Source organism: Rhinolophus hipposideros (genome assembly GCF_964194185.1).
Source record: "Rhinolophus hipposideros genome assembly, chromosome: 3".
Classification (NCBI taxonomy): Eukaryota; Metazoa; Chordata; class Mammalia; order Chiroptera; family Rhinolophidae; genus Rhinolophus; species Rhinolophus hipposideros.
In genome coordinates this window covers 28,532,200-28,676,378 of record NC_138049.1, presented here as the reverse complement: position 1 = coordinate 28,676,378, position 144,179 = coordinate 28,532,200, and the positions used below count along the sequence as shown (strand labels likewise).

Sequence of the window (144,179 nt, the reverse complement as noted above, 5' to 3'; positions counted from 1 at the left end):
ATTTAAAAAATTAAATTAAGAACATGAATCTATATGGTTTTCAGTCATGATCCCTCCAATGAATATTTATAAAAGCAATATTTTCTTTGAGTTTTTTAACATCTGGAAAAATTAGGTTTGAGTTTATCAATAATATGAGGCAAGATGTTTAACATATTTTTCCAGAAAGCTGTATGCCACATTACCACTTCTTTAAAAATCTAGCCTTTTCCCATAGCTTATAATACATTTGTTATTTTTGTCATCAATAATCACAAACTTTGTTTACAAAATAGTGTTTACAGAAAAAAAAGACAGAAAATCGACTTCCTTCATGACTGGAAGGTAAAACAACCATCCTCATGGAATGAGAAAGCAGTCATATACAAAGACAATCACTGTTGTGGAAATTACACCATCTGGTCATGGTTATTCCCACATTTGAAAAATACCCACAAAATATAAAATAGGAGCCAGGTCCTGAGTCTGAAATGGCTGATATAAGGCTCAGCAATCTCTACGAACTCCAGAAAGTCCAGACCCCAAAAACAAGCTTCTCAAAATAAAGGCAAAGTTAACCAAGTCCAGAGAAAGACAGGAAATACAAGACTTTCACAGGGAACAGGTAACCAGGAAACCTTTGAAAATGACAGAAAAGTAAGCTTGAAAGAAATGCCTGGAAAAGGATAATGACGAACGACTGACAAAGCAGAGAAGTGCATAGATTTGGGGGAACTAATAAAATCATCTTTATGTTAACCATTTTTTAGTAAATATGTTTCTATCAAATTCTTAAAGATATTCAACTTACCAAGAAAATAAAAGCATAAAAGTTATGCTACTGATATTGAGGTACCATTTCTCCCCAATTTAATGGATCATTTTCACGTATTGTATTTCACGTCACAATTACTGGGACATTCCCAACATATCACCAATTCTTAAATTTAAAGTTTAGGCTAATTTAGAAAATAAATTTACATTTGATGAACTGTCTTTTATTACTTGGCCAGTAATAATAAGTTTTATTGCTCTCCTAAACCAAGGGTAAAATAAAGCATAAATGAAAGGATTTAGAGCAGAGTTATAATAACTGAACCAGCAAAATATCTCATAAACATATGAAGGTGTTATAAAACCCAAAAAAGAATCAATAAATGAATCAATCATATATGGTAACCATGAGATCAAAAATGCTACCACTGTAATACCCAGCGTTTTAGCTGCTTTTCTCTCTCTCTTCGCCACCCTAATTTTGTACGTCCCTGATAACTCTTCCACTTTACTATTAATGTTTTCAATCCGTTTAGCCTGTTTTCTAGCCACAAGAAAAATATTACTGTACAGAATTATTATAACACAAGTAGGGGTGAAAAATAACAGAAAATCTACCCAAATCCAAAATTGATTTATAACAGCTTGACAACCCCCTATACAGTTGAGGGCACTAGATAATTCCTCCAGCCCATCGTCATAGGCACCTGTATAGAACACGGCTCCGCTGTACGCAAGGGGCAGGATCCAGGAAATGCCAATGCATATCCCTGACACAGACACCGTGAACTTGGTAGGATAGACCAGAGGGTCAGTAACAGCAATGTACCTGTCGATGGAGATGAAGCACAAATGGAAGAGAGAAGAGTAACAAAATGCCACATCGCAGCACGTGTGGAAAGTACAGAAGCTTCGCCCAAAGTACCAGCAGCTCTCCACCGACCTGACCATGCTGACGGGCATCACGGTCACCCCCACCAGAAAGTCAGCGCAGGCCAGGGAGGCGATGAGGAGATTGGTTGGAGAGTGCAGCTGCTTGAAGTGAAGGATTGAAGTCATCACCAGGAGGTTTCCAAACACGGCCAGCACAGCCCCAGAGGCAAACACTGTGTAGAGAATCAGGCGGGGTCCTGGCGAGTAGGGAGTTTTCACACAGGACCCGGTCACGTTCTCATAGCAGAGCTGTCCAGATGCAGGAGGGGACGAGCTGCGGTTCATGATGTTGCTGTAAACACCATGTCAACGCTTGCAGAAGTTCTGCTAATCACTTAAATCACTTAAAATAGAGCAATTCTATATTTCCTGAAGAGAGAAGAGAGTTTTAAAATGAATACCCATGTTATAGTCACCAGATATGATATCCATGCTATTTCAAGTCACATATCCATTTTAAGTTTAACCTCTGAACATATAACTTTACATCGCTCAGTAAACAGCAATGTAGTCAATTTAAATACTTCAATCAACATTTAATTATTATTAATTGTTACCATTATGACACTTTAGGAAAAAAATCAGAAACAATTTCCTAAATTCAGAAAGCATTTAACTTCAACTACATCTATTGCAAATTTGCTTTGGCCACAAAAGATTTCTTGCCTTGCAATTTATCAAATATCTTTTACTCCCTGGTCTTGCTACAGAAGATATACCTCTTTCTCAAGTTAGTGAGATGTGTGTGATGTGTCATTTATTAGTTCCCTTTTCCTACCCACCCTCCAAGACTGAGGAGTAATGACACTAACCCCCAGGATGCCCAGGCAAATCCCATATCCCAAATCATCTAACGTGGAGTCCCTGGAGCGGGACTCCAGGGACGTGTGAACAGGGAGAAGACACTCATATTTATAATGTCCACTTAAAATATATTGTTTGGTGTAGAACAGTCTCAGTAGTAAAGCCCACAGGGATGACTTTACAAAGGAAAATGAGAGAACACTCTTACACATAAACAAAAATGCAAAAAATCCCCAAGATCCTTTTACAAACTAAAGCCAGCAATATATAAAAAGATGATACATCATAATTGACATCTATGATACATCCATTCTTGGCAGCCAAGAATGGAAGTTTGCTTTAATGTTAGAAAGTCTATCAATTTAATTCTATTTAAAGTCTATAAAGTCTATTCATTTAAAGTCTATTAACTTTAACAGATTAGAATTTTGTGATTGTCTGATGAAATGCAACAAAAGCATTTGATCAAATTCTAAATGTACTCAATACTACAATGAAAAAGTCTTAGCAGCCAAAACACAGGAGGACTTTTGTACGTATGAAGTTCTGTAAAAAAAAAAAAAGGGTGGGGGGCTATCACATATGATATACTTAATAGTGAAATTTGAGTGTATTCTTTGTAAGATGAGTAATAAGGCAGAGAGGCTTCAGTAAATAGAAGATGCAGGGGGCCTAAGTCCTCAATAGACATCCATAAATCCAACTACATTCCAGTTTCTGTTACTGTCTCTGAGCAACCAGCAGACACACATAAATTCAATCAGCCTTCTTCTAAGAACAGTTAGTATCTCACTTGTAGGTCTGCTTCACCATGAAGAGATAGGGGGTGGCAAACAATAGGGAGACAGGGAATTCTGCAGTTAATTTTAGCCACAGCAACACACACATAAAAAAACAAACACAAAAAACAAACTAACAAACAAACAAACAAACAAAAAACCTGCTTCTGTAGATTCCTGGCTCGCTCCATCATCAGAACCTAATTTCTAGAGTCTGCGGTGGGCTCATAATTCAAAGCCCAAAGTCTGATTTCTATTGTATTGAAAATAATATTCTAACCCTTTAGTGAGACCTATGAGATTTTGAATAGTCTTAACCCTGAGAAACTCTCTAACTACATCCTGTTACATTCTCCCTCAGCTCAATATGCTCCCACCATGTTTCCCCACTCCCATCCTCTCATTACCCACAACAGCATGCCCCAGGAGCTTTGCACAGGCTGTCTCACCTTCCTGCATCACTCTTTCCTCAGGTCTTCCCAAAGCTTGTCATCCTTCAGGCCACAGCTTTTACATGACTTCCTCAGAAAAATTGTCTTAGCTGAAGTTGATACCTCTCTTTTATTCTTTCATTTACCTTGTTTTCTCATTGTCTTAATTGTGCTTACCAGAATTTGTTATAATCTTATTTTTTTACTTGCGTTCTGTCTGTCTGTCTCTCCCAATGATGTGCAAACTCCATGAGGTCAGGCACTTTCCTCAGTATCACCATGAGTAAACAATGCAGTTTTTATTGTTGTTTTATTTCTCTGCTCCTTTGTTGTTGTTTTGTTTCAGTCAGGTGAGTGAGTAAATAACATAGAAATCCATCCCCAGCATTGGGAGAATACACGGAAATGCATTTTTTAAAAGAATAAAATAGTGGGTTGGCCTTGTCTGAAGAATTTGTTGAATATGGCATTAAATCATTTAACATTTGGTGTTCAGCAAGCCTTTTCATTCTTAGTAGTCAGTAAGTGGGGTCTAACCCTCCATACTTTTTATCTCAGGTATTGATTATTCCTGAGTCTGGTGTTATCCAGGAAACTGGACTTAAACACTCAACAATTGATGCACCTCCCTACTTGAAATTCTAGTTTCTTTAGTGTTACTCAGTGTGCTGTGCTTTCAGGTTAAACCCACATTGTTTCAATCTAGAAATAAAAGACGTGTAACTGGGAAGTCAAGGAAACTCAGTCCTTCTTAAGTCAAGAGCATATGGAAATGCGTGGTCTCAGCAGTACAACTTTTAATGTTATTAGTGAAACCCTAAGATCTTGGATTAAAAATAAGAGAAGGGAATCACAGGTAGGCAGAACAAAGCCCCCTTCCCCTAAGATTTCGTGTCCTAATCCCCAGGACCTATGAATATGTTACCTTACATGGCAAATGGGACTTTGCTGATGTGATCTTGAGATGAGGAGATTATCCTGGCCTATCCACATGTGCTCAATGTAATCACAAGTGTCTTTATGAGGGAAAGAGGAAAGGAGGAGAGTCAGTGTGTCAGAGTAGATGTGACAGTGCAGGCAGAGGTCAGACTGATGCCACCCTCTCCTGAATATCCAAAAAAAAAAAAATGAATATCAGATACATAAGTTATCATGATCCCAGAACAAAGTAAATGTAGTGAAGTACAATCACAGTACAAATAGCATACTTCAAAACACCATGCTTTGAGCGAAAAGACTAAAAATAATATAAAAAATGTTGCCACCAGTTTTCCCTAGAAACTGAGAATTAGAGAGATTTGTTTTTTCCTCTTCTGGTCTTCTTGGTATTTTCCAAATTTTCTGTAATGGATGATACTAATTTTATAATTGAAAGAAATTATTTGAAAAAGAACAATAAAAATGTAAAAAGACACATTGTCTGTATTGTCTCATGTACATTAAATTATCCAGCTCTGTAGGCATTAACAAAGACCAACAAGACACAACCTTCGAGTCCTTCAAAGTGTGCTCCTGGGAAAGGGGAAGGCTGACGTCACAGAAAGCTTCCGACGCTGCTGGAGGGCAGAGGTGGTTCAAGTCTCAGTTCTGTTCCTTGTTAACTTTGTGACCTAGGACAATATTCTTAACCTGTCTGAGCCCCATCCCTTTGTAGAAAAGTTTTCAGCATTCAAGTTCAGTAAAGGTAGATTTTTTTTTCAAATAGTACATATGAATTTTTACTCGTATCCTTCTTTGAAAAATGTATTTCCCTGCCTTTTCTACCCCTTAAAAAACTACCCATTTTTAAAGCCTAATTCAAAGACCACATCCTTTTTTAAGTCTTCGTGATTGCAGCAATTTATGGAGCACTGCCTGAACCAGGTACTATGACAATTTATTGAATGTGATTATTTCACCTCATCTCCATAATACCGTTGGGCAGGTATTGCCTCTGATGAGAAAACTAAGGGTATGGGAGGTAAATAATGTGCCCAAATGACAGGAAAAGGATGCGGTTGAAGCTAAATTTGGTCAGGCCCATCTGACTCCTTAGCCCTTACTTCTGAATACTGATACCTCCAGAAATAAGACTGCTTATTTCTTCTCCCTCCTGAGTAGTGTAGCTCTTTGTTGTAACTTTATTAGGAACTGATTTTTATTCTGCCTTGTTTGTTCTTATTTATAGTGATTTCCATGCCTTTGGACTAAAAGGCTTTTTAGTACAATGACATTTCAGGAAATTTGGATTCCACAGAGTTTAGCATCACACTGTCTCACATAGTAGGTTCTCAATAAATGGTCAAGAAACTGAATAAAGTATCACATTTGAAATATTTGAGGTAATACTACACTACACTTCTCTGAACCTTGGCCTTGAGAGAGGTAGGTCAGGGCTACACACTTTGGACCTACAGCAACATATGTAAGGCCCTCAGAACAATCCTGGGATTCTGTTCAGGACCCGCACACAGTGGGAATCTCCTAAGTCGGAAGAACTGAAGGGATATAAAAAAATATTTGTTTTTAAGAAAGCTTGCCCTGTGATTCCAATTATTTCAGGATGACTGATGTTACACCTCATAATATACTTTGCTGACGTCAAAATGTGGAAATAGGGAAGGGGCACTTTCAAGACTGGCAGGTACTTTTATGTTGAGTTAAGAATGGGACAAAATGAAGGCAGCATGAGACAGACACTGGAATTTTGTGCGTATTAGTCAATTTTCCAACATAATATGTACATTTTCAATCGTTTACAACAACAAACATTTGCTTTTTTACCTGAGAGCTGCAGGATGACAGCAGCTCTGCTCCCATAGGCAGGTGAGCACATCTTCTCATTCTGGGATCCAGGCTGAAGGAGCAGCTCCTTTGGAGACAATCTGTTCTCAGGGTAGAAATTCAAGAGCTGGGCTCAACCATATAATTACATGTAAAGCTTCTGTTTGAATGTGTATTGCTTTGATCAACTATGTCACATGGCCAAGTCCAATATCAGTGTTTCAGGAACATTAGCTCCTTCCAAGGGAGTAGGGAGCAGGGAAGGCTACAGTGTGAAAGGAGAATAAAATAGAGGTGAGAAGTGTAGAAGACAAAATCTCACCGGACTCATGTGATAGGGCCAGGACCGAGGATGGTGAATCCTTTCTCTTTAATTATCAAAGCCTTCCCCTACAGTTCCAACTTTGCAGTCATTACAGTTCCAGACAAAACTTATGTAAACTGAAAACTCTGCGCATACGAAGAGGGCCTAATTCTCTCACACACTTCGTGGGTCACTGTTAGTGTGACCTCTTGATTCTAGGTGCCCTGTGCAGAAATAAGTTTATGGGACAGAATTCAGAAGCCATAGAAAGGGGGGTTTTGCTTTGGAAATTGCCTGCTCAAAACCTTTGGTCATATACATGATATATAGGTCACACATTTCTACTTCTATACATATACACGTAGACATTCATGTGCAGTATATATTCACACATGCTGTACCTGGGTGAACTGTAACCTGATTTGAGTCAGTTGTAAGAAAATAATGTGATTAAGTTGGGAGATGTTTAGAGAAAAAATAGTGATGAGGTTTACACAAAACAAAAAGGGCCCATCTTGTAATCTGAAATCATGTTAGTTTGTAAAACTAACTAACTAACTAACTAACTAACTAACTAACTAAATAAATAAATAAATAAATAAATAAATCTAAGCAAGCACAAAAGCACCAAGAAATAATTCTGCTTGTTGAGCTAGTTTCCAGTGGAATGCTCTAGGTGAAGACGAGTTTATGAGGATGAAGACTATTGATTATTAATGGTGAACTCTGAACGCCACCAGCTTCTATTCACATTTGATCACAAAGCTGTCATGCTCAGAAAAGTGACCTGGTATTCTACTTTAAAGGAGATTCTTTACCCAGGGTATCCATGAACTTATGTGGAAATATATTGTTCTTATATTCACTAATCTGTACTTAAAATTTAGCATTTTCTTCCATTTTGAATGTAGGCAAAAAATAAAAACAAAACAGTTATATTAGCACTACCTCTGATTTTTGTCACCAATAGAAAATATTTTTGTATCACAGTATAGATCTTACAGATGTCATGAGATTTCACTAATTGTCATAGCTATTATGAATAGTAAATGTTAATAGTAAAATAACACTATTTGTTATTATCTGATGATGCTTAAAAGCTGAATGAAAAAGAAAGAATAATTACTTCTAGAGAACAATTAAGGATTAAGAAAAACATTGAAAAATATGTTTGCATTTTTTTAAGTTAGAAATAAGAAATGAAGTCAAGAGAAGTTATGTCTCTAGCAAAAAAAGAGGAATAAATAAATCTATTTCAGCCAACTGATAAAAGACAAATATGACTGTACTTCTTTATTTACTGATATTGATATATCTGTCTGTATCTTTTTTTTAAATTAAATTTATTGGGGTGACAATTGTTAGTAAAGTTACATAGATTTCAGGTGTACAATTCTGTATTACATCGTCTATAAATCCCATTGTGTGTTCACCACCCAGAGTCAGCTCTCCTTCCATCACCATATATTTGCTGTCTGTATCTTTATCTATAACTACACCTATCTATCTATACATCTGTGCTCCAGAGACCACGAATTAATTCACAAATAAGTTTTCCAAGCAAACAATTGTTATTTATTTATTTATTTATTTATTTATTTATTTATTTATTTATTTATTTTTTATTAGCTTCAGGTGTACAAGACAAGGTAATACTTAGACGTTCATCATTTATATCCCTCACACTGTGAACCCCCCTCCCCCATCCATTATCCCTCCGACCTCACACCCAGCCATCACATTATATATATAAAATTATAGTTGGCATTCATTAATGTTTAGCTTCTGGTGTACAATGCCATGATCAGGCATCCACATTATCTCTGAGGTGGTCTCCCAAATAGGACGCGTGTCCATCGGATACCCAACAAAATCTTTACAACATTATTGAATAAGTTCCCCAAATTAATTTTCAGAAAACCACCTGAAGAAAAAACAAAACTAAGTAAGAAATGTGAAAGTAGAGTGACTAGCGACATGAAAAAAAGATCTAAGAGATTAAAAAAAGAGAAGGAAATGTACATAAAAGATGTAAGTACTTTAGTAGTAATAGCTCCTGAGAAACATTTAGTTCAATTCTGAGTAAGCATGTGGCATAGGTACTTGTTTTTTCCAAAGAAAATCATATACGGGGTGTCCCTGGAAAGACAGTAGTTCTAAACTGCGTAAGTAAAAAAGGGGAGAGAGAAGATATATATATATATACACACAATTACTTTCAATGTAAATGGATTAAATGCTCCAAACAAAAGACATAGGATGGCTGAATGGATACGAAAATAAAACCCTTACATGTGCTACCTACGAGAGACTCACTTCAGATCTAAAGACACACAGACTGAAAGAGAAGGAATGGAAAAAGATATTTCATGAAAATGGATATGAAAAGAAAATCTGGAGTAGCAATACCAGACAAAATAGGCTTTAAAATAAAGGCTACAACAGGAGACAAAGAAGGACCCAATAATTCCACCTGTGAGTATTTATCCGAATAAATCCAAAACACTACTTCAAAGAGATGTGAGCATCCATATGTTTATTGCAGTGTTATTTACAATAGCCAGGATATGAAGGCAGCCTGGGTTTCCATCAATGGATGAATGGATAAAGAAGCAATGGTTCATACATACAATGGAATATTACTCAACCGTAAAAAAAGAATGAAACCTTGCCATCTACAACAACATGGATGGACCTAGCGGGTACTGTGCTGAGTAGAGTAAGTCAGACAGAGAAAGACTAATGCCATATGAATTCACTTATGTGTGTAACCTAAAGAATAAAACAAACAAACAAACAAACAAAACAGAAAACATTTTGATGGTTGCCAGATGGGAGGAGGGTTAGGGGGATGGGTGAAAAGGGGGAAAGGATTAATAAGTATAAATTTGTAATTACAAAATAATCAGGGAGATGTAAAGTATAGCATAAGGAATACAGTGAATAATATTGTAATAACTATGTATGGTGTCAGGTGGGTACTAGATTTATCAGGGTGATCACTTCATAAGTTATATAAATGTCTTAGCACTATGTGGTACACCTGAAACTTATAAAATATTGTATGCCAACTGTAATTTAAAATAATTAAGAAAGGGAAATAATTTAAAATAATTAAAATTAATAATTTAAAATAATTAAGAAAGGGAAGAAATATTAAAATAGTGAGATGTGTCTTATTATCACTTTTATTTTTACTATTTTTGTGTGGAATATATTCTACATGTTTTCAAGTTTCTATTATTTAAGAAAAAGAAGAAAATATTTCTTCAAAAATATAACACATTTACTCAGTGATCATTGAAATAGACAAACCTGGCACACAAACCTGTTTGACTGTTGGCTTTCAAGGAGACAGGGATTCTAAAGGGAACATTTTTTTCAAATGTTCCAAACACTTGACTATGATTATGTAAAGTGATGTGAAATTAGGATTCAAACAATGTTTCCCCACATTAGATTATGTGATATTTGAGCTTAAGGACACCTTAGAAAGTGAAGAGCACAAGCCCCTAATTTTCCAAATGAGGAAATTTGGTGATAGCGGAGGGATTCAGAGATTGCTGAAGTCGTTTCACCCAGCTCTGCCAGGTGGCAGAACCAAGACAAGAATTCAGAAATTCTGGCCTCAGTGCTCTTTTTCCTCCACCTCTGTCTCTTAGTTGTCTCAAGGAAGTAATGAATGAGAAACTGAATGTTTCCAGAGTCTTAACTTATCCAATGAATATTTACATGACTTCACTCTCTCCTTTTCCTACCTTCTACTATAGAAACATTGAATGAGAAGAGTGCTATAATCTCTTTCCAAATTAAGAAGTTGATTTTTCCCCCCTCCACTTAAGCCCGGCTGCCCTGGAAGCATGCCCACAAACTCAGGATACCACACCACCCATTGCCACCACACCACTCATCCTTCCTGCAAGGCCCTCTTGCATGCCTAAGTTCAGTTAAAAAAAAAAAAGTCATTCTTGGTACAAATCAATAGTGGATGTCCGAGGTGAGAAGATCTCCTGATTCAGGATGAGTTTCAGTGCCTTCCTGAACCACCGATAGGAAAAGACATAGATGATTGGGTTGCAGGCCGAGTTGAAGTAAGCAAACCAGATAAAGATGTCAAAGACCAGTGGTGGCGTGATGAAGTTAAGGAGGCTGTCCACCAGTGTGTCAATGGTAAAGGGAAGCCAGCACAAGAGATAAATGCCCACAGCAATGCCCAGGGTCTTGGCAGCTTTTCTTTCACGCTTGGCAGCCCCAGCCAGGCTTTTGCTCAAGGCACTGATCTGCTGGACCTGCCTGGAAGCAACCACGAAGATCTTTACATACAAGCTAATCATGATCAAGCAGGGGAAAAAGAACATGGGGAAGTTTAACCAGCCCCAAAACTTATTGAACAGCAGCTGGCAACTGCCCACACAAGGCATCTCTTCCAGCCACTGGCTGAGCCCTCTCTCTACGACATCTGTGTAGACAAAGAAGGCAGTGTAAGCTGCTGGCATCCCCCACCCTGCCAGGATGTACCTAAGAGCCACCCTACCTGTGAACTTGGAGGGATAGAGCAGAGGCTCACAGATGGCACAGTGGCGGTCAATGGAAATGAAACAGAGATGGAAGATGGAGGTGAGGCAGAAGAGGGTGTCCAAGTAGGTATGCAGGCGGCAGAGGGAGTCTCCAAAGAACCAGCAGCTTTCCACTGAGCGAACAGTACTGAGGGGCAACACCAGCAGACCCAGAAGCATGTCAGCCAGGGCCAGAGAAAGCAGCAAGAAGTTGGTGGGAGTGTGAAGAGCTTTGAAGTAGGACACAGTGAACACCACAAACAAATTTCCCAGGACCGTAATAATCGTGCCTGCTGCACAGATGAGGTAGATGGTCAGCTGGACGCCCAGAGGACGGACTGTCCTGGGGCAAGACCCATTCACCTGGTAGCAAAACGCCAGGGGGTGTTCTTCAGCACCTTCGTTGAGGACAGCGCTCATTTATGGTTTCTGCTCTCCCTCTCGCTCTCTGGGAACTGGCCACCTGTCCCACAAAAAAAAAAAAAATATATTTGCTAAACAATTAGAAAGTGAGATCTGGAGAACTAAAGGTCAATTTGGAACCTAGTACGATTTCCCTAGGTACTGAATCAAATGCACCCTGAAAATCAAATGCAACATGGGATACACGGTCTCATAAGAGTTACTTATGCTAATCCTGGTTTGTCTGACTGGGCACTTTTTTTTAAATTAAAAAATATCAGTTTTATTCTATGACACCTCTATGCTTCCTAATGAAAGCTAAACTTTCTTGATATCTTGACATCTTCCCTCCTTCTCTTTCTTTTAAAATAGTTTTTCTTTACATTCTCTACATACACTGCCTCCCCATCACCACTTTTGGAAAGCGTTTTCTACATATTTTTTATTATTATTAGTTTCAGGTGTACAAAACAATGTAATAGTTAGACATGTATACCCCTCACAAAGTGATAACCCCCTTCCCCCAATCTACTACCTCTCTGACATTGCACACAGCTGTTACATTTCCACTGTCTCTATTCCTTATGCTGTACTCTACTTTTGTGACCATAAATATATATATATATATATATATATATATATATATATATATATATATACATATATATATATATATATATATACATATATATATATGTATATATATATATGAAATTATAGTTGACATTCATTATTATTCAGCTTTAGCTTTAGGTGTGCAGTGCAGTGATTAGGTATCTACACCCTCTCTGAAGTGGTCTCCTTATAAGACAGGTGTCCATCTGTCTATAAAATCTTTTTTTTTATTAAATTTATTGGGGTGACAACTGTTAGTAAATTTACACAGATTTCAGATGCACAATTCCGTATTACATCATCTATAAATCCCATTGTGTGTTCACCACCCAGAGTCAGTTCTCCTTCCATCACCATATATTTGATCCCCCTTACCCTCATCACCCACCCCCCACCCCCTTACCCTCTGGTAACCACTAAACTATTGTCTGTGTCTATGAGTTTTTCTTTCTCATTTGTTTGTCTTTACAACATTATTGATTATATTCCCCAAACTGTCTTTCGTAGCCCATAAGATTGGCTGGGCACTTTTGAAACTAGTGTAGACATTATCCTTAAGGAAAAAGAAGACCAACATGAGCCAAATGTTTTCCCAAAGAAAAAATTAGCTCTTTCACAGTAAAGTTTATACAATTATTAAAAGGGTGTCTCTTCCATTTTGCTAGGTTACTTGTTGTTAAATGTAAAGTGAGATTTAAAGTTATGAGTGTGAACTAAGTGAAGAATTAATTCTCGTTCATAAAACACTTGGGTAAAGAGTAACTTCTGGCTCCTCTCTTCAAGAATTAAGTAAATTGACAATAAAATCAACAGATTAAGCTTTTTAATTACATGTCAACTCTTCCCAACAAAATAATTCAATATATAAGTAATTGAAAGAATAAAATTGCCCGGTCTCAGTTTTGCACGCGGCTCAATTTCCAAAGATAACACAGTGTTTATACATCTTGGGAGAACTGATATGAAAAAGTATTTTATCTATCTTAACACCAGTCTGTAAAATTTTAAGCAAGTTCTCATAAATGGAATTCAGAGTTTCCAAGCTACTTACAGAAGTAAGAATCAGAATCACTTGTGGGAAGAAGTCCTTTTTGTAGCAAGTCGACATAGGTATGTAGTATCATCTTCCATCTGCAAAGCTGACAGATGTGCAATCAGTTAATGATTTTATACTCCAAACAGAAACTACTCCTCCATGGGGTATGTTACGCAAATGAGCACTGAGTGAGTACCAAGGGACCTAGTTTGCACTATTCACAGGTCTCAGTAGTTTAACATTCCTTCTCAATACAGAATCATCATTTATCCTGCTAATTAATTAGAGATGGAAGTTAAAGACACTATATTGATATAGTCTTTTGTTTAACATTTACTGAGTTCCACATACCCCTTCTGCTTTAGGATTATTTGTGTACATTTCTCTCAACAAGAGAAATAATTGAGAATAATTGATCATAAGTCCTTTGGTTTGTGACCCCCACACTGAAATCATCATGATGTCTTTTTTAAGCTCTACATTTTGTGCTGGTTAAAGAAATAACAGTAGATGAAACAGTTCACCTGGACAGAGAAGAGTTAGATTCTTGTCCTGCCATTTCCCAGATCATCACTTATCCTCTTCTTCCCTGTCTCTCCATTGGTAAGATAACCTACAATTAGACTCATATGTCTTTACCTCACAGGGCTATCATCAAGGAAAATGACACATTGAATCATATTCTGATCTCCCTGTTTCTTGGTATCTAACCTCCAGAAGATGGAATGCCTCTTGGTGAAGTCATTTCACAATATAAGTCAAACAGATGTTGCAAAAATGACAGAAGTCTAAAGGCAATGATAGATTACATCTGCCAGCAAGGCCTGTAGGAGAAGGCAGGACAGGTCAACACAAATGAAAAAAGTTGGCATGCACCTCCCCCTTCTCCACAAAACCCTGGGTAAACCCAGAGGTGACTGCTTAAAACTTGCCTTATACCAAGTCCTTGTACATGGAAACAGATTTCTGACTCCAGAATTTAATCAGACCAGGAAGGATCGTGCATTCATGACATCCCTTACTTTACAAAGCATAATCCACAGGCAATCAGCCAGGAACTCCATGGCTGTAAATGTAATCTGACCAAGAATCTGTGAAAAATAGGGACAAGGGACAAATGTTTTACAACTGGAATAAAGCCTGAAAAAAGAAATTTTCAAAAGGTTTTTGGTTTGGGGATATATATCCAACCTGAAATTAAATAGGCATAGTTCTGATTCAGTGGTTGGTAATGGGACTTTTATTAAACCTGATGACACCTTCCTTTGGCATAAAATGCAGACAGCCTTCGCTAACTCTGAAACCAGGCTAAATTTCCTCCTGCATAGCCCTTAACTTCCTGCAGTGTAACTGAGTGGCTGTGGTCTCTTCTATTAGACCACAAGCCCCTTGAGACTAGGATTTGAGTTTTATTCATCTCTGAACTACAAGCACTCAGAACAGCCCTTGACATGTAATAGATGCTCAATAAATGTTTGTTGAACTGAGTAGTTTTTAATACATAGAACAAGATGTCCTTGTCAGTCATCATCATCCTGAGATAATGGCTATTCTGTTTAACCTGGATGAATGCTGGAAAGAAGAGTATTAGGTTAGGAATAATGATGGGATGATTCACTTTTCCTTGGATTGACCTGGGAAGAACACGTGGAGCTCTTTTGAGAAACAACTGAGCTGATGTTCACCAATGCCTTTTGTAAATTACAAAAGCTCTTTGTTAAGGTAAGGAATGATTATGACTGCAGCAGACATCCCACCTGCTCCTTTATTTCTCCTCCATTTAGCTCTGCTTTTAGTGAGCATAAGAAAATGCTGGTCTACAAAAGGACCAGCCTATGGCCTCAGATATTAAGCCACACATCCTATGTTATTTTTAAGGATCAAATGAGAATGTATGTAAGTGCTGAATGACTGGCTTCCTTTCCTATTCAGTCCCTCAGATTGAGTAGTACAAATATCTCTGTCGAATTCCCAAAGAGGAAGGGAGACTCATCACTAAAAACAAATTGTAAAACACTCCTGTCATCATAAGGTGGTCTATTACTCCATCAGACCCTGGGAGAAGGTCAAATTTGGCCTGAAGCCCGAGGAACTTCTCCTGTTCTTTTGATTCCTCAAAACAAAGGACTATCTTAGCTTCTGAATGTCGCCTTCAAGATTAGCAGCAGAAGAAATCTCCTGAAGGATTAAACTACTGCAACAGAAGAGAATAAACCAATACACTGCGATGCATCTTAAAACCCAATTCTGATTTCAAATATGGTCCTGTGATAACAGTAATTTACTGAAATATCTCAAGGCCTAAATATGCTATATTCAAATTATCAAATTGAGAAGCTATAAATATTCAATAGAACACATAGATCAAGAGGGTATTGGGAATTCCCAACTGGATAGAGATATTATAAAAGGTGTTTTGGAGTCATGAGTAGTTTCCCAAACCAAGGGTAAATTCAAAAACACAACAAAAGGTTCATAAAAGCATTTAGGATTTATATATATATATATATATATATATATATATATATATATATATATATATATATATATATATATATATATAATCTTAGGATTATATGTCCTGCATAGAGGTGTGATGTCATAGGTCAGGTCAGAGAATGGAGTGGGTTTGGTTAACCAAATATTCTGTTACTACTATAAGAATTACAAAATAAAATACACTTAACATCGAAACCTATTGCAATGTTAACAAATTTTCTCTTTGCAACCTACCAGTATCTTAAGGTTACTGTTATGAAAAGCAAGCTTCCTTCCTACAAAAAGAGGCAAACATTAATGAATAAATTGCTCCAACCACATATAAACAGATTCTAAGTTTGTGAGCATAAATTCTTCTGGAAGAGTTCATCTATTGACCATCTCCATTAAAAACATTTCCCAATCTGTCGATGCATAGGATAGTGAACATTATTTCTACAGGACCAAAGCTTTCTGTAAAGAACTTGGACTATTGACGTATTAGGAAAACGAAGGGAAGAAAAAAAAAAGAAAAGAAAAGGAAGGGGAGACCTAATTTGTATCCTCAGGAAGTTCACTATGTGAGCATGAAAGCTTCATTCTGCATCTTGCCAATGTTTTGGAGTTGGTGAGTCATATTTCACTATGTACCTCTGCTGGCACTGTCCCAAGGTTTCCTAGCACATTGTACACAGATGTCCAAAGCCCATTAGAACAATAATTAAATTCAGTTCAATTACTTCTTTACAAATAGGCTCTTTCCTCCATCTTTCTTCCCAAGAGAAGAAGCTCCAATTGTCCAACATCCTTTGTTGTACATTGTTTATTTCTGTACATTTGAGTAACTCCCATTTTCCTCCAAGATATAGTTTTAGTTATCCAGTGAATGTGTTCAGAGATTTTTCTGGGAAAGTCACCATGCCAAACACTGTAGGATACCAAGATAAAAAATATAAGGGTATAGTCTCACATAAAGAAACTTATAGTCTAGATGAGGAAGTAGCACACCAGGGTACAATCCTAATACCGAGCAGGAGTCAGAACACACAGGTTTTCAGTGGTAGGTGGGTTTCAAAAGAAGATGCTGGATATGTTGAGCTTGAGATCTTTGTGGAACATCCACAAGATACCTCACTGACAGTAAAATAAAGAACTCAAATTTGGGGGAAATGATCAAGATAAAGATACTTGAGAGAAATATATGAAGAGATGGTAATTGAAGCTGTGAGATTAGATGAGAGTAGAACAGGGTTTCTCAATCGTGGCACTCTTGAAGTTTCGGGCCAGATAATTGTTTATTGTTGGGGGGGGCTGTTCTGTTCATTGTAGAATGGTTGTCAGCATCCCTTACTTCTACCCACTAGATGTTAGTATGACTCCCTCCCTGGTTGTAACAACCCAAAGTGTCTCCAGACATTGCCAAATGTCCCCAAAGGGCAAAACTGTCTCTGGCTGAGAACCACTGGATTCTCAGAGAGACAGAGAGATGTGAAGGATGAAAAGAAGACTAGAAAGAACAAAATTTGGTGAAATAAGTTAATAGAGTAAGAGAAGGAAGAGTGAGACAAAAGGGCACAGAGAAGAGACAATAAATATTAGCTTAAAACTCTGGGGGATGGAAAGAATTGCAGTTTGTGAATGAAGCTCAATCTTGGTGGATAATTAGTATGTACGTGCACACACACACAGATGGACATACCACTTGCATGTATACATGTAGGCCACATGTATATGTAGATAAAAAGTATAAATTGAAAAAAATATATATTTCTAAAGTCCTTCTTTATCCATTCTTCCCATTTAATAAGACAGTCAAATTTTATCAAAATATTGCAAACCACACATCAACTCTTTGAAAGATGTTTAAGCCAGAACCAATAAAATTGAGAGTAAATACAACTGTCTGCTTTCTTCTCTCCTTCTATGCCATTCACATACTCTACTATTCAGGCTCCCAGTGTTCTCATGCTCTCTCACCACTCCCTCAAGATATAACAGTAATCTCAAGATAGATTTAGATAAACTCTACGTGGCTGTCAATGAATGTGAAGACGAACTGTGTTTCCTCTTCTGCTGTTTACAAGAAAAAAAGTAGAAGATCCCTATTTGATTTAAGCCAAAGGAGTGAAATTTTAAATCTCCGATTTTGGATATTCAGGAATCAGCAAGCCTTGGAATAAGCCTTCTTATTGGAGGTACCTTCCACAGAACCCTAGAAATTAACCTCTTTGGTAGCTCTGGTATACCCAAAAGGCTCCTACTTAGGTGTCTTTTATACTAACTAGAAAATCTCCTTATCTGGCCTGTACATACTCCCCTACCTTTGGGTGGAAAAAGCATCCAAGGATCCCTACCAGAAAATGATCTTAGAGAATGGAGAACATTGTCTAAGCATGTGCAGGAAATAAGTTTAGGGTGGAAGAGTCACGGCAGAAGATCATTCCTGTGACAATCATCCTCAATGCCTTGCGAAACCAAGGATAAAACATGCCATATATAATGGGATTAAAAGTGGAATTGAAGTAACCTAGCCAGAGGAAGATATTGTACAAACCTTCAGGAGTTGTAAAATTAATGAAAGGGTCTATGATCGTCAGGACAAAAAAGGGCAGCCAGCACAATACAAACACTCCCATGACTATACTTAAAGTCTTGGTGGCCTTGCTTTCTTTTTTGGATGACACCTTCATTTTGTTTTCTGAGCCAACCTGTTTCATCATAGGACCCGTGCTGATTTGCTTAGCATGCTTCCTGGCTACAGTGAAAATGTGTATGTAAATCCCCACCATTACTGTCCCAGGGAGAAAGAAAGCTATAAATGAGGCCAGAACCCCCCAAAGCTTGTTAAATATCAACACACATAAACCTGTGCAGTCAATGGCTGCAACAAAATCTTCTGCACCAATTATGTTTAATTCTGAGAATACCAGACCGAAGGCAAAAAAGAGTGGAATAGACCAACTGATGAGCAGAAAGACCTCTATGACAGGGATGGTAATTTTTGTGACATAATGCAAAGGATCACAAACAGCATAGTAACGGTCCACTGAAATGAAGCAGAGGTGAAAAATGGAGGTGGTACAGAGCATGATGTCACAGCAACTGTGGATTTTGCAAAAGAGGTCTCCAAAGTACCAGCAGGAGTCGATGGACCGGATCATGCTGAAGGGCATGACCACACAGCTCAGGAGAAAGTCAGTGGTGGCCATGGAGAGGATCAGGAAGTTGGTTGGAGAGTGTAGCTGCTTGAAGTGGGTGATAGAAATGATCACAAGCAGATTGCCCAGCATGGTCATCACTATAGCAGCAGTCATGACAATGTACATGGCGGAGACACTCAACACAGACCTCACATTTCTAGGACATGAATTGTTAACCAAAGCAAAGCAAAGGTGTACTTCTGTGGGGTTCCAAAGATCAGGTAAACTCATAGTCTTTGTCCTGTGGGTACTATGAGTCTTTTGCAAAAGTGTGCTCTTCTCCTTTCTGTGGAAAAAAAAAAAAAAAACACAGGAAAAACACTAACAATTGTTGGCAGGGCAACTTTTCAGAGAATTCCAGCTAGCTGCATTTTTCAATTCCAAGTCGAAATCCCTACTGACAAGGAGCACCTCTCCCCAAACTTTAATAAGCATATGAATCACCCAGAAATTTTTTTAAAACACAGATTCTGAAGGGGAGGGTGGTGTGTTGTGGTTCTGAGGGTTTGCATTTCTCACCAGCTCTTTGGAGATGCCAATGCTGTTTGTCTAAGGACCATCCTTCCACTAAGAAGGCATTAAAAACAAGTGAATATTGTCACCCAATATCTAAGTAACCCAGTTAAAACCACCTAAACAACGCAAGTAAATGCATGATCTGATTGCACTAATATGCTCAGGATTCCAAATCCACAAGGCAGTCAAGGATTTTCCCTGTTCCACTTATATTAATCAATTTGCTGGATAAAAGCCCCTCAAGAATTACCAGGATCTGTGGACTATTACTTAATGTTTAGCTTAAACAAAAATTACAATCTAAAGACTTTCTCTTTCTTTCTCTCCCTCCCTCCCTCCCTCCCTCCCTCCCTCCCTCCCTCTCTCTCTCTCTTTCTCTCTCTCTCTCTCTCTCTCTCTCTTTCTTCCTGTCTGTCTGTCTGTCTGTCTGTCTGTCTGTCTGTCTAAAAGTCTCTTGTGGGCCTTTGCAAATGCTTTGGATCCTGCCACTTAATACATACTATTCAATTAAGGAAAAAAATTTCTTTTCAGTGTAAACAACACAGTTTTCAGAATTTAGAGCAAAAATGCAAAAATATTTCAAATAATAGATTCTATAAATCTTGTGGGTTATATCCTTTCATTCAGCAGCTACATTCATGAATTTAAATTCAGGTTGAGGTCCTCTGGTCCACAGATTTCAAGTCCGACACTGGGAACAAATTTGACATAAAGATGTGCTCACTGTTTAAGTCGTTGCTTTATATAATTCATGCAATTGCTCTTAAAATGTGAAATTAATGAGTCTGACTCACCCAGCGTATGACATGGGTTTGATTTGTTTTTCCAGTGCTGGGGACTGGGTGTCACACTGATGGCCAATGACAAGCATTTGTGAGATCTAAGGTCAGGTTGGAGAAGCGGACTTTGTCCTGAGAATAAATTAAAACTCACTGGTCCATTCGGAAAATGAATCTACAAGCACGTCCTACCATATTTACTTGGAAAAGATGTTAATGAGAATATAAGTACCTTTGAAAATAATACAGTATTTGCTACTATAGCTCAACAATTTTTTTTCCAGTGTGTATTATTTGAAATCTTAACATTATAATACATTTTATTTGCTCTGGATATAGGAATTTAATTTCTCAGATTAACATTTTTTACATATATTTTCATTGTACTAATCAAATATTATGTAATTGAGTTGCACTTGAGAAATCAAAACATAGAAAAGTAAAATGTAAGAAGGACAAAGATATGCTTAAATTTTTTTTTATAAATGTAGACTCTCAATTTTGGAATACACAGCACAAATTATTTAATTACTTATCACTTGGTTTCTAAGCTCTAAGGTATACTGAATATAACATGATCTTAAACACCTAATACTTCTTTAATAAATTAACTTTATTCTGCCTTTTATTTTCTTTGCTTTTGTGAATTAATTTTTTTCTTTAATTCTTTTTAAAAATTTTTTAAAAACTATCTTTAAAGATAGCTTACAATTGCCACAAAATTACTTAGGCATTTGTCATTGTATATGCATAAACATAACATTCCTCATACAAAATAGTACACTCTTCAATACTTCATGGTATAATTTTTGGAGTTTTAAATTTAATTTTTGAAAACATAATTCCCGAAAGCATTAATATAATTTAACTTCCTAGGTTTGTAAGGGAAATTCATTTATTTTATTTTATTTGGGGGAAAATATGATATGAAAGAGCTACTAGAAATTAATAGTATTAGCTCATGTTTCTGATGCATGGTTTTATATATATTAGGGAAATATTTAAACCTGTAAATGTTATATTAAAACAAAAAGACAGAGTAAGACACACATTTATTTAAAAAGTTATTACATGGGGGAATTACTAAGATAATGTTGAAGGCGATGATACTTTTAAGCCCCTATCTTAAGTATTTGGCCAAAAATTATAAAAACAAATTAAAAATGCACATATTATAATTATAAATGCTGGTTTACTGCTCTACTAAAAAAGGAGATCGTCATGAAATTGAATGCAGTTGGGGTTTTTTCTAGTTATTTAAAAACTGAACAGAATAGAGATTCTTTTTCTTTGAAGGTTCACTTCCACAAAAGATGTAGTAATTTTTTAATAAAATAAAATAAAGTCAGTTAAACCCTCTATGACATCTCACTTTTATCACGGGACATTGTCGTTACATCTTTTTTCCTTTTTACCAATAACATTGTAACAAAGAACCAAATTAACCACAACATTGTAAACAATCACCCAATGAAAACACAGATTTCTTTTTAATTATTTTTGCCAGGAGGTAAATAGAAACATTTACTAACAATTAAGGAGAGGAGCAAGAGTCGCATTGTTTTTTAGTTCAAATTTAGTTCTTTAAGGGACAAGATTACAGAATACAGAAACAGACACAAGGGCACTGAAATAGTTTTGAAAATGTAAAAATTCCTCAGAATTTCTAGGAAAAAAAATGAAAAAGGAATTAGGTAATAACTTTTTCTCAAATATTAAATACTTCAAATTCTATTAATGTGTATGTATTTCCTCAAACAAGAAGGAAAATATTCAACAAGCTTAATAATGTGTTATAAATAAAATGGAAATATTAGGAGACGAAATATCATACCTGCTTTATCAGGCATGATTTTTCTTCCCTTACTGGTGGCATAGCTCAGACACTCTACTCTGAAACTATTTCTATGAAAATAGTGTTTCTTGTCTTACTTTGATATATCTCACTCAGACAATAGTTTCTTAGGTAAGGCAGATTATTATGAATTAGATTTAAGAAAGATCTGCTATGGGTGTTCCCCTAATTGTCGCTTTGGAATTTCAGTGATTTTTAAAAATAATCCAGATTTATTTTTATAGATCAGTATTTTAAGTTTGGTTCCTTTCAATGGGGGGGGGGGAGACAGAGACAGAGAGAGAGAAATCTATTTGATCCTTTCCCCCTCTTAATATAGTTTCCTTTTGTTTACCAGAATTTCTTGGACTAAATAGGTATCTTGGAGCTAAAACCATTGAAAGGTGACTTACTGTTGTGCTAAAGTTCCTTACCGTGTAAATGAGCATTATGCTCCACTGCTTTCTTCCTTGCTGATTTCCCCCCACAAAACACACTTAGGCCCAAGCTCTTATAAGTAAGCTCCTGGCAGTCTGTGTTGCCATCAGTATTTATACACAAAATACGCCTCCTGAGTCTGCATTACTTGTGTCCTGCTTTTGACAGGTGTGCCCTGTAACAACTTTTAGAGTGCTTTCAGCAAAGAGATCACAGCAAGTCACCAGAGAATTAGCTCTGGGAGGATGAATCCATTATGTGCTATCATCCCTATGACTTCAAAGGGATAACATGGGTTAGCTTTACACAAGGCCAAAGTGGAGCAAAATGAAATATGAAAGGAAGGACAGAGGGAGGGAGGAAGGGAAGAAAGGAGAAGGGATGAAAGAACGGAGAGAGGAAGGGAAGGAAGGAAGGAGAAAATTTAGTTCAAATCCAATAAACGCTCACTCCACTTATTACCAAATGCTAGATATTTGCAGTGAGCTCTACAATCCCTAGTGAAAATTTGACTCGCCTATATTTTTCCCTTTGGTTGCCATGTGCAGTAATATTCATTCACACCATAGTTCATTGTCTATAATTTTCCAAATAAAGGTCTTAACCCAAACAAAAAGCAATAAGAACCATGTTTCAAGCTAACTGAGTGAAAAATGAAAATTTTCATCACCATGTGCTGGAGGAAAATAGCATGATGGCTCCAGAGGCAGAGCCTGAGAGAGAAGAGTCATGGGGAAGATGGGGTCAGAAGCAAGGAACACAGGATTCGGAAGTCATTTTCTCTTTCTTTAAAAGTTTGTTAGCCTCAGTTCATTTTAAAATTTTGTTTCACAAGAGACAACTTCAGATTCCTGGTAATGTTTGAAAGCCTCAAAATATCACTTGAAATAGGCTTTCCATTCAGTTCTGCAAATGGCAAAGCTATTATTGTCCAATTCAGTTTTAAGAAAAGTATGTTTGGGAATTTGAAACGTTTCCTACAATGGCCATTGATGTTCTAAACTACTTTTGATCAGATCAGTCCATTTAGTTAAGAATGTGCATAAGGAGGGACCATGGCTTTTACACATAAATTTGGTGTTTATCCTTCACCCTGTTCCTTGGGTATAAATTCCCACTTGACCTTGTTGGAGTCTGTTGAGTCTAATCTCTCTCCTACTACAAGAACCTCACTGTAGTAACCTCCCTTGAATAAGTCTGACTTATCATCTTTAACAAGTTTCATAAAAAATTTTTTCTAACACACACACACACACCATGACATTTTTAGAGTAGAGAATAAATAGATCAGAAGTAGAGAACTGAGAGTTTTAAAAGCAGGAACTAAGAGGAAGCCGAAAGTAGTAGAAGGATCACTAGACATGAAAAGTCTGTCACTGCTGAAGTGGGGCAAGTCAATTTTCTGAAGGAAGAGGCATGATTGGGAGGTGTCCATGGTTCTGTGAGACCCTCAGGAAGAAGGAGCCTGGCAGTGCTTCTCACACCCTAATATCTTCCTGACACAGCCTAAAATGCACACCTCAACCCCAGCACTTAGATTGGATTAGTAAATATCCTTTGGGAAACATAAAAATACTTAAATTATGCATTTATCATGCACATTTGCTTCTCTACTAACATAAGCACAGGGAATGAAACTGCAATGGGGATAACAAGCAATAGTCCTTACTAAATCATATTGTCCTTCAAGACACAAGCTTGCCTAGGTGAATTTCCATAGTTGGATCCAGGACATAAGGTGTCAGGGTATATGGAGAGAAGGGTTTAGAAGAGAGACAGGAAGAGCCAAAATTAAATTTTCCCGTTCAAAAGTTTGACCTAAAGCTGAACTTAGATTCAGGAACAGTTTGAGTCCCTTCTGTTCCTTCTTTCCTCCCTCGTACAACTTAATCCCAGGTGTGAGGGAATATGATTTTTACGTATGCTCATGTATGTCCCAATCTATCAAATAAAAGATAGTTTCTGTTTGTCTCTCAAAGTTTCACAGAAATTTTACTGGAAGAATTTTCACCAGACGTTAATGATATATGTCATTCAATCATAGGCATTGTGGTGTGGATGAAATTTATTTGGTGGGAGCTAGGCAACTTGCAGAGAGTGATAACTACAAAAAGGGATCTTGTCATTACTGGTGAATGGTGTAGATATACCATGCAGATAAAGCAGCTACAGACAGTGGAAACAGAAAGTCACTTCAAACATAAACCACAAAGTAAAAAATGACCAGGACAAAAGCTTAAATTGTATATGATGATATGTAATCAACTGCTTCTCCCATGGGCAACTCTTTCTAGTGAGCTTCAAGGTGTTAGGAAACAATTTAATGATTTATATGATTGTTAATAATTCTCCAAGCCACATAATAAGGTGGACTGCTAGTTGATAGTAAAGACCAATCTTTTGTCACACTTCTTTGGATTCACAGATCATAATGATCTTCCATTTCCTGAATTCCTAGAGTAGAATCAGAGAGGAATCAAAACCATTAGCACTTTATTTTCTTTCTTCCTATACTGGTCATGTGTGTCTCATGTGGATAACTTGAGCTCAATTCTGAACTGTTTTATATTTCTTTTGTATATTTTTCTTACCAGTCTGAGGTAGGTGTTGATTGGATACAGAGTGTACAAGTAGTAAGTGACTGATTGATTGGCTGATCAAAGTTACTAAATGTAGCTTTTATAGAGGTTACGGAACACTTACCTAGATTACTGAAATTTAATAGAACAATATTTGCAGTGATCTTGGGATGTAAGGTATGTGCTTTAGGTTAAAATAATGTCTCATTTTCAACATTCTTAATTTATTAATGTGCTTCAGGAAACAGATTTACAGTTTTTGAATGGGAGCTAAATATTTTTCCGGACACTATATATTTGAGAGCTTTCCGAAACCATGGATAAAAAAACCCATGAATGAGGGGGTTGCAAGTGGAGTTGAAGTACCCAAGCCACACCAGAAAATCAAGTACTATTATAGGAGTGGAATAACCTAAATATGGGTCGATCAAAACAGCAAGAAAGCAAGGCAGCCAGCAAACTAGAAACACCCCCATTACTATACCCAAGGTCTTAGCTGCTTTCCTGTCCTTTTTCTTAGATAGGTTTTTTTTCACTTCCCCCTTTGTGTTTTCAGGCATGTTGCTGAGAACTCGAGCATGCTGTTTGGAAACGATAAAAATTTTGCCGTAAATACCAACCATGATGGATCCAGGAGTAAAGAAACATGTAGTGAACAGTATTGTCCCCCAAAATTTGTTGAAAGTCAGCGCACAGAAATTGAAGCAAGCAACAAGAATCTCATAGCTCTGCATACCAGAAACATTGGCCTCGGATAGAACTAAACCAAAAGAGAAAACAGCAGGGGCCGACCAACAAAATGCCAGCAGTCGCTTTATCGTGGAGGTGGTTATTGTGGTTGTGTAGTGTAAAGGGTAACACACAGCATAAAATCGATCAACAGCAATGGAACAGAGATGGAAAATGGAGGTCAGACTTAGCATCATGTCAAAGCTTGCGTGGAATTTACAAAAGCCATCCCCAAAATACCAGCAGCTCTCCACTGATCGCACCATGCTGTATGGCATAATGACAAAACCCAGTAGAAAGTCCGTGGTTGCCATGGAGAGAATCAGAAAATTTGTGGGAGAGTGAAGCTGCTTGAAATGTGAAATGGAAATTATTATAACCAAGTTTCCAAAGACAGTGATAACCATGGCTCCAGTCATAACTGAATACATTATCACTCGGACATGAAAAGGGCGGTTGGTGGGAGGACAGGATTTATTTCCAAATGTCGGACAACTGGATAAGTCTTCAGGAATATAAGTTAGATCCATTGTGCTTTACCTCTTCAAATTCCTTTCTAGGAAGCTGAATCAGTGTTTCTTCTCATCTTAAAATGATTCCAGTAAAGTTCAGCTCCTAATGGTACGATAAAGTTCAAAGTCACTCGTTATTAACTTATTTCAATAATAATTTATTGAAATATTTAAAATTACATCAATTGTGCTTGCTTTCTGAGCTATTTGCTGCATTAGAAAATGAAAAATCTCAACTGCTTATCTTTCTTGTTCTATTTCACCTATTTTCATATATTTATTTAACATGGGTTTATCTATCGACTACTCAACACCTGGAAACGTATTGGAAGTTTTTCATGAGTTTATTTCACTTGTGTGAGCTACTTAATACAGTCAAACTCATAAAAGCAGAGAATATAATAGTGGTCACCAGGGGCTGCAGAATAGGTGAAGTAAGCTGTGAAGGTAAAAAGAAAAAAAAGGTGTACTTGGGAAGTGGTAGCAGTGGTGGCACGGGTCCCCTCAGTGTTTTATGGACATGTTAGGATGCAGTTATCGGCTCTTTTCAGCCCTTTATGCAATGTTTAGCAGTTTACCTACCACTTACAGGATTTGGGGACTTTCTTCCAGCAGAAACTCACATACTCTCAAAAATGAAAGAAAATACTGTGTTGAAGAGCAGACTTACAATTAAACTTGTGCAGTATTTAAGTTCATGAAGATGTGTGCAGTTAAAATATATTAAAACCTAGGAAACTCTGCCGCTCTTCAATTGTCCAGATGATCTCCATGAGCACAGCTATGACTTTGAAAAACTTCACATGGGTGTTGTGTACAAGTAACCACTCAATTTTTTTTTCAGGATTGGGCAGACTCAAATCTTCCATCATGCACACTTATATTTACGTGACAGAAACTTCATACACTTTCAGAATTGGAAAAGACCTCAAATGGAATGTTCACAAAGATTTATTATGTGATGGCAGTTTCCAGGCCCCTGGCTATCTTACATTCCACAGTATGGCTTTGAAATCAGACAGACCTGTCTGAACATTGGTTCCACCACTTATTAACCACATTACTTTAGACAAGTGTCCTTGAGTCTCAGTTTCTCCTTTATAAAATAAGGATAATGTATCCTACTTTACATGTTTGATTTAAAGATCAGAGATAATGTATGAACAGCACGGCATTTACCTAGTAAGCACTCAATGAAACACATATTAACCAAGTTAAAAAAAACTAACAATAATCTTTTGGAAAACTATATTCTGACTTCCAAATAACTGATTTCAAAATCAACTTTTGTTTTATAACTTGCTTATGAGTTTGGAAATTGTGAAGATATATAATACCATTAGTATTACTCCTACCTTCCTGCCTGCTTTTCCTCATAAGAAGTATGGCATTGCCTTCAATTTTGCCCTTTTTGAATCTTCCATGTAATCCATTGTGTTAAACCAACTAGCTGCTATGAAATTAGCATTTTGTATGCCAAAAATGTTTAAACATTAATAATTTCTCATTGGAATATTTTCCCTTTTCCCCTCAAATTTCAGGTTCAAGCATTGGCTGATAAAAAGGTTGTCATATCTCCAGTCACATACATTTACAAAGAGGAGGATTTTACATGTAAGATTATGTCATGGAGCTAAAGCTTACTGAAGAAAAACTTCAATAGCCTAAAGACATTCATTTCAGTAGGAGTAGAGGTGCCCAACAACAAACTCTAGGCTAAGAATCAAATTTTCATAACCTTAAAATATAAATGACGTATAAGATATAGTAGAAAATGGAAATTTACTATCCGTGGTTCTGACAGAAGGGGGTAAATATTTTCACATGCTATCTGTCAGGAACCAACTAACACAAGTGCCACCATTACTATAAAACACATTCCCCTCTTCTAGAGCTGAACTACTCAGGTAAAGAACTTAAAATTGTCATTACCACCTATGTATGTATGTACAGATATATAAATTAATCCAAATTATGATTTTTCTCATTTTTATTTGTTGAAAAAAACATCAGGTAAGAAATTGGCAAAGGAAGATAGGAACAATTAATGTTATTGCTCTTTAATATACTGACTGAAATGAAATGTAATAAGAAGCAAATGATAAAGTTTTCTAAATTTGAGCACAAATTTGGATAATGTCCATAAATAATGTGCTTTCTTTTTCTTCTTAAATTCTGATTGTCCCATGCTTCCTGGAATTTAAGACTAAAGTCTAAAGTATTTCAGCTGATTAGATAACTGCTTAAGAAAACCACATAAAATTTCAAACTTGACCACTTCTCTGACCACTTCTTAATGCCTGCTCATGGTGTGCCAAGTAAGAGGAAGAGTTTCTTACCAAAACCAAGTCCAATTTAAAGACCTGGTACTAACATTAACCATGATTATTCCATAATTTCTCTTACCACAGCTCAGAAGATAATGTCAGATTTTATAATCTATTAAAAATTGATCTTAAACTATGAGATCTCAAATATAAATTTTAAAGTTCCCAAATCATTCTTAGCCTAAAAGCAAAGTCCATCCAAAGGGAAGTTTTGTGTTAATTTTTGATTAAACTTGTGAAACAAAAACAACAGGCTGATGTACAATTTCATGAGTAATTTTAGAATTTAGACTAGCATTTTATTATAAATGGGGCATGCAGTATAAAAGAGAGAAGCAAAGTTTTGAAATTTATAAAAATTCATCGTATTGAATCTTTTCTGGTTAATTTTCTAATATCGAATATGGACACTAACGAATATTTAAATGTTATAATAACAAAGGCTACTTGGAAGCCATTTTAGGAATGACAATAAGTTGACAGTATTCAAATGTAGCACTGGAAACTTAGGTAAACAGAAGAAAAAGTTTTTTTTCTGTAAATCTACTTTGTAACTCTCTATAGTCGTTTACACATTATCACATCAAAACGTAAAAATAATATGTGACCTGTAAATGACTGATTTACTTCAAATAGCTCACAATTCGTAAGTAAGCCTCATAAAGCCACATGGCTGTTGACAGTGAGCAGAGATGAAATCTTGAAAACGTTGTCTTCTTAAAAGCAGCTGGGAGCAAGTGGCAGTAAATACACTCCCAGAACAGGCAGAACAACCTCCATTTCAGAGAACAGGGGCAGAAAGGAGAGTGAAAATGAAAACCAAAACAAAGTACCTTTTTGTAATTAGCTATAAACTATAGAATTATTTGAAAACTAGCAGAAAAGAAAGTAGAGGGCCCAAGAGGAACTGATCTAAATAAATCTTTTATCAAGACTACTTATACTTAGTTTGGTGGATACAAGGAAAAGGGTCTGAAAAAACACACCGTGGCTAGAACATCAGAGCACAGTCTTGCATATTATAAATGTACCTTTCAGCATCTGTTTGTATGGAAACCCTGACTGTAATCTTTTCTCCCTTCAGTCTACAAAACTCCAGCCACCGTTGGCACAGGGGTCTCTACAATGCCCTGCAAATGCCCACTTTATGGCTGGGCCAACTCCCTTTCCTCCACATGATTGTCAGGCCCTTCACCTCTGACCACTTCAATGCTCAGTTCAAATATCTTTTTTTTCCAGAAACCGTTTTTGACTCTCTCAGTTGTAGTTAATTTCATAGTATTATAGACTATTGGGGTGGCCAAAGATCTTAGAGACAGACGGTTCTACTTCCTCATCTTACAGTTGATTTTCATTTCAAATACTTTTGTTTCCTTCTACTGGCACAGCACTCTTTTTAAAACTGCCTTATCTTAACAGCAAATTTCTCAAGAAATTTACAGTTACTGAGACAATATCCCATTAACCGTCTAACTCTTGAAACACTTAAAAAAGAGAGCCAGGTATGATACATAGCAGGGAAGCAGTAACGGCTCGTTGACTTAAATGAGAAGAAATTAATGCCAAAACAACCTAGTTAATAGGCATCTTTTCTCGTGGTATAAAAGACATTCGGTTTGAGAAAGATGGAAGTATTAGGAAAACAGTAAACGCTGCTCAGAAAGTAGCTAATAAACCCCCTTTCAAAACAAAGAGCATTCCAAATGAAACCCAGTTAACAATAAAAATTCTGAGTGTCTTAAATTTTTTTAATTATTTAAAATGCACACTTCCATTGCATCCCCCCAACAGTTTCACATACATGAAATAACAAAGGTTTATAATGGAACCAACATTATAATCCAGGTCTTTTGGCCCCTATCCAGTAAACCTCCCACCACCTCTCACCATCTCTAATAATGAGCAACAGTTCATTTCTGATCTATTTGGGCAACAAGAAAGTCTATGGCTTTTTCTGCTTGTAGTTTCTCCCATCTAGTCCTTGCTAATCACCATATGGTTCATAGACCAGCCACATCATTTCCCGAGAACATTTTTGGAAATGAAAAATCTCAGACCCATCCCAAAATGTAATTCTAAGCAAGATACATACGTTATTTGTACGCCCACTGAATTGGAGAACAGTTCTTGACAACAGAGAAACTTCATTTTTATTTGGGTACTCTTTGTATCTGAAATGAGTGAATAACTTGAGGAGTAAAGAATAACAGAGTATCGTCAGTAAATGCTGCTTGCAAGAGAAAAAAATCAAAAATAAAAATAAGTAGTATCTGGCAGTGAATTAATTAGTATGTAATAGGATTTTTAAATTAAGATTATAATATCAAAGGGATGAGTGTATTGAAATTTATATGTACCTTCCATTCACTAAATCATGTTTTTCATAGTTCTTATACTTTGCAAAAACATTTTTTATATCAACACTACATAGAAATGTATAAACTGCCAAACAAATTTTGATGGAAAATTTAAAACATTTCTTTCACTTAACTATTGTAATACTTCTTTCCCAGTCAAGAAAACAAACAAACAAAACCTACCTTCTCTATTGCATCGTATTTGTAACAATTTCTTGTTCTCTTTAAAATTCAATTATCACTCTTCGGTTACTTTGAAAAAGAGAACAAATCAACAATTAAAAGATAGATTTCCAGTTCTTTTTATTGACCCAGTACCTTCACTCTCCTGAAAAGCTAGTTGTGAATCATTGCTTCTCTTCTGATGGCTTTGCAGGCATGAGGTCAAGGAAATTCTAAAATGTGTTATGTTGACGATTAAGATGTCTGATTCATATAAGTTTGCTTCTGCTCTCAAGAGAACTGGAGTGAAGAACTCAGATCCAGGAGCTCCAAGAGAGGAACTAACTGCAGAGCCCCAATGGAATTGTTCTTTTACCTCTCTTTCCTGGGGGATATTGAAATATCCTTTGTATTTTTAATGTTCCAGATAGTGTTTTGTTTCTTTTTCCCAAATGAAGGACAATATTTCATAGTGATTTCATAGTCACTTGGGTTTCATTTTGGAAAGATAGGTACTGAATCTTTTATATATTAAAATTATGCAGACATGTGTAGGCTGAATTAAATGCTGGCTGATATCCAAATGAAGAATAATTGTCTGAATCATAAAACATTTCTGTTTATACTTTGATTCCTGAATATATTGAGAACATTTTGGGGTGGGAGGGAAGAATTTTCTTTTGCTTCAGTGATTTGACGAGTTTGACTAAAACCCTTAGTTAAAAAAAATAAAAATGAAAAAAGAGGGGAAAAAAGTGAAAGTGTCACAAATCTTAAAAAAAAAAAAAGCAAAACAAAAAAAAACAACAAAAAACTAGTTCAGTAAAGAAAGAACACCAAGTGAGAAATCACGGGAGCTGGGTTCTAGTCCTGCTTCTACAATTGGTTGTATAATCTGGGAAAAGTTACTAATTTCCCCAGGTCCTTTTTTCTCATCTGTAACTTCCTATAAAATTCTGGGTGTGGAGATATTACTTTATTAACCCTGGGAAATGAAGCAGGATGAATGATGGAAAGCAGAAGTAGATAGGAGGCTTAATCACTCTTTCACTAGCAAACTGGGCAGGACGACCACACTATAAAACTAAAACGTGCCATAAAAAGGAACAGAGAAAATTATATTTCAATGAAAGGGGAATAACTGAGCAGAACTTTACAGAGAAGTTATTTGAATGATGTTTTAAAATACAGATACGATTCTAATAGAACGAGAGGAGTATTATAAGAAATGTTATGGCCCACATAGGGCTGCCAAATTTTTATCTCCTCTATAACCACCAGCATAAACAATAACCATCATCACAAACATCATCATTCTGTAAAAAGGACAGTCATAAACTACTTTCCAACAAATGTCAACAGGCAACCTTACACCATACTATTTAGTTTTATTTTCCATTGTCATATGTTAATGAATTGAGAGGAAAATTTAATAAACATTAACTCAAAATAATTCTACTCTACAGTAAGACTAAAATCTATTTTACTTGCTTCTTAGCAATTGGTCTTTTAAAATAAAAAGAGAAAGTCTGTGTGTGTGTGAGTGTGTGTGTGCATGTATGTTTAAATACCAAAACATAATTATTTCATTAAGAATTACTGATAACAAACAAACCAAAAATCTCAATATTATCCAACACACCACATTAGATCTCATAAAACACCTGGCTTTAATTTCTCTGTTCTTGGAAAATAATTTTCTCCATTTAGTTTGTACCTGTAGTCTTTTTCATCATTTCAAAGAAGGTCTTCTCTTTCATCTCTACCCTATAGGCTGTAAGGGGGAGGAAACAATCTAACAGCAGACCAGCGAGGAGAGAAGGACGGTAGAAGGTCCACACAATATGTGCAGGCCCATCTTTGGGCAGCCAAGCAAGACTAATGCTTATGTGACAGCTGAAAGGGCACTGCTAAATTGTGATCTATGCAATGGACTAAGGTCAAAGTAAATTATGTAAACTTTTCCACAAAGAGGAAAACATTATTAATTTAGTCATTGAAATATTGAAGTTGAAGAAAACAAACAAAAATATTTTATTGAAACAGTTTACTTACATATGCAAAAACACATGTATAAACATATATGTGTATATAACTAAAATTAAATATTCATAAGGCAATATTTAGTCTCAGTGCAAGTGATAGATTTGAGATTATTTCCTTCTATTCTAGTTTGCTTTTCATTAAAAATATTATTTGAAGTAGTATACTGGAACTATACATGCCCATTTGCAAGAATAGGTTAACTTTTCAAAAATTTTGAGAGCTAGTTGACATTACATTCATAACTTGAAATCAGCTAAATGAAGAATTTTTAAATATACATATATTATATATTATACATATACATAATATATATACACAAAGAAAATCATCAAATTCTACAAATCAAGGGTTTTTGTTTTTTTTTTCTTCCCAGAGCCAGGTTTTTCCAGCATACCGCTGGTTGATGACTACTAAATCAATTCCACAAGTTCTTAATGGATCTCAACTTACAAAGACACTGAATAACAAACACAGTATAAGATTTCCAGAACCCAGAGGCATCCACTCCTAATAAATATTAGTTTTCTTTTTTGTTTCCTTCTCATATTATTCTATTATTCAAACACATATGCATAAATATTAAGCAAAAAGGAGTGATGGATTCAAATGCAACTTTTTAGGGTATATACTTTACGTTTATTAAAAATCAGGGTACCAATTAGCAATACAAAATATGGATAAACCTGAGGAAGAAAAGAAGGCACCAAATAGAATATTCCTGCTAATAAAATAGAAATTGCCAACTGCTATGATTAAGATGATACATGAATGAACACATTTCTTGGATATGTGGCCTCAGTTACAGTTTCCATTTCTTCTTTCATTTAAAAAGTGTTTAATCTCACAACAGTGAAATCTAGTGAAGGCTTAATTCTCAGCTAACCAATGATTCCTGAGAGAACATGTTTCTGAAATGGTTATTTCCATATTTATTTACCTATAAGTTTTTGTTGTTGATACTTTAAAATACATCTGGTCAGACACTGAGGAAGAAGAAATAAATGAAAATATCACACAAAGTGTGTGTGGTGATAAGTGGATAGCTGTCCTCAAGTTCAGCTTGTGTTTTGATCCCTTTCAAATAGTATAAAAGGTTTGCGTGTCCTCTTCACCCTAGTCCTAGCTTTTCTCCATCTTCCGTCTACCTTTCTAACATTATTTTTTTCTCTATCTGGAAGTAGTGGGCATATGAAGTATTCTGAAAAGAAGATACCTTTTTTTTTTCCCCTCAAGTCTTACAAATGAAGAGCTCTCCATAGTAGCCAAAATCTCACACACACACTTTAAGTGACTTCATTCTTCTAATTTCCAGTTCTTTTTCTTCAACTCACTCCCACAAAGTAAGTCTATTCAGTTTCTTTTTGAATAAACAAATTAGTGTTATGGAAATGTGAGCTGAAAATTTTACCTAGCAAAATGTACTTAAGTGCTTTGCGAAACCAGGGATAGAAGAAACCATATATTAAGGGATTACATGTGGAATTAAAATAGCCAAACCATGTCAAAGCATCAAACAAAACTACAGGAGTAGAGAAGTTCATAAAGGGATCCAATAAAATTGTGAAGAAACAGGGAAACCAACATAATAAGAAAACACCCATCACTATTCCTAAAGTTTTGGCTGCTTTTTTGTCTTTCTTCATTTGATTATTTTGATTTTCTGGTAAGTTACTGATTGCACAAGCATGTTTTCTAGATACTGCAAAAATTTTGCCATAAATCCCCACCATCACAGACCCAGGAGTGAAGAAACCTGCCATAAACAAGGTGGTCCCCCATAGCTTGTTGAACATCACTGGGCAAGAACTGGAACAAGCGACCAAGATATCATAACCCTCTATTCCATCAGCATAGGCCTCTGAGAAGACCACCCCGAATGCAAATGCTCCTGGGACTGACCAGCAGAGAAGTAACAACCGTTTAATGACTGGAATCGTCATTTTGGCGGAATAACGTAAAGGGTAACAGATAGCATAAAATCTGTCGATGGCCACTGAACAAAGATGGAAGATGGAGGTTATGCTAAGCATCAGATCAAAACTATAATGAATCTTGCAAAATGTAAGCCCAAAATACCAGCAATTCTCCACAGATCTGATCATACTATATGGCATAATGGTGAATCCCAGGAGGAAATCAGTAACTGCCATGGAGAGGATGAGGAAGTTGGTTGGTGTGTGAAGCTGCTTGAAGAAAGAAATGGAAATTATCATGGCAAGATTGCCAAACACCGTGATGAATATGGCTCCCACCATAAATGAATACATGGCAACTCGGACACCCAGTGGCATTTTGTTCTCCGGGCAAGATCCATTTCCATATTTGGAGCAATTGAATGTTTCCTTCAGAAAAAAGCAAAACACATGGAATTTTGTCAGGCAATAGATAAAATAGTCTATGTTTTATGTAGTTTTCATAGAAAAACTCAAGAAAGACATATAAGACTCAAGGAAGATAATCTATGCTGAAATACTATTTATGATTTTTCTCATTTATCTTAATCTTTATTTGCAATGTCATAGAACACTACCCTAATGAGTTTAAATGATCATTATTTTTTTATAGTTTCCTTTATTTCAACTATACTGCCAACATTTAGTAAGCTCTTGCTTTCTGTCAGGGTCTGAAATTGAAAAAGAAGGAGGAAGAAGAGGAAGAATAAATTTATTACAATTAATTGATCCTCCTTGTGTACACAGGAAGACTATATATCTGTTAGATAATACATCCACTTCTTCTTCAAACGAGTGAACACATACTCAGATCTGATTTGATTGGAGTCTGTTGCCTTGTGGGACCAAGAGGTTATTATTTGAAAATAGTTTATTCATCTGTTCAATTATTTTCACCATGCTTCATTTTTTCATGCTAAGGTTGGTTGAAAGGGGAAGAATCATTTAAGGTTGTCTAATAATCTAGTAGAATCATCCTTTTCTGCCAATCATGGAGCCTTGCTAAGCATCTCACTAGCCAGAGCAGCCAAGTCAGAGGTAGGCAAAGACCAAAGATGGACCACCCTCACTTCTTTGTGAAGAGCAAGTGCGCCTCTCTAGCGCCTCTCTTCGGATCCGTACAACGCAAAACAGGCAGTAATGACTGCTTGACAAATTCCTGTGTGGAGGTCACACAGAGGCTAGGGACAGGTGTTAGTCAGTTTTAGGAAAGTAAGCCATTTCCACTACAAGAAAAACAAGCAGCACATGCTCTCTTTGTGTTGGCCCCCAGTATATCCATTTTACATATAAAAATCGGCATGCTACCATGGTACATGTATATTTGGAATGTAACATGTTCATGGATCAGGATAGCTTTCTATTTTAATGTACATTAGGGAAAAATTCACTGTCCAACTGCAAAGCATAACTATTAATATTGCAGAAAGGCTTTGGCCATCAACGACTTCACATGTATTAGACCTGACCAATTACTGATAGATAAACCAGTAAGTTCTCAGCCGCTGTGATGTAACAGCACCATCACACATAACTGTTTATTGAATGCTCACAATATACAGGGCACAATAAAAGGAACAAGAAAGAGTGAACTGGTCCCTGGCTGAAGAGACAAAACAGCTGGAGAGACAACACATATCAACACCTAAAACCTAAACGATTCTACACCACAGATAAAAAGCAACAGTGGTAATTAACTGACCAGAGATATCTAGCCAAAATGTGAAATCAAAGATCAAAAATGGACAAGAGAATTTCAGGGTGGGGTAGATAAAAATGTTCCAGTGAGGGTGCGATTTTTGATTTGGCTCTCAGTGAGTGAGTAGAATTTGAACAGAAGAGAAAAAGCATATTCCAAGAAAAAGGAAGAGTGAAGAAAAGACATGAGGTTGTTAGGAGACCTTTTAAAGCTACTCTCAAGGTCTCTAAAACACAGCAGAAAAAAAATAGGGGGCTAAGTTGAGGATAGAGTGGGAGAAGAGAGGCTTTCTAATTTTATTGTTGTCCCCAAAGCCAGAATTTTTAGCCAGTATCCACCCAGAAACAAAGGTAGGAGGAGAAAGGTAAGCAAGCAAGGACTTTTCCCCTACCTTGGTACCAAGCTTTCCAGCTGCTTGTTATTCCTTGTTAGCCACCTATTAACTAGTTAAGCATCATCACAGAAGAAAATACTAAAAGAAAATGACAGTCTTATGAAACGGGAAGGCTCAAATCACCTTCAGTACGCTCATTAAAAAGCAGAGGAGAGCCAAAGAAAATTTTGTTGGTTCATTTTTAAATCACTTTACTTCTTGGACAGTAAAGCTAAGAGAAATAGCAAATAATTTCATTTTAATGACAGTGGCACACACAAACACATACAATATCCTTGTGTTAAAAGCAACGCCACAACAATAGTACATTTTAAGATTTAGTTGTAAATTTCTTTGTGTTCCTGGCTAAGTGATGTTATTAATCACCCTACTATCCCACTTTTGGAAAAGTCTTACCCAATTCTCCTAAACTTCAAATCATAGGGTATAGAGCTTGACTCCCCTCTCTTTTAGCATTCAGGAACTTTAATTAACCAATCAACTCAAAGAACTATGATAAAATTCTTTGAAGCACATTATATGACTCATACATTCGTGTTTGTATTCCTGGTATACTCGCCACAGAGCAGGAAGGGACACTTTAGATGACTATTTGGTCAGCTCATCAAACAGTACTTTTACGTAAATTGTGTTCATCATTCTCCATGCTGTATTTGGCATGTTCCTTGCATATGACATCCATCATCAGTTTAACCCTTTCAATAGCCATATCCTTCAAACCTTTCAAATTGATTGTGAAAGCCAAATGCATAAAATAGTATTTTCAAGACTATATTCTTCAAGTATCATTTTTTTCTATTTTTAAACCTGTTAATACAAACATATAGATACAAAGATTGCAACAGAATTAAATGGAAAATTTGGCCTTTTCTCTATTACCACTATGTTTTTTAAAAAGCACAAAAATTAAAGATTTGCAACATTATGAATTGCTTGCCCATTCAGCTTATAAATAAATATCTAACCTAAACTTTACTAAATTAAAATAAAATTATCTTCTACATTCCCCCAGAAAGTGATTAAATTGTAGGACCATCACCATGATAATAAAGAATTTTCTGATTTTTCTAATGTGATCCCATTTCTTTTTACCTTATTAAATTTGAGTACTTTTATATTAAATATCCCTCTGCTTTAGCAAGCACTTTTTAAACTTTTAAGGGGCTTTACAATGTCTTTATCCCTGCTAATCATTCTTTCCTTAAATTAAAGCTATTGCCTTGAAATCAAGCTATTGATTTCTTTCCGTTAAATTTCTGTCAAATACTAAATGTTAATGAATCTTAACATATTTAATAATATATATAAACAGCTTTAGTACAATGCCTGATATAGAGAGAGCTCTTCAAAGGTAACTTTCGTCTCGTCCTTCTTCCTTCCTTCTTTCTGAGGAGAAACACCATATCCAATGATACATTTGACCAGAACAGTTTTCCCCTAAGAAAGCAAAGGCATGGGATTGTATGTAGAAACTCCAGGTAACTCCCTTAGCGCTCTGATTTACTTTGGAGAACACTAGTAGTAGTGATAAATAATTTACTCAGGCACTTGAAGATGTAACCCTTGCCAGGACTGTAAATCCTCTTCTCAGAAAATGTGTTGTACGGCCAAAAGGCAGCAGATTATCCTGTTCACATATTTAAAAGGCTCTACCTTTCATTACAAATTCGAAGTAAGTCATGTGCCGTAAACTTCCACATTCCTACATACACATTCTCTGTGCACATGACAAAAATGCAAAAAAAAAAAAAAAAAGGTGATTTAATGTACCTGCTAGTGTAGGTGACAATTTATTTTATGAGAAAACCTCAAGGAAGAGCAAACACAGATCTGTCCTTAATCCCTTCTCCACATACCTGTTGCACTGTGGAAGATGCCATTGTTAAATTCCTTACTGAGGGAACTTTATTTCTTTGTTTCTTTCTGACTACTGTGAATGCTTATATTGAACTAGAAAAACCTGAACTATGTAAATTGTGCTGCTCAATAATTTAACAATTAGTCTCAAGGGAATTGGTCTGAAAAGTTAAAAAAAAAAAAGAAAGCAAAAATAAACCCTGCCTTTCTAAAGTTTAGCAGCTTAATGAGCCTAAATCCCTCTATCCTCTCAGGAGTCTCTGCTTACCTGAATTTTCATCACCTGCAACACTGCAGGCTCTAAGTCTGCTATTATATACCGACTGTAAAGCAAATCTGAACTACTAGGTTACAGGTGGCCCTAAAGAACCTGATCTCAACCGCACATGAATGGGATTAGTGGTTCAGGTAAAAAAAACGGATATGTGTCTTCCATCTCTTTCGGAAAATCTAAGACTGTCATACTCCGTATTTTGTCTCACATTCCAGTCACTGAGAAGAGGCCTTACCATCCATTGGTTTGTTCTTTCTTCTTTTATATAAATGTGACTAAAAGAATAAATTTCTGGAAGAACGGCCAGAATCATTACCTTTTCAAGGAACTCACATGACTATGCCCAAATCTTCTCTGATGCAATTGGCTTCAATCTACTCATATGTTGGAGGGTTTCCTTTTTTGTTTGTGTTCTTTTAAAATGTGAACGTTCATTTTACAGTGATGGGACAGCCTTGGGAGGCAACACATCCCAGATGTAGATGAAATATAATACTGGTCACTAGAAGATATTAGGGTCCTGCTTAAATTATAATTATGCCTACTCTGTGTGATCTAGGTCAGTTTGGCTCAGGGCTGCTGCATGGGCATGCAATTTGTTCAGTCACACAGAGACTTGAACTCCAAAAGGCCCACATTTGGTTTAATGCTTTGCAGTCGCTCTCTTGAAATTCTTAATAATATTTTTCTTAGGAAAGGACTCTGCACGTTCACTTTGCAATGGTCCTCACAAATTATATAGCTGGTCCTGGCTCAGTCTTTCTCAGGGGCTCTTTTAGAAGATGAGGAAGAGTAACTAAAAAATTAAATCTTTCATTTCAGAACATATTCATATTTACATTAGGATATGACGAGAAAATGTATGTGAAAGTACTTTAAAAGGAAGCTTTATAAATATTTGCACAGTTTGCTATTTTTTAATAGTAGAAGATGTTCTACTCACAAGTTGCTAGTAACTTCTATCTCTTCTGGGGGAGTCAGTAAGTCAGTAGAACTTAAATTGTTATTTTTAAAGAGCTAAGGAGGCAGCTTGGAGCAAAAGCAATGAGTTTTTGTCTTCTTCCCTTTTGAGATTCACTGTTAGAGTATATTAGAGTATACCTAATAACCTGAAAATGCCATTTTAGACCTACTGGCAAGAAAGGACACGAGGGCTTTGCTGATTGAGAATAACTATGAGGACCAGTAGAAGGAGGAGAGATGATACAGAGTCAACAGCAAATCCTAGAAATGACATGTGGCTAAGCCTTGAAAACTCTTCTGCACCAGCCTCTCTAATCCTGAGGGCAGATTTGAAAGTAAGAGTTCTTTGGTATATGTAAATGTAAGGAGCACCCACTCACTCCTTTCTAAGCCCTTAGAAACGGCAGCTTCCCTTCATAGCCACATCTCCACACCATTGCGGATGGAATGGCATCATATTCCAGCTGGGTGGCCACTCATTTTTTTTTAATTAAAGTTTATTGGGGTGACAATTGTTAGTAAAATGACATAGGTTTCCAGTGTACAATTCTGTATTACATCATCTATATATCACATTGTGTGTTCACCACCCAGAGTCAGTTCTTCCATCACCATATGTTTGATCCCTTTTACCCTCATCTACCATCCCCTATTTTTAATAGTGACACCTTGGGGCAGTTTAGAACTGAATCTTTGGATTTAGTCCCCAGAGAATATAAAAGACCCAAAAGGGAAATGGGAAAGCTAGCTAATTAATTTAAATAATACAGGGATATGATCTTATTTTGTACCTCAGCCTGGAGAAAAGGGATATATCACTAACACAAGTGTTCACTTTTTAAATTGGAACTCGTGTGCAGAACTTGAATTAATCAGTTATGCCACATGATTTGCTTGTTTCTTCACTTGTTTGTAACACAGCACCCCATGCCTGTGAACTAGGTTGACAGTATGTTACATGAATCTGGTTGCTGCTTTCCTCCCTTTACCTCAGGTAGCTACTACCTTGAATTTTATGTTTCTTTTTGTATTCTTTTAATAGATTCATCACGTATATTTGTATAACAAGTTGTTGGGTTTAATTGTTTTTAGAACTCTATAAAATGGTATTATGCTCTTTATCGTCTTTTGTAATTTGTTTTGCTCTTATTTTTCCACTCAATACCATATGTAGCTATAGTTCATTCATTTTCACTGCCCTATGATGATTTGTTTATCTTTTCTCTGATCAATGAATATTTGAATTATTTCCAGTTCTTTTGCTATTTTGAAGAATGATCTTTTTAAAGATTTTTATTAAAAACACAGCTAACAGAAAATACTATAGAGTTTCAGGGGTACACCATAGGTATTAAACATTTATATTCCTAAAGAAGTGATCACCATGATACATCCAGCAACCATCTAACACTGTACCAGACTATCACAATATTATTGACTATATTCCCCACATGCTGTACATTACATCCCCGTGACTTATTTGTTTTATACCTGGAAATTTAGAACTCTTATTGCCCTTTACTTTCCCACCCAATACTTTTTAATTTTTCAATATTATATGATATTAATTTCAGGTGTACAGCACAGTGGTTAGACATTTATATAATTTAAAAGAAGTGATGCCCTGACTAGTCTAGTACCCACCTAGCACTATACATAGTTATTACCATATTATCGACTATATTTCCTATGGTTTACTTTATATCCCCATGACTATTTTGTAATTACCAATTGGTATTTATTAGTCCCTTGAACTTTTTCACCCTTTCCCCAAACCCCTCCCATCTATCACCTTAACAAATCTAGTACCCATCTGACACCATATATAGTTATTACAATGTTATTGACTATATTCCTTATGCTGTACCCTACATCCCCATAACTGCTTTGTGAAAACCAGTTGTACTTCTTAATCTCTTCCCCTTTTTTCACCCACACTCCCAACCTCCCTCTCATCTGGCAACCATCAAAATGTTTTCTGTATCTATGAGTTTGTTTCTGTTTTGTTTATTTTGTTCTTAGGTTCCACAAATAAACCAAATCACACTGCATCTGTCTTTCTCTGTCTGGAATACTCTACTCAGCATGATAACCCTCCACATCCATCCATGCCACGGCAGGTAACAAGAACCCATTCCCTTCCATGGCTAAGCAATATTTCATTCTATGTATGTGCCACCTACTCTTTATCTATTCGTCTACTGACGGACACGCAGGCTGCCTCCACATCTTGGCTATTATAAACAATGCTGCAGTGAACATATGATCCCTTGAAGTAGCATCTTGGATTTCTTTGGGTAAATTCCATGAAGTGGAATTACTGGATCCTTCTTTGTCTCTTGTTATAGACTTTGTTTTAAAATCTATTTTGTCTGGTATAAATATTGTTACCCCAGCTTTTTGTTGTTGTTTTCCATTTTCATGAAATATCTTTTATCATCTCTTTACTTTCTGTCTCTGTGTGTATCTTTTAATCTGAAGGATTCTCTTGTAGGCAGAATATGTAAAGGTTTTGTTTTCTTATCCATTCAGCCCTCTTATATTTTTTGATTGGAATGTTTAATCCATTTACATTAAAAGTAATTATTGATAGATATGTAGCTACTGCCATTTTGTTATTCATAATTTTGATCTCTTTTTTTTCTTTTCGCATCTTAAAAAAGTCCCTCTAACATTCCTTGTAATACTGGTTTGGTGGTGATTAACTCCTTTAGCCTTTTTTGTCTGGGAAGCTCTTTATCTCTCCTTCAATTTTAAATGAGAGCTTTGCTAGGTAGAGTATCCTTGGTTCTAGGCCCTTGCTTTTCATCACCTTGAACATTTTGTGCCATCCCTTCTGGCCTGCAAAGTTTCTGTTGAGAAATCAGCTGACAATCTTATGGGGGTTCCCTGATAAATTACTAGTTGTCTTTCCTTGCTGCTTTTAGGTTTCTCTCTTTGTCTGTAAACTTTGCCATTTTAATTATAATGTGTCTTGGTTTGTGCCTGTTTGGGTTCATCTTATTTGGGACTTTGCACTTCCTGGACTTGTATTTCTATTTCTTTCACCAGGCTAGGAAAGTTTTCAGTTATTATTTCTTCAAACAGGTTCTCAATCCCTTGCTTTCTCTTCTCTCCTTCTGGTACTCATATGATGTGAATGTTATTACACTTGATGTTGTCCCAGAGGTCTCTTAAACTATCCTCATTTTTTGGACATTCTATTTCTTTTATGCTGTTCCAATTAGATGTTTTCACTAAGTTCCTTGAGCATCTTTATAACCATTGTTTTGAACTGTCTCTGGTAGGTTGCTTGCCCTAATTTTATTTAGTTCTTTTTCTGGATTTTTCTCCCGTTCTTTTATTTGTAACACATTTCTTTCTTTCCTCATTTGGCTGCCTCCTTGTATTTGTTTCTATGTGTGAGCTAGATCTACTATATCTCCTAATCTTGGCCGTGTGGCCTTATGTAGTAAGTGCCCTGTGGGGCCCTGGCACAGTCTCCTTGGTCACTTGCTTTAGGTGCTCCAGGAATGTCCTTTATGTGGGTTGTGTGGACCCTCCTGTTATAGTTGAGCCTTAGTTGATTGTTATTGGCATGTCAATAGGTGGGATTGACCCTTAGTCTGACTGTCTGTGGGGTTTGGCCATTCCACAGCTTACAGACTGCTGTGGGGAGGTGGGGGATATAATTTATTTTTTTCATATATAAACCAAAATTCATATATAACTTTGGTGTGCATGATCTAGCTTCTGGCTCTCTATTTGACGTCATCTCCTACAAATCTCCTTCTTAAAAAAAAAAAAAAATATATATATATATATATATATATATATATATATATATCAGATTTGATGGAAAAATCCAAATGTAAGCTGTTTAAAAGAGATATATTAAAACCAAGAATACAGAAATTTGGAAAATTTTTAAAGAAAATAGAAAAACACATTCCAAACCAATATAAACCAAAACAAAGTTTGTATCATTCTATTAATATCAGACACTAAATGTGTTAAGGCCAAAAGCATTTGTAGTGAAAAGGATAAATAATAAAAAGACTTCCATTTACCATGATGATATATCTAAATTTAATAGCAGACTTCAAATCTATAAGAAAAAAATGACCAGAGTACAAGGAAAAATCCACAAAATCCACAATCCTTGTGGTAGATTTTAACACATTGTTCTATCAACAACTGATAGAATAAGTAGACTAAATATCAGTACAATTATAAATAAGCTAGATCTAATGAAAATATGTAGACTTATGTATGAAACTTCAGAGCACACAGTCTTCTCAGACATACACAAAACATTTACAAAACGTGATGAAATATTGAGATATAAAGTCAAGTTCTCAACTAATTTGAAAGGACTGAAATTATACATATCATGTTACCTGAGCACAAAGCAATTAAGCTAGAAATAAATAACAAAAGGTAACTAGAAAAATATCCCTGTCTTTGATATTAAAAAACATACTTTAAGTTATTGACTAAAGAAGGAATCAAGCATTCAAATTAGAATTTGACTGGACAATGAAAAAAATGTATGCCAGCTTGAAAGCTTTAGCAAAAGCATAAGTTAAAGGGATAATTTTTCTCTTAATTGCTTATATTATAAAAGAACACTGAAAATCAACTAAATAACCATAAAAATTAAGAAGTTAGATAAAGAACAGTGAAATATCAAAAAAAGAAGGAAAAAACAATAAAAGTAAGGGCAGTAATTCATAACTACACATTCAGTAAATATTAAAAAGGTAATAAGAACACATTATGAACAACTATGCCAATAAATTTGAAAACCTGTGTGAAATGGGTTTCACAAATTCCTAGAAAAATATGATTTATAAAAACTGACTCAAAAGAAATGGGGGATACAGTTGTGTTTTTATAACAAATTAGCTCATACTCAATTGGTACATAGTGGGGTGACATTAGTATAATTCAGAATTACATGTTGTTTTTATGTGATTCCCCCCCCCCCAACACATTAATGTTTTGAAGTTATTACGGCAAACTTCCTCACAATTGCAGAAAAAGCCTTAGCAATATATGGAGACCTTAGGAATCTTCCTGAAATACCAGTAGTGGTTGTTTTGGTGGTTTTGAAAACAACTCTACACTTTCCACAGTATTAAGCTATCTGGTTAGGCTGAGAATGAAGATAAAAATGCTGCAGTCATTTCCTTCTGTGTTAAATTTTATTTTTGATTGATGATCAATGGCAGGTCTTAGGTTAGATTGTGGAGATTTTTTTATTTCTTAATTAAACTGATCTCTGTTGGAAGCAAATGCACTCATGGATCCACAATTCAAAGAAGTGAGCGTGAGCTCCTGTCAAAGAAGCTGACTGAAACTGAGTGCAAATTCCAGGAGAAATGCACTCTGCTAATGTTTTTGTTAAAATTATTATTGCTTTTGTTAGAGCGCTAGTTACAGTGCTACATATTGCTTGACTGGTTTGCCATGAATCTGATATCTGATTTTTCTCACTAACTCTGTTATTCTTAGTGCACAGTTTTAAGAACATTGGTTTTTCAGGTACCCACACATTTATGTTAAAGCGGAAACACCTATGACTAAAGAGTCAGTGACCAGTAAAATGAATTAATAGTTTCAAATGTTCTCACGAAAATTCCATATCCATCTGGTTTCAATGGCAAGTTTTACTGAACATTCAAGAACCAAATAATTTCCATCTTACACAGATCATTCAGGACACAGAAAATGTTTAATTTGCCAGTTGATTTAATGAGGTTAGCATAAATTTTATACATATCCCAACAAGGATTTGTGGGATAGGAAAATTGAAGTTTATTCTTACTCATCAACATAAATGTAATAGTCTATACACTTCAGAGTTATTTTTAAAAAGAAATTATGCTTATGATTGTTTACCCCTGAGATATAAGCATGGTTTGACATTTTGACATTAGGACATCACTTAAAGTAATTTACCACATTATCAGATTATGAAAGAATATCTCAGTAAACACACGGTAAAATACAAACCTATTTATCATTAAAAAACAAAACAAACAAACAACAAAAAACTCTTAGCAAACCAGGGGGGAAATACACAATTTCCTTAACCTAATTAAGAATATATACAAAAGTAAAAATTTTCAACAGACATCTTACTTAATAATAAAACATTAAAGTATTCCTTTAAATATGAGGAATAAAGCTAAACAACTGTCTAAAACCACTTGGATGTCTTTCTTTTGCTAAAGGCTTTTAGCCAATTCAGAAAGGCAGCAGGGAAATGTATAAGGATTAGAAAGAAACAAGGATTAGGGAAAAAAACTGTTATTATTGACAAATGATATGAATGTCTCTACAAAATATCCAAAATATACACTTACATTTTTAGAATTAGTAAGAGAGATTAGCAAGGTTGCTATTTTTTAAAATCAGTATACAGAAATATATAGCATTTTTATCTAACAACAAGAATGGATAAGAAATTGTGACTTTAAAAAATTTCATCTTTATAACACAATCAAAAACTTTAAAATAGATGTGAAAGTTGTTTATGGAAAAAGTTTAAAAATTTATTAAAAGACATAAATGAAGGTGTAAATAAATGAAGAAATATACTATACTCAGGGATTGGAAGAAAAACTGTGGTAAAGGTCTTAACTTTCTTCAAAATGATCTATCTATTTAGATCTCAAAGGCTTCGTATGTATGTGTGTGTATGCGTGTGTGTTTTATTTGACAAGTTTTCTCAAAAATTTATAAGAAATTTTTTAAAAAGTCACAAATTACAAAACCTAAACTCTTTAGATGAAGAAAAATAAGAAGTAAGAGGGGGACTAGAAGGGAAAAATGGGGTGAAGGGAATTTTCTTTTACCTGATTTAAAGACAATATAAAGTTATAATAATTAACACAATTAGCTATTAGTAGGAGGATAAATAAATAGATCTATGGAGAATTTAAGAAGACTAAAAACGTATCTTTTCAATATATATGGAAACAATTTATTATATTGCCAACAACAGATTAATGGAGAATATTTAGACTTTTCAATAAATGGCACGGTATGAAAACAATCGGTTATATAGAAAGAAAAGTGAAATTGGATCATCTCTCACACCATACACAACAATCAGTTCCAGAATTAAAGTGAATTAAAAACCTAAATATGGAAAGAAAGTCTATAAAATTCTTAGAGGACAATACAGGAATTTTTTTATAATTTCATAGTAGGGAATGATTACTGCAGTTACAAAAAGCACAAAAACAAAGAAAACACTTGTTAAATTTGACTACATGAGGATAAAGATTTATGTTTAGCAAACATCATACTAAGAAACTTAAAAAAAAGCTACTGGGGAAAGATATTTGTCTCAAACATTATTGACAAAGACTTTGCATCAGAAATATGCAAAGAATTACAAAACAATAAGCAACATTTTAAAATATGTTATTTTTTACAAACTGAGTGTAAATTACAAGGATGCTCATTGTGATATTTATACTTTGCATACATTTTGTTTAATATTCTACTCAATATTTATCAGAAACTAATTTGTTTGTAAAGACAGATCATCACAGAGCAATGGGAATGTACTATAATAGAACCATGCCTGAACTGCTATTGGAGATCAGAGAAGGAAGCCTGAACAGGACAAGCTTCAGAGGAGCTATACTTAAAGTTAAGGAAGGCTTCAAGAATTCCTAAGTAAACAATTTGATGAAGGGTATTCTGAACAGTAGGAATCGAGTGTTCTGGAAAGATGCAGAGTTTGCAGGAAATTTAGATAACGTGGTATGACTGAAATATAATATGCTTATAAGAGAGGGGTGAGAGATAAAGATAGAAAAGCAGGCAGGACAGATCCCAGATGGTCTTTTATGCTACTCAAGGAATTTGGACCTTATGGTGTAAGTAATAATACAATACTACTACAAAACCACACAAGGGTTATACAATAATACAAGTAATAATACAACACTACTACAGCAAAAAGGCATTAGGACTAGGGACCAAATTTGGGGGTTAAATAGCCAGTAGCTATTGTGTGGAAAATGGACTAGAGGGGCCAAGACAAGAGGAATGAAATCAATTGTAATATTTGTGCAAAGTACAAGGGAGGGAAATCTAAAATCTGAATTAAGACACATTGACAGTACTTGGCTGGATGTGGAGAGCAAAGAGAAGGCGGAGTCAAGGACGACCCAGATTTCCACCTTGAGCAATTCCAAGGATAGAGGTGTCATTCAAAAAAGAACATAGGAAGAGAAGATGGGATAATTTTGTTTAGTTTGGCACATATAGAATTTGGGGTGCCTAATGAAAAGGAGATGCCCAATAGCCTAACAAAAACACTGGTGTATTTTATGTGATCTGGCCAAGAAGAGAAATTAGAAGAAGGCAGTAAGAGCATGGTCACAGCAATGACCTTGAGAGTTCGCTGTATCAGTTATACAGAAAGAGTGACATGTGATGCTGCAATTTGAGCTCAAAATTGATAGTCAGGCATATACGAGTATTTTTTAATTCCATCTCTGCAATTATGAACCAGGTTGACAATGGCCAAATGAATTGTAAATAATAACAACACAATAATAACTCTAATTTATTGACCACATGCTATGCATTATCTAAAGTACATCACACAAACTTGACAAATATACTCTCATTTCATTTCCTAAAACTTCATTTCATTTCTATGAAAATTCCAGAAGGATGTAGCCCATGTTAGTGTTATCCACATCTGTATTCTTAGCATCTAGCTAACACAATGACAGCATATCATAAGCAAGAAATACTTGTTATATGAGTTAATAAATTATTTAGTGAATGAATAAATCTTCACAATAACCTTGAAAGTTACCTATTACCCATTATGCAAATGAGAAAACTGAAATTTAAAGAGGTTTAGTAAATTGTTTTCTGCTGCTGACCATTGCTAAACAGCTAATTATGGCCCATATTTGAATATAAACTCAGGTCAATATATTTCCAAGTACAATACAAGCAATGATTCTGGTTTCTTTTGTTTGTGGTCTTATCTGACCACAGTGACAGGCGTGATGAAGAAGAGAATTCAGATGACTCAGTTACCCAGGTAACACCATTCTTTTCCACTTTGCTTTTTTATGTAAAACTAATCCTGTTATCTAGCTGTACATATTCAAATTTACCATTTTGGTAGTCTTATCTACTACATGGTGGTAAACAATTACTGTGATGTTTTGTTTTGTGTTTTGTTTCATTTTTTCTTGTAATATAAACCATGGAAGGAAAACCAGTGGACGATCTATGTGTTTTTTCTGTATTTCCCAAACTTTTATAATTTTCTGTGCTTAGGAGTATCAACAGATAATATGAAAACCTTTAGCCATCTAGAAATAAAGTTAACAACCCATGTAAAGTGTATGATATCACTGTTTGCAAACTCTTTTGTTTGTTAAGAGTAAAGACTTGTGAGAATTGCTAATAGCAGTAATTAAATGTGTTGATTGGATATTTACCAATGCCCACTGCACTTTATTTACAGTTTGACACTTTGAAGCTGCAATTGGATCTTATAGTCCAAAGAGACAAGTACAGGCACCATTTCTCTTACTTTGCTCTCATTTGTCAAACTTCCTAGTAAATAGAGACCAGAGGGCATCATTAACTCGTCTTCTGTTCCACTTCAGTCATGATAGGAAATCATTTCACACTATAAGTCATTGGGGAAATAATTCTACCTCACGGAGATAGGAAAATATTTATCACAGAACTTTATTTGAGGAACCAAACGTTTAGGGAATTCTCAGACTATTAAGCAAAGGCAAAGTGTAAATCTGAGAAAGAAAACTTTAGATGATGCAAGAGAAGAAAACATATTCCGCCTATGTGCATTTATAAAGAATACATATTTATTGCCAAAATTAAACCCATATAGGCACATCTACTTAAACTTGGCTGGAGATAAAACTATGAATCCCGTAGTTTCCGCATAGTTGGCTCCACTTCCTGAAATAGGAAAGAGGTTGGAGTTTGTAGCAAGACAGACTTGGGCTCAAACCTGTTTCTAACTTTTATTGTTCTAATCTTGGATACCTTATTATTCCTTATCATTTATTTCCCTAAAAAACATGCATAAAGAGACTTCTCTGTGCGAGGTGTGGTACTAAGCACAGAGTACGACAATGAATAAAACACAGTCCCTAACTTCTGCAATTCCCTCAGTGTTTCAGAACTCTGCTCTCTGCTAATGTGCTTCAGGGCTTACACAAAGTGTTCATCCAAATTCATTAGATAGGCTGATAATAGTTATTTTGCTGCTAGATATCAATATTATATATAGACATATATAAATATATAGTTAATATATATATATGCATTTTATATAAATTACTTTTTAAAAAATAAAAATTCCCACGGTTTTCAAACATACTATATGCCAAACTCTGACATATCACAGGCTAACAATGCAAAAATGTGTCACCAGGTTAACTTCCTTCTAAAGATTTTGCATAATTGTAATCGTGAAATTTATTAGGAAAGAGTATTATTCTGCACTTTTAAAAACAACAACAGTATGTAATGTAATCTATCTCAACAGCTCTATGCATACTACCTTAGCATATTCTGAGTGAACACCACCCTAGCTCATGCCAATAAAATGACAGGAAACAATGCAAATAATGTATATTTGCTGAGTGTTTTTGTGTGTAAGGACCCATGGTAGACAGTACATCTCATCTAACAATGTGCCAAACTGTAAATAAAGTGCAGTGAGGTAGGCAACATGATTGTCTTCATTTTGTTAAGTAAGGCTTGGAGTTTTTAAGTAACTTTGTCCAAATAATAGCCGATGAATATTGGAGTCAGAATTTAAACCCATGACATCTGGCTCCCAAGCTTGCCCTCTTCACCAAAGATCATCTTCTTGACATAGGGCGTGAGTATCCACATTATTTATATTTATATCATAGCTTCCCAGCATCAGCAAAGGTTGAGAAACGCTATTTTAACACATCACATTGTGAAAATGTTGACCAATAAACAAATTTTAGAGTCTATTATATTGGTTTTTTGTTGTTGTTTTCTGGGTACCCTTGGTCGTGCACAGAATATGAAAGAATTCACAAGATTCTGAAAAGTAGCAAAGCAAGAAAAGGTTTATTGAAAGTTGGGCAGCAAGGATGGCCACGGCAGTATATAGAGAAGATGACTGGGACTGCCATGGCTTTCTGTTTGGAAGAGAAATGCTAGCAAAAGGAGTTGGCCAGGGTAGAGTCTGATAGAGGTAGCTGCCACGGGTTTCTCCTTAGCTGCGGTTTTATATTTTTCTATGCAGGATGTAGTGTGCTTGTCAGCTTGCAGGGGGTTGCTGTTGAGATTGGGAACTGTTCTGTTTCCACCTATGATGCATGTAGGGTGCTTGTCAGTTGGCAGGTGCAGTGCCAGCCAAAGGATTCAGGGCCAAGCAATTAATTTTTAAGCTCATCCTGCTAGCTCACAAACTCTCTCCTGTTAACTCTTTGCCTGTCTCATCATCTATCATCAGAGTTATTGCTTATCTGATATATATATTAATGAAGAGGAAAGTTTGCCATTGATAAACTATTGTGAATGGCTTAACTTTAAACTTCTAAGTCATCTTAATTGATAAACCTGTTGATAGATTTTAATTTCCATGAGTCAATGATTTCTTTCTCCTGGGAAAAATCAAAGACAAACAAATTAGATATTGAGGTTGATATGACTTCACAGTAAAACCGACGCCAGTGGAACATTCTAACCAAATTAGAATATCGAAGCTGCATATGCGGGGAGGGGTGGGGAGGGGGGGAAGGCTAGGACCTATTAAAGACAAGTTTACTTTCTTTGAATACTATTTGGAAAATACATATACCTTATCTTTAAAAAAAAATTTAATCTGATTCCTATGTTATCTGAATTATTTCAGTGCAGCATTCAAAATATCTTTTTGAATCATTGTTTTTTTGGTACGCTTTATAGTCTGCTAAATTTAAACACATAAATCATTCTTCATGTATCTTTACACTTTTAAGTTAATGTTCAAGCTGTTGTTGACAATGTATCACTACATAGAAACTACAACTCCCCAGAATCTACAATGAACTAGAGTTCATATGGTTTGCCCCACTTTCTAGGCACATGTTTATGACTTTCCAAAAACTGGATTATTGACTTCACGAACCAAGTTTAAAATCAAGATGGAACTTTCCAGTTCACTGATCTCTTAAGATGGTATTATTTTTATTAACAATAAGTCAGTACCGAAAAACTTCCTTGCTAGTACGTTTATTTTCATCTCTTCCAGAGTAATATTTATATGAATACTCCTCTTTGACAGAAGAGTAGAAAGTGAGTCTGTTTTTATTGGAAGTTGTCTGAACTTGGGTAAGAAATATCATATCATTGCAATTGCTTTCTTGGTAGTTACTATAATATAGTATATCAAGCTAAGTTTCTTTCCATGGATGCAACCAACAATTATTCTCAAAAAGAATTTATGGGAAGACTATCTGGACTCATGAAATCATTAGAGAGACTGGAGAAATTAGCTTGGAAATGGACAGACAGGCAGCTCTGGAATCTGGGAAACAAGAACCCCGACAATACCAAGAGCAGTCTGCTCATGATTTTACCACATGAATGGAATGGAAACCTATGTGTTTTTCTTGTTTTCTGGAGACTATTCTGTTAAGAACCACTGTCTTTTCCCCTTGGCTAAAATTCAAATTCTAGAGAAAGACTTCCTGCAATTTTTAGCTTGGCTTATCCACCCATCTGTTTTGTTAAGGGGAAGTGCAGAGGCCTAGTCTTCTCAATACAGTTTCAACAGACTACAGCTGGTTGGAACGGGTAATTTCTCAAAAGAGGATTAGATTCTGGGTAGGAAATGGATTCTGGACAATCAAAAAACAAAAATATTTTCTGCATGAGGGAATGGAAACAAGGGTAAACTGGTGGATGTAGCAAAATAAAATAAGCCTTCTTGTTTTGTTGAGGCTGAATTATGGGTTATCTCTTATCATGAGTATTAAGAACAGAAGCTATAAAGAAAGATAGGCTATCAGGGCTTTAGTACTAAGTAAAAAAGTTGGAATTATAAAAGTCATGAGCTTGTCTCAGAAAAGTATGGAATCAATATTAAAACCTAAATAGTAATTTAAAATAAACGTAGAACAGGATGACTGATGACTCTTATCATCATTATTGCTTGTACTAACTTCTCATCAATATTGGTCTAGAAATAATGACTAATGAAGTATAGCAAGGAATATACATAAAAACCATAATTACTGGAAAAGAGATAAACTTACAACTAAGGATTATGTATGGTGAAAACCCAAACAATTCAACTGAAAAGCTAAAATACAATTTTACTGTATGCCAGCATTAATTTTTATATAGAAAATATAATGGCGTAAAAAATATTTATTCACAATAGGTAAAACACACACACACACAAAAGTACAAAACATCTAGGAATAATCTTAAGAGGAATGTATGGGAGCAAATAAAGAACAGCACAGAAACTTGCTGTAAGGTACAGAAAACTGCCTAAATGCTTGTTCCCTTTTTAAATTTTGACAAAATGATCTCACAAGTGAAAAAAGGGAGTTTTTGAAACTGGAAATGATTAAGGGCAATGTGTCTTATACTATATTAAATGAAAAGATAACTCAGAACGTTTTTTAAATGAACTAGAACAAAAATCTAGTCAGATCAATGAAACAAAATACGTAGTTCTAAAACAGACTATAATAGAAAGATGGGTTTGTGAGATCATCCAGTTGGTGAACAGAAATTTACATGCAGGAATGTGCATCTTAGTTTCATTTAAAATTAGCTGCCTTGCCCTAACTTACTCATGAGCATAAGTCACTACTATTAAATAAATAACTCCAAACTCCTGGGGCTACTCAACAGGAAACAGACTTCATGAAGTCTGAATGAGAAACAGTTCAATTGCAAATCAATGCTTATAATTTAGAATGTTTGCCTACTTCCTTTTATGGGATCTTAACTGAAGCCACCATTTGTTCCTCTTTTTGTTTTTTCTTTCTTTTTGTATATGCCATTTTAATAGGCATGGCATGTCTACTCTGATCACACCTCTTGCTATTCCTGAGGTTTAGCTACTTTGATGGATGACTGCATCTCTTTGGATGCAATCTAGAACCCAGCAATAAATTTGTTTTACTTCATATAGCTTACATTTGGGGTTCTACCACACCAGGCATCACCTTGAAATATAGTGAAATCCTTCCAGACTTACTTTCATGAGCTGAGCAGGTAACAGTCAGAAAAAAATTCAGTTTTAAAAAAGATAATTAAAAACTTCTAAGTGGTCAACACTAGGGAAAATGTTAAAAAGTATCTTTATACATATATACAATGTAACATTATACAGTCACCCCCAAAATAATGTTTTTTTTAAGAATTTTAAACAATGTAGTTCTTTCAGAAAGTGAGCTATGAGTGATATTTTTATTTTATGTTTCTATAGGGGTTTTTTTTTCTGTATGGTACAAATTTCCTACAAGTATGAGAATCAGGAAAACTTATTTTAAAAAGCTGAAAATCAAGCTATTTAAGAATTAAATGTATATTAATAAGGAGTCATGATAAATAGCAAATTATGTATGTGCAATTATTTAATATATAATATTTAATGTCTTACTTTTAGTTGATTTTACAAGACACATTCAAGCAAATGAATGACAAAGTCACTGTAACTTGCATTACCAAATGCAGCCCCATATTTTCTACTACTGAGCTACTGAGTAAGGGAACACTACAATTTCCTGGCAGTTCATATAAAAGTAGGTGTCCCAACCTGCAGGATCGACAACAGAAGACCTGGGGGAGAAATAGGGGCTCGGGGGAACAGGGGTACGCGAGAAATGGAGACAAGACAGGAGTCTGATCAAGTCTCTCTTTATTGAAGGTAACAGCTTGTATATATAGATTTAGGCACATCAAAGAAACGCCTGGTCTCCCGATATGGGGACCAACCAATCAGAGGGTGCTTCGTCATTTCCGCATAGCTGGCGGGGAAATGGCGGGCTGCGTCATTTCGGGGAAATGGCGGGCTGGCTGAGAAATCAAAACTTAAACAATAGAATTGAAACTTAAGCTTGGCCCAGGGGCAACCAGGTACAAACATGTCCGGGCATGTCTGGGCGGGTCCGGGCAGGCCAGCCCCGGACAAGTAGGAAAGTATTTTTTAAAATGCAGGACCTTAAATTCTGGAATTGCAAAGCTACCTATGTATAGTAAGAATGGAAAAGATAGTATCTACCATATCCCAAACAGAAAGCAAAACATAAGTATTATATCTCATCATACATTCTTTGACTCAAATAATTGATCAAAGACTCTGCAGTTGGTCATGTGGTTGATTACGTTGTGCTCATAAATGTGGTCACCATCTGTTTTTGCAAAGCAGAGCAGTATAATAATTCTATGGATTTGATTCTGAAAATAATTTACTCCTAGATGAATCTTTTTGGAAAATTTTACCAAATAGAATCATCTTCAATGCTCTTCTGAACCAGGGATAAAAAAATGCATAAACCATTGGATTAAAAGTAGAGTTCAAGTAGCCAAACCAAATCAATGCATCATTCAAGGTGGGTGGAATAGTATAGTCCAGGAAAGGATCCATGACTGTGCAGACAAAGAAAGGACACCAGCATATTACGAAAACTCCCATCACAATTCCTAAAGTCTTTGCAGCTTTCCTTTCTTTGCTTCGTGAAATTCCATTTTTCTCTTCAAATCCAATTTGAAGCTTCAGATTTGCATCATTAATTGATCTTGCCTGCCCTTTAGCTATGAAATATATTCTATAATAAACACATAACATAATAGATCCAGGTATATAGAAAGAAGTCATAAAGGCCAGTACCCCAGATATTTTGCTAAAGAAGACAGAGCAACCACCTATGCAGTGAATGTGTTTGTAATACATCTGTTCAGCTCCTTTGATGTTTAGCTCCAGAAAGACCATTCCAAATGCAAAAAGAGCAGGGGTGCTCCAGCTAATGAAGATCATCACAAAAATAACCAAGTTACTGATCTTGGCTTTGTATCTCAATGGGTCACACACAGCATAATAGCGGTCAATGGAAATGAAGGCTAAATGGAAAATGGATGCTGAGCTCAGCATAATATCAGTGCTGGTGTGAATTTTACAGAAGACTTCTCCAAAATGCCAGCAGTGCTCAACAGATCTCACCATGCTATAAGGCATGACCAGGCACCCCAGCAGAAAGTCCACAGTGGCCATGGAATGAATGAGCCAATTAGTTGGGGTATGAAGTTGCTTGAAGTATGATATGGAAATAATAACTATTAGATTGCCAACCAGTGTGGTCAGAATTATGAGCACCATTAAACTGTATAGTGAAGCACGGACGTCATTTGACCAGCTGCTTTTCACACAGGAAATATTAATTATATTGTGGCAAAAGGACATCATTCCTGAGGGCTATCCAGTTTAAACTGGAAAAACTAACCAGTTTAATTTTTCCTTTATGTGTTGAGGAATCTTTCTCCAAAATCCATAATCAGGTTAGAGTTCCTTCTTTTATTTCCATATACCTATTCCAGAAATATGAAAGGAAAAAAAAAAGAGTGAATCATTGGCAATTTGATTCCTCTTACTTCTAACACAGTAACCTATTCTTACGGGAAAATAATTATTTTGGAAAGAGCTATTTCTAAGTTTGGTTCAATGTTTCAGTTTAACATTTTTTAAAAAACATCTACTTGATGCCACTGTGCTAGAAATGAAAAGCGAATTATTAGGTTAAAATATATGAAACTGACATATTTGTAGGTCAGAGAAGGTTAAATGGCGAATGTTTCATATGCTTTAATCTATGGAAATAATCTTTGCTCAAAGCAAGGTTTTGTGAGGGAGACTTACCTTCTAAATGGTAGACATCAATTGCCAGAAAGTTTAGAATTAAAATACATTAGTGGAAAAAAATGAAATATTTTAAATGTGCCTATTGTACAGAAGTAATATCCACTAATGCCTGCTTCTGCACGTGATCATATATATATTTCTTATTTTATAATTGATTGTACTGGAAAGAAGTTTGCATGACTTTACTTCCAGTTCTCCAACCATTTACACTTATATTCTGTGCATTATTTAACATTTTAACATCTGTATGTTAATATCATTCCTTGTAAGGAAGATATGACATAATTTTACGGGCAAGAAATTGAGGCTTTATTCCTAAAACCATTAAAGCTGAAATATGACCCGGTGTCTCAATTACTAGTACAGTTTCGTTTTAATAATAGTTTCATTTTGTTTTGTTTTACCACTGTAGAAAGGATCAACTCAGATAAATTATTTTCAAGAACATTAAGCTTTAAACTTTCATATAAAAAAGTAGGATGTCTTGAAGAGACATTTTTCTAAAAAGGATATACAGATGGCAAACAGACATGAAAAAATGCTCAACCTCACTAATCATTAGAGAAATGCAAATAAAAACCACAATGTGATACCACCTCGCCCCAGTCAAAATGGCTATCATCAATAAATCAACAAACAACAAGTGCTGTCGAGAATGTGGAGAAAAGGGAACCCTCATGCACTGATGGTGGTATTGCAGATTGGTGCAGCCACTATGGAAAACAGTATGGAGGTATCTCAAAAATCTGAAAATGGAACTACCTTATGATCCAGCAATTCCACTCCTAGGCATCTATCTGGGGGAATCCAAAACTCTAATTTAAAAAAAATTGTGCACCCCTATGTTTACTGCAGCACTATACACAATAGCCAAGACATGGAAACAACTTAAACGTTCATCAATAGATGACTGGATTAAGAAACTATGATACATTTATACAATGGAGTATTACACAGCCATAAAGAAGAAAGAAATCTTACCATTTGCAACAATATGGATTAACCTAGAGAACATTATGTTAAGTGAAATAAGTCAGACAGAGAAAGACAAATATGATATGATCTCACGTATATGTAGCATCTAAAGAAAAGAATAAATGAATGAACTAATCAGAAACAGTCTCAGAGACATAGAGGAAAAACTGAGGGTTGCTAAATGGGAGGGGGGTGGAGATAAGGGGGAAGGTGAGGGGATTAAAAAACAGTAACCACAGGATTGCCATGGGGATACGAAAGTCAATTAGGGGAATGTAATCAATAATGTTGTAAAGATTTTGTAGGGTATCCAATGGACACTTGTCTCATTAGATAGACCACCTCAGGGATGATGTAGATGCCTGATCACTGCACTGTACACCTGAAGCTGAACAATAATGAATGCCAACTACAATTATATATATATAGTTACAAGAAGCGGAGCACAGCATTAGGAATAGAGACAGCGGAAATGTAATGGCTGTGTGCAATGTCAGAGGGGTAGTAGATAGGGGGCGGGGGGTTATCACTGTGTGAGGGATATAAATGATAAATGTCTAACTATTACATTGTTGTATGCACCTGAAACTAATAAAAAAAATGTTAAAAAAAAGAAAAAGAATATAGTATGTCTTGAGTAATGGCCCCTAATAATACCACACTGGTGAAGTGTGGTATTGTGATCCAAATTATTAAGGATTTTAAATACACAGACCGAAGCACACGGTGAGAAGTGACGTGGCAGGGACAAAAAGCACTACAGTGAGAACCCAGGGACCTTGAGCTTCGACGTGGGCTGTGGGCACGGCACCAGAGCTCTTTGTTTTTTTAAGCTCTGAAACCCATTAATTTTTTTTTTCTCATGCAATCACAATTTATGAAACAGATAAAAGTAAAATCTTATTAAAACAGAGATACCACTTTCTACTAAGCCTCCTCCTCATGCCTCACTGAAGAACCCCATGGCTCCATGGGACACAGTTTTAAAATTTCCCTTTTATTTCTATATGATTCAGTAAATTTCAGTTAAATTTTGGAATTTGCAATATATATTCTGTAATATATGTAAATATACATATACACACGTGTGTGTGTGTGTGTGTGTGTGTGTGTGTGTGTAAAAAGGAGGGGAGAGAAAGAATTTGGAGGAAGAATGTACATTTCTGGCAATCAATAAGCAACCTGTCACTATGCTGTGAAAGTGCTAGAAAACAGCAACAAGTCTTAGAATTCCAGGAATCTGCCTTCCTTTGCATCTCTGCCATTCCCTCTGGGCTGACAGTTTAGATCAAGACCACACAGAAATCCAAATTTATCCAAAATGAGAATTGGAAAATAGAGTATTTACATACTAAAATGCATATTTTAATAAATTTGAAACATCTTAGCCCTAACCCGTCCCTCCCTTCTATTCCCAGGAGGAAGCATATTCATACCAAATGAATCTGTACGATTTTTCTCAATAGACACCCAGTCCCATTTCATGACAGAACAAAGTAGACTAAAACTAGGTTGTTTGAACAATGCAATATTTGAAATTTCACTGAAAGAACGATGGGTTTTTTACTATGAAATTTAAGTGTGCAATCAACTAAACTCTTATCAGTTAAATTATAAATCTCTTTAGACTGTTTTTCTCACTATTTCCTCCTTTTCCTTCTTTCTCTTACTTATGCTGTTGACATATTAAAGGAACCAAGCAGCACATCTTAATCACTGTTCAGAAGTGTTTGCTAATTAATTGCTACCAGTCAAAAAATCACCTTGAGTAGGTTCACTCAGCAGGAACTAGGGTCCAAAAATAAGAAAGTGTTCGATTTTGGAAGACTATATTCATAGAACGTGAAAAAGTTATTTGACAACTTTGTAAGCCTTGTTGTTTTTACATCTAAAATGTTAGGTTCCAAGATAAAAACCGCAAACTCAGAAGCTTTCTCCTCATATTTACTCATCCTAATTTCAGACAAATAGAGCCTTAAGCGTAATATCTTGGAAATTGTTAATACTAATGACACTTAAGTAGAATAACTTGCCCGCCAACTCAAAAAATATTATGCATCATTTTTATGCAAGTATTTTTAAAGAGTTATACTTTTTTTAGATTTACTTGTTTAAATAAATGTCCTATGGTATTATGAGTTGAATGCTTATCTAAAAATATAATGTAATAGTGGTTTTGTTTCTTTTCTTCCAGCTTTCAGTATTTAGTGAGCTAGAAATGATTATTATTTGTATATACAAATTATCCAAGTTGAACAGACAATAGTAATAGGGAAGGTTAATAAATCCTTTTTTGATTATCTAGCTATGGAAACAGTACTGTGCAAATGATCTAATCACCTAATGTTTGAAAATGACATATGAATTAAAAACATATTTGTAAGAGGTATAGTTTAAAACAGATCTGTCTAGCAGGACAGGAACTCACTGGTAGAATGATTCCAATGTCCCAATAAAAGGCCATCAGCACAAATCCCACCAGGTCTTTTGTTTCTGGTTTTATTAAGCACCCATCTCTAATTGCTGTCTCTCTTCTCCATACTGTTGTATACAGCTTCTAATCTGAACCCATCTCCTAATCTACCATTATTCCCCAAACCCTTTCAGATGTGCCCTTTGGAGCTCAAGGTCACCACACTATTTCCGCAAATGCTTTTCTAAATCGTATTTGTTCTCACTTTGTTCTAACTAAAACTGTCTCTCCTCTGAAGATACTTCATCCCCTGAGGCCTTGTCAACCATGTGTTTTCTCTCCTGCATCCCTAGTACCCCTTTATGCCATAGGACCTGGAGGAAAAGTCCAAGTGACCTCTTGGACTTACTGCCATTGCAGATCATTGTCCCTCCTTCCTTTCTAACCTCTACCCCTTGCAAGGTTTGAAGCTCTGTGTTCAAACTGTATCTCTTCCTGCTGCAGACATCTATAGACTCCCAAGTCACTTCTTTTCTTGAATATGTTGGCTCCTAACTATTGTCACTCTCTCAAAGGCTACTACTGCCAAAATTCTTGATAATTGTATTGTCCATATAAATGATCTAAGAGGGGACATTCAGCTCTTAACCCTCTCTCTTCCAACAAAGATGTCCTCCACTCCATTTCATCTTACATTTCCATGGCCATGCTCTTCTCATAAAAAAAATGCAGGAAAGAGCTACAAACCTGGAGATCTGTGATTTGTATAAGCTAAGTGGCTTTTTTCACCGATGTTCAGAGGATAAGTTCTATAAAATAATTTGGGACTTATAGGTGGAAAACTAAAAAAGAAATGATTGAGATATGAAATTTTCATTATTAAAAGTATAAATAAAGGTTATGAATTTAAGATATAATTATCTTGTTAGATATAATTATCTAACAAAACACTCTTGTTAGACTACAGACATACAAGTTAATAAAAAAGGACAGAGCCATCTGAAACTATTGCACTCGAACTTTTGATCAACTTTTAAAGTTTCAGATGGCTCTTGATCAATCTGTGACCATTTTAGCATCGTAAAGAAAACATTGTCAGTCAATGCAACCAGGTGAGTTAATGAAAGGTCACAAGTCTACAATGCTCAACGGAGATAAAGGATGTAAAGTTTGCTAGGAAAAAGTCATAAACACTATATGAATCTATTGAATAGTCCTCAAGTATAGAACATGTTTACTCAGAAATCCTAACTGCCCTCTCTCTATAGATGGGACTGGAAACTTGTTGACTCTGCATTTGATTTCAGAGCCAAGAAAGCTTGATATTTTTAATCATGCCCTAAAATGGAAAAATAGTTATTAGGATAAGATTTTCTGAAAGGGTGTTCAACGCTCAATTTAAAGAGCAGTGGGTATAGCAAGACTAAACTTTCTAATCTAGCCAGACCCTACCCTGCATGAGAGTGTTGCCAGCTGTTATGTGTCTCTATCAGTGTTTCTGGGGAAAATAGAAACTGCTGAGTTATCTTGCTTTTCATGGCTTTCTTACTTTCTTATCTAATTAAGGAAAACTGGTAGTACTTGCATTCCTAGCTAATACAGTCTAGAATTTATCCTTATATTAGGTGTGATTTTCTCTCTTCCTACAAATTCCAAAACACAAAATAATGTACAGGAACAAAATGAGGAACATTTACAGGAACAAAAATGAGGTTGACCTCAAACTTCTCAGGAATACTGAATCCCTTACCTTAATGGAGCAGTAGAGAGAGACGTAAGGAGAAAAATTTGAAACCAGATAATTTTTTATGCAGGAAATGTCTTTATGGGACTGTAAAAGATGATCTGCCATATTCACGGGCTCATAAAATATATGACCCATGTATCTTTTTTGAGAAAAATACAAATTACCTACAGAGAAGCATTTGTTGCTAGTGAAAGATATGAGAAATAGGATCTCAAGAATTGGAAAGCTAAGCCATAAAAGGACTAATAATTAGCTTTATGTAATCAAACACAGGGTTGAGTTTTAAATAATTCTAGAAAATCTTGTTTTAAAATTGAAATGCAGTTGATAAATACATTTTTTTAAAAATTGAGCTTGAGGAAAACCATGGTATTTAAGAATTGGAAACAAGCTGTCATGCAGGGTGTCATACGGGGTCTCTGGTCCCGCTCCCCACATAAGAACGCAGGACATGGTGAGGCCAAAAAGGAACACCCACGGAGCCATAGGTAGGGGAGTCTTACCACTATACTCTCGCTGATGGCTGGGTTGGAGATACAGGAAGCAGGAGCCACATTATCCTCAACCTGCCATCCACTTCTCCCTGCCAACCAACCTCACTTGCTAGCTGCAATCCACACTTGCTAGCTCAGCCACCATCTTCTTGCTAGCCTTCTGTGGGGACAGAGCCGTGTCCAGGCTCTCAGACTCACATGGAAAGGTGCTGGCTCAGGTAGTCAATGGCCTCCAACCATGATTGAATGGCCATCAGCTGTGGCTAGTTGGCTGTCAGCTGTAACCAGTGAGCCATTGGCCACTAATATAACTGCTGTGGCGATGCCAGCAGCAAATGGGGGTTAGCAAGAAGATGGTGGCTGAGCTGGCGAGAGCGGATTGTAGTTAGCAAGTGAGGTTGTTTGGCAGGCAGAGAAGCGGATGGTATGTTGTGGGTAGTGTGGTTCCTGCTTCCTGTGTCTCCAACCCAGACCCCAGCGAGAATGTAGTGGTATGACTCCACTATCTATGGCTCCGTGGTGTTCCTTTTTGGCCTCACCATGTCCTGCATTCTAATGTGGGGAACAGGACCAGAGACCCGCATGACACCGTGCATGACACCCCCCATTTGTTGCTAGCATAGCCACGGCAGTTATATTAGTAGCCAATAGCTCACTGGTTAGAACTGACGGCCAAGTAGCCACAGCTGATGGCCATCCAATCACAGTTGATGACCATTTCTGTGACCTTTTCACGTGAGGGCAAGAGCCTGGAAACTGCATTCCTGGCTCTGTCCCCACACAAGCATTGTGAACAGAACCTGCCTGTGAAAGAAAAGCTTCCACACAAGAGACTGTGACAGTCTGATCTTCAAGGATGCCAAAAAAATTCTACACCCCTGACATGAGCCATCAAAAAAAGTTCACAAGCCATTTAAGAAAATGTAGTAGCAGCACAGAGAGGAGTCAACTCAATTAGAAAAGGTGGCAGAAAAATGAGAACTTTAAACAAAATTAACAAAATTTAGTAAAAACATCCCAGATCAAGTTGGACCACAGGAAAAGAAGCCTAAAGAAATATCAGGTATTTTAAAAATGCATAAAGAAATTACGAGAGAATAATCACAACTAATAACTGAATCACTGATCGTGTAAAGTGAAGGATATCACATGCACTAAGCAAAAATACAAAGAAATAGAAATTCACTCGGTGTTTTTCAATAACTATTGATAGAATGCCTTCCCTCTGTGAGGCACTGGGTGCTGAGGAGAGAGTGGTGGAGACACAACAAAATTGCTGCCCAGGGGGAACTTACATTCCAGTGAGGGGAACACAGACAATACAGATGATAAATAAATAAAACGTTAGATTGCAATGGTTGCTAAGGGGGGAAAAATTAAGTAGGGAAGAGATATATAAAGTGTTTGGGGAGAGGACTGACATTAAGGATGAGGTAGCCACGGAAGCCTTGAATTTTACCTGAAGGAAGTGAGGCGCTAACCTCGTGGGTATCTGGGGGAAGAGCAACCCCGGTAGAGCGCACAGCAAGTACAAAGGTTCTGAGGTGGAGGCATGTCTAGTGTGTCTGCAAAATAGCAGAGGTCAAGATGGTTGGAGCAGAGTGAGCAAAATAGAGAAAAATAGACGGGATGCCAGAGAAGCTGCGCATGGCTACACTGAACAGGGCCTTACAGGTTACGGCTAAGAATGTTAGCTTTGTCTTTGAGAGAGAAAGGAAGATCCTGAACTGTTTTGGACCTAACCACGTGATCTGACCGATTTTAATAGATTCACTCTGGCTGCTGTGTGAGAAGAGAGGCAGAGGGCAAGGAGAAAGTGGGGAGATGATTAGGAAGCTGCCGCAATGACCTGGGGGAAGAAGACAGTGGTTTGGGCTAGGGCAATGGCTGTGAGAGGGAAGAGTGGTGGTCAAGTTGGCATACATATGTTCTGAGATACACCAGGCAGGGTTTGCAGACAGACTGAAAGTGGATTGGGAGAAAGTTGTCAAGGGAAATAGCAGGGCTTTTGGTGTGAGTAGGTGGAAGAGTGGAGGTCCCATTTGCTGAGGTGGGAAAGATGGTGGTTGGAGAAGGACAAGACGCAGGAGAAAGTTAGGAGTATAGTTTTGAATTTGTGAGATTTAAGCTGCGTGCTGAAGAGCATGGCTTTTAGAACCCTGCTGCCTCTGTCGATGTCTGCACTTGGCCATTCACTAGTTCTGAGGGCTTGAATGTGCTGCCTAACTTCTTGATGCTGCAGTTTTCTTAGGTGGGAAAAGAAATCTATTTCCTGGTCTTTTATGAGTCAAGAATAAGTTAAGATTTGTAAAATATCATCTTGTGTATAGTGTTAATCAAATAAGTAAACATCCAAGGGGAACGTTTAGGGCAGTTTAAGGGAATGTATAAGAACTATTACAAAGCTTTTTCAAGAACACACACATACTTAAATTAATATAAAAAGATATACTTTAGAAGGCCACTATAGACAGAAAGAAAGTATAGTGGGGAAAGGGAATAAAGGAGGAAAAACAATAAGATAAAATGAAACAAATAGAGGTAATGTGTTATAAAGAAATAGACTGTGTTTTATTCACTGCTATAGCCCTAAGGCCTGGAAAACATCTAGAACATTAAAAAAATGAATAAAGGTTTGAATGAATGAACAAATGAACTGAAGAAGTCATTAGCTCACTTCTGTGCTCTTTGGGACCAATAAAAATTTAGGCACATACATTTAGCCTGGTTCTGAAAATCTTACAGGTATCCGGATGGAAATTCCTTGATTATGGTGGTGGTGATTGCGTATATCCAAACCCATCAAATTGTACACATTGAATATGTGCAGTTCTTTGCATATCAATTATACCTCAATAAAGTTGAAAAAATAAATGAAAAAGGAAAGATCAGGCTAGCACAGAACTTCTCATCTGTAATGTTGGAAGCCAGAGGGCATTGGAATGAGCTTAGAAACGATTAAGGAAATTGGATAGCAGTTCAACATCTTATATTCAGCCAAAATATTAATCATATGAAAGTAAAAGAAAGACAACAAATACACATTTGTGATCACCTTCTGAGAAACTCTAGAAAATACTCTAACAATGTAAAAATTAAATCAAAACAAAAACTTTTAAATAGCAAGAAATGAATAAAAGCAGCAAATATTGTCTAAATTAAGATTTAGTTTAAATCAAAAAGGATTATAATATGTTTTGAAATGAAAAAAATAAATTTCAAGAAAACACTTAATGTTAACCTGTAACTTGAATTCTCAACTCTCACTAACCCCCAGTTGTTATCAGGGTTGGTGGAGGAGTTGACGATTTAAACTTCTTGACTGGATCACATGACACATAGCTAATAATTTAATTTTGGAAAGTTTCTCTGGCAGCGCTTTTTAAAGTTAAAATGCTCATGTTGTTTGATGAGCAAAAGTTCAGTGCAATTCTTTTTGTAATAGCAACAAAATCAAAAAGTAAAATAATCTATCAGACACACACACACACACACACACACACACACACACACACGTGTGAAGTCATCCTGAAATGTACCAGGATTTTTTCCCATCAAATAACATTTGTGCAAATAAGATTTTAGTTCTATAGTTTAGCATATAGTAACAATGACATACATTTTAATTTCAAAACCTATAAAAAAATCTCTACGAAGTCTCCTTTTATTATGCTAGCATTAGGTAAGTACACAAGATAAAATTTCCTTCTTTATGTACAAGAAAAGGAGATAAAAAAAAATTCATGCTTCAACTTTTCAAATTCCTGAGCTTTCCATAGGTGAATTTGTCATACAAGTGAAACATTTTAAACAGCACATGTAAAGCAAGCTATTTAAAAATACATAACTGTTTTAGCTTCTGTTACCAAAGCAGGTGTTAAGTAACTAAATTACAGAAACCTTGTTAATCTTCCCATTAATTAATTGCAATAATTAATTAAATTAATTTTAAATATCTTAAAATTAACGTATGAATAAGTACCAAACCATTGGTAAGTCTTATTCTCTTGAGCAATCAATCTCCCTGTAAATAGTTACCTCGACCTGTGGGCTAGTCCCTACAAGTTGTTGTGGCTGTTCTGTACATTCAGACCTACCTTCTCAGGTAAGAATGAACGTAGTGAGTGAAAGAGCTGAGAGCGGAAACACCACCTTTGGGAGAAGACTGCACAGCTACTGCTGGCCAGAACCACTGCTGCTCTAAGATAGGCCATAGTTCACACAGACAGGATGACGCAAACATTAAAATGTGAGAAAGATAAGCTGATAATGAATCTTTCTGAAACAAGGTAACAGTATATTATCGACAAATATAACTGGGAAGTGCTTTTATTCTAAACCAGTATCAGGAAACTAGCAGTGAGCAAGCTAAATAGTGAAGGTAAATATTACCATTACTTTAAAAATAATCTCAAGCATGGGCCACCAGTAACCAGTCATGGGTGTTAACGGCATATATATAAAAGTACATGTCCATTAAAACTGCCTTAATTGTTGATTGATTTGAAAGAAAAATACTCCCGTATTAGACATCTGTACAAAATAAATATTAGGTTGGTGCAAAAGTAATTGAGGTTTTTGCAATTATTTTTAACCTTTTAAATCGCACTTACTTTTGCACCAACCTAATCATTAACACTAAAAAAAAACCAAAAACACAAAACAGTTCACTTTCAAAGCAGATGATTTGTACTGCCAAAGGAATATTTCTAAAGCTTAGAATGTACTTAAACTCAATAACATCCTATAGTTAGAAAATAATTTAAAGGAGTGGCTGTCAAAATGTTTTTAAACCATGAAAGGAAGAAACACATTTTAAATTGTGAGTCAGTGCACATGTAGTTATACATCCATTGAGAATGGCACTTGAAACACCCTATTTATAGGTTGGTGGGCAGGGAAATTTTCTTAATTATAAGCTAAGCAGATGAGATAATAGCATATTAATAGCAATTTTAAAACATTTTTAAAATAGTGCTTTTAGTTATCTTACTCACTAAAATTATTATACTATATTTTTAACAACAATCTCTGAAGATAGCTTTCACATATTTATTTCGGTTAAAATTAAATTACATATGTGCTTAGGGAAATTTTCCAGGCAATCAGATTTAATTTTCTTGCTACAATGCTTTTATAATCCATCTCTACAGCTAGAACTGAATATACACAATGGCAGGCTTTTCAATTAATTTTTACTCATATTGCAATCGCAAATATACCCTCAGTTAATTGTTTTTGATAGTGCTATATGAAATTTTATCATAGAGAAGAAGAAAAAATTCATCTGGTTCACAATCAATTTCAGTTAAATCAACATCATAATCAATTAAAACAGCTTTGTGATACTCATATTTTCATAACTCAATTCAAAGTTTATCCAATTAACATGTCTACAAAGCACATTGCCCAAACATTAACTATTTATCAGATAATCTACCACCATCCCACAGGTGGGCCATATTGGCTTTGGCAGAAGTTCAAAGTTTCTAGAAGATTTTGATGGCTAAATAACTATTAACACTGATAAGAGCTCTTGCTGTATTTCAGTGATTGGACCACAATATAAAACTGATTTTAAAAATAGAAAGATTAAGAGCTCATACTTCTGTTAACACATTTTCATTGATCCTTCTAAGTTTACCTCCAAAGTCTGAAATTTTCCCACTCTTGATAGTGACAGTCTTCTACCAGTGTCTCAAGGAAAACTTTTATTCTTCATGCCACATCACCAGATATGATCAACTAACTTCAATCTTTGTTCTGGGATGTTATATATGTTTTAATATTAATCATGTACTTTAACCTTAGCACTCACCCTGAGTTCTATCAAAGTCTGTGGCTATTAAAATTACAAGATTGACTATGAGGGGTATGGCAAATCACTCTTGTAAAGGTAAAACACAATTAAAATCTGACTTTAATAATCATTGAGCAAAAAACCAGTTTCCAGAACTTTAATCAAACAGGATGAACACTGAGTCCTTCAGGAAGCAACAGTCTAACATGGCCATGTAAGAAAGCTCTAGTAACCTGGAATGCTAGAGAAAGCACTGGAAGTAAATTTAAAAACTCTGGTTTGAGAATTTGATACACATGAGTTAGGAGTGTTGAATGTGACACTTTGCTCTAAAGTAACATGGAGAAAAATGTATCTACTTTGTGAAATTTAAAGAAAAAAGGTATTTTAAAATGTTTTCTAAACTAAAAAAAAAAAACACCACACACAAAACATCACTGATGCTTTTACATACTCTGGGCAAGAAGATACAGGTAAAGTTGCCTTCAGATCAATGGAAAGGGCAGGGAAAGTTTTAAGGAATTGGTGGTATTGGCTTGCAATGGGCAAGTAGGTATATGGGGCTGACAACAAAGTAATGGGGCAGGAGGCAAGGAGTATAATTTAACTATAGGTTCGAGAATAAAAGAATTTTAAATAGCAACCCAGGTGACTTGTGGCAGACATTCATCATTTATTGACTGATATCTATATGCTAAAGTTGATAAAGAATGTAAGATACATGTCTTTGAGGAACTTACCTTTAGTGGTAGGCATTATAGTTCTAACCAATATTTATGAATCTCTTCCCTTTTCTGGATATACAGGGAAATTACACTTCCTACCCATTTATATTTGGCATGAAGATATCACTTTCTTTGGCCAATAAAATATGAATGGAAATGACATATATCACTGGATGAAGGCATTTAAGAGGCAGTATATAATTTGTCCATATTCTTTTCTCATGCTCCAGAAATTCTGGGAGCAAAATTGATAAGGAGATGACACAAGACAAAAAAAGCCTGGGGTTCTGTGCTTTGTCTGATGAAGAGGCTAGCTGCCCTGGAATAGATTCTGAATGAGCAAGAAGTAAGGTTTTGTTTTCTTAAGCCATGAGATTGTTAGTATTATTTGTTACTGCAACATAACCTAGTGTATCCTTATTAACAGGCATTCTAAAGAGAAAGCATAATACAGTAAGAGTATATACATTTGAGGGAAAAGGAGCTTGATGTTTTATCCCAACTTAACCACTTATTTTTTGTTGACTTTGAAGTATTACTTAGCCTCTTGAAGCCTCAATGTTATACTTTTAAAATGAATCTTGCATGAGAAAGTGCCTGGCTTTCAGTAGTGTCAAGTTAATCAAACAAGAAAGCCATTTGAGTGAAGTAGTTTAACACCTTAGCAGCTTAGGTGAACAAACCAAAACCTATGCCTCATGGTTAGGAAACAAAAACCTAAGGATCATCAATCCTTAGAACCAACTAGGATTCTCAAATAAGGCAACCACTTCAATGTTGGCACCAATCAAATCATTTCCTGCTTTGCTTTAGCGTCTTCTCTATAAAAGTCTGACCCCAAACTTCTGTAGGTGGTGCTCTTCTAACCAGTTCTGGTTTGGCATTGCTCTGTTCAAATAAAGTTTTGTCCAAATATATTCTTAAAATTTTTAATATGCGACTTTATCTTTCAATAGTTTATACCTGAAAAATGCTTTATGATTATTATTATTATTATTATTATTCCTCAGCAATAATTAAATAGAGTTGAAATATCTTTTTAAAAAAAACAACAAAAAAAACAGTGGTTGTTGGTGCCACTACACATGGATGGCTGAATGCACTGAGCAGTGTTCTAAGCTAGTGTCAAGGGCTAGAAAATAGAAACCATCCTTTGAGGGTGTGAGGGGTGGGGCATTCCCTGGCTCCAGGAAACAAAGGTGAAGGAGCCATGGTATCAGCTGGGGCATTTTTTTGCATTTTGCAACTTAATCTTTTTTTTTTCCTTTCCTTTTTTGCAATTTGAATATTTTGTGAGACCAGGGCTTCAAGGCAACTGGGAGCATCCTACTAGAGTGAGCAAGAACACAGACACGTTGAACCCTCTCAGAGGACTGACTACGCTTGGAAACTGGAAGTTCTATTTTGTTTGTGTTTTTCATTCTTTCAATGTTTATACAGATATATATGTAGAGAGAGATCTAAGGAACTCTTTCCCATCTCTGTTTCTCCACCAACGTGAAAGTAAACACTTTTAGCAAAGGAAGGAGGAAAAGACCATAGCAACATTTTGAGAAGTTCAGAATATTTTATGCAAAAAAAAATTAAGTCAATTGAGATGGAGAAACTGTCCCCACTTGAAGCCTACATTTATCTCTCTCCTCCACTTCTGCTGGCTTCCTAAGCTTTTGCTACAGAACCTAATGGAGCTCTCCATCATCACAAAGATGCATTTAGTAATGAATAAATAAAAAGACAAAAAGCTGGATGAGGAGAGTCACAGTCCATATGTTCCCCATAAGGTCCCACCTTATGAAACAAAACCCTTTCTTATGTCAGTGAGAATGTGTGAACTGCGTCATCATGACCATAGCTTTCACATTCCTGAGATATCAGCTGGGCCTGGTATCTGGTCTCTGTCCACCCAGGATCCTGTCTCAGAACTGTATGCAGCATCCCATCAGTAAAGCTCAGCTGCTGTCAGCAAATAACCAGACATGGAGTCCCATTGATCCTGACTCGAGTGAGGTCCCCGTGGGGTAGGAGCCGATCATGGAGATCTTCCGGTCTCCGACCTCCATGCTCAAAATATGTTTGATTCCAGTAACCTCAGGTTCTCTAAGTCTGAACTGAAACCACAGTCCATAACAAGGAAAGCTCACAAAGTCTTCATTCCTAGCTGTTGACAGGAAACAAGTACTGAGCTATGAGTAGAAAGAACAATACGGCAGCCAAGTGCTCCCAAGATGCCGGGACGCTGACGGAGACAGGGATTTCTGAGTAGGAAAACTCAGTCCTGCAGGTACAGGCACATTTCCCCACAGGATAGCGTTTTTGAAAGTTGGCTTTTGAAGAGATGCAGTTTGTTTTCTGTCTGGTAGCACCATACCCAAACAAACCTTTCTGTCATCATAAGCACTTTTCTAGAAGTACAAATACAGCTGACTCACATTTTAATCTGCATCTGTGTCCAAGTGTGTGGTCCTATACATGCTTTGGCCTGTGTGTAAGGTCACCAGGGTGTGCCCGTGTGTGTGTGTGTGTGTGTGTGTGTGTGTGTGTGTGTTTGTGCGCGTGTGTGTGTTTTATATTGTCATGAAGTTGATAAAATAAATTGTAATCTTTAAATGAGGAAATGTCAAAAATTGTCTTGACTATTCAAATTCATCAAGATATAAAAAGATAGATAAAAATATTGTGTTTAAGCATTGGTCTTTCTTGGAATTGTGTCATTTGTATTAAATGAGCATCACTAATGTTTTAAGAAGAAGAAATTAAAATTAAAAAGCACATCAAAACTATCACAAAATGTGCATACATGCACTAAAGAAACCTGGAGTAAAAAAGTAATCAGAGCTAGGTATGGATGTAGTAAATAACACTTTTAAAAAGGTAAATTCACTGCTGTAATATTTAATTTTAAGAAAAATTATTCTAAGACAAGCTAGTAAGTTTGTCACAGATAAAAATATCAGGTAGTATATTCAGATGAGCAGTTCTTAGTTGATCTCCAGAAAAAACTTGAAAATAAAAGTAACATGATTTCTCTTAGGAATTTTAAAACATGCTAAATGCAACAAGTCTTTACGAGGTCAGACAATTAAGTTGCGAACTCGTCCTAGAAAAAGTGCTCCATACCTCATTACTGAATATCACTACAGTCACCTTCAAAGTACTCCCCTTGGGAAGCTATTCAGTGACACTAGCACTTAGTCCACCCTTCAAAGCAATTTTGGAACTCTTTGGAATGGCCATCAGAGCTGTCGTCATATTATCCTTGATGTCCTGAATATCATCAAAATGTCTTCCTTTCAATATTTCCTTTATCTTGGGGCAAAGAAAGAAGTCACTGGGGGCCAGATCAGGTGAGTAGTGAGGGTGTTCCAATACAGTTATTTGTTTACTGGCTAAAATCTCCCTCACAGACAGTGCCACGTGAGCTGGTGCATTGTTGTGATGCAAGAGCCATGAATTGTTGGCGAAAAGTTCAGGTCGTCTAACTTTTTCATGCAGCCTTTTTAGCACTTCCAAATAGTAAACTTGGTTAACTCTTTGTCCAGTTGGTACAAATTCATGATGAATAATCTCTCTTATTTCAAAAAATTTAACATCATTTTAACAAGTTTGTGAACTTAATTGCCAGACTTCGTATGATGTGGTATCTTACAGTGAATAGATACCATCTTACTTATAAAAATTATATTCATTTGTTTGGGGTATTAGTTTATTTAGCATATTTTTTCATATGTTAATCAAGGTTTTTTTGTGATGGTAATACAATGCAAAGCAAATAAAAATATTTTATTTCTCCTTGTGTGGAAGAATTAACAAGAAAGACACTCAAGGGTAATTTCCCAGTGACTTGCATTAAAGGTTTTCAATACTAGAAATATTTAATATTTTAGAGCAGGAGCCAGCAAACTTTTTCTGGAAAACAGCAGGTAGTAAATCTTCAGCTTTTTTGGCCTTGTGGTCTTTGTCACAACTACTCAACTCTACTATTGTAACATGAAAACAGCCATCAATAATATGTAATACCTAAACAAACACGGCTATGTTCAATAAAAGTTTAAGTATGGAAACTGAAATTTTAATTTCACATGATTATAATGTGTCACGAAATATTCTTCTTTTGATTTTATTTTTCAGCCATTTTGAGACATAAAAGTCTTACATAGTTCTCAGGCCATACAAAAACAGGTAACAGGCCAGATTTGGTAAACGTCTATTCTAGAGCCACCCTATTAATATGGTTACAGGCTGACAATTTAAGCAAAACACTAAATAGGCAGTAAATCACCACTGAAAAACACAAAAAACATGAAAGCCCTCTAATAGATTTCTAGATGTAAACTCAGCTGCCTTGGGGATATATCAATGCTAGCTATCAAACCAAAGCCAGTTAGCTGATGTTGAATTCCTTGATTTTTCTAATTGAAATACGTAGGGTGGCTGAACCAGTGGAAAATGTACTTACGTGAAACAATCAGAGGTGATATAATTTTAGCAATAAATACATCACAATTGGTTTTACTCTAGCAGTTATATAGCATTGCAATAGCTAACACGTATACAGTGATTTCCATGAGCCAGGAACTTTAAATGTATTAACTTACTTGATTCCCGCCAAAAAAAATCTAAAAGATGGGTACAAGTGTTATCTTCATTTTATTGATTTTACCTTTCAAAATGTTGTCACTATCTGGCTTATATTGTCTGGTATGTATGGGTATGCCTAAATAAAGAAAAATACATATTAGTAATTCACGTATACAAGAGGCCACAACCACTAATAGAAAGAGCCCAGACCCATCTTTCTTTTCTTATCCATCATTTTTTTAAATTATTCAAAATAAGAGAGAGCAAATGTAAAGATTCTAGTAATTTAATAAGTATACAATAGTTGTTGTAACTATGAGCATTACTTTTAGTGTTTGCGCCATGAGGTCTGTTGAAATAGTTGATGCCTGCTCCTTCTCATACAACCTCCCAAACAGAGTTACTGTCAAGACAGGTCCAGATAATGGCTTCAAGCTAAACAAACGTCCGTCACTTGACACCTAATTAAAACACAAAGAAGTTGACTGGATATAACTTTAAGTTATATAACCTACAACACACTTTTAAAAGTCAGTACAACTGGATGAAGAAACAATACAAATAATGGCCAGATTCTGTTCCACCAGAAATATGTGAAATGGTACAAAGAAAATTCAGAGCTATCGCACTGGCAGTGGTTCATTTATTATTGAAATGTTTGTAATCAACATCTTATAATTTATTTATCTGAGGAAGCATCCCATAAGTTAATAAACATAAAATAATGGATTGCGGAGTATATAAGGGAGAAATCCGGTCCACTCAGACAAGAGAAAGACTCCTCCAAATGATCACAAAGGATTGACTAAGGGGAGCTGAGCCTCTAATCATCCCTGTCAATCACTCACTACAGTATCCCACCCTGCCCATTGTCCCTAACTCCCCACAGTAGCTGTTGCCACAAGGAAAGGGGAGGGAGAGCGGAACCTGGGAAAAGTCAGTAGGAGAATATGACTGGGCAGAATTCTGGTTCAGTAAGAAATTATTTCTGGCCTCTGAAAAAAAATTTTTGCTTTCCTGCCAACACCAGCCACTCAGATTCTCTCTCCTCAGCTTTTTCTTCTTTCCGTTTCTCCTGTGGTCACCCATACCATGATAGGAATTCCTTTTAACTTCCCTAGGCTATCACTGCCCAGTGATGTGAAGGGGCTTCTTTCTCTGGTGGGACTGGTCCTGAGACTCTTCTTGGGTCGTCTTCCTATTCGACAGACCTTAAACAGCCCAGCCTCGTCCTTATAGTTCTCACAATAGTATATTTCTTTTTTCTCAAGGATATACTAATTATTATTCCATACTAAGGCTTTGCAGACAAGACATGCAGGCTGCTCAGCATCCTTCAGGACCCCTAAGGATAATTTTACCCTCTTCAAATGAAGATTTTGATTTTACGTATTTGTAAGCGCTTGGGTAGGTTTTGTACTCAAAAAGTGCTTCCTGTTCCATAAAGGAGCTGGCAACACTAAACAAAGATTCTTACCTGAAATTCTCCAGGCGCAAGCTGACTTTCACTCAGCAGCACCTCAGGAAACACATACTGGGTTCCAAAAGTGCCACTGAGGGAGAACATGTCAAACCTGGTGGAAGCGGTTTCAACGGAGTCACCACAGGTGTGTAAGCCCATTGTTTTACACTTCAACAGAGTACAAATCTAGGAAAGTAAATGCAAACCAGTAAGTCCTAGGAAAGGACGTAAGTCCATGGAAGCACTCTCCTGACCTCGGACAAAATGTCTATGCTCCTTTGTTTGGTAAAATAATGTTATTTCCTCAATTGATTAATCCTGTTAATTGCTGACTGTCTGACTGTCTATAGCAACTAGCAATAAAAATGAAGGGCTTCAGACTCCAGTATTTTCTGTAATTCTCTGTCAAACAGATCAAGCCACGTAAAGAAATAATCGATTCTTTGGTCTATAGCTGAGGACAACTATATCCTCATTATTCTCAAGTTAGCAATGCTTTTATTAATCAAGTTTTCAAATTTTTAAAAAGGTTTCATTTAGACACTAATTTAATCTCTATTTTATTGCCTATTTTACACCAAGAAAAAGTTTTAAAGTTGTGGTGAACCTTAGAGTTGATATAAAGACAACCCCTGTGATCTGGAAAAGTCACATATTTTATATCTGAGCAAGGAATAAAACAATTCTCACTATATTACATAGTTATACTATTCTGCATAGTCATACTATCCTACACTATACTACATTCTTATACTACACTACATAGTTATACTATACTACAGTTATACTATCCTACACCATATTGACTATATAGTTATACTATCCTGCACTATACTACATAACTTTCTGAATGTAAAAATATAAGGATCTGAATCATCTCACCAGGCAGAGGGAAAATCACCCCCAAAAAAAGATCCACATTCATTTAACTCCATCTGTATTGCATCTTCCAAGCCACCTTCTTGCCTGATTGAAACCAAAAAGTCCCTAACTGGTCTCCCTGCTTCTGCTTTTGAACTTGGATAGCAAGTGCTTAGGGCAAGTGTGTTCAGATGAGATACACATAACTTTCAGATAAAAGGTAGAATACGCGTGAACATGGGTTTCTTTTTGTTCCCTTGAAATCCTACTAGAAGTAACATTGACCTTGTTTTAAGGCTAAAAACCCACAAGAATAGGAGACCGGGAAGATAGACCATAATGCAATTTTAGAAGCTGAGATGACACAAAAGTGGTGACTGAGCTAGCAGAACCAAGAAAGCTAAGTTCTAAACTGGCAGAGGGAAAAGACAAGAACCAACCCTCTCTATGCTGCAGAACACTCCAAAGATTCCACCCTTTGGAGGGCTAGGTACCTGAGGAGCCGGTAAAGTTGTGGTGACTAGAGAAAACTTGTGGGAAGTTGTTAGGATGCCTACAATACTGAGTGTCCCACCTGGTCCAGTGAAAGAGAAAGTATTTATTTCTAGAGAGGGTAAAGCAGACGATGTTTAGATGGAGGTTTTAAAAGACGTAGTTGAAAGGGATTACATGAATGAATCATACTCAAATATTGAGACCATTTCCTTCCACCACCACCTCACCCTGAAAGGTCATGTCTCTCACTTGGCTCTCTAAATGCTGTCATTTATCCTTCAGGAATAGGCTTGCCAGATAAAATATGAGAGAGGAGTCCCAGTTTAAACCGAAGTTCAGAAAAATTAAATAATACTATTTTTTCTTTTACTAAAAACTAGTATTTTTAATTTATCTGAACTACAGTTCTAGTTTGTAGTATAAGTATGTGCGAAACATGGGACAAAAACGTATCTATTCCATGTGATATTTGGGATATACTTACATTTTTTACGTGCACTTCAAATCTATCTGAATTTCAAATTTACCTGGGTATCCTTCTTTTTAGTTGCTAAAGTAGGCAACCTTATTCAGAAAGAGCATTAGAAGAATTTTTAAGCCTGAAAAACTTGACCAACCCAAGAGGAAATCTCTCAAGATACTTATCCCAGGGATTCCCCTAACAAAAGGCCCAGCTAGATCACTCCACTGTGAACCTTAAAATTGGCAAGTATTACCCACATGCTCAGAACTTTCAATCAGTTTTTGGTCATCCAAAAAAGTCACCCTATATGAGAAAAACTGCTAAATTTAGAATGTTAAATTCCAAAACTTGTCTGGCACCCATGGTTTAGCCAAAGGACCAGTGCCCAGCAATAAAAGAGGGTGTTGTTATTTGACAGAGCTGACCTTCCCAAGCACAAAGAATGGACTGGGCTCTGCTCTCCTCAGTGGAACTAGACTGGGGGCTGCAGAAGGCAGGACAAGACTGAGAGGGGAAGGAAGGAAAAAGAAAGAAGAAGAACCAAGAGATTGCTGCTTGTTTTGTAACCAAGTTTTGAAACTTAAAAATATATCACACACAAAAATATATCATAAGTTTTGAATTTAAAAATTAACATGGCAATGTAATACCATATATATGCCACATACATAATACAATTAGTGTCAATATGCCACATAACATATGGTAATATTTATATGTCAATAAATACTCTTCTACAACATAATTTGTTTAACTAATTTTCAGTTGTTGGACATTTTCTACCTGTGTTCTTGGTACCATTTTTCTTCTTTTTTCCAACACCTGAAGCACTGATTAGGAGTATTAATTCCTCCTGCATTTTCATCCTTTTCTTTTTATGTTGCTCTTTCCCTTAGGCCTATAAAGATAATCAAGTCTCTCTCATCTACTGGAAAAACAAAAATCAAAAACAGTTTTGTGACCATACGTCTGTCTAGTTCCTGTTTCATTTCTCTTTTTCCTGTCTCAGACAAGAGTTTTCAAGAAGAAATATTCACTCATTCTTGCAATATTCTTACTTCCCTTCAACTTTTCAACCTATTGCAATCTGTCTTTCACTCTGTCATTATTAGCCCAGGAAGTTCTACCAAAATTGCACTCAATCATGCCAAAACTGGAAAACATATTGCATAAATACACTTCACGTTTTTCTCCTTCCGAGAATTTCTACTTCTTTGCTATCCATGAGAGTTCTCTTTTTAAGTTTTCTTTCATTTCTCAATCATATTTGTAGGTTCCCATTCTTCTGTCCATTTCTTGCCCAAACATTGGAGATCCAAAGGTTCCGCCTTTATCCCACTGTTTTTTGCCGTCTATGTAGTCAGCTTCGTAACACCATTCACTCTTGTGGGTTTAACCACCATCTTTATCTTGCTGATTCTCAAAATAATATTTCTAAATCTAATTATCTCCCTTAAGTGTCAGACCCATATACTTAACAGCCTTTTGGATGGCTCCAGTTGAATCTCCCATATGTACTTCGAAAGCAGAAATGAGCACCTCCCACTGCCACCCAATCTGCTTCTCCTCTGGCAACCTGATCCGTCAGAGTATCATATTCACCCAGCCACTCTTGCCAGAAACCTGGCATATTCCAGACCCTTCATTCTGCTTACCTGTTCCATATCAAATTATCTACTTAGCTCAATTTCCTAAATATTTCTTGACCCCATACCCTAATTGTATTCCTACTAACATAATTTTTGATCCAGGTCCTAATAGAACTAGTTTAATAACCTAACTTGTTTTTTTGCCCTTAATTCCATATCCACACTGCCGACAAAATCATCTACTTTAAAGGAGATGTTATCACAGCATTCCCTTGCTGAATACCTTCCAACAAAAGAGCATCACTGGCAGAATAAAGTCCAATTCTTAGGAATGACAGGTAAGATCCTGCAAGATATGATCATGCCTGTAGACTCACCTTCCACCAGTCTTCACTTATGTTATGTCTTAGTGGCTCTAAACTGCTTGTTCTTTCCGGCATACCCTGTTCTGTCACATGTCCAAACCTTTGATCATGCTCTCCGCTCCGCCTAGAATTCCCTCCCTCTCTTTTTCACTTGGATAATAGCATATGCTCGTACATTATGTCTCCAGAAACTTCCTTGGATCCCCAAAATAGGCTAAGTACAGCTACTTAGTATTTTTACAGCAAAATCTGCATTCTGTGTTCTATCACATGCCAACCTAAAATTATCTGTTCATATGTGTAATGCAGGGTCTCAGCTCTCGCTCTCCACACAGAAACACAGGATATGGTGAGGCCAAAAATGAACACCCACAGAGCCACAGATAGGGGAGTCATACCACTATATTCTCGCTGGCGGCTGGATTGGAGACACAGGAGGCAGGAGTCACATGATCCACAACCCGCTGTCTGCCTCTCTGCCAACCAACCAGCCTGCCGGCGTAGCCATGGCAGTTATATTACTGGCTAATGGCTAACCAGTTATATAGCTGATGGCCAACTAGTTACAGCTGATGGCCATCTAATAACCAAGCCAGCACCTTTCCACGTGAGGCTGAGAGCCTGGAAACTGCTCTCCTGGCTCTGTCCCCACAATATGTCTTTCTCCCCTTCTAGATTTCTCATGAGGAAGGTCTATCCTTATTCATCTTCATATCACTAGCACGGAATATATATCTGGTATGTAGTAGGCACTTGATAAATGTGTGTCCAAATGAACAAGCATTGGTAGAGGGCTTATCTATCATACAGCAAACAAACATTACACAACAGGTTCAGTTCCAGCACTCCAAGGGCTTTCAGTCTCCAAAAAGTGTGTGCATACTTTGACATGACACGTCTTTGATAAAGTTAAGCTTAGGATGTCTGGGAGCACATGAAAGAGATACCTAACTCAGTTAGGGAGGGAGGAGTGATGTTATAGGAAGTATCAGAGCGGCGTTCTTGGTGAAAAGAACACCTGAAAAGCACTAAGAATGATGAGTAGCAGGGAGGCATCATAGATAAAGGAAACAACCTGTGCAAATACCCAGGGTTTCTGCAGAAGCTGGCATATTGGAAATGGAGAAATGTTTCAATATGGCAGGAGCCCGGGGCACATATGGGTAGAAGTAAGAGAAGACAATAGAGACTAGAAAATGGCACATAAAAAGACTTTGAGTGTTTTACATTAAGGAATTTGATTTGCCAAGTTAAGCAAGAGAGTGAAATAATAAGAAATGGCTATTAGTGGTTTTTGTAGTTATAGTGTCCCTATCCTCCAGGGAAGGGAGTAAATGGAACTGAAACTGTCAACGGGGAAACTCTGTTAAGATACTGCAATAATCTGGGTGAAATAGGATTGGGGATCAGCTCAAGGGAGAGACGAGCAGAATGAGAAGAGTAAGGAAACTGCTTTTTAAGGAATTCAATCTCTTAAGATTATCATAGCTCCTCCTTTACATTGCGGGATGTGAGATAGCTGAATCTTTGTATTGTACATCTCTTATGTGTCTATATTAACACTTATATGTCTCCAGGACATTCTCAGTGTCAAGCTCTTTATAAAACAAGATAGGCATCAATGAACATGTAGGGAAAATGGCTAAATTTGTTAAGGCAGGAAATATCAGAAGTTAATTTATCCATTAAAATTATCTGTAATGTGATATTATATCATTTTAAACCCTGGTACTGAAAATAAATGTTCTGCCTTTTTCCAACCAATTTAAAATTGCACTGACATCTAGGATTGCAAGCTTTAGCAAATAAAAATTCAGGGTCCCCAACTAAAGTTGAATTTCAGATTAACAACATACATGGATATGTATATATATATACATATATATATATATGTATATATATACACATATGTATATATATGTGTGTGTATGTATATATATATGTATATATGTATATATGTATATATACACATATGTATATATATGTGTGTGTATGTATATATATATATATATATCCACCAAAGTGGGACATATTTATAATAAAAAGTGATTCATCGTTTATCTGAAATTTAAATTTAACTGGGTGTTCTGTAATTTTATCTGGTAACTCCCCTGCCCCCAGAATAATCATTACCTGTAAATAGTATGTCCCTTCAACAGTATGTAGTCCATCAAATGCCCCTAGGGCATAAACTTCATCCGATCTCTTCTCAGACATCTTGTAGCTTAGATGACAACAGAGGTCATTCTGACAAACTGTGTAATTTCCTGTGACTCCTCTGAGCTCCAGGAAGGTGAATTCATCAAAAAAGACAATGCTCTTAAATTCCTGGTTTCCGGTCGAGAGTGCTTCTATACCACTGGCATAAGAAGTCCAATTCACCAGGACTGGGCGGTACGGGTGGGAATCCAGTTGTGAGAGGAGGAGTTTTCCCTCTTTTGTCTTCATATCGTAATGAAATGCTCTTGGAGAATCAGGTGCATAGATGCCACTTCCTGGAAGTTGTAAGTTGGAAACAGCATTTGAAATAGAAAAGTTAAAAGGGATCTCATAGTTGTTATTTTAAACTCATGTTAACATTTTACTTCCTCTAAGGTACACATAGATATATATGTTTCATTACTTACAGTGAACTATGCCAAGGACAACAAGTGAGAAGAAATCCAACATAGTATGACACCAAGAAGCCAAGAAGAGAGTTTCACATAAGAAGTGGTGCATTTTGAAAAAAAAAGAAAAAGGGTGTCCATCCAATTTAAATGAAATTAAATAAGTCTAGAAAAAATTTAAATGGAGATTGATTTAATAGCACGTCACCAGCGAGATACACAAAAATTAAGAGTTGAAAAGCTCTGTATTAAGGAGTATTTTTTTTCTTTTTGGATTACATCACACCCATAAATCTTAACGATTATATATTACCTGTCATTTTCTTTGGGGGATAATGTATATTGGATGCAAGGAAATTGACCCCCATGCCCATAGCCCAGGCTGAGTGGAATTCAATAGCTGACAAGTGTGGCAACACATTCATCCAAGCTGTGGGAAACAGTATGGTGTCCACATGGAAATCCTTCACCAGGGTCACAGCAGGATCGTGGAAGAGTATATCGAAGCATGTGAACATGCCAAACCTTCCAAAGGGGGTGTCGAAAGTCACAACCTCAGACTCTGTGGGTTTATTGAATTGATCTTCACCCATGAAAAGGTTTTGCTGCAATAAACAGAAGATAAAGTGGGGATAAATCTCTTTTAAGACGTTGATCTGAACGTCACTGTGTCTAAAAAAGCGCAAGCTCACATCTATTTGACAGTGCCAATTTCATCTATGACCACTGTCTTCACAGGGATAGGGCGTTACGGAACCCGAGATTACTGCAGCTGATAGGAGCCTTCGGTTCAGTCTCCCCATTTGATAGATATGTACAAGGAAACCCTTCTCTGTTAAGACCTTGAATCTTACAAGACATGAGATTGAAACAGATAACTTTCATTTGCCAAGAACATTTAACTATTTTCGGTGGCCAAAGAACACTCTTTGGTCCTTTCTCTTCAAAATCAAGTCTATCTGGTAAGGAGTTTTCCATTCTAGCCTTGACCCATTGCCAGGGCATGTCTTAAAAAGATGAAGTCCAAAAGATGACATTACATGTCGATGCAGGTGGGGCCTACTGATTCTCACACACTTGGGACACACTCTTGTGTTCCTAGATGCACAGGGAACCTCTCGAGCCTCTTTAGAGGGGCTTTCCACATCTAATCGTTATTTTCTATGCTTTGTTTCCACTCTGCTTTTAAAGTGTGCTTATTATTATCAACAATAAGGATTCTTTCCCCTGCTTGTTCACTTTATTTTGTTAAATATTCAGTAATTGAATTTTTTTATTATTTTTTTTTATTGGGGAATGTGGGAGATCAGTGTGTTTTCCAGGTCCCATCAGCTCCAAGTCAAGTCATTGTCCTTCAATCTAGTTGTGGAGGGCGTAGCTCACTGACTTATGTGGGATTAAAACAGGCAACACTGTTGTTGAGAGCTCGCACTCTAACCAACTAAGCCATCTGGCTGCCCATAAGTAATTGAATTAGTTTCAAAGTAAGTCTACCTTATGGTAGCGTGCCACCAGTTTTCCCTGAGAATCAAACACCACATCAGTATTATACTGGTAACGACCATCAGAGGGACACTGGGGATCACTGGAATTGCATGGCTTCTTGTCCCCAATATTTGCCACAATGTAGATAGAGTTTTCCTTGGCCAGGCAGCTGAGTCTTTCTTGCACTGGAGTATGGCCAAATCTGGTATGCGTTATCGGAAAAGGAAAGAAAAAAAAAATCAAGGTTAGCTTTTAACAAAATTCAGAATGGTAGTGGCCTAAACCTATTAAGTTATACAAAAAGTTCAGACAACTAAGTTGACGAACTTTCCACCATGTAAATTCTAAATAACATACAGAGAAGGAGAAGAGTAAAACAAGAAAAGACTTCACAGGAAGTACATGCTTGTAGGAATGTGGTTGTAGGAAACTATACTAGGGGGAGATTCCAGGCCATGTATTTTTTTTTTCATAACATTTATCAACATCTATTATGTAAGCATACATTCATGTGTTAATCTTATTATAATGTGTGTCACATCTTACAGATATTACGGGGCAAAGACAGATATCGCCTGTTCCCTGAACCCATGCCTGTCAGAAAAGAGGCATTAAAAAACATTTTGAATGAAAGAAGGGCAACTTGATAGTTGGAAGATTCTGGGAAGATGGCAGAATAGGAAACAGCAGGAATCTATCCCTCCACACAGATAACAATTGCTCACACAATCTGTGGGATAGAACTTTTGGAACTCTGGAGTCTATTTAAAGGTTTGAAACTACCAGGGGAAGGCTTGGAAGGTAAATTACAGTTAGTTTCAGTCAATTTCAGCTCTTAGTTCAGCAGTGGCTACCCAGGTCCCGTCCCTGCTCCAGCCCTGTGGCAGGCAGACATGCAGGTGTTCCTGGAGCACCTTGCAGGCAGCTTGTGGGAGCAGAATGGGCAGTAAGGACTCCTCCTGCAAATATAGGGGATCTGTGTTCTGATCCTTGATAACTGCTTCTCATCATGGAGGTGCAGGCTCCGGGGCAGGCAGCCATTGTTGCAATTCTATCCCCCTCTGGCTGAAGTGATTTCTAGGAGGTTTATAGGATCAGAGCCTTCCTTTTCTGCTCTTTTCCCCTTTTGGGAACCAGACATTTAAGGACTTGAACATAAAAAACCAATCACATATATAGAAGAATTTAGAAAGTCACTACACATGCCCGGGGAAAGGCACAGGCTAAGACAAGGACTGAGAAGACTGTAAATTTACACCTGAGGCTTAACCACCACCCCCACCCCAGCCTCCATTCCTGCACAGAAACAGCCTACAACAACCAAAAGAAACAAATAAACAAACAAAAGAAAGAAAATCCTGGGGAAGGGGGAAAATTTGATTTCCAGAGTCATCACATGATAAACTTCAAATGTCTACTTACCAATAAAAATCATAAGGCATACAAATAAAAAGGAAAAAAATAAACCAACAGAAACCATCCTGGAGAATGATCTGATGCCCTACCTATTGGACATAATTTTTGCAGTTTGAAGAGCAAAAGCAAAACTAATACAAGTTTCTTTTTCCTTCACAGTTTAATAACTAGAAGATTCATTTTTACTGTGAATCTTAGCAACCAAATACGATTTTTTTCTTTCCTTATTAAGATGAGAACTTTCACTTTGTCACTTAAAGGATGTACTTTATAGCTTCTCCTTGGCATATCTGAATTGTCATCATTGCTACTCTTGTGCTTTGGGGACATTATAAAGTAAAATAAGTATCCCTTGAACACAAACACTGCGGTATTTCGACAGTTGATCTGATAACCAAGATGGCTGCTAAGTGACTAATGTGCAGGGAACATATAGAGCATGGATATGCTGGACAAAGAGATGATTTGTGTCCTGGGCAGGACAGAATGGGATGGTGATAGATTTCATCACGTTACTCGGAATGGCACACAATTTAAAACTTATGAATTGTTTCTTTTTGGAATTTGCCATGTAATATTATTGGGCCACAGCTGACAGCAGGTAACTGAAACTATGGAAAGCAAAACTACAAATAAGACAATGCTCTCGTATATACCACATTTTTTTCCACCCATTTATTCAATGATAGACAATTTATTTCCGTGTCTTAGTTATTACAGATAATGCTGCAATGAACATGAGAGTGCAGATATCTTTTCATTTCACTTCCTTTGGAAATATACCCAGAAGTGAAATTGCTGGATCATATGGTAGTTCTATTTTTAATTTTTTAAAAAATCTCCATACTACTTTCTATAGTGGCTGCACCAATTTACATTCCCACCAACAGTGCAGATGTTTCTCCATGTCCCCTCCAGCATTTATCTCTTGTCTTTTTTATAATAGCTATTCTACCAGGTGTGAGGTGATATATATTAATGTGGGTTTTTTTAAAAAGATGTTTATTAAAAATATAGCTGACATACAATATTATATTAGTTCCACAGTTAAACTATAGTTATTCAACATTTATATAACTAAAGAAGTGATTACCATGATATAAGTCCAGTAACCATCTGATATTGTACCATGCTATCACAATATTATTGACTATATTCCTGTAGTCATGCTGTACATTACATCCCCATAACTTGTTTTATACTTGGGAATTTGGGCCACTTATTCCCCTTTAGCTTCCCCCTCCTTTAATTTTTCAATTACAGTTGAAATTCAATATTGTTTTATATTAATTTCAAGTGTACAGAATAGTGGTTAGATATTTATATAATTTAAGATGTGATCCCCGACTAGTCTAGTACCCATCTGGCACTATACGTAGATATTACCATATTATTGACAATATTCCATATGCTTTACTTTATATCCCCATGACTATTTTGTAACTACCAATTTGTACTTCTTAATCCATTCACCTTTTTCACTCTGTTCCTTAACCCCCTTCCCATCTATCACCCCAACAAATTAGTACCCATCTAACAATATACAGTTTTTACAATATTATTGACTATATTCCTTATGCTATACTCTACATCCGCATAACTACCTTTTAACAATCAACTTGTACTTCGTAATCCCTTCCCCTTTTTTCAGCCACACTCCCAATCCCCCTCCCATCTGGCAACCATCAAAATGTTCTCTGTATCTATGAGTTTGTTTCTGGTGGGGTTTTTTTTGTTTGTTTGTTTGTTGGTGTTGTTATTTTGTTCTTTAGATTCCATATATAAACAAAATCATATTGCATTTGTCTTTCTCTGTCTGACATCCACTCAGCACAGTACCTTCTAGGTCCATCCATACAGCTGCAGATAGCAATAACCCATTCCCTTTCATGGCTAAGCAATATTCCATTGTAGATATGTACTGCCTACTTTTTATCCATTCTTCCATTGACCTCAGGCTGCCTCCACATCTTGGCCATTGTAAACAACGCTGCAATGAACATATGGATGCACACATTTCCTCAAAGTAGCATTTTGGGTTTCTTCAGATAAATACCCAGAAGTGGGATTACTGGGTCCTTCTCTGTCTCTTGTTATAGCCTTTGTTTTAAAGTCTATTTTGTTTGGTATAAGTATTGCTATCCCAGTTTTTGTTTTGTTTTGTTGTTTCGTTTCTGTTTTCATGAAATAACATTTTCCATCACTTTACTTTCTGTCTGTGTCCTTTGATCTGAAGTGAGTCTCTTGTAGGTAGCATATGTAAGGGTTTTGTTTTCTTATCCATTCAGCCCTCCTGTGTCTTTTGATTGGAGCATTTAATCCATTTACATTGAAAGTAATTGTTGATAGATATGTAGCTATTGCCATTTTATTATGAATAATTTTGATTCCATTTTTTTTTTTCCATCTTAAAGAAGACCCTCTAACATTCCTTGTAATGCTGGTTTGGTGGTGATGAACTCCTTTAGCTTTTTCTTGTCTGGGAATTTCTTCATCTGTCCTTCGATTTTAAATAATAGCTTTGCTGAGTAGAGTACCCTTGATTGTAGGTACTTGCTTTTCATCTCCTTGAACATTTTGTACCGATTCCTTCTGGCCTGCAAAGTTGCTGTTCAGAAATCAGCTGACAATCTTATGGGAGTACCTTTATAAGTTATTAGTTGTCTTTCTATTGCTGCTTTTAGGGTTTTCTCTTTGTCTTTAAACTTTGCCATTTTAATTATAATGCATCTTTGTGTGGGCCTGTTAGGGTTCATCTTGTTTGGGATTCTCCCTACTTCCTGGGCTTGTATGTCTATTTCTTTCAGGTTAGGAAAGTTTTCAGTTATTTCTTCAAATAGGTTCTCAATCCCTTGCTTTCTTCTACTTCTGGTACCCCTATGATGCAAATGTTGCTATGCTTGACGTTGTCCCAGTGGTCTCTTAAACTCTCCTCATTTGGGGGGATTCTTTTTTCTTTATGTTGTTCCAATTGGGCATTTTCTCCTCCCTTGTCTTCCAAACTGCTGATTTAATCCTGTGCTTTATGTAGTCTACTGGTGATTCCTTCTAGTGCATTCTTCATTTCAGTCGATTCTAGTGGATTCTTTACTTCTGACTGGTTCTTTTAAATGGTTCCTATGCCCTTTTTTATGCTTTCAGTCTCTCTGTCAAAATTCTCACTAAGTTCCTTGAGCGTCACTGAAACCAGTGTTTTCAACTCTGTATTATAGGTTGCTTGCCATCATTTTGTTTAGTTCTTTTTCTGGAATTTTCTCTTGTTTTATCATTTGAGACATCTTTGTTTCCTCATTTTGGCTGCCTTTCTGTGTTTGTTTTTATGTATCAGGTAGATCTACTATGTCTCCCAGTCTTGGCTGGGTGGCCTTATATAGTAGGTGTCCTGTGGGCCCCTAGCACAGTCTCCCTAGTTACCTGCTTCAAGAGATTCAGGAGTGTCCCTTGTGTTGGTTGTGTGTGCCCTCCTGTTATAGTTGAGCCTTGATTACTATTGGCACATCAGTGGATGGGATTGGCCTTCAAGCTGCCTGGTGGTGGGGTTTGGCCACATCCATAGCTTATATGCTGCTGTGTGAGGGGCTTACCCATTGAGTGGGATTCGCCCCAGAAGACTCTGGTACCTGTTGAGATTGCCCTTTGTATCTACTGTTTATGGGGCTAATTGGGCAGTACTCTGCCAACGTCGAAGTATGTTTCTTCTGAGGCCTCTTGGTAGGGGCTCCAGTGCAGGCCCAGGTTACCTGTGACAGGTGGGGAACACTACTTCATAAGAGCTAGAAAGCAATCAGCAGTTGTTTGCTGACTATGCTAAAGTTGGAGGCACGTGGGAGAGGCCACTCTGTATACTGATGACAGCTGCCACCAGTTATGGGCCAGGGTGTCACAAAAAGTCAGGACACCCCGAGACCTGCTGCCACCTGCCAGCTCCCTTAAGGTTTAGCCATTGATAAAGTCTCGTGCAATATGTGAGTTAGATGAGTCAGAGTCTCAGGGAGTCACTACAGTGGGAAGACTTGTAGTCACCAGTTTAATGTAAATTCTGGTTTGGTGCCAGGGCTGAGCCTGGAACTACTCAGCAAAACTCAGAGTACACAGCGGCCAGTTTCCACCTGCCTAGGGCCTGGGGATTCTGATAGTTTTCCAAGAAAGAGTGCAATGTGGGCAAGGCTGGCTGCTCTTGGAGAAAGTGCCTCTGGCATTGGGGGAGTTGGGTGGGGCAGGTTCCCAGTGAGTCAGTAGAGTGGAGCAGCAGAGCTTATAGGCCAATTCGATTCATATTTGGCCTATAGGGCAGGGCTCAACACAGGAAAGATGGCACCCACCTGCCAGCTTCATGGGAGCAGAACCTCATACAGGGAAAATGGCAACTGTCCTCCAGTCCTCACCCGAAGCTACACACCTCAGTCTGCCTCCGACACCTAAGAGCTAAGGTGAGTGCCTTTGCGCCAGTGAGGCTGTGAGCAGGCCCTTTGAGAGGATGTCTGAGTTTCCCACAGCCTTCTTTACCACCCAGATGGCCGGAATCCCCACTGTTTTCACAGCCAGATGTTGTGGCGTTCCCAGTACTCCAGGCTGGGGAGGTTGGAGTGGGGCTGGGGTCCCTTGCTCCTCTGGAGGTACCTCCATGGCTGAGATATTGCTCCTTATTCTCAACCACCACACGAAGGTTTGGGGCCAGCCTGGTTCGAATCTCTGCCCCTCCTACCAGTCTTGATGTATCTGCTTTATATTCTTAGTGATGAAATTCCTGTTCAGCTAGACTTCAGGTGGTTCTCCAGGATGATTGTTCTATAATTTAGTTGTAGTTTTAATTCAGTAACATGATCTGCATTAATTCATGGAATGAAGCAGGCACAGTGTTTATCTACTTTGCCATCTTGGATCTCTCAATGTGGTTTTGATTTGTATTTCCCTGATAATTCGTGATGTGGAGCAACTTTTGGTCATTTCTGTGTTTCATTGGAAAAAATGTCTATTTAGATAATTTGCCTATTTTTTAATTGAAAAAAATTTTTGCTACTGAGTTATAAGAGTTCCTTTCATGTTTTGAATATTAACCTCTTTCAGATATATGGTTGGAAAATATTTTCTCCCATTCTATAGGTTGCCTTTTCATTTTGTTGACTGTTTCTCTGCAGAGCTTTTTAGTTTGATGTAGTCCCACTCATTGATATTTTTTTTCTTTTTTTGCTTATGCTATTCGTGTCATAGCCCCAAAATCCTTGCCAATAGCAACAGCAAGGAGTTCTTTTTTTTTTTTCATGATTTTTTGCTAGGAGTTTTACAGTGTCAGGTCTTATGTTTAAGTCCATTTTCAGTTAATTTTTGTAAGAGATGTAAGATAAAGGTCTGACTTCATTCTTTGCAGATGAATATCTGGTTTTCTGAATACTGTATGTTGAAGAGACTATCCTTTCCCCACTGAATATTTCTGGCTCCCTTGTCAAATACTCTAATCTTCTCTGTATCATTCCAATTTTAGTATGTGCTGCCAAAGTGAGCACAGAGTAGTTATTGTTTAATGGGTATAGAGGTTGAGTTTTGCTAGATACAGAATTCTGGAGCTAGATGATCGTGATGGTTGTATAACAACATGAATGTAACTAATACCACTGACTATAAATTCAAGAATGATTAAGATGATAAATTTTATGGTATGTGTGTGTTACCACAATAGAAAAAAAAGATTGGGGTAAAAAACCCTTGGAGGTAAGAAAAGGGGAATCTTACTCAGGAAACTAGTCAATGTTTAGGGAAGAAAAGGGCAAGGGGAATTTAAAATATGCATTTGGGTCATAAGAGATAGAACTCTGCACAAAAGGCTAAGAAACCTATTCCAAATTTAATAGACAAAAAGTTTCCATTAAATGATTTGAGGACAAAAGTAACATGATCTGAATTTTCTTTAAGATTAATAGGACAATAGACTATAGAATGTACTATAATTATGAGAAACTAAATGCAGGGAAATCATTAGGAAGTTGTTTCAATTGTTCATATTAGAGAGACAACAAGGTTAGGACAGTGCCTGCCAGTATGGAAAGATGGAAGTTTTGGAACACTTTTTAATGCCTGATTTCTTTATCATGTTACCAATAGTTGTTCCAGGAAAGCAATCAAAATGCAATTTTGAAAAGTGAGACCTGAGAATATATAACATTTGTTTATTCTGTATTGACACAACCCTAAAATAATAAATGGTTAATACCAGATTATTGAAGAAAAACCTCGCTGAGTATAGGATAACTGTTGAATGAATGAAAATGTGGTGCCATCTGCTGGAAATAGTAATGAAAGCTTTCTTTGAATATCAAATCCAAACCATTAGCTCTACAAATTGGTGCAAAACCATAGCAATCATCTATAAAACATATCCTTCTAAAAGACCAAGAAGAATGGAAAAGCACATCTAAAAAAATATTATTTTAATGCATTTATATGAATGACCATCTCTTAGTTCCCCCTCGTTTGTTTCAGTTATATCTGAAATCCACAGATATAAATACAACATGTTGAACCACTTGAAACATATTTACTCCAAGTCCTTCCAGAGCACCTAACATGGTAGAACAGGTATATGAAATATAAGCCTGGTATTTTGGATTTCTGAAACAGTCCTGATTTCTTATTTTCCTCCTGTCTCTATTAATCTTAAAAGTGCATTGTATATTCTAATATATTTCCACTTAAACTACTTTTCTCAGACTGTTTGCTATGTCCAGAAAAGGTTCCAAAATTCCTTGTTAGAAGACATCTTCGAATTTGGAGTTTAAAAACACATTTGTCTTATGTGAGCCTGAAATTATTTAATTCATTACATTTGCCAAGCCCTTAATGTGGGCAGAGAGTTCTGTCCTAGTGTTATTGGGAACAGAAGAAGGAGATGAAATAGAAAAATTAAAAATTAAAATGTATTTCCTAAGGCTTATTTCAAAGTGTTTAATCTCAAAGTATAACAAAAATCATTAATTATTGAAGAAGACATTTAGTAACTTATAACAAGCGCACATTAAATATTCAACAAATATTTGCTGGATACTAACGCACCATGATAGTGTGGGGACAGAGCCAGGAGTGCAGTTTCCAGGCTCTCAGCCTCACATGGAAAGGTGCTGGCTCAGGTAGTAAATGGCCATCAACTGTAATTGCATGGCCATCAGCTGTGGCTAGTTGGCCATCAGCTGTAACCAGTGAGCCATTGGCCACTAATATAACTTTTGTGGCTATGCTAGCAGAAAAGGGGGGCTAGCAAGAAGATGGTGGCTGAGCCAGCAAGCAGCGAAGTGAGGGTTGCGAACGGTGTGGCTCTTGCTTCCTGTGTCTCCAACCCAGCTATCAGCGAGAGTATAGTGGTATGACTCCCCTACCTATGGCTCCGTGGGTGTTCCTTTTCAGCCTCACCACGTCCTGTGTTCTTATGTGGGGAGCGGGACCAGAGACCCCAGAAGAGACCCCACCTGTCACCCTCCATGACAAATGGCGCAGCGAGCAGGGTCTCCCGCACAACACTAGGTATGTGAGCCTCCAGGAAGACATTCTAGGCAGAGCTGTCCAAGTGTACAGTGTGGGAGATACTGAAGGGTAAGACTTGGTAGGCACACTTCAAAATCATTTAGTCTACTGGAGAAACCATGTATGCACACAAAACCTTGAACTAACAGTACAAGTAATATGTAATCTAATATCAAAATGCTTTTTCATACAAGCTGGCTAAGTAGCAAGTTTTTTCTTTTACCTTATTGAACTAACGATTGATTCTTTAATCTGCAAACCAGATCATAGGTGCAGACAATCACTGTATTAAAGGATACCCTTTATACAAGGACTCCTACACATTCACATAAGAAATAATCAATGAAAAAAAAACGGTGACTAAGTAAATTCGTCTTTGAGTTAGATTACTGGACATAAGTTGTCTCCTAAGAAATCTGTAAGCTTTCTTCTAGGAGGCAATGAAAGCTTCTGAGCCAAACTGTTTCTCTCTTAGCCTCCCCGGAACTCTCAGAACTATGCTGCGTGTCCAGTTGTAATTATCAGCCCACTTTCAGCCTTGTAATAACTGCTTTCTCTACTTTACTCAGGTGGCTTATATTTTGTTTTGATATCTAAACTGTCCAATTTTTTAAATATATAAGATTTGGTAAGAAACCTCAAATCCTTCTGGAAGCATGTGAAATATAAAGGCTAAATAAATAAATAAAAGAAAAAAGAAAAATGATAAGGGCCTGTTTCCATAACACCCAGACTAAGTGGTGATGTAGGCCCCCAAAAGGTTGGTAACTGAGGAAAGAAAAAAATGGACTCAGTGGATATTTCAAACATACTCAACAAGACATGCTATTTGATTGTATGTGAAGAATAAGGAATCTTAACTCTCTTTTTCTCTCACATTCTATATCTAATCTTTCAGCAAAACCTGTCAGAGCTGCCTTCAGACTTTATTCAGAATCTGGTCATTTCTCAGTATCCAAACTCCTACCATCTTGGTGCAAACACCATCATCTCTCTGCCTCGATCACTCCAATGACTGCGGGAGTCTATTCTCTACATTCTCTGCCAGAGAGATGGTGGTGTTTAGACCAGAGAGCTCCTTATAAAACTTAAGTCAGAACATGTCACTTCTCTGCTCAAAACTCTCCGATGGCTACCTTCTCACTCAAATAACAAAGTCATAAGCATGGCCCACAAATCCTTATGTAATCAGGCCCCTCTCAGCTATCTGTTGTCATCGCCTACCTTTCTCCCCCCTCCCTCACATCATTTCAACCACACTAACCTTCTTGCTGTTCCTAATATGCCAGACACAAACTCTGACCACAGATCTTAGTATTTAGAATTCCCTTGTCCTGGAATGCTCTTTTCTCAGATACCCATCTGACCTACTCATTCACTTCCTTTAAGTCTTTGCTTAGATATCACCATAAAGCCCTCTGATTACCTAAAAAATGTAAGCTCCACACTTGCCACCATATCCCCCTTTCTTGCTGTATTTTTTTCAATAACATTTACCCCTATCTCATATCACAGATAGGCAGATTAAGTAGGTAGATACATAGGTAGGTAGGTAGGTAAGTAGGTAGGTAGATAGATAGATAGGTAGATAGATAGATAGATATAGACATAGATAAAATTCTCTTTTTTTCAATTGACTACTTCCCCACACAAGAATATAAGACTCAGGTGGACAGAGTTTTAATCTGTTTTGTTCACCTCTTGTCCAGAATAGTGCCTGGACATAGTAAGTTCTCAAAAAAAAAAAAAAAGAAATTGAATAAATTAATGAAGACAAGGAATGGAGATGTAATTGGTTGATGGAAAACATAAAGAGAAAATCAGACTCCTTGAAATGGAACATCCTGGTGGGGATTTTCCAGACACCCTTGGAAATTTGATCTTAATGACCTTGGAAAGGCCATTAAGAACCAAGTGATGTCACATAATGGAAGGAATAACAGAGTTCTTGCCATTTAGAATCTGAAGATCTCACATGGGAAATGGCTATATACATTAAAATATGATACAATAATATATGATACAATAAAATATGAATAAAGTAGATGAGCAACATAAATAATATTGAACTTTGTCAAAATCAAGGTGTCTCTATAAGCAGTCACAACAGTAAGTTTGTGTGGTTTGGAGAGCAATTCCAAAAGAGGAATTTCTACAATTTTAGCCATGGTGCATATGGAAAGAAGTGAGTTAAACGACATGATTCTCTTAGATGTATAAGATGATGTTGTGCTTATTTTAAAAGTAATAGTGCTACTTTCATCACACTTCATATCTCTTTATAACAGACTTGATTTAAACCACTTACACAATTCTGGTACAACACTTCCGAGGTTGACAATTAGCTTAAGCTTTAAGAATTTCATATACATTAACCTCCTTAGCTTTTTTATGGATGAGAAAGGAACATCTTAAATCCTAAACTGACATGTGACTCTATTTTGCCATTTAGTCATACAGTTTTCAAATTACAGATCCAATAGGGAAACAATTTTCTGCTCATGAGTAAGAAGTCAGAAGAGTAGAGTTTGGATCTGGTCTCCCACGAACCAACTGCCCTGTGACCCTAACCAAGTTACACTAGTGTCTCTCCAGAGTCAGTCCCTCAATGGAAATTCACACTGAATTTGATGATTTCTATGTTACCTTCCAGTACTGATTTTACAATTCATATTTACTTTTCTATTATGTTTATAGATGTAATGAAAAAAATACAACTATCTTGAAACTTAGAGTTGATAGTAGATCTTACGTAATGATCGTCTAAAAAATTTTCCTAAGTAAGCTCAGGTTCATGATTTTTTTTTTTTAAATCTGTTTTTTTGTTTGTTTTGGTTTCTTTTTATTACCTGTTGGGATGATTACAAGGGATCCAGTTCACTTGAGGGTCTGGGATATCCTCCAAGTATGGGTAGATAGATTCCCTGTTGAAGTTCCAGCCATAAATACCATCTTCTGGAGTTACAATAATGTGTGCACCCTGTTAAAAATGCAGCTTTTTAAAATATTTCTCAAATAAGCAAACAATCAAAGAGGGGTATGCTAGAGGACCGAGGAACTGAGCGGCTGAGGAATAACCATTCTGTATTGTTTGTTTGTTTTTTCTTTCAGTTTTATTCCTTTGTTTTCTGTTTTCAATTAATTTTCTTTGCCCAACAACTTTCATTTTCTAATCCCAACTTCGTCCCTTCTTTATAACTTTTTCATTTTTTTCCCTAAACACTAATAGCTTTGCAGGTTACTCACAGGTTTGTTATCCATTGCAGTTCTTAGCTTGTCCCAAAATCACCTCCCTCCCTGAACTTTGGCCAGTTGTTGTGCCTAAGTGTGTAGGGATTGATTTATAACTCAAATTCTCTGCTTCACCTTCTCCTCTGCTCCAGCCTTCCCTGCTTCATACCCTGCAAATGGGATTACTGCTTCTCAAAAGGAAGGGGCCAGACACTGCTTACCTGGAGGGTGTCAGGTCTGAGCTAACCCAGGCACCTTTGTGTGGAAGAGTCACCTTGAAACCTGCTCTGGCCCTTAGGAAAATAGTTGGATTAAGAGTGAAAAAGAATCTCAAAATTCTTGATAACCTTTTAAATTTTCATACGTACAAGAAAGTATATTGATAGATATGTCTTGTGTACATCCTTAATTTCCATCACACTTCATATATCCCTCATCGATACCTGATTTACGAATATCTTTATTTAAACCATACTTGTTTGAACCACACACTTAACCTTAACCCTTCCTTTAACTCAAGGGCTTACTATGCATTAACATATATACTTTTATCTGTAATTAGAACGAGGTATGAAATGTGAAGTATATGACACATACTGCTAAGTAATTTGCAACTTAAGTTTGTTTTGAACAAACCCCAAAACTGAGAAAACAAAAGTACACCAAGGCCTCTGATACTCTAAAAATCGCTCCCAGTCCCTGACTCATTTCTCCTCCACCCTCCATCTGTAGAAGAAAAGGGCAACAGTGTCGTTATATTTACAGCAAGTTCCTCAAAGATTTGCGCCCTTTAATGATAACCAAGCTGTTCTTTTCTTAACTTTATCTCACTATTCGCAAAGTAACAGTGTCCTTTTTCTAATAATTTGGAGAAGGAGGTAGGACTCTGGCTGTAAAACAAAAGTCCTTGGCTACCCTGACACGTTAAGATATGCCCTGACACATGTGTAATTAACCCTGATAATGAGCCTGTCTCCTTACACCCCACTCTTTCTCTACATAGAAGCCAGCACATTCAAGAGGTGGTACCTGTTTTGCTGCTGATATGATCGCTCCCTCCAAAAGATCCAGATTTTGGTTCATTAATGCCAATGCCTCTTGATGGGACACTGCTGTTAAGGTGGCATTTGGCAATATGACTGCATGCTCATAAACAGCCGCAGTAAAGGTGTCCAGGGAGCTGGCCGTTAAGACACAAAACACTGAAATTGCCACGTAAGTCAGCAGTTGAGACATAGTCATGCTGAAGTCCAACGATTGCTGAAAAACAGAGCAAGTCCTGATATTTATAGAGAGAAACCAGAATAAGTCACGTGGGTGCCAGAACTTAGTACTTTAAAGACAAATCAAAACATGTAACTTTAAGAAAACATTGTAGTTTTACATCATAAACATAGAAAACAAAATTTTATATGACAAATGACCCTTCCTTATTGCACTCCTGAGGGCTGAGAGGATTATTCAAGCCATTCTCCATGTAGATGGCTATTTTCTCCCTGGGTATGTGTCTGAATCCAAATTTCTTCTTTTTATTAACAGAAAACACCAGTCAACAGATTTAGTGCCAAGCGTACTCCAGAATGACCTCATTTTAATTAATTTCATCTGAAACTGATAACCTACTGTGCTGAGGTCTGGCTGCCTGCCGCTTGCAAAAGTTAAAAATCGAGAGACGTGGTTGGTGGAAAGAAAAGCAGGTTCATTCAGAATGCCGGCATTCAGGGAGGATGGCGGACTCCAGTCCAAAGCCACCTCCCTTTTCTAGAACGGGCAGAAGTTTTATAAGTACACAAGAAGAACAAAGGAAAGGGGGAGTCGGTCATACAGGTTCAAGGACTGACATCCTTCCTGGGGTCTGGCCTGTTTAAAGACAATGTTATCTCCAGACTCTAGACTTGAACTTGGCAAGTGTAGCCTGGGGCCTTATGAGTATTCCTGAGTCTGGGCGCCTGAGAATTAAGAAATTGCTCTTTTCAGGTTAGGATGTTGTTAATTAACGAGATATGGGTGGCCTTGAGGAAGGGAACAAAACAGAGTTCTTCAGTTAATCAGTGAGGGGAGAAGCAAAGAGGAAATAGCTGACTATCAGGGCAGATCTGACTGCAGACTAGCTAGGTTTAATACCAGGTGGCTAGTTAGCAGGGATATGCGGTGAGTCAAACTGCAAAGTAGCTAAATCTGATTACGTTATTGGTTTACTGGATTTCACCCTCACAGAACTATCCTATTTCCAAATAAGGTCACATTCTAAGGTACAGATGATCACAACTTAAATATAAATTTTTAGAATTCATACCTTTTAGGACTTCAGCACATAGCAGTATATGTAAATAATTTGAAGAATAAATAGGTTTAAAATTTTGAAATTATTATTATCGTCATATGAATATTTAAACACTATACTTTATTCACTTTAGTTTCCTCAAAATGGGGAAGCCAGGACAAAGACGAATACAAAAGGGTCATTTATTATCTATTGCTATATAAAAATTATCCTAAAATTTAGTGGATTTGACCAGCAAGCATGTATGGTGTCACAGTTTCTGTGGGTCAGGAATCCCAGGGCAGCTTAGCTGGGTGTCTCTTTTACAGTCCAGTGTCTCTTTCCCAAGGCTGCAATTGAGTTGCTGACTCAGGCTGCAGTTATCTCAAAGCTTGGCTGGGGAGAATTCACTTCTCAGCTCCAGGCTCACTCACATGATTGATGGCAGGCCTTAGATCCTCATTGGCTTTTGCCCAAAGATGAGATCCTTGCTTCAGGCCATGCTAAAAGGCAGGCAGCTCATATTAGGGTATCTGGCTTCCCTCAGAGCCAGAGAGCAGGAGAACCCATCCAAGACAGAAGCTAGTCTCTTAGTAATCTAATGTGGGAAGTGATACCTCATCAGTTCTGTTGTAGTCTGTTCATTAAAAGCAAATCAGTAGGTCAAGCCTACACTGGATGGGAGGGGATTACACAAGGGCATGAATGAGGCAGGGATTATCGGGGACCATTTAGGAGGCTGTAGACCATAGGATTAATAAGAGAGTGTAAACAATGACAGGGAGAACAAGAATGAGAACTAAAGAGAGAAACAGGGAAATTGAAGAGAGAAAAATAATGGAAAAAGAGTTTATAATAAGTAGAACAATTCTGTTTCAGTTGCAAATAAGTATAACATGTTTTATATTTACAGAACTAGTGTTTATGATTATCCATTTAATAATTAGATTTTATTTCGGATGGTGTTTTTATGTTCAATTTGCAAATGAGTATGTCTGATTCTTTTTTTTTTTAATTTTAATACTGTAATAAATTTATTATGTGGCTACCAAAGTAACCAATAGGCTGTGATTACGCAGTCCTCCTGAATCTACAGCAAACACTAGCTCCCTCTACTTGTTGACCTCCTTTTGGTTTTCCTTGGGTGGGGATACACATACTTCACAATGAGATGTAATCGTTACATAACAATTCATAAAAGGAAGCTCTGAAATAAATAAGAAGCTCCACTGTGTTTCCAATCTAACATAGAAAAAGCTTGAAAGTCGTCTCTCCCATCTTCACAACAATGGGAAAGCAGAACAACTGAAAATCATTAACTTTTGTTAGCTGTATCAGAGAACTGAGGTCATAGGACAAACCATTGCCCCAAAATGGGAGAGACAGGCTTACCTGTAAGCAGAAGTCTACTGTTGGAGCCAGTACTGGAATCTATATAAAAATGTCAAAACCTATGGAAAATTTTTATAAGAGTTTATTTGAGTCAAAACTGATGACAATTGCTGGGAAGCAAGATCACAAATGCCCAGGAAACTGACAGTTTTGCAGTTTCTTTTATGCATTTGAAATTAAGAAGGGGATGTAAGGAAAATTATAAGAAAGTGGGAGAAAACAAAGCAGGGATTGGATTACAATAGTTAACAAGATTATATGCTCCCTTGAGGGTGGTTTCACTTGAGGAGTCTGAAAAGGCATTTCAAAGGTATGTTACCCTAGATTCACAGAAACAATGAGCAGGGCTTGCTTAAGGTAAAGATAAACTTTTTACTAAAGAAGTTATATTATCTGTACTATGACTACACACCATGACCTGCCCAGTTAGGTGTTTATGATCAGATCACCTTAATATAGGGAAGGAGCATGAGGACTCCTTTCACAAAAGACGCAAGTAGGAGGTTGGATTCCAAGCCTGCTGCCTACGTGCTGCAAAACACAGAACTCAGGCAGACGTTAATCAATCACACAAAACAAACCATCCGAAGGCTATTGAACAAAGATATTCCATTATGGCCATTCCAGTAGTTAAAGCTACCACAAATAAGCCATAGGTTGTGTTTTACAAAAGTTAAAGATAAACTTGTCTCTATTCTTTTTGCATGTTACAGAAGTTAGAGATAAATGTACCATTGTTCTTTCCTCCTTTATCCATACCAAGCAATTTTTCATAGAAACAAGAAAACACATAAACCTACCGATGGGCAGAGGGGGTCTCTCTTCCACTAGAGATTACAGACTGCCACTCTGTCTGTGGGGTGGCCTTCCTTGTCCTACTTGCTCTCTGCTAAGTACATTTACTTTCACTTTGAACTCGTAACAGCGTTTCAATTTTTTCCTACCTGAAGCCAAGAAACTTCTCGCCCCAGGGCTTGACTCCCACTCTGGGTATTCCTCTGGCTGCCAGCAACCCTGTGATGTTACTTTCCATAGAACTTCTTTTATTGTCCACAAGTGGAACTGGTGAGGCACCAGCAGTATCTCCTACAACACCTAAACTGGGTCACCTGATCACTAATGCCACTGCATCACCTTTGACATGGAATCTACAGTGTGACAAATGCAGCCTTGCTGCTCATACAGAGTGGAGAACCTGGGACAATTGTCTCCAACAAACCTGTTATGTGGAGATAATTCTTGATTAATACCTCCAGAGTTCTCCAGTCAAACCTGCATAGAAGGAAAGAATTGTCTCTTGAGAGGAAAAATGTGACATCTCACTTCCTAGAGTATGTACGAGACCCACCGTAGCTTGAATTTGGCTGACAAAGTGGTGATGACACCAACCCAGGCATCAGGCCCCAAAGAGAACTCAACTGTAAGTCTTGCCCAGAACAAGTGTAGAGAACCAGAAACAGGAGGAAAGGAGGGGAGAACAAGGACCAAATACGGTGGGCACTGCCTCTTGCTCTTTATGTCCCCAGCACAGTGTACACAAAAGACCTAATAAATGTGGCTTTTAAGGACATGGACTGATTCTTGCTCCAATACTGCCATTAGCTACCCTGTTTTCCCAAAAATAAGACCTAGCCAGATAATCAGCTGTAATGCATCTTTTGGAGCAAAAATTAATATAAGACCTGGTATTATATTATATTATATTAGACCCAGTCTTATTTTACTATAAGACCGGGTCTTATATAATATATATAATTATATGATATTATATATACATATATATCATAAATATGTATATAATAATGTATATATACATATACATTATATGTTTGTATATATGTATATATAATATCATATAATATGATATTATATTATATCATATCATATAATATCATATTATATGATATTTTTATAATATCATATTATAAAGATAAAGATATCATATTATAAAGATAAAGATATCATATATCTTTATAATATATTATATGATATTATATGTAGATAAAAATTAATATAAGACCCCGTCTTATTTTACTATAATATAAGACCGGGTCTTATATGATATTATATCTACATATAATATCATATAAGACCCGGTCTTATATTATAGTAAAATAAGACGGGGTCTTATATTAATTTTTGCTCCAAAAGGCACATTAGAGCTGATTGTCCAGCTAGGTCTTACTTTCAGGGCAACAGGTAACTGTAGGACCTTGGATAATTAACATCCCTTAACAGTTATCTCCTAATTGATCCAGCTAATCCAGGTGATCCAGTGAGGTCAATGCAGCTGCTGATCTCACAGGGTGATTTTGAGGATGAGATGAGATGAGCATTTGAGGACATCTAGTGAACTCTGCAGAGCCATCGGCATACGTGTGTATATATATGTGTACATGCATGTGTGTGTATGTGTGATGTGATTTATAATAAGAAATATGTATTTGATTTTTGTCCCCACAGGGCTCCTGAAACCCTTAGAATTTCCTTAGTGATAAGCGCAATAAGGGTGTCTTTTGTTATGTTATGAGGTAACTTTTGGAAAGCAACTAAGACCTGGGGCTGGTTGCCTGTGGGCCAACCTTGTGATTAGAACTTTCAGTCCCAACCTCAGCCTCAGGGTTGAGGAGAGCGGCTGAAGATTGCATTCAATCACCACTGGCCAACAATTTAATCAATCATGTCTATGTAATGACGGGGTTCAGAGAGCTTCTAGGTTGGTAAACACATAGAAATGCTGGGAGGGTGGAATGCTCAGAGACGGTGTGGAAGCTCAGTGCTCCTTCCCCATACCTCTTCCATCTGGTTATTCCTGAATTATATCCTCTTATAATAAATTGGTGATCAAGTGAATAAAATGTTTCTGAGTTCTGTGAGCTGACCTAGCCAACTAATTGAACCCAAGTAGGGGGTTGTTAGAAGCTCTGATCTGTAATCAGTCGGAAGCACGGGTGACAACCTTTCTTGTTATTGGCATCTGAATGGGGGGGGGGTGAGGGGCAGTCTTGTAGGACTGAGCCTTTAATCTGTGAGTGCTGATGCTGCCTATAGATATATAATATCAGAATTGAGTTAAATTGTATGACATCAGCTGGTATTGGAGAATTGCTTGGTGGTGTAGGAAAACCGCCCACATACATCAGAGTTGGGCGTCAGAATTATAGTTGGAGATAAGAAGTGGGGTCAGAGTCAGAGTTACGGTGTGTATGTTAAAAGGTTATGTTAGGCAGAAGGTAAGCATGAACAATAGGAGGGGTGGGCGATAATGTAACTGGTGCTTTGCACCACCCAGGTCCACTCCCCAGGGACTAATTTTGTGGTCAGAACATCCTTGAAAAGAGGGAAGTAAAATCCATCTAAAATTATCTGGTTTTTGACGCCCGCACAAAATGTTAAAGTTTACCTTTGATTTAACCTTAACCCCATTATAATATAGTTACAATAAATTAGCATTGTGGTTCCAACCACTGTGCCCCCCCCCTTGGTTCTTCTGTGTGTATTGTGGGTAAGGGCATGTGCAGAAAGGAATGGGATATATAACCTACACGTGTCAATTAAATGACTCAAGTCACACACAGGGCTGGGCCAGAGCCAACAACATAAGCTCAAGACCCAAACCCTTCTGGGCCGTTGTCTCCCTTCCTTTGGCCCGTTCTTCCCTTGGAATGTATCCTAATAAACTTTTCTTACTCTATACCTTCATGTGTGCTGATCTGTAATTCTTTACTGCATTGGCAAAAGGACCAAGCCATTACTATGGTAACAGTTAGGAATATGCCTCCTTGTTGTTTTAAAATACATATGCCTAGATATTGTAAACCAAACTTAATTTTAGACTGCAATAAAGAATAAAAAGCATTTATTTGAGCAATTGGAGCTGCAGCCTGGGACAGATTTAGGTAGCAAACTAAATTGTGTTCCACTGAGAAAAAGGAGAGTTCTCCTAGTAAAAGTTTCTGCCCACATTCTCAATGAAGTCTGTTTTATGTAAATGAGGTAACCAAATTGTGCAGTTCTGACTGGATGGGACAGGTCTCCGACCATTGGTAGAAAGACAAAACAAGGGTTTCCCAGCAGTGGTTGACTCAGACAGTGTAAACAAGTGGGGAATAGCACCGGAAGCCGAGTTCAGTCTGAGGTTCTGAGTATACACAGGACATGAGAAGCCCTTGTCAAAAAAAAACAAAGGCCGCTAGGCTCTTATCATTTATAAAATCGGGCCCTCGGTTGACCATGGGGAGTCCATCTCAGCAGATAAATTCCTCTTGGAGTTCACGTCAAGTGAATCTCCTCAGGGTCCACAATATTGATTTATAATGGCTAGAACACTGTCAAAGTTTATTGACATTAATCTACTTGATAAAGTTGTTTATATTGTGTTGGGGTTCAGAACGAATCACCCAAAGATGTGCCACTCTGGCATGCAGATTATTTCAAATAGAAAACAATCAAAGCCCAGAAGGCTCAGGAAGAACATTTGACCTTGCCCCTTATTTTGACAAAGGACTTGCTCCAGAAAGGGAGCTATCATCATAGATAACTATATTTTAATATGAACTGGGTGTGATAAACAAGGAGGAACCTAGAAAGATCCCTTTGATCAAAGTCCTCTCTGTGTCCCATTGTTTCAAGATGGCTCAACATGCATTTGTTTACTAAACAATAACTCTTTTCATCTCCCTATAAATTAATTGCCTTCTTTGCCCCTCCTTAGTTCTGAATGAAGTATACCTATGTGTTAAAACTTGATTTTCTCCTGTTAATCTGCTGTATGTCATTTAAATTACTTGACCAGCTAGAAGAACTAAGAGGGAAAGAAGAAAGTTTCCTCATTCCTGACATAAGACTATAGAGTTTTGCAATAGGACTTCATGAAACTACTTTTTGTTTTGTTTTGTTTTGCTTTTAATATAGCCCCTAATCATTATTATGCAGCCTGAACTGGTTCTCATGAAAAAAATTGTTTTTCTCACCAGTAAAATATATTCTGCTGCCTCAGAAATACTAGTTGAAGCTAGAAGAATGGCTTCACTCTCCAAAGAAAGAATTTAGATGAGGAAGATATAGCTGTGAGGACTGAGTCTGGCTGAAGTCTTCATTTAGAAGTATTCTAAAAACTTAATGGCAGTATTTAACCTCTCCTGAGACTGTGACCTTTAAACAATAGATCTGAAATTTCCTGATTAGCATTAGTGAGGTAATCTGTATAAACCCCCTGCCAGCCCCTTCCTCCCAAAAGATGTCCAGAACTGAAACAATCTTTTCTTCTGTTTTGCTAATAAACTCTTTGTCCCACCCAATTTATCCAGCCCAGTTTCTGCCTATAAATACCTTCCATTTTGCACAATTCCTCAGTGTCCTTCTATTGCTGGAAGTGGTGCTACAGGATTCAATAGGACCTTCAAGTTTACTGGATGGAATTTTTTTGTTTTTAACATAACTTATGGTAAGTAAGATAAAGGTCAGGGGAGAGGGGTAAAAGACAAAAAAGATCAAAGAAACAAAAAACGTGGGTGTCGTGCAGGAGACCCTGCTCGCTGCGCCATTTGTCATGCAGGGCGGCCTGCAGGGTCTCTAGTCCCGCTCCCTGCATAAGAACACAGGACATGGGGAGGCCAAAAAGGAACACCCACGGAGCCATAGGTAGGGGAGTCATACCACGATAGTCTCACCGGAGGCTGGAGTCACATGACCTGCAACCTGCTGTCTGCTTTTCTGCCTGGCAACCAACCGACTCGACTGGACTGACCAGCACAGCCTCGGCAGTTATATCAGTGGCTAATTGGCTAACTGGTTACAGCTGATGGTCAATCAGCCACAGCTGACGGCCATCTACTACCCGAGCCAAAACCCTTCCACGTGAGGCTGAAAGCCTGGAAACTGCTCTCTGGAACTGTCCCCACAGTGGGGCATTAAAAAATAAGGGGCAAAACAACTTTCCGATGGGCAGTTGTGTTGAGTTACTGTAAGCACTGAGAATTCCCATTGAATTCAGTGATTCTGCAGTTCCCTGTACTAGACAGAGGGGGCAGAGGTCGGCTTACATAAGATGCATGGGGTGAAGGGTGGTGAAGAATGTGGGGTCACCAGGTACTAATGCAGACTCCAGACAACTGTCTGGGAGAGAGAGGAAAGAAGCCTAGAACGACTCAACAGGAGGGCATCAGGAGGGAGTCAGGGACAAGAGTACCATCCAAGGATTCTAGTGTCCGTCCCAGGAGAAAGAATCCAGGAACGATGGAAACAGACACGAAGGACATTTTCTGCTGTCTAGAATGTCTCCAGCTTCTGGAACTGGATTGAATTAAATTAGGTGGAAATAAACACCTGGGGAAAATCTAGAAAAGCAATTGTCATACATTTTGTGGGGAAAAAGGGTATCCCCACTTTCAGAGTTATCCTCAATTGTTCCCACATATCCCAGACAGGCCCCCTGCTTTCATGAGTGTCTCTTCCAAGAATTAATCAGTGACCAACCAGAAAAAGGACTCAGGGAGCCAGGGCTTAGGGACCAAGGGTAACTGAGAGGAAGGTGACAGGGTGGCCCTAAGGAAGCTCCTAGTCTAGCACAGCCTGCAATAAATCTCTGAATACAAAATTGGGTAGATTTTAGGATAGAATAATTTCAGAAGGAAACAGGATATGGTCTGAAGGAAATAATGTATTTCTTTTTTATTTTCATTCTAAGTATCAAATTTCCATACAAATAGACCATAAGAGTAGAATAAAGAAATAGTGGGAACAATTTTAGTTAATTAAAAAGTTGTTCATAATTACTTAAAAGATGCCCTTGTGTTTTTTTTTTAATTTCCTGTATCTTAAATGACTGGGATCAAATACCCTCCGCATATTCAACATTTGCCCTATGTATTTAAAATGATGGCAACAACATTTGCATACATCAAAACAGTTAACACAAAAGGATTTTTCTCGGCCCTTTTTCCATTTAAATATGATTGACTGTACTATACATACTTACACATACTTAAATGCACCTACATGGAAGATGAATGCAGCTCCCATAAGTGAGTTGTACTAGACCTAATACGTAGAATTTGTACACACATCTATGGCTTTTTAAATCTTCTTTTGTGTTTTGTTTCAGCCAATTTTTGACATCTCTTATAAATGGCAGCAAGGGCTCTTTTTTTTTCCTCCCTCTCTTTGCTAGGCTAACCCTGAAAGGGTGCCAGTAAAAGGGGATCACTGCAATTTCCCTGGTCCCTGCCCTAAGCGCAGAGGGTCCTTCTCGAATACTCTTCCATACAGGGCCATCACTAATACAGGCAGAGGGGCTCCGCTCCTGCTCTTCAGACGTCCATCTTTTGAAACCTGATCAAAGAAAGCAAAGGATTAACAGTGCAGAATTTGGTTTCCAGCCCAGATACCCTCTCTGTCAACATCTCTAGTCAAAAGGTCAGATGATTTAGTGTCAAATGACCCATCATTTCGATCTAAAGGTCTAACAACAGAGGAACTTTGGGTAAAAATACAGCATATAAATATATTGTACAAGAGATTAAATAAGAGAATGTATAACAAAGAGTTCTTTTAACTTAGGAAACACTAATAGAAAGTATAAATTACTATCATTATTACAACTTCTCAAAATAACACACTCATGAAATAAGTTGTAGAAGCATTATTTAATGTAAGTTGGACCTTTACCCCATGCACATAAAGAGAACATTAGTTGCCAGTTGTCATCCACAATCAATATTTTTATTTTAATTTCCCCATAATCTCATTGTTGCCTTGGATCTCACAATGACATTTATGTAGAAAGATGAATCCCAAATTCGCCGTCAGAGCTTATAGGCAATCTAGAACCACCAATTGTCTTCCGTATGATAGTTGCCACACGTCTTTAAAGTGTTGTTTATAACGCTTTATAATGTGAACCACAATATTGCAATCCTGCCTAATTATTTCCACAGATTTTCATTATACCAGTCTACCCCAACGGTTGAAAAAAAAAATAGATCACCCTGAAAAACCTCCTACCTCATAATGTCTTTCAGGGGCAAGCTGACTCCCACTTAGAATGAGCTGTGGGAAAACATAACTTGTTCCAAATGTGCCACTGAGGGAGAATTCTTCAAAGCTGGTAAAAGCTGACCCCACGGGCTCCCCACAAGTTCTCAAGTCAGTGGTTTGACACTTCAGTAATGTGCATATCTAGGTAGAATACGAAAAGAGAAGCGGTCAGAAATCTTGGAAATATTTTCTCAGCAAACAACAAAATTTCAAGAAATAGAGGAATGTGTGTTAGGTTACAAAGGGTTTCAAATGGCAGGTAATCATCTGTTAGTAAATCCTAAAACCAATTTTGTGGGTCAGAATTAGCTTTTTTTTTTTCCAATGAACCAAAATGGAATTCACTAGAAATTTAAAAATCCGACTGCATTGCACATAATTATAACTTTGCTAATTCTAATTTGAATCATTTCATAAATGTTTCTTTTAAGTAAATATCTCTTTTAACTCAGTCACACATCTTGACTGCGCTGGGCCATGATGTGACCCAGACTTCTTGCTCTGGACTCTAGTTGAAGAGAGTTTGAGAAACACTGTTCTAAAGTAACGTGAGGAAAAAAACAAAACCAATGCGTGGAAGTTGAAGCTTTTTAAACTTGAACCTGGTCTTCTAAGAACCAATCAATCAGCTTTATGTTTTCACCTTGCGGCCAAGAGAACTAGTTCTGCTCCTGCTAAGACGGAACAAATAAGGTGTTTGGGGAGGAGGCGTGGAAATTCTGTGATAATTGTAACAATATTCCAATTAACTGAATCCAGCACAAATTTTAAAGAAATGCAATGAAGACCTAGAAGAAAAACTAACAAAGAAGCCGTCTTAACATATTTAAACATTTCTACCTGTAAGTAATACTGGCCTTCTGCTGTGTGCAGTCCATCAAAAGCACCGAGTGCATACACCTCATCTGATCGCTTCTCAGACATCTTGTAAGTTAAGTGACAACACAGGTCTTTCTGGCAAACTGTATAATTTCCTGTGCTTGTCTGAAGCTCGGTGAAGGTGAACTCATCAAAATAAATCATCCCCGGAAAATCAGACTGCTCAGATGAGAATGCCTTGACACTTCTGGCGTAAGCACTCCAGTCAATAGCTGCAGGGTGGGTAAGCTCACGCCGAGGCCGGGACTTCAGCTCTGAGAGCATCAGCTGGCCACTCTCTGTTTCCATGTCATAGTGATACACCTTGACTGCTTCAGGTGTGTAGATTCCACTCCCTACGGGCAACAAAAAGAAATACAAACATTGGGTTTAATTTTTGCATAGTGACAAACGAATAGAATCAGTCCAATCAGAAATGTAATATAAAGTTATGTAAGTGTAAGGATTTTCAAGATAGGTAAGGAGATAGCTGTTACATTGGCAGAAGTTCCAATTTGACTCTGCATCCTCCGTACGAGAGTACTTGTACTGAAATTATCATTTGACTTGGATGGCTTCTTTCACTTATTTGTTTTTTTACGTAAGCCATGCTTTTTTTTTCTTTTCTTTTTTTTTTTTAGCCAACTTAACAACAAACTAGAAAATTCCCCAAATGTGCAGATTCATTTTAGCTCTCCACTGACCTATCTAATTTATTTGTGTTTGAGATTCTTCATCCGGACAAATGGGTAATGGAGCCGTTAAGAGGGGAGCCTGCATTATCTTGAGCATGGATACTATAAAGGACAACGTGTAAAAACCCAATTAAGTCTAAAGCGCTTTTGTCACCTCGACAAGATGTAGTTCAGTATTACTAATGGACGTTGGCTGCAAAGTTCTTTAGATCTGGCGTTGGGTTTTCATGTGACTTGACCTGTCTCTAACCCCAATTTCCCCTCATGTGAAATTGAGATAATAATGTTTGCATCCTTCTTTACTCACAGGGATAATGTTCCATTTCAGAAATGTTGGTATAGCATCCCATGCTGTGATTAATTTTGTGACATTGCAGTTACTAAAACAGTCATTAAAGTGTGGCTTGAAAATCAGTGAAGACTGTCACTGCCACCTGGTGCATGACAGTTGTGAGTTACCTGTCATATGCATGCTGGTGTTGTGGGTATTTGCAGCAAGCAGGTTGACTCTCATGGCTCTGGCCCATGCCGAATGGAAGGGAACAGCTGAGAGGAGGGGCAGCGTGTTGTACCACGCCGTGGGGTAGAGAACACTGTCAACTTGAAGCTCATCCACCACCACCACAGCCGGGTCATGAGAAAAAATGTCAAAGCAAGTGAAAATGCCAAACTTCCCAAAGGGAGTGTCAAAAGTCACATGTTCTGAATCCTTGGGGAAATCAAACTGAATTTCAGGTGCAAAAAGATTGTACTGTTAACGACAAGCAAAGGAGAAGATTAGAAAGAAAACTGCCAAATAGATGTGATCAGTACCCATAAAGTCTTTCTCCTGCGCATGCTGATGTACATATTTAAAACTGTTGTACACAAATATATGTAAATCATACTCAGTATACCACAGTCTGCGAGTTTTTTCACTGTGACATTAATTAGAAAACAATTTTCCACAACTCATGAATCAACCAATGAAATTATATCTACAAATGATATTTAAAAGCGGAATATTTTTGTCTTAAAATCAGAGGTTGACTTTTGAATCTGCCAAATTTCAGATTGTTTTCCACTGCATTCCTTAAATTACCAACAGCACTGCTCGTGTGAAATCTAACACGTTAATAAAATAAATGTTGTCATGCCTCCCTGTGATACTGCTAGGTTTATATACCTGAAGGGGAGTAGATTTAAAATTAATTTAGACGATGTAATAGCTAAACCTTGTTAATGAGTAAGCCATTAGTAATTTTTTTTTCTTTTCAGCCTGATGATTGCTCCAAAACTCCATTTACCCTGGGCTAAAGAGTATAGCTTATATTTTTCTCAGGTTATTATTTAGCCCGATTGTGTATGTGTGCTCATAACACCCTTCTCCCCCTCACGAAGGATCCCGTATTCCTCAACTCTCCCTCAAGTGACAGCCCACCCTTCATCCTGCAGTGATCAGCTCAAGGAATGCACAGGGCCTTATTGGAGTCAAGGGATGGTGAGGTTTATGCAAGGTTTCTAGGAGAGAGAAATGCACTTTCCTTCGGGATTTTGTTGCGATAAGGATGTGAGCCTCATGTTGAGTAGCCACGTGGCTTCTAAAAGGACAGATAGCCTGAGAAGAAGCTAACAAAGGGCTAAGAGAGCTGGAGGGATGGGTGACAACTTTCGAGCCTCTGGGGGACAGACTGCATCTGAAACTGGATCTACTGTTTCTATCACTTATATATTTTTCAGGTACATAAGCAAAGACATTTTTTAGGCCAATTTCAGTTGGGGTTTTCTACAACTGCAATCAAACAAGTCGTAATGGAATGAATGACCAAAGCTTAGTACAAAATGTTAACAAAACTAAACTAACTCAGGTATTAAATCATGGATGAAACAGAGCATTTCTCCTTTCTCAGAGAATACGAAAATCCTCGTGAGGTTTTATTATCACATCTGTTTGAATATTCTGCCATATTGCGTTTTATGATTAGTTCAAACTCAGAACCCCTATACAAAACCAAAATAAATTAAATCCTTGTTTCACCTAAAATGTAATTATTTAAAAACATGTTCATAACAGTTCTGTCATCAACATTCAACAGAGAAGGATATATACGTATCACAAGCAGAAGAAGAGGTAAATCAAGTTTAACTAAGACACAAGGAATTCTCACCTTATGGTAGCGTGCCACAAGCTTACCCTCAGAATCAAACACCACATTAGTGTTGTACTGGTAACGACCGTCAGGGGGACAATTAGTGTCACTGGCATTGCATGGCTTCTTGTCCCCAATATTTGCCACGATGTAGATAGAGTTGTCCTTGGCCAGGCAGCTGAGCCTCTCTTGTACTGGGGTGTAGCCAAACCTAATTCAAATAAACTTACTATATTTTAATGATTTCCGAAGTTCCAAAGTGATACTTTATTTTCCTATTTCTCATAATAGAACAGCTCTAGGTTAAGAACCAACAGAAAAGATTTTAAAACTCCCATGCAATATAATTTTCATCTTGATAGAAGGTAACCTATTTTAATGGGAAAGACTCCAGATTGCAGTGCAAGACTGAAGAACAGAAAACATGGCAGAGGAAGAGGAGAGAGAAGAGAAGCAACACTTTCTATTACAAAGTACCCGGGAAGGCAAATGGAGGGCTTGAAATTTGACAGAGTCTTCTAATGGGGAGGACCTTTTCTATAATCCAAGCCATCGTCTTACTAGGAGGTAGTAAATCGGAGGCACTGTGTAGATCATCTTGTATAAGAATAGATGCAGCATTATTTCCTGGAAATAAAGAAGGAGGAGGAGGAAGAGGAAGATTAGGCGAAGGAAGAGGAGGAGATGGAGAGGAAGGAAGGAAGGAAGGAAGAAGGAAGGAAAGAAGAAGGAAGGAAAGAAAGAAAATAAAAGACAAGAAAAAAACAACCACTTCACTATTTTGGCTCAGTTTTGTCATTTGTCCGTGCAACATACCTAAGAGCTTTCTTTCTACCTTAGAGGGCCCTTGCAAGAACCTCTGAGATAAATACAAACTATGAAATTCCTTTTCTAAATAATGGCAAGTCCATTCACATTGGCGATATTTATCCTAGAAATAAGAAGGGGTGGAGGTGATAAAATAGCTGGAATGATAGCTGACTTCAAGTATTTGAAAGGCTGTAATCTGAAGGAGAGGAGTCGTGCATCTGAAGTACTGTAAGGCAGTACAAAGACCAAAGGAAGGCATAGAGAGGTTTCGGCAAAAAATAAGATAAAAAATAAGACAGCAACCAGAGCACACTGTCCAAGAAATGGATTCACTAGTCACTGAAATTTTCAAGTATAATAAGATGCATCTAAGAAGTCAGAGGACATTCAATTATCACGACTCAATATGTTTGAATTCTAGCCAGGTTAATTACCAATTGTGAGACTTAAAGCCTCTTTTCTCCCTCATATTTAAAATGGGAATAGTTATGGCTGCTACATAAATTGAATAAGATCATGTGCATAATGTGCCAGGTACAATTTCTGGGACCAAATAGGTGCTCAATAAATAAATAATGGCCATTGTAGATTTTGTCACTATAAGAAGACAACCCAGGAAATGGATGACTTTATTGCTTTAGAGATTATTCAGGCTTTCTCCGTGATCTCTCAGCCCCTTTGCAATTGATGTTGAGCTGATCTTTGATTTATAACTATTGTTTTAGACCATGCCTTTTATTTTGCCTCCAGAAAAAAAAGGGGATACTGTCAACACTCATATTCCTGAAGACCTTTAATAAAATTATCATGTCATTTGTTTAATTTTTCTTTTCTTGGCTAAATAATTAGGGTACTTTAATATTTCCTATTAGTTCCTCATGAGCAAAGCCTAAGGAAGCATGGGACATGTCAGAATTCTAAATGACCGTATTTAAACATGGAAGGATGAAGGCAAGGTCCTTCTATTATGCCTCCCAGGGCACGGGAGAGCAATACCACTAGGAAAGAAACAGTGGTTTTCTTTATCAATATTACCATTATATTAAAAGCTGAATTTCTCCTTTTTACAACACAGAGCTGAAAACTTGTCTTTTGAATAAGTGTCTGAAAGACTCAATCATGTTAAAGTTTCATTAGTCATCTTCCTTCCCAACTTAATTTGTCAGAGGCTAATTAGGCATCAGGACATCTTTCCCCTGGGAAAGTCGGTTTTCTCAGCTCAGGAGCATAGAATGTATTTTAGTATAAGTCTCCTGAATAATTGCAAATCATGAGTCCTTCCTGCTCTGGGAAAAGCCCCATACTAAAGTAGACATTGAGTCACAGGTTTGTCATTCCTGTAAACGCAACCATGTGACATTTAGAGATTATCTTTCCAAAGGTGAAAAGCCCAGGTCAAGACTTGACTCACACAGTAGAGTTCCCGTATTGTAGCACTGGACAATTCCAATCAAGTTCAAGTGGCCCAAATTGTTTGAGCTCCTCTTTCTGTACAATAGATACAGTTCTGAGCAGATACATGTACATTTAAAATTGGGAAATTAAATCTTACCTTCTAATGCATTGATTTCTGCCATTTAAAAGATTTATATAGGAACTATTTTAAAAAGTAAATAAACCTGAAATAATCTATTTCATAAACCTTTATGTTTTATACAAAAGCTTTTTAAAGTTATGCCTAATAATTACTAAATAATTAGCTATAAATAATTACTAAAATTTCTCAAAGGACAAGAACACAAAGAAGTTCAGATCCAGTTCCTTCTGTTAAAAAGAAAAGCAATAGTGACTGTTAATGTTGGAAAGGGCATAATAATGTACAGATTCTATATGTATTTCTTCACTTCACAGTCTTGTCTACTCTGTAAGGGAAGGAGGAAAGAAAATTTTATTATCATTGTTTTGCAGATAAAGAAATAGACATCTAGTGCTTAGCTTATCTGCCATGTATCACTCAGCTAAGAGGTGGTAGAGTGTGGTCTTGGAAAAAAAAGCCCTTCCTCTTTCAAGTGCTATGCAATTTCCACTCACCATATTGATTACATTGCAAATGACAGTAATATCAAAGCTCCTTGGAAACACAACCCATTCACCATTCTACCATTCCCATGAAGGAGGCAAGTGTTCATGGCTGAAACAACTAACTTAAATTTGGGAACACAAGTCCTAGGTATTACAATTTTCCTCATTGTTGAAACTCAGTCAAGCACATGTATTATAAAAACCGTGTATACACATACTACTCATTAAAGAAAACTACAATAATTATCCAACCACTCATCTTCATCTCTAGTCATTTACCAAACAGGAGACGTGTGCCACATGGCACACATTATGAAGCATTAGAGGCATCTAAGTCTAATGCCATAGATCAATTATTTGTCAGCAAGAATATTAGTCAAGCTCACTGAATTTGTTATTTTACAATATCACTACTTTTTGTTCAAAAATAAAAAGATAATGACATTACCTCTGTGGGTCTTTGCATGGAATCCAGTTCACTTCTGGATGTGGGATATCTTCCAGATAGGGATAAATGGTCTCCCTTGTGAAGACCCAGCCATAAATTCCATCCTCTGGGGTCACAATGATATGTGCACCCTGTCCAAAACAAGTGAAGGCATACAAATTTCTCATGAATTCCAAATAGTCACACCCTTACCAAGTTTTGAATTCCCTATACACTATCCCAGCCAGGATAAAAAGGGCAATACCTGCCTGGCTGCCAGTTTAACTGCTTTCTCCAAAACATCTATGTTCTTGTTCATCAGGAGCAGAGCTTCTTCCTTTGGAACAGGTGTTTCTGTTCCATTCGGTAATATAACAGCATGCTCATACACCGCAGCAATGAAAGTGTCCAGGGCACCCACACTTAGGACAAAGAGGGTCAAAACTGCCCCGTATTTTGGCAAATACGATGTAATCATAGCTACAGTTTAGTACTCTTTGATAATCAAACTCAGATTCTTCTATCTTGTATCACTGGAAAAACTTCTGCAGCAAAGAACCTGCCCATTACCAGCTATTTATATTTCCTCATGAACATTACACAATGGCACAGAATACATTTTGCAGCATTAAGGAAGGATGTTGTGCAAGAACACTGACAGCCACAATTACGTAAGTGGATGGCCTCGAGTGTGCTGTGCTTTTGTTGATACTGTTCAGAAGTTCACCCAACTCTAAAGGAAGAATGAATGAGCCAACTGGCTCATGAATCTCCCTCACTCTGAAACATACTGGCTATTGATCTCTTTTCTTTTCACAAAATATATTCTCCTGGTAGTTTAGTATTTCCATTAGTAGGGCCAATATGGGACGATTGCAGAAGGCCGGCACCATAACAATAATTGGTTGAAGATACACGTCTATCACTGTGGCAAACATTGACTAGAGTGGAAGGAAAGCCCCGGTTTGAACAGAGCTCAGAAAATTGCACAGGAGAACAATTACATACATGTTAATGACTGGGCTTCTTGTTTCTGACCAGTGACCCTGAACTTTTGTGTGATAAGACGATATCAGCAGAGGCCACAGTTGCCAGTTTCTCTTGGAAAGGCTGCCTAATAGTCTGGAATTTTATGTGAACACAATGTAAAAGGTAGATAGATTAAAACATGGACAGTGAGGGCAAGTACCCTCTAGGGTGAGTCTGTGGGCCTCTCAGGAACCTGGTTGACACCACAGAGTTCATGAGCAGAAAACCAAGGAGCTAGGTAGGCTCTGGGGCCATACAATTCTTCACCTTTATAGAACGTTTCACATTTTTCTGAGTGAAGCCCTCTTCCCTAAATACTTGTACTAGTACATCACCCAAAATTTAATTTTCAGGAGGTTGTGTCCTTGTGCCTCTGAAAAGCTAAACATTTTAAAGATATTATATATAGTTGTCATTTATTTAACCTGAGTTTCTGACATTTCCTCTACCTCTGCTCCCACATCTGATTCATCATAAAAACTTTCTTTTAAACATTTCTTTCTATTCTAATTTATTATGCTATACCAGATGTCGGCTTTTTAACTTATCTCCTCACCTCCCACCATAGCCAAAGTTATTAATTCCACACATAACCACCAGATGAATTTTCTCTGGACAGCCTGTTATGTGACTTAGACTCCAAAAGAGTCATTGGTTCTCTGTTATAGTAGTCCCCTCTTATCCATGGGAGATACATTCCAAGACCTCCAGTAAATGCCTGAAACTGTGGATAATAGGAACCCTATATATACTATGGTTTTTTCCTATATAGACATTCCTATGATAAAGTTTAATTCATAGCTAGGCACATTAAGAGACTAACAACAACTTATAACAAAATAGAACAATTATAACAATATACTTGCTGTACTGAAATGAAAGTTATGTGAATGTGGTCTCTCTCTCTCTCTCTCTCAAAATATCTTATGGCGCTGTAGCACCTTTCTTCTTCTTGTGATGATATGAGATGATACAATGCCTGCGTGATGAGATAAAGTGAGGTGAATGGCGTAGGCAGTGTGATGTAACACGAGGTTACCATGGACCTTCTGATGAAACGTAACAAGCATTTTGTGGCCGCTCTTTGGCCTATCCCACCAGCATCACTGCTCTTTCTCTTGGGGCCATTATTAAGTAAAGTAAGGCTTACTTGAACACAAGCAATGTAATCCTGCCCCAGTTGATCTGATAACCCAGCTGCCTACTAAGTGACTAACAGCCATATACAACGTGGATACTCTGGACAAAGGGATGACTCATGTCTCCAGAGGGACAGAGCAGGACCCATGATTTCTCATCTGCTACTCAGAACAGCCTGCAATTGAAAACTTACAAGTTGCTTATTTGGGGAATTTTCTCTTTAGTATTTTCGGAACATAGTTGACCATGTGTAACCAAAACCATGGAAAGCAAAACCGTGGATAAGGAGGCACTACTGTATTTAAAATATTAATACCCAGATGTGACCCATGCTCCATGAGGGATAAACAAGTTGCAAGATATACAGATAAATATTTTTTTTAATTGTAATAGTAACAGATTAACACTCATGTTTACTAGAAAATTTACAACTCTTTTGTCAAACCCATGGATAGTAGAATTCATACTATTCTGGATTTATTTCTACAACTTGCCTAATGAACTCTTTATTTAGTGATGTTGACTCATTCCCTGTCCTCTCCACACTCCATGCACTGCTCTACCCAGATGATTGTAAAGCCATTTCTCCCTGAAATGCCCTTGCTCTCCATCTCTCTAAGTTCCAGCTCCTTGTAGTTCTCTCAATTCTACCCCAGTCCCAAGCGATATTTCTGGACACTCATAGCACTTTTTTCTTGTTCTGGTGAATGTCTCTCACTGCTTGCTGTTATCTTGACCCTTAATTTAAAATTTATACTGATATTTAATAGATGTATAGCTTATCTCCTTAAAGAGATTAAAAGCAATCTTGATGTATCATTCCAGAACATCATGTCACATCTAGGCGTGATGCATCCCAGGGTGTGACACCTAGAGGATAAGGAACTGTCTTGCTTATGCCTGAGCTGCATCACCCCAGCACGCATGTGACAGACTGGTGCAGGAGTCCAATATGTAAATGAATGTTGACTGAAGGAACCAGCTACCTGAAAATCCTGTCTGTCCCACATATGAACATTGCAAATTCATTAATTAATACTGGGGCCCTCTTTCTCTCTCTCTCTCTCTCTCTCTCTCTCTCTCTCTCTCTCTCTCTCTCTCTCTCTCTCTCTCTCCTTTCTGATCCTCTTCTGATATAGGGAAACTGGTAGGTTTTAGAGATTTATGTCTCTTGTTTTTTGTGTGATTTTGTTCTAAATTCAAAACCCTTCGATTCCAATAACTTTTTCCATGAACTAAATATTCCTTCCTTCTTCCAGTCATCCCAGTGAGGTTCCATGTATCCTAATGCCCTGAAATGATACCCATCAGACGCAAATTCATTTCAGAACAAAATATCTGAGGACAAGACGAAAACTGCGTAAGACGGATGGATTGCTTTGTAATAAGAAGATGTCATTGAAACTCTAACTCTTGTCGTAGACTACCTGATATTCTGAATAGAATCAAAAGGAAATATGGGAATTCCCCTTCCCTCTCCAGTCCTTAATTCCAAGAAATGTACCAACTTTTTATGTTGACGTCAATACAAACACGGATTGAGTATTTTATTACCAATGTGGTTAGTAACGCCATTGCCTCTTGTGCATAAAGAATAGAGAGACTGTGAATGCAAGTTATCTAAACAAGGCATTAGCACATGACTTGAATGACAGTTTGAAATCACTGTGTGATTAGAAAGTTCAAAGTCTAAAGTTTTGTATTAAAATAAATATCAGATGTGTAAGGCACAAATTTGAAAGGGGAGAAGGACCACTAGAATTAAAATCTCTAAGAGCACATTGGCCCTTCACAAGTCTTTATTTCCTATATCCAGTATCTTCTCCATTCCCATTATCAGAGTCCTGACTCTGTGGCCAAGAATTACTTACAGCCTCTCCATCAGCCTCTCTGATCCCATTCCTACCACTGTAACTCTCTATTAATATTGTAAACCATTCAAGTTCCCTTAACCATTGTTCTCATGAACTAAAACGCTTCCTGAATATGTATCAAATCAAATCTGATGATCAGGGCCTTCTTCTACATGGTTCCATTTTATCTTTCCTGTTCTTGGGTAAGGACCACTCTTCTTATTGCATTTTAATATGTTTACTGCTCCTGTGATCCTGAAATGATTCCTCACGAAATCCTGTGCCTTAGACTCAAGCCCCTCACCTGTCCAATCCTTGTTAGCTCGAACTTCTCTCCTGAACTTCAAGCCTGTTTATCCATTCAGAGAGAGATTTCAAACAATTCCCAAGCATCACCCCACCTGCTAGCATCTGTACCTATCAACTCTGCCCTCTCACTTCTCACTATAATGACCGCTCATGCCCTTCTAAGTCCTTCCCCTAACCTTCTACACTGGATTCCAAAGACTTTGCTCTAGAAATTATTCTCTCTTACTCCTTATCATCAATTTTTCTTTGTCTATTGGGTTTTAACCATCAGCATACAAACACTCTGTTATATCTCCCATCTTAAAAAAACAAAAACAAAAACAAACATGTCTTGATTTGATATCCCCTTCCAGTTCCTGACCCATTTCTTCACTCCATTTTATAACAAAACTCCTTCATAGAGTTATGTATTTTCTCTGTGTCAATTCCTTTCCTTCCATCAGGATTTTGACTCTGTGATTTCACCACCTTGTCAAAGTCACCAGTGATATCTGCATTACTATCTATTGGTCAATTTTCAGTCTCATCTTACTTGACATGTTGGCAGTGCTGCCACTGCCTCATCCTAGACGTGCTTTTTGCACCCACAATCTCCTGGTTTCCATCCTTCCTTCCTCCTTGGTTTGGTATTTACTTTGGGTTTTTCTTTCCTTCCTTCTTTCCTTCCTTCCTTCCTTCCTTCCTTCCTTCCTTCCTTCCTTCCTTCCTTCCTTCCTTCCTCTCCTCCCTTCCTTTTTATTTTCTTTTAGTGAGCCTCTTCTTTTTTTTCCTTCTAGTTCCTTCTTTTTTTTTTTTTTTTTTTTGAAATGGAAATTTTTATTGAGAAAGTGAGCACCAACAGTTGTGGAATTTACACGAATATTTTTTTTTTTTTTACTGGTTTCTCAATTTTATTTATTTATTTTTTTTCATAAATTTATTTATTTATTAGTTTCAGGAGTACAAAACAAGGTAATACTTAGACGTTCATCATCCATATCCCTCACACTGTGAACCCCCCTCCCCCCATCCACCATCCCTCCGACCCCACACCGAACCATCACATTATATATATAAAATTATAGTTGGCATTCATTAATGTCCAGCCTCTGGTGTCCAATGCCATGATCAGGTATCCACAGCATCCCTGAGGTGGTCTCCCAAACAGGACGCATGCCCATCGGATACCCAACAAAATCTCCGCGGGAATAGAGGGATCATATCTTAACATAATAAAGGCCATATATGACAAACCCACAGCTAACATCATACTCAATGGGGAAAAGCTAAAACCATTCCCCCTAAGATCAGGAACAAGACAAGGTTGCCCACTTTCTCCACTTCTATTCAACATAGTACTGGAAGTTCTAGCCACAGCAATCAGACAAGAGAAAGAAATAAAAGGCATCCAAATTGGTAAGGAGGAGATCTAGTTCCTTCTTATCATCCCTGATCTCTTAACATTGGTATGTCCTGAAGCCCTATTCTTGGAAATCTTTTCCTATCTACACTCACTCCCTAGGCGATTTCCATTTTGTGGCTTTAATTATCATCTATATGTTAGTGACTCACAGGATTCTTCTCTAGCTTGAACCTCCATCCTGAACTCCAGATTCTTGTGCTCAGTCTCCACCTGGATTTGTAAAGGCATAGCAAATCAACATAAAGAAAACTGAACTATTGACCTTCCCCTCCCAACACTCCTGCAATCTTTCACATCTCAGTTAATGGCTTTTTCAATCTTCCCATTTTTTCTTTTGTTTGAGACACTAACTTAATAACTGAAACATTCATATAACTCTATACCATACAGCAGTGACAATACATGAAATAGAGTGATGCTTATTTACATGGATTAAGCTTGAAACGTTGAATATAAAAATAACAAATATGCAGAATGTTACATATAACTTTACACCATATATACACAGTTCAAAAAATGCAAAATAGTACTAAGTAGCGATATGTGCATATGTAATAAACTACCAAGACGTCATGGGAATGATCTAGAAAAATTTTAGGATAATGATTTCCTCTGGAGGAAGAAAACAGGGAAAGGAGGAGAATGTGATCAGAGGCCAATACAAGAGGTGCCACTCTATTCATAACATCTTGTTGCACAAACTGAACAGTGGGTACATAGGTGATTCTTATGCAATCTTTTGTATCTGTGTCAGAAACATTTTCATAAGTTTTTAAATAGCTTAAATATGTATTTGTTTTTTAATAAGTGGATGTTTCGTAAGGAAACGCCACAGGGCTTTGCTATTTCTAAGTCCTAGGTAGGCTCTTTCTTTAGGCCCATGTAACTTCCCTCCTCTCTTGGCCTCCACATGACTTCTGTGAAGCTACTGCCACCCACTGTATTGTTTGAGTTTATGGTATCCAAGACTAGCAAAATAGTGCCAAGCCTTTAAAGTTCCCCATGAGGAAATGTACATAGGACCTTTGCATTTAGAGGTTTTGTGCAACTCACTACCGAGGTAACAAAATCGAGGTAATAAAACTGAGGATCTGGGTAACCAAACCGAGAGTGTGCTTTTGTTCAAGTGACAGTAACCCAATTCAAAACACTTTGAGCAAAAAAAAAAAATGACATTCCTAGACTCTCATAACTAGAAAGTCTAGTGGAATACTGGTTTCACCCGTCTGGATCCAGGTGCTTGAAAGATGTCTTCACAGTTCTCTGGCTTAGCTCTTCTTGGTCCTCATCCTTGGACACGCTCCTTCTGGTTTGCAGTGCAGATTGCTTCTGGGGGTTCTGGTTTACATGGTCCTTGTGCCTCTGGTTACAGAAGACAGAGCTTTTTTGATGTTATATCAAAAGTCTTAGGGAGGATTCTCACCAGCCTGGCTCCAAATGTGTTCAGCCCCCATAAATCTCTGGCCCTGCAGGTCTAGTCTGTGATTGGCTAGGCCTGGGCAATACCTCATACACCATGGGGCTAAAGGGAATGATCCCCAACCCCAACCATATGTGAAGAGTTCCCTTTAATAAAGAGGGGAGATGGGAGATTTGGCAGAGAGAAATAATAGACATTCACCACAGGAAGCTATAAAAGTTTCTGAGGGTAATTTTGATTCCCTTGATCATTTTTATGGACTCTTACTGGGAGAATCGAAGCCAAAAGTTGCAATGAAGGAAGAACAACTTGCATTTCTGAAGACCTGCAAACTCCTTGGCATCTATTCCACTCATGCTTTTTTTCATTCCTTGTTAGATCTTTTATTCTTCCACTTAATTTCTTATACTATCACTTTATCATCTTTTCTAGAATATTTGGATTCCTCTCCAATCAGTGAGCTCTTTGATCAATGAATGGGTTCCCAGCCATGAGGCATGTTAGGACTTGACAGTTAAGGGATACCCCTGCCCTCCACCTACTTGTTTCCTACTTCTATTTTCACATGGTCAGGAGTCTATTTATGTAAGATGTCCCTCAGTGGGAGTGATTATAAGCAATTGTTTTCATGTCATATCCAAATGGCAATGCTCTAATTCACTGATATGTTCTACATGTCACTAAGATACTTAAATTTTAATTCACATAGGGTCATATTGGAGGTGTGATCTGAATAGTGAAAGATTTTTGTTTCATCCAGTAAGATCTGTAGAACTATCATGTACCCCGAAACAAAGAAGGCACCCAATTCTGGGTATCTATTCTTTCTGTTCTTAGTAATTTTTTCAGTTTATTCAGCATCTTTGTTTCAGGCACTGTGCTATATATTAGAAATACTTCAAAGATGAATAAGCATGACTTCTGTCATCAAGAAGCTAATTTAGTGGTAAATACATCACATGTAATTAGTTAATAACATGACGTGTATGGTGTTCCACAGAGCACAAAGGTAGCTGTTTTCCATTTGTCTGTACTTAGTATTGTGTCTTAAATACATACCAGGTTATTGAGTCAGTTGGACTGGGGTCAAATAATTAGTTACTAAGTAGTTCTGTACTTATTAGTTATATCAACCTTGGGGAACTTACCCAGCTCCCTGACCTTCAGTGTCTTCATCTGTAAAATGAAGTTACTATACTTTCTGATGCCATGAGGGTTGTAAGAATTTATAATGGATGTGAAGTCTTGTAGATATAAAATATGTTAAGCCTTACATTCATTTCTTTAAAATCTATCATTTCTTACATGGTTTATTACATCTTAGATTTCTTTAGCTCTGGCTTTTCATTTCTAGCAAATGGAAACTTGTCTGGAACCTAGAAGTTGCTATAGTAGACTTCTTAATTATAGACAAAGGCAGGCTAAATGTAGGTTTATAATGTGGTGAAATAAAAAAACAAAGCAACCTAAAATACATTTTATGTAAGGTAGGATGCCAAAAACATTGAAGTAAATTAATGTCCGATAACTGGTAACCATGCTAGTATCCTTGCAAAGTTGTCTATGAAAAAAAACCCCATTTTAACCTTCTGGACTTCAAATATTTCATATGTTTGTTATGCCTGCTTTTAATTTATAGAAACTTCAGCTCATTAGTCACCATAGGTAACTATATTCAAATTTGTACTTCTAATTCTAAAAAACATGTAAACTACCATTTTTTTAATCATAAAATGGTAGTTTATATGTTTTTTAGAATAAAAAAGAATATTAGCCTCCTTTTTTGCCTCTTTTCTCTTTGTTTATACAGGGTTAAAAAATCAATGAAATGTGTACGAGAGACTTATAATTGTCAATTACCTAAAATGTTTTCATTATTTACAATATTGAAGATTAAAATTATAATGTAAAATGACCTTAGATTAAATGACTAAGAAGTCCTGAATCTCCAGCTAATGGACTGAAATTCAAGCATTCAGTAAGATTAGACAAAGGGTACAATATTAAACAAAAAAAATTAGCTTGAGATAAAAAATGAAAAGTACATAAGAAGAGCAGGGGAGCAATGGTTTATAACTCTTATAACTGATGATAGCTATTGTTCAATTCATATTTACATAAATAAGACATCACAAAATGCTTGGAAAAGGGGAAGCTGAAATCACTCAGTCAATTCCTATTATTTTTATGCTTTGACTTATCTTTAAGTGGCCTGAAAATTCTCTAAGACATTGTTGAAATATCTTCTTTCACACTCCAAGTACTTCATGTCTCCAAGAAATTCTCTTCATGGTTGTTACTGTTCCTACATCCAAATGTCTTTTCAAGAAAGCCTTTGTCCAGAAGTGTCTATGTGTGGCTGAGACAAAGAGTGTGAGAGTGTGTGTGTGTGTGTGTGTGTGTTGTGTGTATACAGCCACATTAATCTAAACAGGCATCTGCCCTCAGATTTCTTTGAGAACACTATCATTGATAGAATACCTAGGAGAGATGATCAGAATGGAGTTAGAATTGTGAACAGAATTTAAGAAAGAGGTCTGAACAGAAAGAATACCACTGGAAATCACTGTGTAGCAGACTGAGTCAATGCCATGAGAATAGGACAGAATGCAAAGAACGAGTCAAAAGTAGAAAGTAGAGGCAGTGGTAATTGCAGAGTAGGCCGAGTATATCACAGAAACTACTGGAATAGATCATATCACAGGGATAATGTCATAGAGTGGCAAAAAAAGAGCAAAAAGAACACATAGACCAGTGGTCAGACATCTACGCATTCTACGAAGTGTTCTCCCTAAGTAACAGTTATTTTCAATGTCAGAGGTATAGTAGACTGTGGGGGAGGAATGTCATGCAGGGTGTCAGGCGGGGTCTCTGGTCCCACTCCCCACATAAGAATGCAGGATATGGTGAGGCCAAAAAGGAACACCCATGGAGCCATAGATAGGGGAGTCATACCACTATAGTCTCGCTGGTGGTTGGGTTGGAGACACAGGAAGCAGGAGCCACACTATCTGAAACCTGCCATCCATTTCTCTGCAATCTGCAACCCGCACTCCTCCGTGCTAACTGCAATCCACGCTCGCCAGCTCAGCCACTGTCTTCTTGCTAGCCCCCATTTTCTGCTAGCGTAGCCATGGCAGTTACATTAGCGGCCAATGGCTCACTGGTTACAGCTGACAGCCAACTAGCCACAGCTGATGGCCATGCAATCACAGTTGATGGCCATTTACTACTTGAGCCAGCACCTTTCCAAGTGAGGCCGAGAGCCCGGAAACTGCACTCCTGGCTCTGTCCCCACACTCTACCCCTACGGGTCTTGCCTCACAATCTACATGACAAGTGTCTTCCTCGAGGGGCCATATGCAAGGAGCCTGGAGATGAATGCAATATCTGGGACACAGCCTGGCTCTCTGGACATAGCCAGCGTTTCTCAGGGCACAACCAGTCCTTCTGGACACAGCCAGATTTCCGGGACTTCTTAGGGTACCACCAGTCTCCCAGGGCACAGACAGGGCCTCTCAGGGCACTGCCACTCTCTCTGGGCACAGCCAGACTTCCTGGCCTTCTTAGTATACCACCAGTCTCCCCAGGCACAGCCAGGTCTCTCAGGGCACTGCCAGTCTTTCTGGGCATAGCCAGTTTTCCTGGGCACAGTCAGGGTTTCTCAGGGCACCACCAGTCATTTTGGGCACAGACAAGATTCTCACATATTCTCGACGGTGGCCGGTTGAGATACAAAAGCAAACATCCGCCAGTTCCACTATATGGTGGTACGTTCCCAAGCAAATAGTCAAGTGGTCCATTAAATTAGGGATGGAACCCATTCCCCATAGTCCACAGTCATTCGCCAGGGCTGTGAGTTAGCCTCACAATGTGTGCCCTCTCCGCAGGGTGAGGGCTCCAAGTCCTCCCCAACCTGGGGTTGAGGGCCTCAGTAAGCACTTCCCAGCCCACAGGGCCGCAACGACCTTCACTTTCTCTGGCCTATGCTGGTTGGGGAACCATCCATGTCTTCCCACTCCTCCACGGGGGTCCAGCTCTCGGGCAGCTGCTCCTCCTGGTCTTCCTGAGAGTGAGCTTTCATACGTATAAACTGTTCCATTACCTTTCGGAGAGTTTCAGCCAACACCAGACCCTCCTTGCTGCGCCATGTGTCATACAGGGTGTCAGGTGGGGTCTCTGGTCCCACTCCCACATAAGAACCCAGGACATGGTGAGGCCAAAAAGGAACACCCACGGAGCCATAGATAGGGGAGTCATACCACTATGTTCTTGCTGGCAGCTGGGTTGGAGACACAGGAAACAGGATCCACATGACCTGCAACCTGCCATCTGCTTCTCTGTCAACCAACCAACCCAACTTGCTAACTGCAATCTGCACTTGCTAGCTCAGCCACTATCTTCTTACTGGCCCCCATTTGTAGCCACGGCAATTATATTAGTGGCCAATGGCTCACTCGTTACAGCTGACGGCCAACTAGCCACAGCTGATGGCCATCCAATCACAGTTGACGGCCATTTACTACCTGAGCCAGCACCTTTCTATGTGAGGCTGAGAGCCTGGAAACTGCACTCCTGGCTCTGTCCTCACAGTGGGTATTGCTTTGTGAGGGGTGTAATGTCTAACTATTATATTGTTTTGTACACCTGAAATTTAAAAAAAAAAAAAAGAATGCATAGACCCATGTTCCAGGACCTAGTACCTGGAACACAATATGAAGTCAATAAATGCTATCTGAATGGAAGAACAAAGGGCAGAGACTGAGCGTTGAGAGAAACCTGAAGGTCTGGCTTTATAATACAGGGGCTGTAATTGAGGAAGTTGTAATAGAGCATTTCATAAAAAAAAAAAAAAAAAAAAAAAAAAAAAAAAAAAAAAAGGAAAAGCCTGGTGAAAGCCAAATAAATGAAAATGCGGGGTCTCAGCTCCCGCTCCCCACATAAGAACGCAGGATATGGTGAGGCCAAAAAGGAACACCCACGGAGCCATAGATAGGGGAGTCAAACCAATATATTCTCGTTGGCAGCTGGGCTGGAGGAACAGGAAGCAGGAGCCACACTGTTTGCAACCTGCTGTCCACTTCTCTGCAATCTGCAACCCGCACTCCTCCGTGCTAACTGCAATCCGTGCTTGCCAGCCCAGCCACCATCTTCTTGCTGCCCCCATTTTTTCTGCTAGTGTAGCCACAGCAGTTATATTAGTGGGCAATGGCTCACTGGTTACAGCTGACGGCCAACTAGCCACCGCTTATGGCCATCTGATCACAGTTGATGGCCATTTACTACCCGAGCCAGCACCTTTCTACGTGAGGCCGAGAGCCTGGAAACTGCTTTCTGGGGCTCTGTCCCCACACAGAGTTTTATTTATTCCCTCCAAAACCACAGGAAAATTTAAAGGTGAGACAGAAAAAGAAACTGGATTCTGACATCAGACTCTTCAGAAACTACAGAGCTTCTTCAGGTGCATTTCCCTAAATCAAAGCCAAATCAAACTATGCTTGAATTGCATGGTAAAATAAAATGTGTGTGTGTGAAAACCACTGAGGAGATAAGGGTTAAAAAGTTGTGATGGGAGTAATTTTACAATTGAGTTAAGTACTCTTTCTTTACCTTGGGACTTGGTGCTGTTTTATTGTTTTTGGTTTTGTTTTTAAATGAATTAAAGCACAGCTGATAGCCCAAAGTGTAAATCAGGGGAAAAACCATTACTTAGAAGCTGTGAGGAGCTCCTTGTTTATATCTTTCTCAAAGCAGTGGGAGTAGGGTCAGCTGTTGACTTCCAGACAAGAGTTTAACTTTTTGAAATAAAATATCATTGCCCAAGGGTCACAATACACATAGCAATACCATTGCATAATGTCTAACTTTCTCAAGCAAAAACCTGGCAAATTTGAAATGTTCCGAATTTCAAGGAAAAAGAACATATCATTTTGAGGGTTATGTGATTTGAAACACACACACACACACACACACACACACACACACACACACACACATTCACCACCACTTTAAAATAATCGTCCCAATGTTGAACACAGGCAACATATAAACACTTCTCAAAATTAAACACAAAATGTGGCTTAACCTCCATTTCCTTTCTCTTAATGGCTATTTTATAACTGGCTATTTTATAATGAAGTGGTTACCGTTATAAAATATTTAACGGTATTATAAAATATTTCATTATAAAATAGCCATTATAAAATAGCTATTATAAAACGAGTCTTAATTTTTCTACTGCATTTTAATGGAATGTTCAAATTGAATCTGTATGGAGTAGATATACAACAATATGTAAAAACAAAACATAAATGCCTCAATTTTAATATTTTGATGTGAAAGTACTCGACTTAACATAATTTTGGAGATATAAAATCTGACAAAAAAATCTGAAAATTTATTTCCTTAATTTTAAGAATATTTGTACTAAATGACCAGTAACAAATATACTATATTTTAAGTAGCACGATATATATTTTTTGAAAAAAGTAGACTGCCCAATGTTGAAAATAGTGTTACTATTAACAGTCATGGCTTTTGTGTTATGGGATTTGGGCCTGTTAAATTATATCACAGCCTTCAGGTGAGGTATTTTGGGGCTATGAATGCTCTGGGCCAGGTCTCCTTTAATATGAACCTGGACTAACTGTCATCTCTTCTAGAACATCTCACAATAACTTTCATTGTGAAGATAAACTTCAATATTACTATCTGATTAGAGAGCAAATTTTCCCCTAATCATTAACATAGGAAAGTAGATGAACTCAAATTATCTTTAATGTCAAATGTAATTCAGTCATAAACCCCTCAATTCCCATCATTACTGCTCTCTTCAAAGGCCACAGCTGTGCTCACAATGGCCCGAAAGCTCTTTATTTTGTTCCCTCTCACACAATCACACATAAGGTCACTGAGTAAATAAAGCTAGAGCTAAGATTTGATTGTCATTTATCTGACCCAAATACCCATGCTCTTTCCACAATCCCACACAGCAACATTTCAGAGTAGCCAAAAAAGGAGACAACATGACCATAATACTTAAAAATAATTATTGATGAGAAAAATACATATTTAGAAATCATTGTCCTATACTACTGAGATAGCCCTTCAAAGTTTCTTAGTAAACTTGGGAACCTGATAAACACATTTAGCAAATAAAATATATGCTGCAAAAAATGAACGTGATAAAGAGATATCCTACACCGTCACAATATTTTGCAAAGCTATCATTAATAAAGTGGATATTAGCAGGTAAGTTGTTGCCAAATTGCTGGTACTTCCTGAGATGGAATGTGAGTCCTTAGTATACCATCTCCCAAAGAGAGACACTGTTAGGATAGGCTCGGATAATCCATTCTTGTTTACCAAACGCCCATCTTTTAGTACCTAAAGAAAAGTGAGAAAATATAGTCAGCTCAATTAAAATACGCATTGCAAGTAGAATAATATTTTTGAAACAATCCTATATATCATGGTTGATGAAGTAGTTCCAGCTTCATGGGGTGGGGTGACTGGGAACAGGAAGGACAGGCAGGGGACAACTATTTTATTAGGTTGGTGCAAAAGTAACTGTGGTTTAAAAGGTTAAAAACAATTGCAAAAACCGCAATTACTTTTGCACCAACCTAACATATGTAATGGAGATTACAGCCATTATAGAAAGGCTCAATATTTGAATTTCAACGATCAACTAAAACCCTTAATGAAAAGTCAAAAATCAGCTGCAGCAAAGATTTGAGTCCAATTATGAGCAAGATAATCAGGAGCTAGAGGAGTGAAATCACACCCTCCCCTCAAGAAGCTTCAAAGTTAAAGGTGAATGTACCATAGTTTCTTTATCCAATTGTCTGTCGATGGACATTTTGGTTTTGCCATAAAAAAGAATGAAATCTTACCATTTGCAACAACATGGGTGGACCTAGAAGACATTATGCTAAATGAAATAAGTCAGACTGAGAAAGACAAATACCATACAATCTCACTTACATGTAGAATCTAAAGAACAGAATAAATGAGCAAACAAAACAGAGATAGACTCATAGATACAGAGAAAAACACTGATGGTTGCTAGATGGGAGGGGATTTAGGGGATGGGGTAAAGGGGTTAGAAAGTACAAATTGGTAGTCACAAAATAGTCACGGGGATGTGAAATACAGTATGGGGAATATAACCAATAATGTTGTAAAGCCATGGGAACCAGATGGGTACTGGACTTATCGAGGGGGTCACTTCATAGATTATATAAATGCCTAACCACTGCTCTATACACCTGAAACTAATGTAAAATAATACTAAATGTCAACTATAATTTGATATATATTATATAATCACAGGATATCGTATATAGTCACAGGATATAAAGAATAGGAAATATACAATGGTATTGTAATAGCTATGTACAATGTCAGAAGGGTAGTAGACTTAGGAGGGGTTATCACTTTGTGAGGGGTGTAAATGTCTAATCACTATGTTGTTTCTGTACCCCTGAAAGTAATCAAAAAATAATAATAAAAGTTAAAGGTGAAACTGAGCAGATCCTAAGCATAAAGAGAGAAATCAGTATATTAGAGAGGGAAACAGATAAAATGCTTAGGAGATCTGAGAAGAAGAAGCTGGACTCATCTGCTCCACAGAGTAGGACACAACCTGCCACAAGAAGGAGCAGTTAATGGAATTTCTCTCTGGGACTGATAACAGAACACATGTTGGGAAGTGGAAATCAAAGAAGCAAAGTCTCCTTCTGAGACAGAAGTGTGTGGGACAGGTCGAGGCAATGTGCTTTCTCACTCTAGTGGGTTAGAACCAGTGGTGTGCTGGAGCTAGTAATGCATCAATCACCTTGCCAGGACAGACTGTTAAAATTCTCGGAACTTTTCACAGCTGGTTGGTAAACACAGTCATTCTTGGAATTGATCATGGTTGGAACATGTACACCATGAAAACTAGCCAATGCCACAAATCAGGGCTTTTTCTTTTCTTCCTTAGAGAGTGGGTTGTTTAAATTGATAGCATACCACTGTCTAGAGCTGAAGATCAGTGAAGAGGAAAATACGCCATAAAAGAGGAAGGTAGCGATCAGTTTGTGAGAGCCATGAATGACCAGATGTATCCCGAGTCATACAGGCCTCTTCGTAAGGGAGTAACGTGTGCAAACTGATGGGACAAGATTAGGAAGAAACACAAACAGACACTAGAACAAGAATAAAAGAAAATGAATCCATTAGTTGTGGGAAGGACCATTTTGATGGAGAAAACATTAAAAATTGAGAAACCAGATACTTTATAACTGGAAGAAGAAAATAACTAAATGTCTTAGAAGATAATTTCCATGGTGATCACATACACATAAAGACACAGATCACTAACAAGTTGTCAAACACATCACAACCTGCTGGTAATTAAATGAATAATATAAAGTATTAAATGTTCACTGTGTTTATTAAGTGTTCATTGTTTATAAATTATTCCTTATTTATTAAATTGTTCATTAAAGGAACAAAAATAAAATATCAGAGCTGTATTTCAAATTGGGTGAAAGTGTAAAACAAGTTAAACACAGATATTTTATTTTCTAGTGACTTTTCATCAGTAGAGTAAAATTTTGTCTATTTGGACCTTTTTGGGATTAATTGTTGTAGATCAGTGATTGTCTCGCAGGTTCTAGCTAGAACTTAGCATTTTTACTGGTTTCTTGGTAGACATTTTCCAAAAATAAGCTATACAGTTTACTAGCCCTCTCCAGCAGTATACACGAATGTAATTTGACCTATTTTATTAGCCCTTAAACTGGCATCAAAATCACCTGTGGAACTCTGAAAAAGTGTAGGTCCCACCTTTTCGAGATTCTGATTTACTAGATCTGGAATGAGACTTGACTTCTTTCTCCTCCAGCCCATCTGCACACTGAACTATACCTACATGATGTTCAAAACATGTGGCCTATTTCTGGCAAGCTTTTCCTCCCAGTTGTTAATGAACTTGGTTAACAAGGTAAAGCTTTTGTAGTAAGTACTTAAAAATACATCCTGATATTTGTATAATGCCTCACTGTTCACAAAGTGCTTTCACATGCCTTATTGTATCTGATGCTCACCAAATCAGCGAGGAAGATATTCTCTCCCTTTCACAAGAGGTTAACCGACTCGCACAAGTTTACATAACTACTTACAGTGGTTATGTAACATAAACACGTACAGTGTTTTCCCATAAATAAGACCTAGCCAGACCATCAGCTCTAACGCCTCTTTTGGAGCAAAAATTAATATAAGACCTGTCTTATTTTACTATAATATAAGACAGGTCTTTAATATAATATAATATAATATAATATAATATAATATAATATAATATAATATAATATAATATAATACCGGGTCTTATATTAATTTTTGCTCCAAAAGATGCATTAGAGCTGATTGTCCAGCTAGATCTTATTTTCAGGGAAACACGGTAGTAGATATAAACCTACAGTCTGAATTCTAATTTGAGACCAGCTTAATTTGTGAATTATTTGGTTATAGCCACTATAATTTGTGAAATAAATACTTGATTTTCAGTGTTTCCACATGTGACAAAAGGAAATCAAAAATCTATAAACAAACATTTTTCAATGAATGGTGCCTTGGCTTCATAAGTTCTAGGTATCTTACTGTATTACTTGAACAAAGTGCCATCACTTTGCAGTAAGTGGCTGTAAATTGGAAAAATGGCCAAGAAATTTCCTCTTTTATCCATGCCCTTTTGCAATGTGATTTTACAGCTCTTCCCACTGAAAGATCTGCATCATTTATTTTTCTAACCCTTGAATTTACATTGGTCAGGTGACTTGCGGTGGTTCATGAGATATTCGCAAACATGGTGCAAGCAGAGACTTGAAAAGTCTCACGGTGGCTTTCCCTGTTGATGCTCTTGGACTCCTTCATCTAACACGTGGACAAGCCCAAGATTGCTGGAGGAGGAGAGACCTCAAGGATAGAGTGTGTCCCCAATCATCCCAACTGTCCCAGGCAAGGCCATCACAAACCAGCCAGCCTCAACCAACCCATCAGCTAGTGGCAGAGGCACGAATGAACCCTGCCAAGATCAACTAAGCCTGTACCAAACAAGAAGAACAGCCTAGTTACGTCAAGTTCACATTGTCAGCCACAAAAGAAGGGCTAAGGAAATGGTTATGTCTAAAGTCATTAAGGTTTGAGGAGGTTTGTTACACAGTAAAAGTTAACTGATAGAGTTGCCATAGCCTATTTTACTTGGCTTCAGAGAACAGATAAAATGAAAATATTCTTAAAATCCTCCTACCATAAATTTTCCAGGTGACAGTTGAATTTTAGTAAGTAGCACTTCAGGAAAAACATACTCGGTTCCAAATGTGCCACTTAGGGAGAATATGTCAAATCTTGTCAAAGCAGTTTCTACTGGCTGTCCACAAGTTATCAAATTAGTTGTTTTGCATTTCAGCATTGTGCATACCTGTATGGAACAGATGCAATAAAATGCAATACCTTACATCCAAGTTACTAGTACTAGAATTGTTGATTCAGTTTATAACCATAGCAAAGCAAGTATTTTCTCCATTTGATAAAGGGATTTGGATCACGTTTCTTTAAATTACCTGCTTTATTGGAAATGGCAAATGATCTGAGAACCAACCCCACTTCCTGGGTAACAAATGGATTAAAAGAAAGAAGTCAGTTTAAGTTAGACTTAAACCATTAGTTAGGCTTGTCAGATGATTAATTGGCAAAAGAGAATAGAGGTCTTTTGGCAACAGTAGTACTGAAGCTAAAACGATGATTACAATTTTGTCCATCTCTTTTTCCCATATCCTTTTCTCTAGGAGAAGGCAGTGGGGCACAGAGTATAAAAAAATACAAATGCATGGCCAACACTATATTAAAAGTTTACATTTTAAATATTTGTCATTGGAAGAGAATAAAATGACCAGGACATCTGATTACAAGAGAACCTAAGATAAAAGTGGTATCCCTACTCATTGTTGGTTTTAAAAGTTAAAACAAGACTGTTGACATTCAGATGCATCAGCAAAGCTACTTAAGGAAGCCTTATTGAAGTTTACAATAATATGTAAAAATAGTTCATTAGTGAAATAGGAAATCATCATGGTCAGGGAAATAATTTTTTTTTAAAAAAAGGAGCTCAAAGCAAGTACCAGGTTATACTTAACTCCTATTGCAAATATCATACGATGACTCCCAACATGTGTGTGCACACATGCGTGTGTGTGTGTGTGTGTGTGTGTGTGTGTGTGTGTGTGTGTGTGTAGTATTAGCAATGCATGGAGTCATGCCGAGAAAAAGCACTTGGCTCCTTGGAACAAATTTGAAAAGTTAATCCTGGAATGTAATGACACTTAAACGCTTCCTTTCACTTGAGCCAAGCTTACCTGCCAGTACTCCCTTCTCCTTCGGCCGTGAAGTCCTGTAAAAGCTCCTAGCACATACACTTCATTCTCTTCTTTTATTAACATTCTATAGCTTAGATGACAGCAGAGATCTTTTTGACAGACTGTAAGGTTTCCAGACTTTTCAAAAAGTTCTGTGAAGTTGAACATATCCTTGGAAATAAATCCCCTGAAAGTGTTTTTCTGTACTGGGAATGGTTTGATGGTTGTGGCGTAGGCACTCCAATTCACTGCTATTGGGTAGGCAGAAGAGTTTCGAGGATGGGAATCCACTTCTGAAAGGAGGATCTTTCCCAACCCTGTTTCCATATCGTAATGGTACACTTTGGGAGAGTGTGGTGCGTAAATACCACTGCCTGTGAATGGAAAACAAGTCTTTTAAAAAACAAAACCAACACTGCCAGTTTCCCCATCAGAATTGAGCAAGTGGTCATGTCACCATAGTTATAATGAGAGCACACAGGCTTTGAGTTACACTGAACACCTAAGTACTTCTCCTAGTCTCATTTGGATGAAATTAAAATAGATGTTTGATGGTCTCATGCCAAATAACTTTGAATATAGTAATCTATTAGCATTATGGAAAATTAAACCAAACATAAAATCTGTGTACTTGGCAGTTCCTGAAAAGTAGGGAAAGATAATACAAAATTCTGTCCTGTTCCCCACTGTCATGGTTTTCAAATGTGCTCCAGAATTGTTCAAAACTCCTTTCTCCACTGGGTAGATCTACCTCCCTTCCCTCTGAGTGATGGCTGGACATTGTGACTCACTTTTAATGAACAGAACATGCTACAAGTAATAGTGTGTGACTAGTCATAAAGGGCATGGCAGCTCTCCCTCTCCCTTCCCGTCCCTTCCCCTCCCCTCTCCTCCACTCCCCTCCTCTTCCATTCCTCTCTCACGACTTGTTCTGGAGATAGTCAGCTGCCATGTCATGAAGGATACATCACACATTCCTATGGAGAGGCCCAAGTGGCAAGAAATGAAGGTCTCCTGCCAACAATCACTGAGGGATCCTGCTAATAAACATGTGAGGCAGCTCTTCTGGAAGCAATCTGCTGCCCATCGTGACTCCATATGACTGCTGGCCAAGCGAACAGCGTAATGTACCCTGAAACAATAGTCTGAGCCAGGACCACCCAGCAAAGCCAGGACCACCCAGCAAAGCCAGTCCCAAATTCTTGACCAACAGAAAATGTGAGATAATAAATGTTTGTTGTTTTAAGCCATTTTTTCTTTTCATTTTTAGGGTAATTTGTTACAAAACTACATGTTAATAACACATTAATTTGCCCTTTGCCAATGTTCGAGCAAATCTTGTTTCGTTTCTTGCTTTGCCATTTACTAGCTGGCAAGTTACTTGCATTCGCTGTGCCTCAGTTTTCCAAACTATAAAAGTGGGGTGATAAGACTCATCTAACAGAGTTGTGAGGATAAATGAAATAACACACATAAAGGTCTTAATACCACCATAGTTGATAGTCAGTCACTAGCCTTTCTTTTTTTGTGAAAGTATGACAAAACAGTGATTAGTGCCAACAGAGAAGCAAAAAATTAGGACGGGTCATATCTGAGGCATTAGTTTCTCTGCATTTAGAAACATAATCTGCGAACCTCATCTGATCATGAATTACCTGCCATATTTAGGTGGACATGATGTATGTTGGCCACAAGAAGATTGACCCCCATGCCCATAGCCCAGGCTGAGTGGAATTCAATAGCTGTCAAAAGAGGCAACACATTCATCCAAGCTGTGGGAAACAGTATGGTGTCCACGTGGAAATCCTTCACCAGGGTCACAGCAGGATCGTGGAAGAGTATATCGAAGCATGTGAACATGCCAAACCTTCCAAAGGGGGTGTCGAAAGTCACCAACTCTGGCTTTTCAGGGACATCAAACTGAGGCTCAGAATAGAGGTGGTACTATAACAAATGCAAAAGATAAAACCAGAAAAGGCTTGTTTATTTGAAGAAGTGACTTGTAGAAACCCTCCAAGGTTAGTAACAGATTTGGCTATGGTCAACAGCAGCAAATCTACAGGAAGTGAATGACTCTGGAGATTGGAAGTAAAATTCCAAGGAAAACATGGAGAAGAAAATCATTCATATTCTCTCTCTCCCTCCCTCCCTGTCTCTCCTTCCCTCCTTTTTTCTCTCTATCTCTGTCCTTACTCCCCCAATCCCCACTTTTCAATTTGGAGCCAAATACCTTCCTATAAATTCCAAAGGACTAAAGAGCTTTTGTGAAAGCTGAAGAAGCTTTTTTATGTTTCCAGGATTCAAAGAACAATGTGTGTTAACCTACTTTGAATCCCTGATGTCTAGAAATATAATAGATGCACAATAAATATCTGTTAAGTGGATGAGGGATGCCACTTCCATCTTTACAATGTCCCATCCAAAATAATTCTGGAGACTCTTATCCAGCTTTCAAAATTGCTGTTGAAAATGAATATTGTACTTAATTTTCCCTGATTCCTTCCAAGTAAACTTGAAAAACTAACTAAATGTGTCAACAGTTTAAGACAATGGTCTGCAAAGTAGGGAACAAGTGTTGGGAACAAGACTATTAAAATTTATCTCTACATTTATTTTCCATCTAAAACATAAAAGAGAAATGGATCATTACTAGTAGTTTAAGAATTGGACGACAAAGGTACTCTTATTAGGTCCATATGTTAAAGCTCATGGGTCACGAATGGTCTTTGAAGGGAGAGTGAGAGCCCTGAAATTTAGAGTAACTACAGGTTTCCCCGCTAGCTTGTCACATTCAGTGCACTGTGCCATCCTGCAGTTCACTTGGTCCTGGTTAAGCTGTTTGGCCAAGGATGTTATCAGCTTAACTAAATTAGCACTTACAAAATGGAAGAATAGCTTAAAGCCATTCTTGCAAAGAAAGTATGTTTAAAAAGGATACTAATAATGCAAAGTTTAGAAAACAATAAAATGGAAGCACAGACATTTTTATTCCTAATATGAGACACAGATTTAAAGAGAACATGAAAATTTAATTATATATGAAAAGAAGTTGTCAAAATGTACCAAGTTATAAAGAAACTTTAAAAGTTATGTTTTACTTATGAATGCAAAACTAAATATATATTCATTGAGGACTCAAGCTATTTTTTTTTTTTCCAACAGGGGTATATGATCAAAAACATTGGAAAACCACTGGGTCAATGTCATTCTTCTTGACTGATATTTATATTTTAACTGGAACTTCTGGCAGATAATTTCTCCATTCAAAAGACTGTGAGGCGACAATTTTAAGATGCTTAGAAAAAAAAAGGGGGGAAGGAAGAGAGACATTCACACTGACAGGCACATAACATATCCATTTAAAAATCCAGGCTCTCTCCCTGCTCACTTGGTATAAAATTATGGCTTAAGGTCATTTTGCTCTTTCAATTCAGAGTTGAAAATAAAAATGTTATGATCTGACCTTAAATCTATAGGAGGGTAATTAAATTAACTGGTGTAGAAAATAAAGAGAAAGATCATTTTTGTGGTCTGATAGAAAATGGAAATTAACTTCTGTGAAACTGATTCATACCATGTGGGAACATTTTGTATCATTTCAATATTAAATGGTATCTAGATTATAGTCACCTTAGTAACTTTTGCATTAATATTAAAATTACTTGTTTTACATATACAAAAAAATCTCAATCTTAGACTATTGCAACATCTTGTTAATAGGTCTTTGCTCACAATTTTTTTTCCAGATTAGTTTTTTCTTAAATGTCATTTTCTTTATTGCCCACTTTAAAAAAATATCCAGTAACACTATAGTATATAGCAATGAAGCTCAAACTCCTGAACCCAGCGTGAAGCACTCTCCCAACAGGTACCATTGTACATCCCACCCCCCTCTTACCTTATGGTACCGTGCCACCAGTTTTCCTTTTTTATTATATACCACGTTGGTATTGTATTGATAATAGCCATTAGCAGGACACGTGGAGTCAGAGGAATTACATGGCTTTTTGTCCCCAATATTTGCCAAGACATAGATAGAGTTGTTCTTGGCCAGGCAGCTGAGTCTTGCTTGTATTGGTGTGTGACCAAATCTAAATCCAATTTTAATTAAGACATTTCAATAACTCAAATGGATAAAGACAAATAATGTATGATATCACTTATATGTGGAATCTAAAAAAAAAAAACAGACTCATAGAAACACAGAGCAGAATGGTGGTTACCAGGGGTTAGGGGGTGGGGGAATTGGGAATGGGTGTTTAAAAGTACATTAGATAAATAAGTCCTGGAGATCCAATGTGCATCAGAGGGATTAATCAACAATACTGTATTAAAATAAACTTCAAAGTTTCCCCTCTAAATATTGCTCCATATCTCAGTTCCCTCTTACAGGAAAACTCCTACGAAGAGCTGTCTATTTTGCTGTTCCCAGCTTCTCCTCTCTTTTAAAGCTCTCAAATCAGCTTTCATTTCTATCATTCCACCCAACAACTCTTACTGCCAATGATGAGCCACATCTTACTTGATCTCATCCTACTTACCTGTAGCAGTTGACACGGTTAATTACGTCCTCTTCTGGAAACACTTCACCTTGCTCATTGGACCCCACTCTCATTCTCCTACTCACTGGCTCCTCTTCTCATTCTCCTTTGCTGGTTCCTCCTCAACTCTCCTGAATCTAAACACTGGGACGTCCCAGTTCTCAAGCCTTAGGTCCCTTCTTTTCTTTAACTCACTCCATAGGCCAACCCAAGTGTTAAAACCCACTATATGCCAACTCCTGATTTTTTATCTCCAGCCCTGACCGTGTTCATGCCAGACTTGTACATGCAACTGCCAGGTTGACATCTCCACTTGGAGGTTTGAAGGGTAGCTCAAACTTCAGATGCACAGAATTGACTTCCTAATTTCCATCCCAGACATACTATTCCTTCAGTGCTCCCTATAAGTGGCAATTCCATGTCTCTAGTGGCTCATGCTGAAAACTTGGGAATCACTATATTGTGTAATGAGGCAAGCCCATTCTCTATCAAAATGTGTTCCTTCTACTGCAGGGCCATAAAAAAGGCATTTCCTAACCTTATGGAAGAACGTGTCCCCAAATTTTCACCAGTCTCCATAGCTACTGTGATCTTTGACTCATCCATAAATTTGCAACATACATTGTTTTTAATAGGAAATCCAGAACTCAATCCTACTGTGAAATAAAAAAACAAAGGGGTTGTTGCAATTCTTAAAATTTCTATGCAGAAAGACTACCTAGCTATCTGGCCTCTTTATTGCATACAAGAAAATTTCTCAAAAACACCATGGAGAGCATCAGCTAACAGGGAACATGGGCCTTTTCCTAACAGCCCTTATATAAATGTCAGAAGAATGAGGAGTACCTTAAAATGTGTGGTATCCTTAAACCTCCATCAAAAATATGACAGAGGAATGTTTAATAAACTTAATTTGAGGTGAAAGAGTGAGGGAAGTATGAGAGGGGTAAGAGAGAGTGAGAGGATTTGAAAGATGAAAAAGAGTAAGTGTGACAGAGTGAGAGACCTTTTCTTGAAAGTTTTGAAATGTACACTCTGTACCTCGATAATCTAGTCAAGTATTTTTAGGCAGTATGATTTACATATTAAATATACACATATCTATTAAATATTCTAAAGTAGGAAGTTTCTATATTACATTTTTCTGCAGGAAAGGTATCTTTATGAGCTTAGGAAAATGCAAAGTTTCAAAGCATAAGTTCTTAGGGTTCACTGAAAAGTACAGAGTAAGTTTCTGTACAGAGTAAGTACAGAGTAGTTTCTAATCCTAATAATAAATACCTAGTTTACATATTTTCTCCAAATTTAATAAAGACATTAAACCAAAGAATCATTTAGTGATATCTAAGTACAATTTCTTAAATCTAACAAATGACAAGATAAGTATAATAATAACATACACCACGTATATAATCATTCAGGAGTTATCATTTTGCTGTGGTGAACGTGCCCCTTTTAAAGAATTATAACACTTTTGTACAAACAACTAGGATAGTTAAAATACCTGTGAGGGTCTTCACATGGAATCCAGGTCGTCTGAGGGTCTGGGATGTCCTCCAGATAAGGGAAAATGGTTTCCCTTGTAAATCTCCATCCATAAAGTGCATCTTCCGGAGTCACAATGATTTGAGCATCCTGTTCAGAATAAGTCAAATCAAAATTACTTCTCCACATGTAATAGAGACACTCCAATACTCCAATCTTCCACAAGCTCTCATGTCTCTCCCTTAAATTATGATTAGAAATAAAAGAATACCTGCTCAGCTGCCTGCTTAATGGCTCTCTCTAGAATATCTAGATTCTTGTTCATAAGGAGCAAGGCATCATCTCGAGAAACAGGTGTTTCTGTTTTATTTGGCAATATGACTGCATGTTCATATACTGCAGCTATAAATGTATCCAGGGCACTGACATGCAGGGTCATCAGGACAAAAACTGCCACAGAGGTTTGAAAGGAGAACGTGCTCATGGCCAACGTAGAGAGATTTCTGAAAGTAAAAGTGATTTCTGAAAGTAAAAGTATGTAGCATTTATAAAGAGCAGGGCATTTATATAACATGACTACCAGCTATGGGGCTCGTGTTTTATAATCTTATGAATATTATGCCTGACCACTTTTGAGGGGAAAAAATATTGCAGTTCAATGAATACAATCAAAAAGTGTGACCAGAATTGTACATGTACTATTGATAAGATTTGATGTCAAATTTCAAAAATCAAAATTCATATGTAGTATAATCGTACCCTTTTATTAATAGACAATAGTAACTAAAGTAACTCTCATGTGAAAAATGAAATAACAACATACCTGTTCTATCTCCTTCACAAGGTTATTCTGAGCGTCAACAATACATGAAGATTTCCTGTAAGGTAGGACGGGATGACACTATTTAACAAAAATGAGTGACAGTTTAGTAATGTAATGATTCTGACTGCTTAGTATGATTTAATTGTTAAGACCACAGAATACTATTGTTCAATTAATCAAATGTAGTCTATTTGGGGTACTGTGCTAGAGAACCACTGGGGATGAAATGGGGACAGAGTACCTGGATCACGCCAAGCAGACGCCCATCAACCACGCGGTGGAAACACAGCAAAGACAAGACACGCAGGACTGCAGGAGCTGCTTCCTGCTCTGCCACAGCCTGAAGGACTTCCTTGTCTGGCTTCGCTCCCAGAAATGAAACGGCAATATATGAGCTAAGAAGTAAAAACAGCCTGGAGAATTACTAACAGCATTTCCTCATAGGCGGTTAAAAGATGACACATCAAAATGAAGCAAGAAAAACAGAAAAAAACGGACCTTTCAAAAAAGAAAAAACATTCTCTTGGTACTGTATAAAAGAAAAAAAAGAAAGAAAAATATGATACTATATCTAAAAAAGTACATAGTGAGAAAAAAACAATGTTTCTGTCCTTGCCCCCATTGGAGGCTTGCATATGCCTTTAGCAAGACTGTTTGAATCCGTATGCTTGGAAGGAAATGTCTGCTTGAGAAGAACCAGATTGAACTTGAGCCATATTTTGGTGGTCCCATCCAGCTGAGGTGCTCCTCCAGCTCAGGACTTGCAGCCAATACAACTAAAACCAAGAGAAAATCTGAGAGTAATGGTATGTCATGTCCTGGTGTTCCCTGAATGACCTACTGGATGGAAAGGGTTGTGTCACAGGAAGTTGACAGTAGCCCCCAGTCTTTGACTTACAGCAACAGCCATTTCATATGTTTTAAACTGCCCTTCTGCTTTTTGCCCTCAGAAGTTTAGGACTGAGGGATGCTGAACTACAAAAGACTCTTTGCATTGTTAGCATGCTCCCGTACTTGGGGCCCCCACTTCTTTAAAAGTAAAACGGTACCAAGCTCTTGTTGATGATTTCACTTGCAGATCGTTAACTTTAGTTCTGATGTAACTCTGCCAAAAGTTTATTGTGTTCACCAACAGTAACTTTTGAAAATTCTCTTGATTGTTGCTCTAGACTGAAAGTTTGCGTTCCTCCAAAAACTAATTTGTTGAAACCCAATTCCCAGTGTGTCGGTATTAGGAGGTTGGGGCGTTGAAAAGTGATCAGTTCATGAGAGTGAAGCCCTCAAGAAGGGGATTCCTGCCCTTATCTATATTTAAAAAAACAAACAAATACAAACAAAAAAAAAAAACCAGCCCAGAGAGCTCTCTTGACCTTTCTATCATGTAAGGACTCGGTGAGAAGATGGCTATCTATGAGCTATGAAGTGAGTCCTCACCAGACGATGAATCAGCTGGCACCTTGATCTTGGACTCTCCAGCCTCCAGAACCATGAGAAATAAATTCCTGTTGTTTATAAGACACCCAGTCAATGGTATTTCATTATAGCAGCCCAAACGGACAATCTAGTTGGATTCCAAGCTTTTGAAAAAGTAAGGACGACTGCCTTCGTTTCAGGACAGATGAAATAACTCCGAAGGAGCTGGATCAAGGTCACTTGTTTATTTAGGTAGGCACTTGTGGAAACATGCATTTGAAAGGGTATGATACAAAAATAAAGCTGAAATCTCAGGTACTACAGAGGGAAAAGAATAACAAAATCGACTAAAAGTATAAAAGTGTCAAGCTGTGGTACATTTATTGTTTTGTCGAGTGGTATGAGGGTATTAACAAAGGAAAGTCCAAACCTAAAGAAAGGCTTACAGAGTTTATTAGAGTCAAAGCTGAGGGCCAGGCCCAGAAGCAAAATCACAAAGGATTAAGAAAATGCTCCAAAAAGTCGCGGTTTTGTAGCTCACTTTATATATTAAAATCAAAGGGCTAGATGGAAGGAAAGTTACATGAAATCCATTGCTGGTAGATTAAGGAGGCAGGAGAAAGCACAGTGGGGAAATATGTAGGATTGGATAAAAAGTACAAATGAAGAGATGCATACATGTTTTTTTTTACATTGGTGGGTGCAGGATAGTTAACATTTAACATACACAGTTTACAGACTATGCAGGTAAAGGATAACGATGAATGTAGGGGTGCTCTTGGTCCAGTTCCAGGTGTTTTTCTCTCTGGAGGTCTGCAGAAGAGGTCATTCTGACATTTGAAGTATGTTATCTTAGATGCACAAAAGCAATGGACAGGGCTTTTTCAAGGTAAAGACTAATCTATCACATAGGCCTCAGGACATAACTTCTCATTATAACATGCTCAGTTAGGAATTTTTATGATCAGAAAATCCCTGTGGTTACTTTCAGTTACTGAGTTCGTCAGGCCCACCAGGTAGCAATGTGAGTTTGTCAGTCTGCCAGGTAGCCCATTTTTCATTCCCAAGAGCATCACAATAATTCACCTTATTTTCAATGAGCAAGGATGTAAATAAACAACAGCAACAACAACAAAACAAACACCACAAAACATGTTTGAGGTCTAATATAGATAACTACTTACCCATCTCTCTAGGTGAAGCCCTCCTCTCCCCTGGATTCTATCTGCTTTCTTCTTTCCAAGGCCTGTGGCTCCTCCAGTCACCCGACTTCCTGTTTTGGTTTACTTTCTGTGTGAACAGCAGCTGGCCAGAGGATTTTCCCTCTTACGCATCAGGAGAAGGAGAATTTGTTTTATCCTAGCCTGGCAACTCTGATTTCTGGGGTTTTCTTCCAAGCAGTCATAGAGGCTAGGTAACACAGGCCAGGCGGAATTACATGATTTCGACTAAACAACGTCCAAATAGCCAGGAGAAGTAACAGAGCAATGGCAAGTGGCCATTTTCTAGCCCTCAAAGCCTAAGGTGACTCTTAAGTTCACATCATATTGTTTCTCTTAAGCACATTATTCTTCTACAGTGACACAAATCCACTCTGGAACTTTCCTCCAGGTGGAGATAACTAAATTCTGTACGGTCCTGCATCTAACTACTGTCAACTTACGTAGCAGGCATTTTTTCTTACTGTAGTTATGAGAGTCATGATGGCATCAGGTATGGGCCCTAAGACCATCATTAAAGACATGCGCCCTGACGCCCGAATGCCTGGGTTTGAACCACTTCCTCGCTGGGTGACTATGAGTAAGTTATGTGTCCTCTCAGTGCCATAGTTTCCCTCATCTGCAAAATAGTGAAATGTGTTGAGTAAGTTTTGCTGTTACTATTATTGCCTCATGCCCACAAGACTGATGCCCTATTGTGAGGGCAATACCCAGTGCAGCTTCAACCCAGGTCTATGGTGCTATGCCCACCTGTTCTTGGCTACAAATTTGTTAAAAGAATGTCAGCTGGTCCACATTCTCTATCTTTTCATTGTTCTGTCTCTTCCCATAAAGTCTTTCATGTTTCCTCTCTTCTATGCCAACCTGCCCTGAATGGTTTATCCTGAAACAATTAATGTAAAGTCCATT

At 37.3% G+C, this 144,179-nt stretch overlaps 8 protein-coding genes across 13 annotated transcripts; all 8 read right to left on the bottom strand.

Annotated features, from left to right (window-relative positions):
* Positions 1 to 933: 933 nt before the first annotated feature.
* On the bottom strand, positions 934 to 1,971 carry LOC308494168 (trace amine-associated receptor 6-like; the record flags this gene model as incomplete). Its single annotated transcript, XM_081041598.1, has 1 exon — positions 934 to 1,971. The coding sequence occupies one exon, from the start codon at positions 1,969 to 1,971 to the stop codon at positions 934 to 936; it is 1,038 nt and encodes a 345-aa protein (XP_080897724.1).
* Positions 1,972 to 10,729: 8,758 nt separating this feature from the next.
* TAAR5 (trace amine associated receptor 5) lies at positions 10,730 to 11,743 on the bottom strand (the record flags this gene model as incomplete). Its single annotated transcript, XM_081044557.1, has 1 exon — positions 10,730 to 11,743. One exon carries the CDS (start codon positions 11,741 to 11,743, stop codon positions 10,730 to 10,732), a length of 1,014 nt encoding a protein of 337 aa, XP_080900683.1.
* Positions 11,744 to 18,241: 6,498 nt separating this feature from the next.
* Positions 18,242 to 19,285, bottom strand: LOC308493318 (trace amine-associated receptor 4-like; the record flags this gene model as incomplete). Its single annotated transcript, XM_081039313.1, has 1 exon — positions 18,242 to 19,285. One exon carries the CDS (start codon positions 19,283 to 19,285, stop codon positions 18,242 to 18,244), a length of 1,044 nt encoding a protein of 347 aa, XP_080895439.1.
* A 6,142-nt stretch (positions 19,286 to 25,427) lies between these two features.
* LOC308489963 (trace amine-associated receptor 3) lies at positions 25,428 to 26,459 on the bottom strand (the record flags this gene model as incomplete). Its single annotated transcript, XM_081031573.1, has 1 exon — positions 25,428 to 26,459. One exon carries the CDS (start codon positions 26,457 to 26,459, stop codon positions 25,428 to 25,430), a length of 1,032 nt encoding a protein of 343 aa, XP_080887699.1.
* Positions 26,460 to 33,875: 7,416 nt separating this feature from the next.
* Positions 33,876 to 35,669, bottom strand: LOC308491440 (trace amine-associated receptor 2). The gene has a single exon (XM_081035031.1). The coding sequence runs from the start codon at positions 35,622 to 35,624 to the stop codon at positions 34,680 to 34,682; it is 945 nt and encodes a 314-aa protein (XP_080891157.1). The 5' UTR covers positions 35,625 to 35,669; the 3' UTR covers positions 33,876 to 34,679.
* Positions 35,670 to 54,515: 18,846 nt separating this feature from the next.
* On the bottom strand, positions 54,516 to 56,925 carry TAAR1 (trace amine associated receptor 1; the record flags this gene model as incomplete). The annotated part of the gene is made up of 1 exon (XM_081035016.1): positions 54,516 to 56,925. The coding sequence occupies one exon, from the start codon at positions 56,923 to 56,925 to the stop codon at positions 55,906 to 55,908; it is 1,020 nt and encodes a 339-aa protein (XP_080891142.1). The 3' UTR covers positions 54,516 to 55,905.
* Positions 55,081 to 114,783, bottom strand: LOC308494162 (uncharacterized protein). Its single transcript, XM_081041586.1, has 18 exons — positions 114,497 to 114,783; positions 114,253 to 114,383; positions 110,991 to 111,183; positions 109,303 to 109,594; positions 108,131 to 108,504; positions 107,258 to 107,431; positions 106,461 to 106,585; positions 100,388 to 100,472; positions 97,222 to 97,359; positions 96,628 to 96,858; positions 95,217 to 95,347; positions 83,449 to 83,641; positions 82,268 to 82,559; positions 81,479 to 81,840; positions 75,588 to 75,758; positions 74,437 to 74,571; positions 74,193 to 74,246; positions 55,081 to 57,047 (listed from the first exon to the last, which is right to left on the bottom strand). The coding sequence occupies exons 1-17, from the start codon at positions 114,707 to 114,709 to the stop codon at positions 74,196 to 74,198; spliced, it is 3,291 nt and encodes a 1,096-aa protein (XP_080897712.1). The 5' UTR covers positions 114,710 to 114,783; the 3' UTR covers positions 55,081 to 57,047; positions 74,193 to 74,195.
* Positions 114,784 to 126,378: 11,595 nt separating this feature from the next.
* On the bottom strand, positions 126,379 to 141,032 carry VNN2 (vanin 2). 6 transcript variants are annotated; one of them, XM_081034961.1, is made up of 10 exons: positions 140,879 to 141,032; positions 140,638 to 140,692; positions 140,086 to 140,317; positions 139,834 to 139,964; positions 138,868 to 138,985; positions 137,687 to 137,879; positions 135,444 to 135,732; positions 133,789 to 134,162; positions 132,684 to 132,854; positions 126,379 to 128,770 (listed from the first exon to the last, which is right to left on the bottom strand). In XM_081034961.1, the coding sequence occupies exons 4-10, from the start codon at positions 139,934 to 139,936 to the stop codon at positions 128,582 to 128,584; spliced, it is 1,437 nt and encodes a 478-aa protein (XP_080891087.1). In that variant the 5' UTR covers positions 139,937 to 139,964; positions 140,086 to 140,317; positions 140,638 to 140,692; positions 140,879 to 141,032; the 3' UTR covers positions 126,379 to 128,581. The 6 variants fall into 6 exon arrangements, with proteins under 6 accessions (XP_080891087.1, XP_080891089.1, XP_080891085.1 ...); XM_081034963.1 differs by having other exon boundaries at positions 138,868 to 138,982; positions 140,879 to 141,002; XM_081034959.1 differs by lacking the exon at positions 138,868 to 138,985.
* Between the last annotated feature and the right edge of the window lie 3,147 nt (positions 141,033 to 144,179).

Coding starts and splice junctions, on each gene's coding strand:
- LOC308491440 (XM_081035031.1), bottom strand. CDS start 35,624: ATGCCACTGGGTGTCCGAGTTGCCATGTATTCATTTATGGTGGGAGCC.
- LOC308494162 (XM_081041586.1), bottom strand. CDS start 114,709: ATGATTACATCGTATTTGCCAAAATACGGGGCAGTTTTGACCCTCTTT. Junction 114,384..114,496: donor TTAAACTGGCAGCCAGGCAG/GTATTGCCCTTT, acceptor TGTTTTGGACAG/GGTGCACATATCATTGTGAC. Junction 82,560..83,448: donor TGGTGGCACGCTACCATAAG/GTAGACTTACTT, acceptor TGTTTATTGCAG/CAAAACCTTTTCATGGGTGA.
- VNN2 (XM_081034959.1), bottom strand. CDS start 140,298: ATGAGCACGTTCTCCTTTCAAACCTCTGTGGCAGTTTTTGTCCTGATG. Junction 135,733..137,686: donor TGGTGGCACGGTACCATAAG/GTAAGAGGGGGG, acceptor CATTTGTTATAG/TACCACCTCTATTCTGAGCC. Junction 128,771..132,683: donor TGTCACCTGGAAAATTTATG/GTAGGAGGATTT, acceptor ACTTTTCTTTAG/GTACTAAAAGATGGGCGTTT.